The sequence below is a fragment of the Bos javanicus genome, chromosome 26 (assembly GCF_032452875.1).
Source record: "Bos javanicus breed banteng chromosome 26, ARS-OSU_banteng_1.0, whole genome shotgun sequence".
NCBI lineage: Eukaryota > Metazoa > Chordata > Mammalia > Artiodactyla > Bovidae > Bos > Bos javanicus.
The window spans coordinates 32235114-32379292 of NC_083893.1; the positions used below are offsets into that span (position 1 = coordinate 32235114).

At 44.2% G+C, this 144179-nt stretch overlaps 2 protein-coding genes and 1 pseudogene across 8 annotated transcripts in view; 2 read left to right on the forward strand and 1 right to left on the reverse strand.

The window, feature by feature from the left end:
* Positions 1-15682: 15682 nt before the first annotated feature.
* On the forward strand, positions 15683-35012 carry TECTB (tectorin beta). 2 transcript variants are annotated; one of them, XM_061403461.1, is made up of 11 exons: positions 15683-15991; positions 16125-16272; positions 17355-17545; positions 18892-19034; positions 19140-19212; positions 24576-24679; positions 24821-24904; positions 29059-29221; positions 30731-30803; positions 32191-32223; positions 33740-35012. In XM_061403461.1, the coding sequence occupies exons 2-11, from the start codon at positions 16197-16199 to the stop codon at positions 33787-33789; spliced, it is 990 nt and encodes a 329-aa protein (XP_061259445.1). In that variant the 5' UTR covers positions 15683-15991; positions 16125-16196; the 3' UTR covers positions 33790-35012. The 2 variants fall into 2 exon arrangements, with proteins under 2 accessions (XP_061259445.1, XP_061259446.1); XM_061403462.1 differs by lacking the exon at positions 30731-30803.
* Positions 33334-91798, reverse strand: LOC133239095 (guanylate cyclase 2G-like; annotated as a pseudogene).
* A 14355-nt stretch (positions 91799-106153) lies between these two features.
* ACSL5 (acyl-CoA synthetase long chain family member 5) overlaps positions 106154-144179 on the forward strand; it is a 51518-nt gene continuing 13492 nt past the window's right edge. Inside the window, exons 1-11 of one of the 6 annotated variants that reach the window (XM_061403465.1) lie at positions 106154-106328; positions 127736-127920; positions 131425-131533; positions 137609-137673; positions 137797-137898; positions 140156-140255; positions 141243-141421; positions 142238-142270; positions 142359-142410; positions 143206-143279; positions 143841-143918. In XM_061403465.1, coding sequence (XP_061259449.1) covers positions 127765-127920; positions 131425-131533; positions 137609-137673; positions 137797-137898; positions 140156-140255; positions 141243-141421; positions 142238-142270; positions 142359-142410; positions 143206-143279; positions 143841-143918 — 948 coding nt within the window. In that variant the 5' untranslated portion in view covers positions 106154-106328; positions 127736-127764. Of the gene's footprint in view, positions 106329-108689; positions 108959-109148; positions 109353-111470; positions 111532-125650; positions 125746-127735; positions 127921-131424; positions 131534-137608; positions 137674-137796; positions 137899-140155; positions 140256-141242; positions 141422-142237; positions 142271-142358; positions 142411-143205; positions 143280-143840; positions 143919-144179 lie in introns of those variants that run through there. The other 5 variants (XM_061403463.1, XM_061403467.1, XM_061403466.1 and 2 more) reach the window with 5 other exon arrangements.

Consider the following 144179-nt stretch of genomic DNA (forward strand, 5'->3'; position numbering starts at 1 on the left):
CTTAAATCTATTTCTCACTTCCACTGTATAATCATAAGAGATTTGATTTAGGTCATACCTGAATGGCCTAGTGGTTTGCCCCACTTTCTTCAATTTAAATCTGAATTTAGCAATGAGGAGTTAATGATCTGAACCACAGTTAGCTCCTGGTCTTGTTTTTGCTGACTGTATAGAGCTTCTCCATCTTTGGCTGCAAAGAATATAATCAATCTGATTTCAATATCGACCATCTCGTGACATCCATGTGTAGAGTCTTCTCTTGTGTTGTTGGAAGAGGGTTTTTGCTATGACCAGTGCATTCTCTTGGCAAAACACTATTAGCCTTTGCCCTGCTTCATTCTGTCCTCCAATGCCAAATTTGTCTGTTACTCCATGTGTTTCTTGACTTCCGACTTTTGCATTCCAGTCCCCTATAATGAAAAGGAAATCTTTTGGGGGTGTTCATTCTAAAAGGTCTTGTAGGTCTTAGAACCATTCAACTTCAGCTTCTTCAGCATTATTGGTCGGGGCATAGACTTGGATTACCATGATATTGAATGATTTGCCTTGGAAACAAACAGATCATTCTGTCATTTTTGAGATTGCATCCAAGTACTGCATTTCAGACTCTTTTGTTGACTATGAGGGCTACTCCATTTCTTCTAAGGGATTCCTGCCCACAGTAGTAGATATAATGGTCATCTGAGTTAAATTCACCCATTCCAGTCCATCTTAGTTCACTAATTCCTAGAATGTTGATGTTCACTCTTGCCATCTCCTGTTTGACCACTTCCAATTTGCCTGGATTCATGGACCTAACATTCCAGGTCCTATGCAATATTTCTCTTTACAGCATCAGACCTTGCTTCTATCACCAGTCCTATCCACAACTGGGTGTTGTTTTTGCTTTGGCCCCATCCCTTCATTCTTTCTGGAATTATTTCTCCACTGATCTCCAGTAGTATATTGGGTACCCACCAACCTGGGGAGTTCATCTTTCAGTGTCCTATCTTTTTGCCTTTTCATACTATTCATGGGATTCTCAAGGCAAGAATACTGAAGTAGTTTGCCATTCCCTTCTCCAGTGGACCACATTCTGTCAGACCTCTCCACCATGACCTGCCCATCCTGGGTGGCCCCACACGGCACAGTTTAGTTTCATTGAGTTAGACAAGCTGTGGTCCGTGTGATCAGATTGGCTAGTTGTCTGTGATTGTGGTTTCAGTGTGTCTGCCTTCTGATGCCCTCTCTCAGCACCTACCAACTCACTTGGGTTTCTCTTACCTTGGACGTGGGGTATCTCTTCACGGCTGCTCCAGCAAAGCGCAGCCACTGCTCCTTACCTTGGACGCGGGGTAGCTCCTCTATAACGTCATGGGTTATAGTCCATGGGATCATAAAAGAGTTGGACATGACTCAGAGACTAAACAGCAAGAACAACAAATTATGTTTAAATACATTTTTAAATATTTTTTAAATTTCTCAGATTTAATTTCTAATATGGCAAAATACTAATGGACATAAACCACAAAAACAAAGCTCTTCAACAATTTTTAAGAGCTTGAAGGAATCCTAAGACCAAAACTTCTGAGAACTGATGACTTGGATCTATGTGGTCAATAATAAAATTATTAAAGAGAGGAATAACCACTTGAATACCTAAGTATTGCCATTCCAAGGCTTCTGTGTTTTGTTTATTTCTGCTATTTTATTCATATAATAAATATTTACCAGTCACCTGATATGATCATTATTAACTACTACTTTTGCCAATAAGACCTACAGAATTTTTTGCTTTCCTTTTCCTCTTACAAATTGAATTGAATTCATAAGCACTTTAGTTAATGCCTACCCCAGAGTCACACAGCATAGGGTCATCTTTAGGCTTTCATTATTAACTGTGTGATGTAGGCACGATTCTTAACCTTTCTGGGTCTCAATAGCCTCACTTGTACATTGGAGATAAATATACATATCCACCTCATCGGGTTGTTGCCAAGAATAAATTGGTTAACACACAAAAAGTGTTTATAATAGTGCTAAGCTTGTAAATGTGGCATAACTATCAGCTGGGATTATAAGATATCTTACTAACATCATCCAACTTCAAAAATAAATCTCTTTCAATAACATGTTTACTTTGAAGATAAGGAAGCCAGTCCTTAGGGCCTGTTGAATGTCCTAGACATAACAATCTGAGGGCCTTCCACTTATAACCCTCTTCTGAAGGAAAGGAAAGGCAACATTGCCTTATGCCTGATCAGCATACTTTAACCAATTTGAACTTGACTCTCTAATCTCCACTGATTGGACCAGAGATTGGTCAATGTATGGGCTGGTTTGCAACCACTGAGACAGTTGGCCTGGCAAAGAGCTCCACCGATAAGGAACTAGCTAACCAATCATGTCTTCTCCTGGGATTGTCCCAGAAAATACATAGGGCTCTGCAAGCAGAGGAGCAGGTGGGCAGAATGTCTTGGGAACTAGAAGGAGATGCAGCAGCATTGTGCCGAGATTTACTCTTCTGGCCTGATGATCATCAAAACCTTTGCCAGGTCTGATAGCCCCATGAAAGCTCCAGCCCAGGACCCCAACTTCTTCTGTCCCCTAGAGGCCAGAGTTCACCAGCCTGAACTCTGAGGCCTAAGGCTTACCTGCTTTGTTCAGAAAGCCAGGCCTGTCTGAAATGTGTGTAGTCTTTCTACTGAACCGTGTTCTCATTATCTCTGTGGGGCCTGCCTGCTCTTTAGATTTCAGCGGTGGAGGGAAGAAAAGGGAAAATGAGACCTTTTCAGTTGGCTTGTTTGATGTTTTTTTTCCCACACAGTCGGCTGCCATCAAAAAGCCATCATACTGTCTGGAGTTCTGCTGGGCCAGAGCCCAGGAGATGGCCCCCAGCAGGCACTTCTAATGCAGCCTGGGTTGACAGGCATAACCTTGCGATGTTGCCAGAGGAAGCAGAGGTGGGCAGAGGGGATGAAGGAAGGGCAGAGAATCTCAGCATCACATCTATTTCCTGGACAGATGTACAAAAAACTAGAGAGGATTGGGAGACCTCAGTTTATCTATAATCCACATCAACCATGTCAGTCTTCAAAATGAACAACTGAGATTTTTCAGTCTTATGTAAGTTACCCATCACCGAAACATCCCGTTCTTATTGCTGCTTTAAATATTTTCCTTATGGAAAATTCGCCACCACTGTGTATAAGCTAATTCTTCCTGGTACATCACTGGGCTCATTCTGCAGAACCCCTACTCAGGCTCCGGAACATGCTGTGATCCTTTCCCTGCATAGAACAAGTGCCGAGGCTGGTATTCACTGAGTATATGCAGAGCAGTGGATTCAAGAACAGTGTGGCATGTCCAAAGGTGATTTCTTCTCTCACTCTCTCTGCCAAACCTGAAGATTTTCGGGGAGTAAGATACCCAACCCTTTCTAGAATGAGATAAGGAAAGAAGTCACTCTTTAACAACCCAGAACCAATGCTTCTGAGAGCAGCCTTTCAGAAGTTAGAACAGTCTAAGACCCAGTGCATAATCTCAGCTTATTTCCCAAAATTTCTCTAATTGGGGGCCTTGAACCAAGTCCAAGGCCCTTGATTTGTGTTCATTAGGCAGTCAGTTAACCAATATTTACTGAGCATTTATTAAAGATTTTTCAGGTCATAAACTGATAAAGTTGGAGTTGTCTCTTAAGGAGATTGATCTGTCAATAATTTGCCTGGTTGATGGACATCAAGGAACACAGATGTGACTATTCTAGCAGTTAAGTTTGGATGTTGTGGGACATGAATAAAAATGACGACAGGGGACATAGAGAACCATGGAACAGTGGCATAAACCCATTAATAGGCAAATATAGTGTAGTGGCTGTAGAATTAGACAATCATGGATCACATTCAAACACCAGCATTTACTCCAGCAGTGACATAATCATCCCAGGTTTCAGTCGTCATATCTGTAAAATGAGAATAGCAAAACCCACTCATAGCTAGAAAGATAGGTAGGTAGATAGAAAAATAAACAGATAGACAGACAGACGGGTACACACAGACTCTTCCCAAAGGTAGCTCTATGTATTTGACTGCTATCTGTTCACCAAAACCCATTTTTTCTTCTCCCTGGGCAGACAGCTGAAGTTATATGCTGCATGACTGAGTTCTAGTCAATAAACTGTAGGTAAAAATGATGTGTGCTCTTTCCAGGCCTGACCTTTACAGATCCCCCCTTGGAGCTCCCCCATACTCTTTCTCCATCTGTTGGCTTAATGCAGAGATCTCTGAGGACTCAGAGAACCGAGCCATGACATGCAAGAAGCCCAATTCTGTGGACAATCACAGAAAGACTACTGACCAACTGGGAATAATGGTCTGAAACTTTACATGAGAAATGAATTTCTATTATATTCCATCAGTTTAGTCATTCATTCATGTCCGACTATTTGCAACCTCATGGACTGCAGCATGCCAGGCTTCCATGTCCATCACCAACTCCCGGAGCATACTCAAACTCATGTCCATTGAGTGATGCCATCCAACCATCTCATCCTCTGTGATCCCCTTCTCCTCCTGCCTTCAATCTTTCCCAAAGTCTTTCCCAGAGTCTTTTCCAATGAGTCAGTTCTTCATATCAGGTGAAGAAATACCGAAGCTCCAGCTTCAGCGTCAGTTGTTTCAGTGAATATTCAGGACTGATCTCCTTTAGGGTTGCCTGGTTGGATCTCCTTGCAGTCCAAGGGACTCTCAAGAGTCTTCTCCAACACCACACTTCAAAAGCATCAATTCTTCAGCACTCAGCTTTCTTTATGGTCTAACTCTCACATCCATACATGACTACTGGAAAAACCATAGCTTTGACTAGATGGACCTTTGTCGGCAAAATAATGTCTCTGCTTTTTAATATGCTGTCTAGGTTGGTCATAGCTTTTCTTACAAGGAGCAAGTATCTCTTACTTTCATGACTGCAGTCACCAGATGCAGTGATTTTGGAATCCAAGGAAGCAAAGTCTGTCACTGTTTCCATTGTTTCCCCATCTAGTTCCCATGAAGTGATGGGACTGGATGTCATGATCTTAGTTTTTTGAATGTTGAGTTTTAAGCCAACTTTTTCACTCTCCTCTTTCACTTTCATCAAGAGGCTCTTTAGTTCCTCTTCACTTTCTGTCATAAAAGTGGTGTCATATGCATATCTGACATTATTTATATTTTTCCAGGCAATCCTGATTCCAGCTTGTGCTTCATCCAGCCTGGCATTTTGCATGATGAACTCTGCATATAAGCTAAGTAAGCAATGTGAGAATATACAGCCTTGACATACTCCTCTCCCATTTGAAACCTTCTGTTGTTCCATGTCCAGTTCTAACTGTTGTTTCTTGACCTGCATACAGATTCCTCAGGAGACAGGTAAGGTGGCCTCATATTCCCATCTCTTTAAGAATTTTCCACAGTTTGTTGTGATCCACAGTCAAAGGCTTTAGCATAGTCAATGAAGCAGAAGTGGAAGTTTTTCTAGAATTCTCTTGCTTTTTCTATGATCCAACGGATATTGGCAATTTGATCTCTGGCTCATCTGCCTTTACTAAATCCAGCTTGAACATCTGGAAGTTCATGATTCATGTACTGCTGAAGCCTAGGGTGGAGAATGTTGAACATTACTTCATTAGCATATGAGATGAGTGCAATTGCGCGGTAGTTTGAACATTCTTTGACATTGCCTTTCTTTGGGATTGGAATGAAAACTGATCTTTTCCAGTCCTGTAGCCACTGCTGAGTTTTCCAAATTTGCTGACATATTGAGTACAGCACTTTCGCAGCATCATCTTTTTGAAATAGCTCAGCTGGAATTCCATCACCTCTACTAGCTTTGCTCGTAGTGATGCTTCCTAAGGCGCACTTGACTTCGCATTCCAGGATGTCTGGCTCTAGGTGAGTGATCACAGCATCGTGATTATCTGAGTCATGAAGATCTTTTTGTATAGTTCTTCGGTGTATTCTTGCTACCTCTTCTTAATATCTTCTGCTTCTGTTAGGTCCATACCATTTCTGTCCTTTATTGAGCCCATATTTGCATAAAATGTTCCCTTGGTATCTCTAATTTTCTTGAAGAGATCTCTAGTCTTTCCCATTCTATTGTTTTCCTCCATTTCTTTACACTGATCACTGAGGAAGGCTTTCTTATCTGTCCTTGCTATTCTTTGGAACTCTGTGTTCAAATGGATGTATCTTTCCTTTTCTGCTTTGCCTTTTGCTTCTCTTATTGTCTCAGCTGTTTGTAAAAACTCCTCAGATTTTGGGCCTGATCTCTATCTTTCTATTCTTGCACTCAACCTGACATTGTAATCCCTCAATAAATTATCATTATGCCTGTTTTGGTTGTTTTACCAGAAATACAAAGACCTACAAGTTCTCAGTTTAAGAAGACAAGATACACACAGCAGCACACAGTATATGTGATGCAGATGACGGAAGTTCAAATCCCCAGGAGGGAGATCTGAGATAGCCTCACATAGCAGGCAGCACTGAGTTTGTCTTTGGAGACTGGCTATAAATTGTCTGGATAATGCAGACTCCATTCATTCACCAACATTTTAAGAAATCAACAAAAAACTCCCCATAATTAAGTATCTACCCCTGTAGTCTGTAGAACACTTCAACTCTTACCTAATATTTCTCTATTCTTCATGTCTGTTGCTAATGATGTAGAATGTGGTCTGGCCCAGGTTGCTATGCCAGCCACCTGCACTTTCTGAAAGCATCTAACTTCCGAAAACTCTGACTCAAGAAAGGAAGGACAGGCGCTTCAGAATTTTTGAATCTCCTCTTCCTGGGTCTATCACAGCCCTGAATTTACGGCTTTTAGAAAACCACTGGTCAACCACTGGTCAGTGAGACTGTAATTATGCGTGTACATTGCTCAAGGTTTTTGCCTTGCTCCCTGCAGTTATTGGGCTTCCCTGGCTGCAGTCCATGGGGTCGCTAAGAGTCGGACATGACTGAGCGACTTCAGTTTCACTTTTCACTTTCACGCACTGGAGAAGGAAATGGCAACCCACTCCAGTGTTCTTGCCTGGAGAATCCCAGGGACGGGGGAGCCTGGTGGGCTGCTGTCTATGGGGTCGCACAGAGTCGGACACGACTGAAGTGACTTAGCAGCAGTAGCAGCAGCAGTGTTTCAGATGGTAAATTATCTGCCTATAATCCAAGAGACCTGGGTTCTATCCCTGGGTAAGAAAGATCCCCTGGAGAAAGGAATGGCAACCCACTCCAGTATTCCTGCCTGGAGAATCCCATGGACAGAGGAACCTGGCAGGCTACAGTCCATGGGGTCACAAAGAGTCAGATATGACTGAGTGACTAACACTTTCATTTTCTGCAGCTATTGATCAATAAATCCATTTGCATTACCATTTTCCTCTGGCTGTACAAGCAAAGAGCTTCATTTCAGAAATCAAAAGACTGATCAATTCAATGAGAGGGTTTTGTTTTAATCAAAAGATTGATCAACCTAATGAAAGGGTTTTCTTTTTTGGTCATTACCATACACAGAAAGTCTACAATATAAACTTATTGCTCTAATTTCCTTCTGTAAGTAATGAATTATAGATGCTAAGATGGGAATTTTGCCATGATTTATTAGTTGCTTTAATCAAAACTATTGCCTTGTAGTCTTTTAAAAAACGTATTTATTTTATTGGCCATGCCATGCAACTTGTAAGATCTTTGTTTCCCAGTCAGGGATCAAATCAATGTCCCCTGCAATGCAAGCACGGAGTCCTAGCCCCTGGACTGCCAGGAATTACCCTGCCTTTTAGTCTTTAAAACTATTTTGAGTGCCTATTTTATAGGAATAGTAGAAACTACCTTTGTAACTTCCCAAGTTTTCAATTTTCCCCAAATGTTGAACACAGACATGGTAATTCTCAAGGTTCAGAAAAGCACAATGTATTCACTGAGATGCGAATTAGACTTAAAGACATTGTTCAGCCAGTTTATTAGACAAATGGGATCCACACATACAGTGTCAAGGAAAACAGAAAAACAGGACTACTCAGAATTTGGTACATGAGACCATTTAAAACATTTAATCACAACATTCAGCATGCATTTTACAGGAGAGTGCTAAGCAGGCTGCAGGATTTTGAAACACTTCCTTCTCCACCTCAGGATGCTATTTGGTTCTTAGAGGAAAGGGGGAACATTGGTGGGTATATACACTACAGAAACCACTTTGATGCAATATGGAAATGATCCTCTCTTCAGAAACACTTAAACAATGATGCCTGCAGATGCTGCTGTAATCATACCAGGTACTGAGAACTAGTACTGACTGCAAAGATCTGGCTGAAGGAAAATCAGAGACACACATTTTCAGGGCTTCAGGGAAAGTCTGATCAGGTCATTATATGCTAACTAGCCAAATCGAATTGAGTTCACATAGAAATCCAGAAGTCTTCTCTGGGGGTTCAGCGGTAAAGAATCACCCTGCTAATGCAAGAGACACAGGTTCAATCCCTGGGTCAGGAAGATCCCCTGGAGAAGGAAATGGCAACCCACTCCAGTATTGTTGCCTGGGAAATCCCATGGACAGAAGAGCCTGGTGGGCTACAGCCCATGGGGTTTCAAAAGAGTTGGACACAACTTAGCAATCAAATAGCAACAACAACAAAGAAATCCAGAATGCCTTCAGTAGAGGTTTGTGTCTGACGGAAATTGCTTTGCAGTTTGAAATGTCCTTTGGCTTCTCCCAAAAAACAACTTTGTGTCATTCACTCATTCAAAAATTATTGTCTGAACCAACTATTGGCTAGCTACTGTGCTGGGAGCTAAGGATTTAATTTTAAGCAAATACCCAGATATAACCCTTGCCTTCATGAAGGTTTCATTCTGGTGAAGGAGGTTCATTCCAAAACCTGAAGTCATACTATGATACATGCTATATAGGAGAAGTGCATTCATTCTAATGGTGTAATTCTGTCTAAGAAGCAATCCAATTGCTTATACTGCAGATAACTGAATGGGTTTCAACTCATATGCTAATTCTAACTGATGCAAACAGTGTCTGAAGTACAGTGTTAATAATGCTTCTAAGGTCTTGTTTGAGGTCAAAGGAAAAGAGTTTCCTGATGAGTGAATCTGGCATGCGTACAGAGGGGGAAGTGACTGTATGTGTGCCATATACCTGATGTACCTGGTATCCATCAAGAGCATATAGGCATTTGAGAACAAAGTGATATGTGGTTACAGTTGCACAGTTGTGTAGCAGTAGCAGACAAGATCACTATATAGGTTCTTTTCTTCTGCTGCTTCTTACTTCCACCCATCTCTGGCTACCTGAGAACTGGACTAGCCAGTATGTCTACACTAACTTGTCACAGACAGTAAGGAAGATGAAACTCACTCTACCTCTGGCACAATTACACAGATATCAGACTTCATGAGACTTTGTCCGGGAGCAAGGAAGAAGTCACAAGTGGCTCATTGGGTAAGAGAAGGCTCCCCATGAAGTTTTTGAAAAGAAAAATCAGTCAACCAAAACATGGATCCTAGAGGGCAAGTCTGTGAATCAGTGTTAAGTTTCTAAAGATCCATGGAACAATTACTCCAATTTTAATTATAAATCTATAACCAGAATGGGGGCTTCCCCAATGCCGCCAGTGGTAAAGAGTCTACCTGCCAATGTCGGATACACAGGTTCAATCCCTGGGTTGGGAAGATCCCTTAGAAGGGCATGGCAACCCACTCCAGTGTTCTTGCCTGGAGAATTCCACGTACAGAGGAGCCTGGTGGGCGACAGTCCATGGTGTAGCAAAGAGTCAGACATAAATGAGTACATAACCAGAATGACACTAATTTGCCAGAGAAAGAAAACTCAGACTGGCACTATCTACCAAGGATGGAAATGCTGAAGATATCAAAGCCCAAGCAAGAGGAAATGTGCTTCAAGTCAAAAAGGAAAGCTTGCTTGGGTGTCTGGGAAAAGAGCTTTAAAATAAAAACTATGGTGGTTGGTGAATGTATTATTTCCATCCTACATCAGAGCCTCCTTAAGTGCCATACCCCTACCCACTGCCTAGAATATTCTGTCCCTACACACACACATGCACACAAGCGTGCATGCACACACACACACATCCCATCAGCATCTACCGCAACCTCTCATCCTTCAGGTCCCATCTTAAGTCTCTTCAAAGAGATTTCCTCAATCATCTAAATTAGATGCCTCTTCTCTGTCTCAGTATTCTTTATTTTTAAAGCCTTCTTGTGTCCTTTATCAATATCCTTTTATTTAGCCCAAGTAGGAGATGGATAGGTAGATATTCATATATATATGTATTTAATTACTACCTGGTACATTACAGACACTCATTACGTATCTGGTGAATGAATGAGTGAGTAAATGAATGAAAGAATAAATAGATGATACTCTAAGAAGTTTTCAGAACAGAACAAATTATTTGCCTTTAATGTTTTAGACCAGCAATAATATCCCTAATCTTGATCTTAGGAGGAGCTGTTTTAATTCTTCAGTCCTATGATTGGAGGAGGGTTCTAGTCCTCAGAGAAAGAAAGTAAAGCTTTATCTCCTGCTTAGAGATGAGCCAGATAAGCCTGGGAAAGCCAATTAGTATGTAGTTACATTTGTATGGATGTAACTGGTGGTTACAGGGTCTGGGGAGTGATGGGGGCGGTGGAGCTCCTTGTTCTAATTTTCGGAGGCTCTGTCAGAAGAGGGTCTTTACTCATTTCTCAATTCTCCTTTATGAAGTGCATTTGCTAAGAGAGAAACACCACTTTCTTTGGAGAACTGTGAGAGGCGTAGGCCATCGAGGCCTGCAAGGGAACACCCACTAATTTGCAAACTGGCGAAGAGAGTCTCCCACAAAGTAGAAGAAGGCTTGATTCAGGACTTAAAGGAAACAATGGAGTCCGTTCAACAAAGCCAACATTTAAAGAACCTGAAACAGTGTGCTTTAAAAACAGAGTTAACAAAGCAGCCTTTTAAATTTACTGCACGCTTATTGGTCTCATTTTCAAAGTACCATCTGTTACCCCAGTAAGAGTTTACTGGTTTGTTTATCATCATGATTCATCACCTATAAGATTCCTGAGCTATGAATGACAACGTTGATTGGAATTCTGCAGATGGCAACACTTTTGCATCTGGGCCAGCTTGCAACAATCATGCAAGACCTTTGAATAGAACTGGTACCTCCTATTGCCTGGCAATTCACAACAGAAAGACACAGAGAGAGACAAAACATCTTTCAGATGAGCCTGCCATAAAGCCATTTTGGAGGGGCTCTTTTAAGATCCTGATATTTTAAAAATCTTCCCATCCATTTTGTGTTTTATGGAGACATAGCCGTGGAACTCAGTGGGCGATGTTGCTTTGGGGTCATCTCCCAGTGGTACCCCTCTCACTCCATCATCTCAGGAAGGGAGAGGAGTGGTGAAAAGCAGAGAGGGGATGGGGTAAGGTCATGGAATGGTGGGTAATTACCAAGAAAAAATAGGAGCCTCCTACCTTTTATCAGAGCAAGTATCAAATACTGTTTGGCCCGAGTACGTTTTGTCCCATTCTGTTTCTTATGCAAATTAAACATCTAGAGACCAGCCTGCCACAAAAGTTAACTCTGCTTCCCTGACTTCATTCAGCTTGTCCTTGAAAGGAGTATCATGTACCTGACTGTTAGCTGGATCCCCCCTCCGAGAAATTGTAGGCAAGATCTTATCATCATCGGGCTTCTTTAGAAATCAAAAGCACCTGCCCTTTGTGAAGGTGGGCTTCTAAAGAGACACATTCCCATTAGAAAAATGGCCGGAGTTCATACGGGAACACAACTGACACGTCTTCCCAGCCTGAAGGCACCAACCTCAGATGAATAAACCAGTGAATGTGGGTCAAGCACTTACTGTGTGCCAGGCACAGTGCTAGGCAATTCAGGGGCATAGTTTCATCAGGCCCTTGCAACAGCCACAGGAGATGGGGAGCCTGAGTATACAGACTTGGAAACTGAAGGCTTGGAAAGGTCAATTTCCTTGCCCAATATCACACAATTGGAAATGTGACAGAGCCACAACCTCTAATTCCAGAACCTGTGCTCTTAGTTACCTATGACATAATTCAGCACTAATGACATTAACATGTACCATCCAGTGACAATCCACTCCTAAGAGGCTTCCCGCTTCAGATTTTCCAAGTAGAACTGCACATAAAACCAAAGTTTTCCCTGATGTTCTGCCCCTGTAGAGGACAATAAGACATTCTAGGGCTTCCCACTGGTCCTTCCCACTGGTGGTCCAGTGGTTAAGAATCCACCTGCCAATGCAGGGGACGTGGGTTCGATCCCTGGTCCAGGAAGATTCCACATGCCTCAGGGAAGCTAAGCCCATGTGCCACAACTACAGAGCGCATGCTCTAGAGCCCACATGCAGCAACTACCGAGCTCACAGGCCAAAACCACTGAAAGCCCAGGCACCTAGAGCCCAGGCTCAGCAACAAGTGAAGCCCCCACAATGTGAAGCTCACTCACTGCACCTAGAGAGTAGCCCCCATCACCGCAACTAGAGGAAGCCCGCACGCAGCAGCAACCACCCAGCACAGCAAACAACAAGAAAATAAATTTTTAAAATAAACAAAGTCAATCTTATTTTTTAAAAAAGTAGTCACTGTATGTAAACTGATTTATATTTCTTTTAATACTCTGAGTAACTGTTATCATAGATATGATCATAGCCATTCAGGAAAGGAAGAAATTAAGGCTCCCAGAAGCTAAGTAACTTGCCCAAGAACACACAGCTAGTAAGTGGCAGAGGGGGGCTTTTGATCCCAGGCATCTTGTAGGCATCCACCAGATATTTCCACTGGGATATGGGAGAGGTCTGTAGTTCCCCTGAAACCCTTTTCGTGAGTGAATTCTGCCCTTCCTCATGAGTTCAGATGATCCTATTGATTGGACTAGGCCAAGGTTGGCTGAAAAGAAGGACGTATTGAAGATCGGTGAAAAGAATTCATGTCAGTGTATGGCAAAAACCACAATATTGTAAAGTAATTAGCCCCCAATTAAAATAAATAAATAATTTTTTAAAAAAGAATTATCTTGAAATGGAAACAAGGATCCTAACATACATGGAAGATCAACACTGAATTATCAGTGATCAATAATCATCTGTGTCCAATCAGAGTGGCTGTTCTTATGCCATTAGGCTTACTTGTTACTCTGTCAAGCATGCTGACCCTCCCTTTCCCCTTCTCCCATCGCATGTTCCCTGTACAGATTCCCATCACTCTGTGCATCCCACCCACCCCATCCACCCGCCCAGTTCCTAGTTCTGCTAACTTGCCTTTGTCTTCCCAGGGCCTCATCCCTGGTATACTGTAGGTACTCAACATATGTTTTAAAAAGTAGATGGAGGAAGAAGCTCAGAGATAGTGCTAAGTCCTAGGAAAGAGAAACTCAGAATCCACGCATGCCTGTGAGATTCAAGTGCCATTTATTGCTCAGGAAGTAATGCCTGTAATGAGTTGCAACTGCTGCTGCTGCTGCTAAGTCGCTTCAGTTGTGTCCGACTCTGTGCAACCCCATAGATGGCAGCCCACCAGGCTCCCCCGTCCCTGGGATTCTCCAAGCAAGAACACTGGAGCGGGTTGCCATTTCCTTCTCCAATGGATGAAACTGAAAAGTGAAAGTGAAGTTGCCCAGTCGTGTCTGACTCTCATCGACCCCATGGACTGCAGCCTACCAGGCTCCTCCGTCCATGGGATTTTCCAGGCAAGAGTACCAGAGTGGGTTGCCATTGCCTTCTCCAAATGAGTTGCAGAGACCAGTAAAAACATGCTGATACTTCCAGGTCACACTGAACTGGATGCCAGTATTAGAAGCATTAATGTGTTCCCTCCTTTTCCCCTCTTCAGCCCATTCAGTCTTTATGTAAAAAAAACACTCATTGCATGTGTGTTATACAATATAGATATGTCTCATGTTGCATGACTCTACCATGGGCACTTCATGGTACTTCCCTTGGGAAAAAAAAATCAACTCAGGGATGCATACTGGTTGCCAGAAATTTTTACTCATCATTTTATGTCATCTGTTTCTTTACCTAGCAATTTAAAGTTTACAAGAGCCTTTGCATCTTTGCTCTCCCACCCTCTGAATTGAGGTTGGGGCTGAGACTTCCATTTACAGAGAAGGAAACTGAGTCACAAAAATCTATCATGGCTGGCCATATGGCTATTTCCTCAGTTCTTAGGTATCATCGGGAGAAGGCAATGGCACCCCACTCCAGTACTCTTGCCTGGAAACTCCCATGGACAGAGGAGCCTGGTGGGCTGCAGTCCATGGGGTCGCTAAGAGTTGGACATGACTGAGCGACCTCACATCACTGTAAGCTACACCATTGATTCAACAATAGATTTTGATGATATAAAGATCTCTATCATATTGTAAATTCATATTGCTTATAAGACACACCTCAATGTTTCTGAGACTTTAAATTACATGCACTCAGAGGGAGAGACATGTATCTTAAAACTAACGAAATGTGATAAGGTTAACAGAACAATGACTTAACAAGCATTCTAACTCTGAGGCACTGTGCAGGATTTACCTTCTCAACTACATTGTAAACTCCTGCTTGCAGGGCATTTTTCTACACTTTTTACATCTGTCTTCCCAAAATGCTTAATATAGTGGCTTCTGTACAGTATGCTCACAGTTGCTTGATAAAAGAGTCTATTTTCCCTCTAAAAACAAAAGCTACAAGAAACTCTTATTTTTCATTCTTAAATTTCCTGGTGCTAAAAATTCCAAGAGAATATATTTAGAAATTTGCAAGAGCAGCATTTTATCTGTTGTTTCTGGGGAGACTTTGTTTGGTGACTAAGAACTGAGTCATTAGATTGCCTTTCTGAGAAAGACAAACGTCATGATATCACTTATATGTGGAAACTGAAGTATGATCTAAATGAACTTATTTACAAAGCAGAAACAGAGTCCCAGACACAAAAGAAAACTTATGCTTCCTGAAAGGGAAAGGAAGCATGGGGAGATAAACTAGGAGTTTGGGATTAACACATACACACTACTATATATAAAATTGATAAACAAGGTCCTACTGTAGAGCATAAGGAACTATATTAAATAATTAACCATATGGAAAAGAGTATGAAAAAGAATATATATATATGAATCACTTTGATATACACCAGACATTAACACAACACTGTAAATCAGCTATACTTCCATTTAAAAAAAAATTTTTTTTAAATTGTCTTTCTAAGTTCCTTCTTCCAGTATCATCACTCTGGGAGACTAACGAGACTTTAGAAAACTCAGGTGTCTACAAGCAAAGTTGTATTTCAGAATGAAGTTCTAGATGAACTTCTAGATGAAACTCTAGAAATTCAGGGTTTATTATAAAATATTAGAGAAAAAAATCTTTAACATGTTTGCATGAACACAAACAGCCTGCTTTTTCTTTAGTATCAGGCATAACACTGTGGGACTTAACGTCTTTCTACATTCGCAGTTTAGATCACCTACGCATAAAAAATAAGAAAGCAAGAAATAAACCTAAGAAAACAAGAGGTAAAAAAAAAAAAAACTGCAACCTGGAACCGTGCACAAAATAGTTTGCCTCTGATCACAGTTATTTTATGATGAGGAGGAAAAAAATTCAACTTTTTATTTCACTCCTGGTTTAAAAACTAGTTTTTAAAAAAAGTTTCTCCAACTCTTGTGAAGCAAAAGAAAGTAGCCTCAAGTGGCCGTAACTGAGCTTCCCATCGGATTATTGTGCAAGATTGCCTTTTATTTCCCCCCACAGTGGATAATGCGTGCTCATTGTGATTTATCTGGAGTAGGTTTCTTTTACACACTCAGGCTATATAAAGTCCAGCTAGGACTGGGAACAGAGGCTTGAGGAACACCTGAGAGGCAGCCTCCAGTCTGGGAGAATGAAACAGTTGGGAACACGAGCAGCAGCGTGTGAAATTGACGCTCTCTGCGGTATGAGTCTCACGTTTGCCTCCCAGCCCAGATGAGGAGCCATTAGAAATGGGAGACAGGACCAGTATCCTAGGATTGTGCTGCTTTTGTTCTCACCCTTGATTTTAATTTCTTGCATATATCTCTGACCTAGAATGATCAAGGCTCAGGCCCTGGCAAGACTGTGAACGTTTGGCCAGCTTGATTCGGCCACCTGGCAAAAGCAATGGTGATGAGGGCCTTTGTCCTGTTGGCTGTCTTCGCAGAAGCCTCTGCAAGATCTTGCACTCCAAATAAAGCAGGTATGCTCTGGTACTACCCCATTTTCCTGGAAAGGACTGTTTCCTGATGCGTATCTTCCCAGAGCTCAAAGCTCTGTACTTATATTGTTGGGAAAATGCTGTTATGTAGCCACATAGTCTTCTCTAATGACTCAGATGGTAAAGAGTCTGCCTGTATTGCGGGAGACCTGGATTTGATCCCTGGGTCAGGAAGATCCACGGGAGAATGGAATGGCACCCCACTCCAGGATTCTTTCCTGGAGAATCCCATGGATGGAGGAGCCTGATGGGCTACAGTCCATGGGGTGGCAAAGGTTCAGACATGACTGAGTGACAAACACACACAGAAGCACTTAAGGACCTCAATGTCCATTCGATTTTTCCTGCAGAAAGTACCAACATATTGGATAAACTTACACTTTTTAAAATTGTGAAACTGTTAGGTGCTTAGTCGTGTCCAACTCTTTGAGACCCCATGAACTGTAGGCTCCTCTGCCCATGGAATTCTCCAGGCAATAAAATTCTATTGAGTAGCCATTCCCTTCTCCAGGGGATCTTTCCAACCCAGAGATCGAACCCATGTCTCTCACATTGAGGGTGCTAAATAGATGGATAAATAGAGATAAAATCTTCACCTTTTTTTCCTATTGTCCATTTGATTACTGATTTTCTGTGCTGTGCCATAAATTACTATTATATAGCATTATGCATAAATTGACATTTTAACTTTAATGTGCTCATTTCATGGGATTAAAAAATATGTATATACATATTTATGAAACCAGATTGAAATATATATGTATTTCCAATTCATTCAATCTGGTTTCAAAAATACATTCCTTAAAATATGTTCGAGTTTAAACGTGGACTAGTTTTGAATACATGTTAAGAATAGTGCAGATTTTACACAGAGGTTGCAAAACCTATAAATGGGAAACTTTAGTGACTGATGTTGGGGGGAACTTTCATCACAGCTCATGAAGAATAGTGGGGAAAATATTTTTAACCAACTGCATTACATGCTCAGCTGTAATAGGAGCCACCGTATGTAGATTAATATGATTACCAGATCCAATTTGAAACTTTGTCTCTCATCTTTCCAGATGTCATTCTCGTGTTTTGCTATCCCAAAACAATCATCACTAAAATCCCCGAGTGCCCCTATGGATGGGAAGTGCACCAGCTGGCACTTGGAGGGCTATGTTACAATGGGGTCCATGAAGCAGGCTACTACCAATTCGTAATCCCAGATTTGTCACCTAAAAACAAGTCCTATTGTGGAACCCAGTCTGAGGTAAGTCCAAACTACACAGGGAAGAGCTGCTAACAGGAGGAAAGTAGGCCCGTCTGCGGTCCATCCTTCAAAGGATTCAAAATTCACCACTGTCCAATTAAGAGTCAGTCCCGACCCCCAAATTTCCTGAGATGTGAGTGTTATTTAAATTCTTCTCTTCTGCCTAGTTTAGGTGACTCTGGGGATTTAAATTTTATTCTTCTAATTCTTTGCCTGAGCAGCTAGACCACCTCTGTGAGCAGAACAAACTATTGGTTTAGCCAAAAAGTTCATTCAGGGTTTTCTGTAACATCTTACAGCCAACTCGATGCATTTCCCACTTCCGTGTCACTTGGAGCTCTGACTATGTGCTCATCACTGCCACTCTTTCTGGGCTGGATAGGTGGGCCATCTTCTACTCTAGATTTTGAAGTGGTAGCAAAGTACATTTCGCAGGCATCTTAAAGGAGAGACCAAAGTATAACACAGCCCATAATCGGGTCTTGTGAAGCACCTAGGATAGGTCATCAGAATGAAAAGGAACCATACCTCCTGTCAAGTGTCCTTATAGAATGGAGGAGAAATTGGAGACTTCCCAGTCACAGTTCAAGGCCACAACCAGTAGCGATACAATCATGAAGAAAGGCTAGGTCTAGGATCCCTACTGCCTTGACTGTAGGAGAGGGTACATCTACTAGGTCTCAGATCCTGGGGCCACATTCACTTCCTAAAAGCCCCACAGTGATTCAGTGATTCAGTGATCTAGTGGGAAGAATCATGGTCATGATTAACAAAAACATCTCGGTTTTTAATATCCTGGTAAAATGAGCTAGAAATCATCTGTGTGGTCTCAGGCAGATCACTTCTCAAGTGAGTATTGGAGATCCCCTTTAACTAATATTCGGTGATTTTAAAGTCTAAGAAGTCAGAGGAAAGAATCTCAGGATTAGCGCTTATGATTGGAAGAAGGAAAGACCAAGAACTAGGCAGTAATGTTCTAGAGCTGGGAGATAGGTGAAGGTGTCACATAAGATTACTTGGGCAGGGGAAATAAATAAAAAGTTGATGTTGGGAGATAAGAGATTCTTGAACCAGTTGTTTGGTCAGAAGCCTGATAGGTATATGGATTTTTATTTTAAGTGTACCACATTCAACTTAGATTATTATAAACAATCTTGAATAGACTTAGGAACTCTTTACAAAAATGATCAGCTCACCTACAAACAAGAATGGGTGTTCTATCAATGGCAAACATCTATGTCTCCCCATGGACTTTCTTCTGAGCCATCGTCCATCATTTTTCCAAGAACTTTCACTCACATGATGGGGGTAAAGGGCTACCCTAACTGCCTGCTTCCTTTCTCCAGTATAAGCCCCCCATCTACCACTTCTACAGTCACATCGTCTCCAACGACAGCACCGTGATCGTCAAGAACCAGCCCGTGAACTACTCCTTTTCCTGCACCTATCACTCCACCTACCTGGTGGACCAGGCTGCCTTTGACCAGAGGTAAGCTGCTCTACGAGAGGAGGGCTGGCTGCCTTGCGCGTGCTCTGCAGTCCCCGTCAACCAGGCGTGTTTCAGTCCTTATGCAAAATTCTCTCCCCTTTTCAGAGTGGCCACTGTTCATGTGAAGAACGGGAGCATGGGCACGTTTGAAAGCCAGTTGTCTCTCAACTTCTATACTGTAAGTGGTCTCCAGGTCCCCACTGCTGCCCCGTGGCCTTTACAGGAGATGATGGGATGTTTCCACAGCGTTTGTTCTCCTCTAAGCTGTATATGAAAGCCCATTCTTGAATTGGTGTTGAATCATAAGCTTTGGTCTAGTGTTAAGCCTCTTTGAAGACTGGATGCAACAGACATTCAGACTTATAGATTGGATGGAAGAAAGAAAAGGTGTCACAGAGAAATAAGGTTAATCTTCCCATTTCACAGATGAGAAAATCAAGACAAGACAAATCTTGTGAGTTACCAAAGGTCAGTAGGTGGTAAAGACAGCCACAGTCTAATTCCTAACCAAGATTAGTTTCCACTACAACCCACTCTAGAGATTTAAATTCAGGATCCAACTCTTGTTAAAACCTCGGGCACAGCGTAGTGAGCTTCCTACCTGGACAGCGCTAAGGGGAAAGGTTAGGGTGGCTGCTGCTCCCTGGGTCTTTGGTCTCCAAAGCCCTTTGCTTCGTGGGTCTCCTCTTTGTCTAATTTCAGCATACTGCCTATGTTGACACTGAAGCTAAAGGCACTCAGAATAAAACACTCCAGAGAAACCACCTATGCAATGGCCATTAGCCCAGCTGCCCTCCTTTTACAGAGGTGCTTTGTCTTTTAGATCCGCAGCTTCCAGTGAGGAGGCAATAGCCCAGCTGGCTAAAGGAAACCACAGGCAGAAATCAGAAATAGAAATCTTTACGTAAAAGATTAGAACTGGAAGATAGCCTTAAAGGCCATCAAGTGCAACCTATTCATTTCATAAAGGAAACAATTATCTTACCTGGAGCTCCACTGACTTTGAACTCTTGGAACTCACTTTACCAGTTTCCTGAAACTGAAAGTCACTCAGTCATGTCCGACTCTTTGCAACCCCATGGACTGTGGTTCATGGAATTCTTCAGACCAGAGTACTGGAGTGGGTAGCCTTTCCCTTCTCCAGGGGATCTTCCCAACCCAGGGATTGAACCCAGGTCTCCTGCATTGCAGGAGGATTCTTTACCAACTGAGCCACAAGGGGAGCCCAGTTGCCAGTTCTCTGGAAGCTATTAATCTGCTGAACTTAGAAGGTGAGACGTAGAAGGGATCCTAGAATAACCTAGTTTACTTTACAGAAAAGGATCTAAAACCCAATGAGAAAATGATCTGCTCAAGACCCCACTTGTGGTCTAGAGCAGTTCCCAGTCTCGAACAAGGTCTTCTAACACTGGTCTCCAGGGCAAACTTCCTATGCGGGGAATGAAGCGTAAGTGTCATGACCCCCAACATTCTTTGTTGTTATTCAGTTGCACAGTCATGTCTGATTCTTTGTGACCCCAGGGACCACAACACGCCAGGTTTCCCTGTCCTTCACCATTGCCAGGAGTTTGCTCAAACTCATGTCCATTGAGTTGGTGATGCCATCCAACCATCTCATGCTCTGTCATCCCCTTCTCCTCCAATCTGACATGCACAGGCCCTTTTCAAGGCCCTGTGTCTAATTTTGTATTCAAAGTTTTAATTCTTTTCTTTCAAGAGGGCTCTCTAAATAAGCTTCAAGGTCCCACAAAACCTAGATCTGCCCCAGGCTACACACCACTAGTGATTAAGTCCTGAGAAAAGGAATCCCATACAACCCTTGACCTATACTGGCAGGGGCTTGACGCAATGTGGATCACCAGGGTGATGAAAGAATGGCAAAACCACTGAAGTAACTGAGGAGAGTTCTCTAGGAAGGAAAATAAGCTTTACACATGACAACAGACCCAGGGGACATGTTGATGATGGGTTATCTTAACTACTGAGTCCCTGTCCGAAAGTATAGGATTGTTGCTTTAACCAGATAAAACTGTAGATATGACCCCATGAAGATTTTATGACAGGTGGAAATGGAGAGGCACCATGATTGTGTAAATGCATCATTCACCATCAGTTATGTGGAGCGAAGTTTCAGACATGAATATCAAACCTTAGATCTTTTTAAAGAAAAAACAAAAATCAGGAAGCATGTTCTCAGCATCACCAGGCCATCCTCTGGGCTAGACAGACTGCTTCCTTGAACTGCTAGAAATGAGCTCTTGCTAAGGCCTTCCCTAGGGCCCAACACAACCCTTACAGGACAAATGAACCTTGGCATCGAGGGGGCTCTGAGGTTACAACCGAGATTTTGGTGCTGATTAACATTCCCACAATGGGCTCGGTTTCCTGTGCCTTACCCATGTGGTTGGTATTTTTCTTCTCCTCCCTTCTTCCACTTTCAGAGCATTCTTGTGTGCTTTTGAAGCAACAGCTGCTCCCTGCATAAATTTCCATCAAATTAGCAGAGACAGAGCAGTACCCTGCCTGGGACAGTGGAATCGAGCACTGCTAATTGCCCAGGATTCCAAGAGCTCCAAACGCTGGGCTCCAAAACCACCAGTTCTGCTCAGCCTGCTTCCTCTCCTCTCTCTCCATTTCTTCTACTTGTTACTGCGAGTGGTTCTGTAGTTGGTATTCTTGGTGAAAAGTTTTTTTGACTCTCAATTCCAAATAAAGGAAGGCAGTCAACTTGCAGAAGTAGCCTAACGTTGAGGTTAAGAAAATAGGCCTTGACATCAGACCACAGGTTGGAAGCTTGGTCCCCTAGTTACTGTAGTATGACCTTGGGCAAGTTAGTTAACTCCTCTTTGTCTCCACCTACGAATTTGTTCAATGGGGATAATAACAGCACTTACCCAAGAGGTTATAAGGGTTAAATGAAATAATCCTTATAAAACACTTTGCACAGTTCCTGGCACAAATAAGTGTCCGAGGAAGTAGTCATTCTCATAGTTGTAAACTTTGGCCTCATTTTTAAAATATCTATCTATTTGGCTATGTCTAGTCTTAGTTGTAGCATGTAGTTCCCTGACCAGGGATTGAACCCAGGCTCCCTGCATTGGATAATCAGAGTCCCAGCCACTGGATCACCAGAGAAGTCTCCAGACCTCATTCAAACTGGAAACTGAGAGCTCCTAGCTCTAGCATTGTTAACGTCAATGTCAGAGTGGGATTAGGTTGACTTTTATTCAATCAAAATGGTATAGGCTGTTGCTTTTAGTTAGACAGAAACAAATGACAAAGTTGGGATGGAACAAATGTAAGAAATAGAAACCAAAATCATAGACTTCCAGAGTCAGAACAAACCTCAGAAGTGATTAATGTAGACCTTCCTTCTAATGCCCCAAACCCTCTGCAAGACTGCTGGGGGATGAACTCCCTATCTCTTCCAAGGACGATGACAAATTGGGCCTTCCCATTTTAGGTCAACATGTGAAATCTGGCGTCCTGAACTCTGGCCCATTGGTCCCAGTTCTCTCCTCTGAAATGATACTGCTGAAGGTCCTTCAACTAGCTTGAGCCTGTCTTTCCCAAACGAAATATCATCCCGCTCTTGGTGGTCCATTCATCATCTTATTCACTCTTCTCTGCGTATGATCCCCTGGGTTAATGCTCCTACTAAAAGGTGGAGCCCAGAATTTGCCAAAACAAATTGCCTGGGTATTAAAGGGTGACGTTCTCTGGACATAGGTCCCTAATTTTCGTGTTATCAAGAAAGTGGGGGCACATTGAGCATTGCCTTCTGTCAGGTGAGAAGTCGAGAAACTGACCATCAAAGGTGTTTCTTCTCAGAAATTGAATTAAGGGTAAAGATTGTGTTTGACACTTTGTAACAATCAGGAGGGTTCCTCTGCAAGTGGAGGCATTCCAGTATTCCAATTCCTGGTTCCTAGGAGATGGGGGCCAGGAAAAGTACCTCCGGCTACATTGGTGATGGTATTATCATCCTCAGGTAGATCCTACATTTGGAAACTGTCCCTTGAAATAAAATAAATCTCAGAAAATAATAAGGAACATTAGAAGCTACTATCCTCTGCCACTTCAACTTGCACATTAAGCTGATCACTTATATTTAAGAATGTTATTGTTTAATCATTACAACCATTTAAATGGTGCCGGGGGCTGAGAGAAGGGAAAGAAAAAAATTGACTTCTGGGTGACCAAGTTAGGAGGCCCTGGCTGGACCTGCGATTGATAAGATAATGTAAGAGACCCTAGAAGATGATTCTGAACCCTCTTGTCAGTTCCCTAAATTTGACCCTTAGGGTGTTAAGGTCTATTTTATCTAGATGTCCTTGCTGTCATTGTTTACCCATTGCAGTTCTGTAAATCTCTAAGTTCATGAAATCATTAGTATCCTGGTCTAAGCTTTATGCTCCTATTGCATATAGCCAGCATCATAGAAACATTTCTGCAAGGCAGACGAAGGCAAAAGGTATTCCCATTTTGCAGATGGGAATGCTAAGGATCAAAAGTCTGGCTTGCGTGGTGTGTCCCAAGTTAGTGATGGGAACTAGGATTAATCCAGGATCCTTGTCTTGATTCCCCTGTACTTGAATCACGGCAATGAGTCCCAGCTGTCCTTGAATTGAAGCCATAGTCTCCTGAATCCACCCCTACAGTCTAACTTCCTCTCCTGCCCTCCTCACTCCCTGCCTCTCCCCACCTCCCCTTTATTCACTAGCGTTCCAGCAGACTGGCCACCCTGCTGTCCTGCTTGCCACTCTCTCCCCCTAGGGCCTTTTCCTGCATGGCCTGATGCCTGCCTGGCATCTCCTCCCTCCAGTCTTGATTCAAATGTCACTTCCTCAAGGAAGCCTCCCAACCACTGTATTTCAAATTAAAACCTGTCCCCTCCTTGTACTCCCAATCCACCTCACCCTGCTCTACACTTTTTTCCATAGTTTTTCTATATCAAATACTATAGTCTATCCTAACCATGTAATTCACTTAACCTACTGCCTGCTGTCCAACTCCCTTGCTAGAACGTCAGGTGGCTGGAGACAGAGCTCTCTTCTTGTTCACTGATAAATCTCGACAGACAGGACGGCCTGACTTAGTCTCTCAACATAGAGAGCGGTTCCTGACACGTAGTAGGTGATCAGAAAGTTGTCTCTGTTGTTATTGTTAACTGACTTGGGAATCAAAAGTAAAAACGTTCCAATCCAAGCTGGAATCTGCTCAAGGAAATCCAGCATTGCTGGATTCCACTCTTTTTCCATCAAGCAAGTCTTGCTCCTCATCGGCATGGATGCGACATACAGTACCTGTCTCACTGTAACCAGTAAACCCAGTTATATCATGTCCTCATCCATGCTAAGATGGCACCAGGATCCTAGGAGGTACCACTTCTCTGGCCTCCGAGGGTCTCACTGTGGCCTCCCGAGCCTGTGTCTTTGGGTTGATCCCCACCCCCAACCCCGTCCTGATGTATCTACTCCTGTCAGACCAAACTACTCATCCTGACAGATCATAATGCCCAGTGTCAATTTCCTTCCAAAGAATGCCAAGTTCTCCATTAAGAAAGAAGCGCCTTTTATCCTGGAGACATCCGAAATCGGTTCAGATCTGTTTGCAGGAGTAGAAGCCAAAGGGTTAAGCATTAGGTAAGTATGTGTTCTTATTGTCTGTATTTGTAAATACAAAGATGACAAAAAAAGACCAGACCAGAGGCTTTTTAATCACCCAGCGTTTCTAGGCATATAATTCTCAGGCTTAAAGTGAGATGTGTTTTGTTTCATTTTCAGGTTTAAAGTGGTTTTGAACAGCTGTTGGGCCACACCCTCGGCTGACTTCATGTATCCTTTGCAGTGGCAGCTGATCAACAAGGGGTAGGTACCGTTCTCTGGATCACAAGCCTGAGTGGTGGGACCAGGTGATCCGGGGTGACTCTGGCTCAGGACGGCTTGGGAGGAAGAGATGGAGCCTGTTGGGGCCACATTAGTGACTTCCTCTGTGTTTCCAAACTGAGTAATGATACCAGGAAAAGCTTACATACTGCTTTCTAGGTACCAGATACTATCCTGAGAGCTTTATCATGTACTAACTCACTTACCTGACAAGTGAGTATGATTACTATCATCTCCTCTTTCCAGATGAGGAAACTGAGGCATAGGAGAGGTTAAGTAATGTCACATAATTAGTATATGTGCGTATTTATGGGGAAATGGGCACATTGGGTTCAAATCCAGTCCATCTGACGTCAGAACCCAGATGAGGACTAAATTAGATGTCCATGTAAAAAGTTTAGCATATAGTACCTGGTTGGTATCCAATCAATTTTAATATCACTGTTTTTATTTACTAATAATTCCATGGGTAATTCTTAAAATTTGGAGTAGAGGACTAAAGTATTGGAATTACAGCATAGAAAAGTGATTCTAGAAATCACACATAGATGGTTTAGAAACAGTACACAAGAGGTATAAAGACCATTGTAGCTAAGTGAATGAAAAGAAGGTCATCCAACGCCATCCAAGTGGGGAGAAGCAATAAAAATTGAGCAACTGATCGGATATAGTAGAGGGAAGGACAGGGCACAGCATCTGAAGATCACGTGACAAAGAATGCTTTCTACTGTTGACTGTGGATTGTGAAGATGAGGAATGGTTTGTAAGCTCCCAGGGAAGAGAGGTTCTGGGTAAGGGAATCTGGATTCTCCTTGAGTTCGTGATGACATGCTGACCCTGAGATGACAGTTGTCTAGAAACACTTAGAATTGTAACTTTGGAAAGCAAAAGAGTATACTAGAGTATGCTAGTAGATGAGTATACTAGATGAGTAGATGAGTATACTTGAGATGCAGGCATTGTCCACGCAATGTAAACTCAGAAGAGGCCACACACAGTAAACTCAGAAGTTTACACATTGTCCACACACAGTAAACTCAGAAGAGGCCATTCCCCAAACCAAAGCAGACAATTACACTGGAACTCATCAGGGCTAAGCAAAAATACAGGGGCCAGGGACAAAGATGATGAGATATCAAAGATAAAGCCACTTTGGATATTTATCTATATTTATTTAAGAAGCACTCATACAGCCCTTGGGCTTCCCTTGAGGCTCAGCTGGTATAGCATCTACCTGCAATACTGGAGACCTTGGTTTGATCCCTGCATTGGGAAGACCTGCTGGAGAAGGGAAAGGCTACCCACTCCAGTATTCTGGCCTGGAGAATTCCATGGACTGTATAGTCCACGGGGTTGCAAAGAGCTGAACACGACTGAGTGACTTTCACTTCATATAGCTCTTACAACATACCAGACACTGCTCTAGATAGGTATTTTACAAATACTTTTTTCAATATCATTAAAATCCCTAGAAAGTAGGTAGTATAATAATCACTATTTTATAGATGAGGAAAGTGAGGAACAAGCAGATTCAAATTCCACAAGTCTAAGATAGTAAAGGGATGATGATCTGAGCAGCATATGGACAGAGGAGCCTGGCAGGCTACAGTCCATGGGGTCGCAAAGAGTAGAACACGACTGAGTGCACGTGCGCACACGCACACACACGCACACATCACCCTAGAACACCAGGTAGGACAGGTCAGTAAGGGCCACATGCAAGCCACCTATCTTCCTGCAGGGATGAGAGCTCAGTTTGGCTCCTTAATTCATATGTTATTGAATGAGCCATTTAGGTTTTGTTGTTGTAGGTACAAATCCAATGACTTCAGAGAGACTCTAAAATAAATTTTTGACCTGTAGGGACCTTGAAATTACCAACAGGCATTGGGAACCTCTCTCAAACACTAGCCAACCAAGGGCAAAGTCTTCTGACACATCATGGAATTGTCTCCTCAGATAGTTCTGATACTCTTGCTCACCTAGCAGATGTGTGATACAGAAAAGGGGATGCTTGTGACTTTGGGGTAGTCTCTACAAGTGGTCCTCGAACTCTAGTGTGCACAGGATTTCCTTCGGGTGCCTGCTACTCATGCAGACACATCGCAAACCTACAACTTCAGGAGATCCCAGGGTGAACCCCGGGAATATGCATTTAAGTGCTGCTAAATCAAAGCAGCCCCGATATAGTTGCAAACTCTGCCTAGTTGAAATGGCCCCTTGAAGTTGGAGATACATACACAAAGACCAGTGCCAAGGGGGGACAATTAGAAAGTCCACTCCATAACCTTCCACATGCTTTTGGTTCACATCAGGCCCTTTGGGAGGAAAGCCCAGTTTTCAAAATGCCTGGAGAGACTGCAATAAATAGGTTGTCAGGAATTTTGACCTCAGGTGGAGAAAGGAGACTCCAGTGGTGACGATGTAAAAGCCTCCCTCTGGACGTTCTACAATCCTGAGCTACCTGTCACGGACAGGCAAATGCCACAGTCGGAAGTGCCAAGGCATCTAGGCCTGCCTATGGCTTACCTCCTGCCTGCCGCCAACAAAGCTCTGCTTACGTTGTTTTCCACTGGCTGACACCCGGCCTTGGACACTCCAGCAGCAAGGATCTATTTTAAGCACTTAGTCTTGAATTCGTATGAGGATCTCAGGTTTAAAGACCGAATGATCCTTCAAGAGTCTTGTTTCACAGCTCAGAAAATGCCCTAAGCTCTGTCACCGCTCAGAGGCCTCCACCAACAGAACCCCGCTTCCAGCCTTGGTCAGATAAAAGGTGCAGTGTTCAGGCCTCATTTCACTCAATGACTCTCAGAGTTAACATCCCTTCTGTCCTACCTCTAATTTGGCCCTAATGTCTGATTCTGATAGAGGGGGCAAGGGAGGGTCCACCATGAAGGTTCCCTGGGGTGGTTGCTCTGCTCTCTGTTGTATGTCTTGAGTTGGAACGACAGTAGAGTCAGAGGCACACGCCAGGAGAGGCATGAACTTTGGGGTCCAAGCAGGGCTGTTCACTGGTCTTGAGCTTTTGAACCCATAGACCTTTGTTCCAGAGGACAGATCCTGATGCTCACCGTCACCTATACGCAAGTCCCCACACTCTGTGGGCCTCTGTATATTCCCAAGAAACACTGTGTCTCTTCCAAACACCTGGTTGAATGTCTGGCACTTATGTAGAGAATCCACATGTGCTGGGCAAATGAAAAATTACTGTGCTTAAACCAGGGTTTCCCAATCTCAACACCATGGACTCTTTGGGCTGGATGAGTCTTTGTTGTGGGGTCTGTCCTGTGCCCTCCAAGACATTCTGTAGCATCCCTGATCTCTACCCTTTAGACGCCAGGAGCATTCCCCAGTCCCCCAAGTCATGACAACCACATGCCAAATGGCCCCCAGGTGAGAACTATGGGTTTCAACCCATGTCCATCTGTTATCATTTTTTTTTTCTTTTACTACAATATACTTTTGGAATTTTGAAACTTCCCAATAGCACATTCTCCTTACAGAGAATTTAGAAAAAAAAAAAAAAGTCCGTAATAGCCAGGGTTATTTAGGTAGTATCCCTCGAGCCATTTTTTTCTGTGCGCATATTAAAAATATCACTTTTTTACCAAAGTAATTATATATAATAGAATGGACATAAAACTTAAGTAATATAAATTCAAATTCCCAGTGGCAAAACCTCACAATACACACACAGCAATATGCTGGGTGTGACCTGGGCAGAGGTGGCTGTGGCAGCAGACTGGGAAATGCTGCTCCTAGCACCACTGTCTCTATTTTGGACACATGCTGAGAGTCTGGACACATTCCAGTCCGCCAAGGACACTATCTTGGGGGTTTCATTTCTTTGGGACAGAGATGTGATGACTTACCAGATGTGTGGCTTCTCAAAGTTGTTTCACCCTGGCTGTACTCTGTCTGTAGACTAGGGATGACCACAGCCATCTCATAGCTCCTCAGAGACCCCAGAGAAACGAAGACAAGTGAGGTGCCCCCAAAGTGTTTCAAAAGGAGAGTGTGCTGTGTAACAGCCCAGAGGCGGCTATGCGTGACTTTGCCTCAGATACTCTTGCTGGAGTTCACGAGGTGACCTTGTCTCCCCCACTTCCCTCCCTCCACCCCGTGTGCTCCAGCTGCCCCACGGATGAAACCGTCCTTGTGCATGAGAACGGGAAAGACCACAGGGCAACCTTCCAATTCAATGCCTTCCGGTTCCAGAACATCCCCAAACTATCCAAGGTGTGGTTACACTGCGAGACGTTCATCTGTGACAGTGAGAAGCTCTCCTGCCCCGTGGTGAGCCACCCCTCCCCAGAACAAGAGTGTTACCTGAGCCTGGGGGTGAGGGAGAGCAGTATTTGAGAAGCTGTATTTTTTTTTTTAAGCTAGGAAATTATCACTTGACCCTGTAGGTGTGTGCTGAGGACATTCTGGAGGAAAGGATGCTGAGGGTGGGAGCAGATGTCCCAAGTGGTTCTGCCCCGCCACCAACAAGCTACATGGTCTGGCCCATGTCACTTAACCCCTGAGCCTGGTTTTCCCATCTTTAAGGATAGAGTGGTGATGAGTAATAGCGGCCCTTCTCTTCAGAGAGCAGTGTTAGAGAAAATGAAAGCAATAACAGACGTGGAAATGCTTTGGAAAAGTTAAAAGGATATGGGAAATTCAAAATCCAGGTGATAGCAGTAAGCTCTGGATGGAAGGCAAAGGTATTTTGAGTTCTTGACTTACCAGCCTGAGGGTCCATCTCTGGGACTTGTGAGGGACCAGAGAGATGCTGTAGGAATTCCCACATGAGATCATAGTTGTTCTGATCACCTGAGAGAAAGGGCCCAGCTTCACAGACACATTTAGTGTAGCTCATGCAGGGCGCTCAGTTTCCCTTCTGCTTCTCCCCCAAGAAGTTGCTGCAAGATCAACATGCAGAGTGAATTCAGGTGGGAGACAGTTTTCCATTGGGACCTGGTGTGAACCTGGTCCTTAAGGCAGTAGTTCCAAAGTGCGGTCCATGCAGCTTCAGCATCACTTGGGAACTTGTTAGGTGAAGATACAAATTCTCAGCCCCCTACCCCAGACACTCTGGGTGGGCCCAGCCATCTGTGCTTTAGCAAGCTCTTCGGGTAATTCTGAGGCATGCTCCAGTTTGGAAACCACTGCCTTAAAGACCTCAAAGCGCTTAATTCCAAACTGTTACCTCCTCCAATCTGTTTGGACCAGAGACCTCGGTGAGGAGGGACACAGTGTTTCTGAAGAGGGTACCTGCTCACCTGTAGTAACCAACAGATATAAGATGATAATCTCTATTTCTATTGATCCCTATTTGGCCAGATAGTAGTCACTTATACACAGATAAAGGGAAGGCAGTAGAGAAACATTTAACTGTTCCTGGAAGGACAATCCTGGAAGGATAATTGGTATTACCTTTAAAAAACAAAATGAACTGGAACACATTTTGCAGGTGTCCACATGTCAGACCACTCTGACAAGAGTAACTATGGGCAAAAGTCTTACTTCTCATCAAAAGTGTTCCCACACGCTATGTGGATTTGTTCCAGCTTGAAGAGTTCATGATGGAAAGATTTCTTCCTTTTTGTTCTTCCTTTTTGTCAAGTCAGAGAAGGGATGAGATACATCTCTCTCTTGGTTATAAAAGAATAAGGGAACTAGTATCTGAGGTCTGGGGAATTTTGACTCCATCAAGTTTGTGACTTTTGAAAAAAAAAAATCTCTTTTCTCTCCTGTGTTTGTTTCTGATCCCACCTCCGCCCTCCCCTCCTCTCCCCTTGGCTTCTGCTGGGTCTCCAGACTTGTGACAAGCGGAAACGCCTCCTCCGGGACCAGACTGGGGGCGTGCTGGTGGTGGAGCTCTCCCTCCGTAGTAAGCGTCTCTGTTTTCCAAACGGTTGCCTTCATGTCGGGCTATGTTCACAGGCACGGCCAGTTTGAGCATTTTCACTGAATTGCCAAACCAGTTGTGCCTGTAGACACAACCTTTACCTGCAACAAGTCTCCCCACCTGGGGGCGGTGGGGAAGTTTGTTAATTACCCTAAAAAGTTGGGCCTGTGGCTGCAATTCCAATGCCCCGCAGGGACTAGGAAGTGCTGAACTTCCAGACACGGTGTGCAGGCAATAATAATAGAAAACAAAGCTACTAGGGCATCCAGGGATAAGGCAATGGCACCCCACTCCAGTTCTCTTGCCTGGAAAATCCCATGGACAGAGGAGCCTGGTGGGCTGCAGTCCATGGGGTTGCAAAGATCGGACATGACTGAGCGACTTCACTTTCACTTCTCACTTTCATGCATTGGAGAAGGAAATGGCAACCCACTCCAGTGTTCTTGCCTGGAGAATCCCAGGGATGGGGGAGCCTAGTGGGCTGCCGTCTATGGGTCGCACAGAGTCAGACACAACTGAAGCAACTTAGCAGCAGCAGCAGCAGCAGCAGGGCATCCAGGGCAATTCAACAAACCAGTAAAGGAGCGAGCTCGGCCTGGGTTGGTGCTGGTGTTTTAGAAATAAAGGAGCCACATATGGGTCTCATCTTCTAGAATGTACCATCCAGCAAAGAGAGAGATGCTAAATGCTAAGGGAAAGGGAGGTGACTGTTCATCGTGGTGGGGGAGGCAGGGTCTGTGGGAATGGATGGATGGGCAACTCGACCTAGGCAGGCTTAGGGAAGACCTCTGTGGGTCGTCTTGAAGTCAGGCCCTCAAGGGGGCTGTGACATCAAGGGTGGGCAAGCCTGCGGCAAGGCTGGAGTCACCAAACTCTGGCCAGGAACCCAAACCCAGTCACTGCCTGATTTTGTATGATCTGCAAGCTAAGGATGGTTTTTCCTTTTTATGTGGTTGAAAAAAATCAAAACAGTATTTCATAACACTCAAAAATTATATGAAATTCAAATTTTGGTGTTTCTACAGAAAGTTTTACTGGAACATGGCCACACTGGTTCAATTAGGGGTTGTCTCCACCTGCTTTCAACCACCTCAAGTGGTTGCAATAGAGACCATGTGGTCTGTGAAGCTGAAAATATTTATTATCACCTCCCCTTTCCGGAAAGTTTACCAAGCCCTGCTAGAGAGAGCTGAGAAGAGAATGGTGAGATGAAGCCTTGTCAAGCCTGCTAGAAATTTTGTCCTAAAGGCAGTGGGGAGTTGGTTGGTTTAATCAGGGGAAAATCAGTCAGGTTTGTGTTTTAGGAACACAGCTGCTCCCTCTGTGATATTTTCTTAAAGCTTCTGCATTTTCTCTTTACTCACTACAGGCAGGGGATCCTCTGGTCTCTATAGCTTCTCAGGTAAGGAAAAGAGCTCCATGCAATGTTTTTAACAGGCAGATGTGTGTTTCAAAGGGGCTTCCCAGGTGATGCTGGTGGTAGAGAACCCACCTGCCAATGCAGGGTTCGATCCCCAGATCAGAAAGATTCCCTGGAGGAGGGCACGGCAATCCACTCCAGTAACCTTTCCTGGACAGAGGAGCCTGGCAGGCAATAGTCCGTAGAGTTGCAAAGAGTCAGACATGACCGGAGTGACTTAGCATGCACATGTGTTTTTTTAATTTATTTTTTATTGAAGGATAATTGCTTTACAGAATTTTGCTGTTTTCTGTCAAACCTCAACATGAATCAGCCATAGGTGTACATATATCCCCTCCCTTTTGAACCTCCCTCCCATCTCCCTCCCCAGCCCGCCTCTCTAGGTTGATAGAGTTCCTGTTTGAATTTCCTGAGCCATACAGCAAATTCCTCTTATGTTTTAAAAGAAGCTTACCTTTGGTCCCTTAAGAATTAAAAGGTATACTTTAAAGCACATCTGAATGAGGTGGAGGGGGACTGGAGGTAGTGGTCTCTCTCCAACCAGCCCCTGAGCTCGGAAGGGAGGAGCTGGGGGCAAGTTGGATGGAGCAGAACGGGACCCCTACCCCCATCCCCACCAAGTCTGAGCACAGACATCACCAGGTGGTTTCCTGGGGGTTTCTGCATTTGCAAAGCTTGAGTTTTCAATGATCTGTTCATTCAACAAATATTTCTAGTCCCTTCTGTGACCCTGCCGTCATGAACTGAGTGACCTTGAGCCATGACCTCACCCGTGCATCCCCCAGTTCCCTCTCTGAAGCTGGGTTAATAATTGCCCATCTCATACACAGAAGTTGTTGTGTGACTTAACTATTACAGCTAAGAGCCCTAAACAATGCTCAGCATGCAGCAAACATCCAGTAAATATCGACCATAATTATTGACTCTGTACCAGGCACTCCTCTAGGTGGTGTGACTATTACAGTGAACAAAGCAAGCAGGGCTCCTGCCCTTCCTAATGTGTGTGAAGTGGGGTGGGTGGGAGCTGAATAGTGATTTAGACAGCAGCCCGAGAAGCCTCTTAGAGGAAGGAGGTAGCTATGCGAGAAGATGGGCAAGCCAGTTCTATTTATTCATAAACTCACAGATGTAGGCTTTGCTCTCATAATTACAGGAAATTGTACAAATCAATTCTTTATGATACCAGGATTCTCATTCTTAAAGGAAGTTCTACAGCTAACACCATACAGTGAAAAGCACCATCACTATATTATTTAAGTTCAGGTTCCCATTTGTCAGAGTTCCATATCCTGAGCTTATCTGTTGGGTTCTTTGCACTGATGAAGGTGAGCTATGGAAACCCTGGAGGATGAAACAATCTGACTATGTATACAACATGCAGAGTTTTATGAAAACCCACTCAATGCCCTTGAGTGGACTCTTTGATGTTGACTCTTTTCCTGAGTTCTCCTTGCTCCTTGTTGAACTGTTTCTGTCTCCTTTCCTGTCTGGTCCACAGATGTCCTCTATCACCTCATCATGATGCTGGGGGTTTGTGCTGTGTTATAAGGGAAAGCTGGGCAGGCAGATGCAGCTCCTCCACCAAGACCATCTCCTCTGTCAATGACAAACCACATTTATTGCGCTGCCCAAAAGAACAAACAGAAGACCATATCACTGGGGAGCAGAGAATAGCGCTTTGCCAAAAACGTGTTCCGGTGATCTTTGCGAATTTCAGTGATCGTTTTTTCTTTGGTGCCCCACTTCCTCTTGTGACTTCCTGTAGCTCTTAGGTTCTGCTGTCTCTCCCCTGCAGCTGGTGGGGAAGTCTCCTTTCCCCAGATTCAAGTCGGGGCTGCAGTGGACTCCTTTGAAAGTTATTCTGATTTGAAAAGAGTAGCAACGAAGCACAGCTGAACATTTTGAGGAGACGGTAGAGAATAAGCACAAAGTCAGCACTGGGGACAGTATGCACGGAACAGCCAAGTCTGCCCAAGGGGCCTTTGTCATCAAGGCTGTGCAATTCCTATCTAAGGACCAGGGTTGAGCCACTAGGCAGGGGTTCTAATCTTTCAAGTGATGATGTGGTAATCAGAGCAGAAACGTTTATTTTGCTCCAAACTGAACAGTATGAAGGAAAATGATTCTTGAGAAATCCCCATGAGTGCTAACCTAATTTTTTTTTTACTATAAAGTTTTAAAATATGTATAGACATTATGTAGGTAGACACTCACTATGTTTATAGCTGATATAGACTTCTAAGATGAGAAGAAAATGACAAATTGAATAGGACTCAAGCTGCAAAAGGAATAAAACATTAGCATTAATTTCACATGATAATACAGCATTGCCTAAACGAAACTGCTGCTTGCACCATGCCTCAGAGGGACCAGCGTGACAGGTTCTCTGCAGCTTGGCAATCCCATCCTGCTGTGCCTTGTGATGCCCACGGCTCTCACTATTTTTATTCACTCTGCTAAGAAATCTTGATTCAGAGAGTGGAATGACCTCATTTAGCCTTGACTGTGACATTCAAGCCCATATCTGTTTTTCTCTCACTAACCTGTATCGTTCAAAGGGAACCAACAAAACATCGGAAACATAAATGCAAAGAAAATGAAAACAAATGGCCAGTGAAACCATGTGGTGTCTGATGCTGAGAGCACTGCCACTCCAGTGACCCAGAAAACGTTGAGAGGAATGACTTATACAGTCAAACAAAGAAAAACGGAAAGAAGTTGTCCTGGTAGAGAATCGGCAGATCCCAGAAAATATATTGAGGACCCCAGTTTGAGGCTAGCAGCTGGGATGTCATTGGAAAAGCCTGAGCTTTAAATTCTGTTCTTTGTCTTGTATAGATTTGGGCTTATTGTTGGAAATCTTGTCAGCTTGTATCTCTGCATTTAATGTATTTGAGAAGTTTTAAGATCTGTAGTTTGATGGTGCTTTTAAATGGTATTAATGAACTCAGAAATTAAGCTAATTCTAAAATCTCTGGAGACCCAGAGTGCGTGTTTAGCAATAGGTTACATTAAAATAAGTTGAGGTAGTCGAACTGGTCTCAAAGCTCGTACTCCAACCATTTGGGATCTCTTCTTCCTATAAATTCAGAATTTTTGTAGCTAGCCTTTACTTCAAAAAGACAGAAGATATATTTTATCGGTTCTAATCAAAAACTCTTTAATAGCATACTCACAGGCATAATCACAAATCCTTGGCTGTCAGAGTAAAACAATGTTGTGGTAGTTTTGCTTTGTTTTATCATAATGTTTAATGATCTTGTATCTCTTTGTGGTGCTACAGAATAAATAAAACATCTTCTTAAAGTAAATAACCAATGACTATAGCTTACTGTGTTAATATGTCATGTTGATAGCCAATTCTTCAATCCACTCAGAGGTTTCTATAACTAGACCTTCTTAGATTCACATATATCCCACTGGTGTTCAATCATTTTATCCTACATTTGCATTCCGAAAATTCCAATATTGGCTTTCTGTGCAAGGAGGTGCAGCCATTTCACGTGGTGAGTGTTTGGGGGAAAAGTTTCTGTGGCCATCACTGTCTCTAAGGCCATCATGTCTCAGTAGCAACTACATATGTTTAGACTTGAAGTTAACTAACAGGTCTATGATATTTGGTTGTATATTTCATGTCTCACAACTTCTCTATCACTAACAGAAAGCTACTCTCCAAACATTCTGTCTTGCAAATTCCCATTAGTGCTGAAGAAAAAATAGACATTGAGAAGAGGAAGGAATAATAATTTCCCCTTTAGGCATCCTTGCTTGATATAGAAGAAACCTGGATACAGATTTTAGGAAATTGCTCTTATCGAAATTCCTGGTTATGAGTCCTAAAGACATCTCTCTCTCTTAACTTGAGTAATTCAAAGGATATACATAGAGAGAGACATGGACATATACACATACATATATATACTGAGTGTACACATGCACAGAAATCTCTACCTATTGGCCAGCTGATAGATACAGCTATACCTATAACTATAGAGAGATATAGAGAGATGTATGTATATACTCAGCATATGTGTATATATGAGTCTATGTGTGTGCATGTGTATGTATATATGTGAATGTGTGTGAATACATATATGTAGGCACGTGTGTGTGTGTGTATGGATGTGTGTGGTTGGATGCCAAAAGTTTGTATCATAATGTTTGATGAAAAAGGCAGAAGTAACAGTCTTTACTATGTGAACATAACTGTGTATGCTTGTGGGCTAGGGCTGGAAAGGAACCAACACCCACACTTGATACAAATACAAAGACTGGACATTAATAATCGATTACCACATCCCACCCCATCCCTACATCTCTATCATTTTCTAATTCTCTTTCAATGCACGAATATTGGGTTTCTCAGTCACTCCTGCTCTTTTGCACTTACCTCTGTTAGTCCTTAATACATTGCATTACTAGTATGCTTCCTCTCTCCCAGTAAACTGAGAGCTAAAGATCATGGAAAGTTTCATATTTTCTTGTGTCTCCCAGTGTGGTACCTGGCACAGAGTAAGTACTCAATAAATGCTCTTTGAATTAATGAAATGTTCATAAGGATGGATAGATACATGGGTAGAGAAATAGATGGATATGTACACGAATGGACGGATGGATGGGACTGGCCAATCTCTCTGAGACACCCAGAGCAGAAGCTGCCTTGTTTGCATTCATGATTGGACAAAGTGCTAGCACTCAGAAGCCCTGATCCCAAACAAGGGAAGAAGGTATAAGGCATGAGGAGCAACTTTTGGCCCACGGTCTCCATGCCAACGTAGCTCCATGTTTCCTACATATAAATGCCTCTTCCTCTCTCCTTCCAAGCATCAGTCACGAGCTTTCAATCCTTGATGCTGAAGGGCTTTGGAGAGGAGCAGAGCCCACCACAGTGAAAACGGAATTGTGGCATCTGTGCAAGTCCTAGAATTCAACTGCTCACCTCAGGGCAGAAGAGTCCTGCTGATGGGAGCTCAGGCACTCCATGGAGCTGGGTTACCATTTGCAAAGCTCTACCCTTGGTGCCTAGATGGTGTCCCTCTTCCTGAAGAAAGGCAGGAATTCCACCAAACCTTTTGTCAAATTTGGTATTAAATGCTCCCATCCCACCAAAAAGCCCTATACAGAGCTCAGAAACATCTCCACAAAGGCCACTCTGAGGTCAAATGAAAAAGAAAATATTCCTCTTTGGTTTTCACATCTTCAGTCCTGGAAATTCAATAGAAAAAGACTCAAAGAGGACATATCATTCAAGTTGCTCTGCCATTTTCAGCGGCAGCCACATGGAAGATAATCTGGATGCAAGGAGTTTCATGGAATTAAAAAAATATATACTGTAAATGCATCAGTGGTTCAGTAGATCTGTTGCAAAACCCATTCTTTTTGTAAAGGGGAAATTACTCATGGCAGAATCGATGGGTTCACCTTTTCTCCTGGAGATTAAAAAATTAAATACTTCATAAATGAATTTTAAAAATCCTACTTAAAATTCAAGCCTCGATTCTGTCCTTTGCTCAGTGGATAGGAAAGAAATTAAGCAATAAATTGAGAACAGGATATTATGCATTTGGAAGGCGCAGTGCTCACAGGAAGTGAAGCCAGGCCTTCCAGCCAGAGTGCGGGGGTTCTGCCTGCCCGGGTGGCCTAATTCTGTTGGATTTCAGTGATTCACACCTCAGATAGAGCTTCAACCTAGAAAACATTCCTGAGATGCCTTCGGCTGTGGGCTTTTATGTCCCTGCCTTCTGATTAGCTGATAAGGATAATAAACACTAGAGGTTAGGGAGCAGGCACTTTGCAAAGGGAGGCAGGCCCCTGGCCCCAGGCTTCATTCTCCAGCTTTCTCCTTCCCCAGAATGAAGTTGGATTCACTGCCAATTCGCAAGCTAATGGGCTGGAAACTTCTGGCAGGGAGGCAGGCTCACTGGCAGGTCTGGGAGCAGCAAGCAGCCCTGGTCTTGAGTTCACTGTATCCAGTTCATCAAACTCTAGGTTTGCTCCAGGCCACAGGACTCCATATTGAAAAGCAGAGACATTACTTTGCCAACAAAGGTCTGTCTAGTCAAAGCCATGGTTTTTCCAGTAGTCATGTATGGATGTGAGAGTTGGACTATAAAGAAGGCTGAGTGCTGAAGAATCTATGCTTTTGAACTGGGGTGTTGGAGAAGACTCTTGAGAGTCCCTTGGACTTCAAGGAAATCCAACCAGTCCATCCTAAAGGAAATCAGTCCTGAACATTCATTGGAAGGACTGATGTTGAAGCTGAAACTCCAATACTTTGGCCACCTGATGCGAAGAACTGAATCATTGGCAAAAACCCTGATGCTGGGAAAGAGTGAAGGCAGGAGGAGAAGGGGACAGAGGATGAGATGGCTGGGTGGCATCACCGACTCAATGGACATGCGTTTGAGTAAGCTCCAGGAGTTGGTGATAGACAGGGAGGCCTGGCATGCTGCAGTCCATGGGGTCACAGAGTTGAACACGACTGAGCAACTAAACTGAACTGAACTGAACAGGGCTCCAGGGTGCGCTGAGGCCAGTTAGATGGCTCCCCCAAGTGGGAGCCTGACTCAACACCCTGGAACCATAGGTGTCTGCTCAGTGGCTCAGTCATGTCTGGCTCTGTGACCCGATGGACTATAGCCCACCAGGTTCCTCTGTTCATGGGATTCTCCAGGCAAGAATACTGGAGTGGGTTGCCATATCCTTCTCCAGGAGATCTTCCCTACCCAGGGATCGAACCCGCATCTCCTGCATCAGTAGGTAGGTTCTTAACTACTTGGCCATCTGAACCACAACCCCTAAATGGGATATTTAAGGCATCCCCACAGACTTTCCTGGGACCCCACAAACACCTCTGAAGAAAATACTCACCTCAGAAGATCCCTGGGACTTCAGCTTCTTTCTGAGCAAATTCGAGGAGTGGAATAGTGCAGTCTTCTCTGCCCTTCAACCAGAACGTGATTTGTTCTCCTTTGCAGTCTTCTCTGCCCTTCAACCAGAACGTGATTTGTTCTCCTTTGCCCTGTGGGAAGTCAAGGAGGGCTGGTGAATCTCAGAGCAGGAGAGGCGGTCTGTCAAGTGTGGTCTCTCAGCAGACAACTCAGGTCATCCTTGCTGGCTTCCTGAGAATCACATCTGTAGCCCAAACTGCTTCCAGGCAGGAGCTGCCTCGGGAAGGGAGAAGCTTCATCACCGATTAAATCGTGATCATGTCCTTGGACTAGGCTGATAAGCCCAAATGGACACTCAGCAAATGGCCTAGGGGGTGAGGACTAGTGGAGTCTCAGTCTACTGCAAAGAAAATCTTTTAAAGTAATAATAAAATCTGCTGAGCTCTTACCGTGAGTAGGCCACCAGGTGAAACACCTCACATCCAGGTTCACAACACTCACAGCCACCTTGTGAGGGCAGTCTTATCACTGTTCCCATTTTACAGATTATAACACCAAGCCCCCAAATGAGACAGCTAGGAACTAGTGGGAACAGGATTCATAGCTAGGTCTACACTTCTGCCATCTAAAAAAAAGCTTCCTCTTACCTGACATTAGATGACGCCAGAGCCAGGCTTAGTAAACTGAAGGTACCACCCCCTCCCTGCTTCACTTCTGTCCCTGGACCTTGACACTCACTCAAGCTCCCAAAGTCCCAGTAACCACTCACCACCCCCACAGTGAACATCTCCAAGATGTGAGAAGTACCACCATCCCCAGAAAGGCAAGGTTTATCAAAAAGATGAGGTGGTTTCATGGTACATTTCAGTGATGGACTGGGAGCCAGCATGGAAAGAAGGCAGAGGGCAAGGGAAGAGATACGGAAATGTGTAGAGATGAGATGAGGCCTAAGTGCCCCCAGACCAATGGGCTTCCATCACCTCCACCTGGGCACTTTAGACTCAGGAGAAGAGAAATAGAAGAATGTGGGCATGATTATTCCTGGGTTGTATTTGCTGTTGCTCCATGTGGGAGACTACGTCATTCTGGGGTGTTCAAGCAGAAGCCAGTAGACCAGTGCAGCAAAGAGGAAGGAGGCGTCGCACGAGAGGTTAGTCTAGGTGGGAGCCAAAGTCACAGATTCCACGCTTGACCATTAAGGTAACCATACAGCCCTCTCTGGAGGAAGACAACTGGCAGTCACAAGCGCTCTATGTGGCCCTCAGTGGTCTCCATGAACCAGGGCATGGAGACTCACTCATTCCATCAAGTTTCCTGACATCTCCTTCCGGGACCCAAGTGGGGACGGGTGTTCACAGTGGCCCTGGTCTTACCTTGACTGGAATGGTGCCTTTCTTTTGCAAATCATACCCTCCCCATGCCAGCAGGATGCTGGCAGTGCTCTGAGAGACCTGGATCCGGACAGCTGCCAGAAACCAGTTACAGTCTAGTCATCACCATGGTTGTGAATCTCCTATGGATGTCAAAAGTAGGGCAAAGGCTGAGGGAACACCTCACACTTGGCTCAAATTCTGGGACCACCAGCACCTCTCATTAAGCAAATCACAGACAACATCTCCCACATCTGGGACACATGGGCTGGGACCCCCAGTCATACAGGCATTGCTCACACGCTGCTAGGTGTTGCTCAAGCTTTAATAGGTTCAGTTTATAAATAAGACAGAACTGACTCCATATGCAAGCTGGTGTTCCTGATGGGTGGAGGTCAGCTGGGCCCCTCAGGCTCCCTGGGATGGTACCAGAACTGAGAGGTACCACTGAAAAAGTCCTTTGTAACTTGAACTGCAACCAAAGTCAGGCTCGGAGCCTACATCAGCACTTCCAATTTCATATTTTATCCTTGAACTCTTAACTTATAAGCGAAGACAGTGGTTTAAATCTGGATTTGGGAACTCAATTGATTAACTTAGACAATAAAGTAATCAGAGGGGAAAAGATTTTGTGTGTGTGTCTTATGTGCTGTGAAAGATCTACAAATTCAAAAGATGTTAATCTAAATTTTTTAATATTTAAATCACTGAATAATTAGTTTTCCAGTTGATAAATATCTGTCAATAAATGGCATATATATGTCTAGCAATAATCAGTGCAATAAAACTACTCTGAAGCAAAAGAATTTGATGTTCCCCAGAGTTCCTGGCCATAGATTTCTTTGGTATCACCAAAACTATACATCACATTTGGCACACTGCTACCAACAGGCCAAATTCTGCCCACCACCTGTGTTTGCAAATAGTTTTATTGGAACATAAACACACCCAGCATTTACAGGTTGCAAACTGCTGCTTCCGCATGACAACAACAGTTACGTTGTTGCAACAGAGATTATAGCCTGCAAAGCCTAAAATACTTACTCTCTGGTCCTGCTCAGAAAGTTTGCCAACTCCTACTCCTTATTTAAATGATCTTACCCAATGGCACCCCACTCCAGTACTCTTGCCTGGAGAATCCCATGGATGGAGGAGCCTGGTGGGCTGCAGTCCGCGGGGTCGCTAAGAGTCAGACACGACTGAGCAACTTCACTTTCACTTTTCACTTGCATGCGTTGGAGAAGGAAATGGCAGCCCACTCCAGTGTTCTCGCCTGGAGAGTCCCAGGGACGGGGGAGCCTGGTGGGCTGCCATCTCTGGGGTCGCGCAGAGTCGGACATGACTGAAGTGACTTAGCATGCATGTGTGCATTGGAGAAGGAAATGGCAGCCCACTGCAGTGTTCTCGCCTGGAGAATCCCAGGGACGGGGAGCCTGGTGGGCTGCCGTCTCTGGGGTCGCGCAGAGTCGGACACAACTGAAGCGACTTAGCAGTACCCTAGGTGAACCTGAGTGTTTAGGATGGAAAGTCTTAGGAGCTTCCACGTGTGTTTGCAGGGCTCCATCAAGAGCTCAGTGCAAAGGTTTATCTACAAAGCTTGCAACCCGTGTTGTCTGAAATGGATAACGATCTTATCCTTCAGATGGAAAAGAGTAGACAAAATGCAAATGGTCTTCTAAAAATACTCTCTGGTTAAAGATAGGGGACCAGAGGGACAGCAAGCTTGTGTTTGCAAAGTGCTGTAAACAATACCCAGGCAAACTGCTGCTTTGCATTCTGGGTGCCACGTTCGTGGTGTCTCCAAACAGGCAGTATCTGGGCATGGTGATTCCCACCAGGCCAGCCACCACGGGACCTGCAAAGCCAAGGACAGAAGGGCATGGCCAGTCCGCAATCTCCCCAGTGTCAACTCCACAATGCACATCCAGTCAACAAATGTTTGTCAAGTACTCTCTTGGAGCAAAGTTTGGCAACAGATTTCAAGGATTACAATGAGGCAAACTATGGAATTCACAGACTCTGAGTGGAAAGCAACATAATCAATTGTTGTGGGTTGAATGTCTGTGTGCCTCCCCTCACATTCACATGTTGAATCTCTAAACTCAATACAATGGTATTAGGAAGTGGGGCCTTTAGGTGGTAATTAGAGGAGGTCGTGAGTGTAGGGCTCTTTTGATGGGATTAGTGCCCTTGTAAGAAGAGGAATTGGGCTTCCCAGGTGGCACTAGCAGTGAAGAACCCGCCTGCCAATGGAGGAGACATGAGACATAGGTTCGATCCTTGGGTCTGGAAGATCCTTTGGAGGAGGGCATGGCAACCTACTCCAGTATTCTTGCTTGGAGAATCCCAGGGACAGAGGAGCCTGGTGGGCTACAGTCCATGGAGTCGCAAAGAGTCAGACATGACTGAAATGACTTAGCCCTGAAATGAACAGGAAGAGACACCAGAGTTCTCTTTCTTTTTCTACATGAGGACACAGCCAGAAGGCACTCTACAAGCTTGAACAGGTAGAACCCACTGTGGTAGAATCCTTGAGCTTAGACTTTCCAGCCCCCAGAACTGCCAGAAAAGTGTGTGGTTTAAGCCACCCGGTCTATGTATGGCATTTTAACAACCAGGCTGACTAAGACATAAATCAATGATGATGTTATTCATGCCCTTGGGATGTACACAAAGCATCAGCGGCACAAACATCGGAGTGGTTAACTCTGGTTAGGAGTCAGGGTCTATTTTAGTTAAGCTGCGAAGGAGAGGGAGGAGAAGGTCTGGCTACCGTAATTTGCAGGGTCCAGTCTCAAATGACAATAAGGGATCTTCCATTCAAAAATTATCAAGAATTTCAAGACAGTGACAGGATAGCATTTAATCAAGTGCAGGTCATCCATTCCCAAGTCATAGGGAAACTCAAGTCACATGAGTTTGATAAAAACAGATCAAAGGGCATTTGATGGTGAGGCACGGAGGGAAAGAAGCCCAAAATAACTGTTCTGGTTTGGAGGCCCCTCCTATTTTGGGGCTAAACATCTTGGAATCTTTGTGTCTCCTTGTTGTTACCAAGCAATCTGGCTAAGTGGAAACACACAAGCAAAGATGATTTGATCTTTTCTTCCCCTCTGAGGATTTTCCCATTTCGGGCTTAGGGTGTGGATTTAGAACTATCTGCTGCTGTATCGGGGCCACAAGGCCACCTGCCCTTGGTGCTGTCTACCTGTGTGGAGGCCAATCCGGAGCTTCAGCTTCTCCTTGGGCATGTGCCCAGTCTGAAAGTGGATGGTGGCACGGAGGAAGTGCAAGGACATGGTGGCAAGCTCATCCACGTGTCGGATTCCAGTGCGGATGGGAAGTCTGCTAGCCACCATGTATGCATCTCCAGTGGTTTCAACCTGGAAACAAAGGAAGAAAGCGGCTTTGTGTTCTTCCCAAGGGAGGCTGGGAGTGAGGGGATGGGTGCGAGACCAGGCCCTTCGCTACTGATCCTGCTTTGGGCTCCATCCTTGGAAGGGCCACCCTCCATGACCGCCACACCATCCAAGTCCTAGCATTTCCTCAAGGTCCTGCTCAAGGTCCTTCCCCCTTGCCCTGCTTCCTCCATGAAGCCTTCCTTCCCCAACCCTCTCCCCTAGTCACAACTTTCCCTTCTGAAATCTGAGGCTGCCGGTGACCATATTCCCCCAACCCAAGTTCAAAACTCGTTAGACAGACAGCGATACACTGATGAGGCAGACCTTAAAAGATCTCCTGGATCCCTCAAGGGCAGTCCACCTTATCCAACCTGGAATATCTTCACTCCACATAAGGGCCCTTAGGTACCATTATGCATACATTTATACTACACAAGATATATAAATGTAGGCATCTGTCTTGGAGAAGGCAACGGCACCCCACTCCAGTACTCTTGCCTGGAAAATCCCATGGATGGAGGAGCCTGGTGGGCTGCAGTCCATGGGGTTGCTGGGAGTTGGGCATGACTGAGCAACTTCCCTTTCACTTTTCACTTTCACGCATTGCAAAAGGAAATGGCAACCCACTCCAGTGTTCTTGCCTGGAGAATCCCAGGGATGGGGGAGCCTGGCGGGCTTCCGTCTATGGGGTCGCACAGAGTGGGACACGACTGAAGCGACTTAGCAGCAGCAGGCATCTGTCTTCTTTTTCCCTAATCCTCCTAATAAAATCATCCTTCAGATCCTTCATTCACAAGAGAGAATAAATGGCAAGCGTAAGTATAAAGTTACAGCTCCTTTCAGATCCATCTGCATTTCAGCAGATTCCAATGATGATGGTAAAGGTGAAACTTCCGGCCTTAGCCAGGCAGTAAGAACACGTCTGCCTCCTGGTGACACTGAAATTACCCAAAATCAACAAGCACACAAGTCAAACTGCTTCTAGGCTACCTTACCCCACCTTGGGCACATCCTTTAATAATACAAACTGATGTGAGCATTCATTCATGCAAAATGTAGCTGAGAAGAAAACGCTAAGAGGCAATCCCAGAGGAGGATCTTCTAAGCAGAGCAGCTTGTGTTTTTGTTGGGTGAATATGATCTGCTCTTCGAGATTGTCTGTACTATCTTTCCATCCTCTCTGGAATTGGGGCTACATAGTTGGGGAACTTTGGGGGAACACCACTGAGGATGTGTTGCCAGAGGACATGATTCCATTGCCCCAAGTCTTCCTGATCCAGGACCACAGGCAGAGAGCCCTGGTATCAGAGGTGAGAGCTGATGAACTTGTGGCTGCCCACCTGGTGTGTGTGAATATGGGCATCCTGGAGTCATCATCTGGCCCCACCAGAAAACATACAAGGTGGCCTTGGCATTAATGAATGAAGCCACATTGTCAGTTTTTGTGCAAAACTCACCCTTCATTCCAGGTGAACTTGTTCATACCTCTCCAGAGCAGTAGTACTAGTCAGGTAGTTGCTCTCTGACCTTTAGTCATGAGTCTGATAATCTAAGCTTGAATTGCTAAAGATCACAGTAAAAGAAGTGAGACACACCGGATTCAAAGACAAGCTTTAAAGGAGAGTAAATGTGAGCCTCTCTGAATATGAAAAAGAAATATTCAGGAGGGAACGGGAGGAATTAGCCAGTAGAAGGTCAATGCCTGTTTTAGAAATGTGTTTACTGTGAGATAAAATAATGGAAGGAAACAGAGGGAATAGCTGATGATTCTTGACAAGCACCTACATCTGTGATGAATCAAGCCCTTTTCCAAGAAAACAAACAGGAATCAAATATTGAGTTTCTGCCATGAATTGAGATAGACTGCCAGCCTAACATAGAGCCTTCCTCCTGACTGATGTCTTGGGCTGGATTCATCTTCATTCACGCCCAGGGGGGACAGCTACAAGGGTCGTGTGTGTCCCCACGACCCAGGACCAGGTGCCTCACCTTACACACGTCAGAAGTTTTAATGATGTGATCAAATAAACTGTACGGGTCATTAAGGAGCTTCACAACTTGCAGGGGGGAGCTGAGAGAGCGGAGTTTTGTGAATCCAACAATGTCAGAGAAAAAGATTGTCACGGACTCAAAATGCTCTGGTTCCACGGACCTTCCTGCAACAAGCCATTCTCCAGTGAAGCTGGACGTTTTTGAATAGTATCTTATTCATATTGTCTCCTACTGCTGCTGCTGCTGCTGCTAAGTCGGTTCAGTCATGTTCGACTCTGTGCAATGCCATAGACAGCAGCCCACCAGGCTCCCCCGTCCCTGAGATTCTCCAGGCAAGAACACTGGAGTGGGTTGCCATTTCCTTCTCCAATGCATGAAAAGTGAAAGTGGAAGTGAAGTCGCTCAGTCGTGTCCGACTCTTAGAGACCCTATGGACTGCAGCCTATCAGGCTCCTCCATCCATGGGATTTTCCAGGCAAGAGTACTGGAGTGGGGTGCCATTGCCTTCTCCAATTGTCTCCTACACATCCCTACAAAGTCTCCCTGGTAGATCTTTTTTGCTTCAGTGCATTAGATTTTTGGTTAACAAGAATCCATCATCTAGAGGGAATTTTCTGACACCCATCTCCCAGCCTGCATTTTCTCTAAAGAGATATTTTAATTGGTAGGTATAAATTCAGGGAGGGGTGAGGAGCAGGTCACATAAATGCCTTTTCAAAAAAGATTTTCTCCCTGAGAGAACTGCATTTGCCCCTACTGGTTATAGAGTTGATTAGAAAGATTCAGCCTGCAGATGTGGAAACAATTGTAAACACTCATCAATTCATTAATTAACATTTTTGCTTCTATCAACCAATCTCACATTAACACATTCAAATCACCAACCCCCTTTCTTTGTCAAGACACAGGGAAGGGTACAGGAATTTTAACAGCAGATGCTCTGTCAAGTGTTCAGAGAGTGCCCAGGTGATAACAGAGCCAAAAATGAAGCAAGTTTTGAATCTGAAGTTAGTAGTGCCTATTGTGCAAAATATCTGGACAGACGTATAATATAAATAATCTGATAGTGAAGAACAGGGAAGGCTGTCGTGCTGCAGTCCCTGGGGTCCCAAACAGTGGGACACGACTCAGAGACTGAACAGTAATCTGAATAGACCGAGAGTATCGGACTCATGCGGAGAAGGCAATGGCAACCCTCTCCAGTATTCTTGCCTGGAAAATCCCACGGACGGAGGAGCCTGGTAGGCTGCAGTCCATGGGGTCGCGAAGAGTCGGACATGACTGAGCGACTTCACTTTGACTTTTTACTTTCATGCATTGGAGAAGGAAAAACAACCCACTCCAGTGTTCTTGCCTGGAGAATCCCAGGGACGGGGGAGCCTGGTGGGCTGCCGTGTATGGGGTCGCACAGAGTCGGACACGACTGAAGCGACTTAGCAGCAGCAGCCGCCGCCGCCGCATCGGACTCATGAAGCCAGAGCGCCATCTAGTGGTATCCTCCTATTGCTGCATTCACTATTCCATCTTTTACAGATCTATCTATATTAGGGAAGGCAATGGCAACCCTCTCCAGTATTCTTGCCTGGAAAATCCCACGGACGGAGGAACCTGGTAGGCTGCAGTCCATGGGGTCGCGAAGAGTCAAACACGACTCAGCGACTTCACTTTCACTTTTCACTTTTATGCACTGGAGAAGGAAATGGCAACCCACTCCAGTGTTCTTGCCTGGAGAATCCCAGGGACGGGGAGCCTGGTGGGCTGCCGTCTATGGGGTCGCACAGAGTCGGACACGACTGAAGTGACTTAGCAGCATTCTGTAATTCCTGTGGCTTGGAGGGCATTTGCTTCTGTCTCCCTTTACAAAATGTACCAAATGACACACAGAATGCTTGACCCATTTTAGAAGAGCCTAACAGTCTCTTAAGAAAAGAACAAAGGAGATTGTCTCTCCATGTGGGGCCTCCTTAAATAGCAATGGTGTTGCTTCCTGGTTCTTTTGTCAAGGCCCCCGGAACTTTGGAATATCTGGGCAGCGTTGTGGACAAAAGCTGATCCATTTCCTCTTCTCGGCCAGCAGCTGGTTGGTACTCTCTCCCACCACCTCCTCCATGTGGTTGGCGTACACTTCCAGCTAGCTCATCACACTGTCTCTAGTACACTCACGTGGCTTTAAAAGAACCCAGAGATTTACATCTTTGTCCAAGAACTTTAGGGCCACAGTGGAACACAACATCCAAGTATACATTCCAAGACAGCAGGTCTTGCCCTTAAGCTTTCATACTCAAGGGCTGCCAATGGACAGCAGTGAAATGCCAATGGCCATAGGCACCTGGCAGGACAGCCCGTCCTTTACCAGCTGTGTGATCTTGAACTGCCCGCTTCCGTCTGTGCAGTCTGTTTCTTCATCTGAGACATGAGGATAATAATACACACTTCATAGAGTCCTTCGGAAAATTCAGGGAGGCAGTGAGTACTAGGGCTGTGTCTGCTACCCAGCGGGCACTGGACAAACAGTAGCCTTCACTGCCCTCCCCACGCCCCTCTTCCCTACATTTCACGTCATTGTCATGGGCGTGCGGAAGTGTAGGTTTCAGGATGAGTTGTTCTTTTCTCTTCAGATGGCAACACCAGATGTTTTCTTTTCTGGTGACAGATATCAGGGGCATTTCTAGATCCCATAGGCTCTTGTTTTAGAGGCGTCGTCAGAGAAATCAAATAAATTTTTCATCTTTCACATGAGGAGACTGAGGCTCTTATAGGAAATACACTTACCTTAACATTGGCGACCCTATTTCCTAAGCAAAAAATATTCACTGACCTGAGACCTACTATTTAAAACTATTTTGACATGAAAAATGCAGAACACGGGGTTGTTCTGTTAAGAAGGTATAGTAGAATGGCAAAATTAGGAGTAGATGCCCGACTCCTACCCAGGCGTCTATCAACTCCAGCTACTTCTCAAAGGCTGTACCTTCTGACACTCAACGGGTCAAAAGATGATACAGTGACCCTCATGTGAAGCCACTACTGAGAAAACTATTCAAGAGCCATGAATAATTCAAGTCAATAACCTACTCTAAGTTTGGTGAATCGTTTTTTTATCCTACAATCCAGTCCCAATGAATGAGTCATAACCCCCTGGAATGTTGGCTTGAAAAAGATTCTGAGGTCATATCAGAACTCCTTGGGAAGGAGAGTCTTGATTGAGACACAGTATCTGGGGTGGACAAAGGAAGGCAATGAAAGTCTGATCCATGTTTAAATCATTTATGGAATAAAGGGAGAATCTACCACTAGACTTCAGCCAGCACGTGGCCCAGTGCTTTGTATATGATGGGCACTGAATGAGTATATGATGAAGGAAGAAAAGGAAGGGAGGGAGGGAGGAGGGAGATGGGAGGAGGGAGGAAATGGAGGGAGGGAGGGAGGCACCCAGAATCAATCATAGTCACAGAGCTTTAAAATTCTAATGGTTAAATAATTAGGAGAAAACCTCTGCTACACACCTACTCACCCTCCAGACTGGCTTCCTGTAAAATCTAGATGGAACAGAAAGTGCGCCTTTTCTCTGGAGATTCATCCTAGCATGCCTTCACCATGACCACCATAATTTCATTTCCCTTCTCCTCTGATAGGGAAGGTCGAAGTGACTCGGAGGCCGTGGGGTCCTTGATTCGGTGGATGATTTCTGAAATCCATTTGGAGTTTAGGTAGCTCAATGCCTGAACTTTGGGCCATTGAGGACACTTCGCTTTAAACAGAGGTGTTTTCAAATTTACAAACTCAGTTTTTAAGCAAATCAAACAGGTTAAAATTTCAAAGAAATCTGAATATTTTACAGGAAATATTAGAATTCTCCTGGAAAATGGGGACTCCTGATATATATTAATCTGATTTTTTTCTAATAAAACTTTTCTTGAAATGAAGGATATCTCCCTGTGATCTTAGGAATATATATCCGTTTGGTACTAGAAACACCCTAAGTGTGCTTTATGAAATTTCCATTACCGGTAAAATTGTTCATAAAAGTTATTTTAACAAACAATAAATTGTAACTAGTATGTTCTGCCTCTGTCCAGCTATGTAAACCTACTTTCTTTCACTTCCTCATTAGCATCTACAGACTTTTATTAAACATTCTGGTTTGTAGAGGAAATAATGTTTGACAACAATGTACATGTTTTTGTTATAAAAACACTGTGGGTGTGGCAAAATGAATGAATCTTAAATGTTTTACTAAGTGTAAGAATCCAGTCTGACAAGGCTACATTCTGTATGATTCTGTGTGTATGATATCCCAGGAGAGGCAAAATTATAGACAGAAAATAGATCAGAAGCTTCCAGGAATTTGGGGAGGAGGAAAAGTTAAATAGGGGAAGCCCTGGGGATTTTTTTCTGGTTGTGATCATGACATTGTGTATTCGCCAAAACCCACAGGGCTTTACAACTCGAGAATGAATCTTAAAGAATGCAAATTTAAAAACATACCAGTTGGGAGACCGGACAACTGCAAGACAGAATACAGAGACCGAAGAATCTGTTTTACAAATGTGTGACATAACCTCATTGAAGGGGGAGGGAGTAAAGCACTGATGTAAGCAGCTTCTAAAATGAGTAGATAGGGACTTTCCTGGCAAGTCCAGTGGTTAAGATTCTGAGCTTCTGCTGTAGGGGACACAGGTTGAATCCATGGTTGGGGAAGTTCCACATGCCACTAGATACATTAAAAAAAGGAGAGAGAGTTCTCTTAAGGTGGTTCTCTTAAGGTGGTCCTTGGCGTTCACTTCCTTGCTGGTCCAATGGCTAAGAATCTGCCTTGCAATGCAGGGAATGTTGACTTGATCCAGGTCGAAAAGTAAGATCCCGCATACCACGGGGCAGTTGAGCACACAGGCTGCAAGAAAAGAACCGGCACGGCTCAGTGAAGATCCTGCACGCCGCAACTAAGACTTAATGCAGCTACATAAATAAATACTCAAAAATAAAATAAAACGAGTAGGGATGGTAAGACTAAAGTCAAAAGGAAATATCCGTAATCACTATCCTCTAGCTGGTAGAAATGCTTCTCCTGGGGATTCAGATGAAAAACTCTGATACTACTGTAAACATATACTGGGATTGAACAAGTAAGTGAACGGGTGGCAGATGGCGGGAGCCAGGATGCTCGCTATTGGAAAAGGAGGTGATGCATGAGTGATGGGGAGAGAATAAAATAAACAAACCATGCGATAATGACACTGAAGATGTCAACACGAACTCGTGTTTACCTTAATGTAGACACAGATGGGGAGATAATGATATGAATGTGTGTGTCCGTGTGAGTTGGTATATACACACACATTATCTTACTCTGTCTACTAAGAGGGGCTAGAAACAACAGCATGCCCATAGCAACAAGCACACCTAGCATCCAGGTGTTCCTTTTCCAATAAAGGAGTCAGGGTTTCTTAACAAAAGCAGTTGACTCTAGTTCTGAAGCAGGGAAAATCCAAGATGAGGCTAAAGCATCTTATACCACCAGAAACTAAGGAAGCACAAAATAAAACCCTGCAACAGGTATACGTCAAAGGTATACAGAAGGCAATCGAAATGAAACGGTCAAAGATAAAACAATTTGAGCAACAAAGTAGTGTTAGATAACTCAAAATATAAAATAACTATATCATATAATAAATTATATATGCATTTCATAAGTGAAATGTAATAGGTAATTGAATTAATAAATAAATGGGAGAGCATAGATGAACCTGTAGAAATAAATTCCAAATAATTTATACAGATTGTTCTCCATTCAAAGTGGTGGAGCACACGCCCCTGTCCTCTGGAGAAACCGTCACACAGAGACTTCTTTCTTAAGAGGACAGTACAGGGAGAGAGGAAATCGAGTCTCAAATGTTAGTGTTAGTGGGTCTCAGAATCAACTGGGGAACTAATTAAAACACAGATCCTGGGCACATCCCTCTACTTTTCAATTCAAATAACCCTCCAGGTGATTCTGATGCCCGCTAAAATGTTTGCGAGTATGCATGCTCAGTCACTAAGTTGATTTCGACTCGTATCAACCCTACGGACTGTTGCCCGCCATGCTCCTCTGTCCGTGGGATTCTCCAGGCAAGAATACTGGAGTGGGTTGCATGCTGTGCCCTTCTCCAGTAGATCCTCCTGACCCAGGGATCGAACCACTGTCTCCTGTGTCTCCTGCATTGGCAGGCAGATTCTTTACCACTGAGCCACCTGGGAAGCAGTAAAAGGTTTGAGAACCATGGCTCTAATGTATGCAGGGAATTGACATTGTTTCCAGGACCAGGATTTGTTTGCAGGGATGTAGAAGTTAATGGAAGGGACTGTTAGCCCATAAACTATGGGCTCACTGTACTCTTCCTGGTTGTGGTCCTCTGTACCCATCGTCCCCTGTGACTGCCTCTCATCCAGCTTGGTGAGCAGATGCCCACAATGAGGGGGAAATGCACCCACTGTCCATAGTCTTTCCACACCCCCCTCCCCACCCAGTTGGCACAATCACATGGCAGCTGAGCTTAACAAGCATAGGTGGGCGTCCACCTGGGTTCAGTGCGGGAAGATCTGTTAGCTGCTTGGTTCCAAATTCAGATGCCCCTGGATTTGAGATCAACCTTTTGGGAGTAGTCTCATCTCTCCTACATTTTGCCACAAATTAGAAACCAGAATCTGCTTTCAAAGTGACTAGTACACTCAGAAAGGCTCCTTACTTGAAAAAGTCTCCAGGAAATGCACGACGATTTAAAGCAGCAGCTTGGGATGAGCCATTGGGGATGGACTAGAAATGGTAGGGAAGGCAGGAAACAAAAGGGGGAAGATAAGGGCCTTCAGGTGGCGCTAGTGGTAAAGAATCCACCTGTCCATGCAGGAGATGCCAGAGACACAGCTTGAATCCCAGGCTCAGGAAGATCTGGAGAAGGAAATGGCTACTCACTCCAGTATTTTTGCCTGGAGAATCTCGTGGACCGAGGAGCACGGCAGGGTATAGTCCATGGGGTTGCAAAGAGTCAGACGTGACTAAACACAGCACTGCAAGGGGAAAGAAATCAAGAGAGAAAGGTGGGCTGATTTACACACAAACACACATTTCTCACACACACACACACACACACACACACACATCCTCTCTCCATGACAGTGGTTCTCAACCTGAACTACATGTTAGAATCACTTGGGAAATTTTAGAGACCCAGATCAGTGACATCAGGCTCTCTGAGGCTGAGATCCAAACCTCAGACATTTTTTAAGTTCCCCAGGAAATTCCAATGTGCAGCCAAAGTGCAAAATAACAGTGCTGGGGGTTACGCCTACTGTGAATTTTCTAAACGAGTTTGATCAGGTTTTGCTTCACCTCCCATTACTTTTCCTGTAATTCCCTCATGGACTGTGTTCAGAGACAACCTGGCTCCCCAAACCTCTCAAACCTGAATATATCCTTTGTAAGTAGAAAAGTGGACACCACTTAGCAGAAAATTTAAATATGTTTAAAATAGGTCTACCTTTTCAATTTCATGAACAGAAATCCACCCTGAAGAAATACTCACACATGTCCACAAAGATTCATGACTACTCACTGCAGGAGTTTGGAAAAGAAAAAAAAAAATAATGGCACACAATCAAAACATCTACCAATCAATAATACTGGGTTGGTCAAGAAGTTCATTTGGGCTTGTCTGTACCATCTTATCCAAATGAACTTTTTGGCCAGCCCAAGATATAGCATAAGCTTACAGTGAAAACTGTTGTAGTCCTTAAGAAAGAACAAAACAAATTTGTACTTACAAATATGGCATAACAGATGTCCAGACAGAGGGCACAGCGTTTGCTAAGACTCCGGAGTGAAAGTGCGTCACTGTGGAGGCACATAAAGGTGGCCAGTGTGATTAAAAGGAGCCAGGCATGGGAGGCAGAATTAGGAAGATGGAGAAGGCCAAATGGTGGTCCCCAGAGGATACGCCTGTGTCCTGATCCACAGGACCTGCAAATGTGACCTTATTTGAAGAAAAAGTGTCTTTGCAAATATAATTATCTGGGGTTGAAGCGATCATCTTGGATTATTTGAGTGGGCCCTGATCCAAGGACAGGTGTCCTCATAAGACACATACAGAAGAAATGTACACAGAAGACGTGGCAATGTGAAGATGGAAGCAGAGATTGGACCTACATGGCCACAAACCCAGGAAGGCTGGGGCAGCTACCTTGAAACTGGCAAAGACTGGGCCTCCCCCAGAGTTTCTAGAGGGCGCTCAGCCCAGCTAAACCTTGATTTTGGACTTCTAGTCTCTAGAACTGTGCAAGAATATTGTTTCAAGCTAGCCAGCTTGTGGTCACAGCCCTTGTTGTTTTAGTTGCTAAGTCATGTCTGACTCTTTGCAACCCCACAGACTATAGCCCACCAGGCTCCTCTGTCCATGGTATTTTTCAGGCAAGAATACAATACTGGAGTCAGTTGCCACTTCCTTCTGCAGGGCATCTTCCCAAACCAGGGATGAAACCTGCATCTCCTGCTTGGCAGGTAGAATCCTTACCACTGAGCCACCAAACACTAATATAAGTCACAGAGGCCCCATCAGAAGCCTTCAGTGATCTTGCAGGCTATTTATTGTAAGGATTTATCTTTCACTCCCCAAATGGGAAGTCAGGGGGAGATTCTGGGTAGAGAAGTGACACAATCTGACTCATTTTCTTACAGAATTGCTCTGGCTGCTGTTATTGAATAGAGTATGTAGTTCTGAGTTCCTTAATTTTTTTGTAACCGAACTGTAATTTGTCTTCTAATTCTTTAAGAAGGAATATGAATTTTAAAAATAAAAAAATAAGACTGGAATTGATTCTAAATTAATAAACATCTCACAAAACAAAGAATAAAAGCAAGCATTTAAAAGGTAGCTCTCTTTGCTGTGCTTAGTTTCTCAGTTGATACCGACTCTTTGCGACCCCATGGAATGGAGCCCCCCAGGCTCCTCTGTCCATGGGATTCTCCAGGCAAGAATACTGGAGTGGGTTGCCATGCCCTTCTCCAGGGAATCTTCCCAACCCAGGCATTGAACCAGGGTCTCCTGCACTGCGGCTGGATTCTTTACCAGCTGAGCAAGCAGGGAAGTAACTGACATCAACGATAGCCTGCGCTTCCTGATGTGAAGAAGTATTCTTGCTAAAAATAACCTACATCCAGCCATTGGGAAACTGACAAATCCAGGTAGTACTACATTCTACAAGACAAGAGATCTGGACTCTGAAAATGTCAGTATCTTAAAAGACCAAAGAAGGTGAAAGGATGGAACTGTTCAAAAAGGGTCTAAAGATGTAAGATTTTTAAAATAAAGAACTGACTACACAGGAAAGAAAAAAGTCTAGATTGAATGACCAAGCCGGCCAAGGAGTCTCTCCCAGCATTACCCGCTGGGGTCAGGTTTTGATCATCAAAAGGTCCAAGGTCCTGGTGTTGGATCAGCTCTCTCATTAGGATGGCAAAGCTGTAAACATCTCCCTTCTGGGTGCCAGACCAGGGCACCTGGGGGAGACACAGTAGTTCTGGGGCTGCCCAGTAAGAATTCTGCAAAGCCAAGATTGTCAAAGGTCAGAGCTGCTGGGTGGAACAGAAAAAGTCACCCCTTCTTTTTCCAGGAAGCACAGGAGCCCTGAAGTATCCAGTCCCCAAGAAGTTGACCCTGATGGTTGGAGATATCTCTAGATTCATACACTTGGGGGCCCATGTGTGTGAATATGAAGGAACGATGATCCTGCCCTAACAAGTTAACAGCAGTTAACTCATGACTGTGCAATTACAGGCAGCTTTTCTTTTCCTTTTTCCTTTCTGTACTGCCTACATTAAAAAAAAAAAAATCATGTAACAATTCATAGAACATAAAACTACTTGAAAGCGAACAACTCAGTGGCATTGAGCACCCTGGCAATGCCATACAGCTAGTACATCTAGTTCCCAAACATTTCTGACACCCCAAAGTAAAACCTTGAATCCATGAACCAGTTTCTGACCATTTCCCTACCTCCCAACTCCTGCCAACCACCAATCTGCATTCTGTCTCTACAGATGTATCTGTGCTGGATATTTTATACACTTACATTTCTTTTGTGGTGGTGTTTATAGATTTTTATATCATTATAGGCTACAATCATGAAAAGAAAATATAGTGCAGGATGAAGAGAAAGAAATGGCTACTAAGAGGTTTTCAACATTTCCCCCTTTGTCTTTTCTGCAAGATACCATATGATAGACACCTCCCCACATGCACACAGCAAAGCTGCTGACAGCCTGCTGCTTCAGAGAGAGGTGGTCAAAGCGGAGCACACTGGGCTCACTAGGGCCCAGGTCAGTGCACGGCAAGACTCAAGAGTGCTCAGTAAGCCTAGACAAGTAGGAAGAGCCGTGGAGTCTCAATTCGCACACGTGTGCAGGAGGGTTGGACTCCAGGTGGTGCCTTGTCTCGAGATGTACATCAGAATCACTCGAGAGGCTTTTAGAAAGCAACACAGATGCCCAGACCCCATGTTCATAAGTTCTGATTCAGTTGGCACTGGATGGGACCCAGCCCCTTTCGTGTCTTTTGAAGCTTCTCAAGTGATACTGAAGTGCAGAGAGGGTGGGGAACTACCAAGCTCATCAGCTGTAAGGGGCCTGGCAGGTGGTGCCTTCTCCGCTGAGAACACGGCATGAAGACACGAGGGGACACAGAAGACTGAAGACAAGGCCAGAGACTCCCTTCAGGTCACCCAGCTAAGTCAGGGCAAGGACTAGGCTCCTCACTCAGACACCCCACCATGGACTCAGGCCACTAGTGGGTTGTTTGGGTTTTTTTCCCCTCTCTTTGGGTGACCGGAATAACCGCATCCACCAGCCCCAGAGGAAGGCCCAACAGCAGGGACCCGAGCGGGTGAGCATCAGAAAGCGCAGGTGGGGTGAGGAGCCCTGTACCCCTCTCCTGACAGCTAGAGGGTGCAGGATTTGCAGTGGTTACCTGATGGGTCCGTCGTTTCCTCATTGTATGTTCTGTGTGTCCGGCCATGCTCGAGTTCCCACAGGCCGAATCCCGACAGCTTCACCTGCATCCGGCGTCCACCAGGCAGTCGGAAGGCTTCAGGTTGCCATGGGACCCCAGGGGGCTCCTGTGGAGGAACAGCAGGCCCTGAAGAGTGAAAATGAGTAAATGGATTAGAGCAGGTGCCGACGGACGCTGCTGGAAGACAGAGACTGATGGACAGAAACAGACAGGCCATGGTGGGAGACATGTTCATTTCCACATTCATTTGTTCAAGAGCCCCTCACTCAGGGGGTACACTACCCCCACCTCACCCCTAAAAAATCAGGAAGCTGTGTTCCTTTACCACCCTGCTTCATTGTTTCTTGAGATGACAAAGTTGAATCACATTTTAGAAATGCAACTCGCTGAACCAGTCCCAGAGGGGCCCGGGTGGGGTTGTCTCTGGAATGTTTCGGCGAGGCTCCAACAAACAGAGGCCTGGGCTTGAAATCTGGGGAGACCTGAGTCCCATCCAGAGTCCTCTCAGACCTCACAGAGACCTCTCCATTCTGCAGGACTCCTCCTGGACACACACGACTGTCCCTGCCCTTGCTAGTGCCAGGCACACCCCAGACGTAAGACCTTCTACATTCTGGTTGCTGCTGACCACCACTGACACCCAGGGATATTAGCAGAATTCCTTCCATGAGGACAAAAATGACATGTTTAGGGATGCCTGATATCCTATGAAGGTAGTTCTCTCCAAGAGGTGGCTTTTGTCTGTTTTGTTTTTATTTTTCTATCTTGATGGAAATGTCCGATAAGGTGTATAAGAAATGTATTCTGTTGTTTGAGAACAAAAAAAACCATTAGAGTCTCACAATTTAAGTGCCAGGTTTCATATACTTTTGGCAGTTCTATTACCTACGTGTCTGAGGCCACATTTATTTTCCAATTGGAAGGCTGAGACTGGCCCACACGGCTCCTCCCTCTGAATCCCACACCTGTGTTCTCTAGCACTTGGCAGGGAAGAAAAAATTCAGCTTTTGGAGACAGACTGGTTGCAGAGCCCGATCTGCCTCTTGCCAGTTGGGCTGGTTACTTTACCTCACTAAACCTCTTTATTTTTCCTTTTGAAAATGAAGTAAATATGAATATTACAAATATTGGAGCTAAGGATAAATTAACCACAAGGTTAATTGCTAATTATGAAGAGCACTGTCTAATAGAAATATAATGTAAACAGATATATCATGTTTAATTTTTTAGTTAAGCAGGTGAAATTACTTTTACTATTTTATGTAACCCAATGTATTAAAAAAACTTATCATTTCAACATGTAATCAACATGAAAATATTATTGAGCTATTTCACATTCCTTTTTTTTAACTAAATCTTCAAAAACTGGCATGCATTTTATACTTTTAGCACATATCCATTTGAACTAGCCACACTGCTAATGTTCAGTAGTCACATGTAGCTGGTGGTATCATATTTAAACAATGCAGGCTTGTCCTATTGTTCAATTAAATAAGAAAGTGTATGGTTTTTAGTATTAGCAGTTGGATTATCTGGGGTAACAGTAAGACCATGCATGCTCAGTTACTAAGTCGTGCCTGACTCTGTGACTCCAAGCACTGTAGCCCACCAGGCTCCTCGGTCCATGGGATTTCCCAGGCAAGAATACTGGAGTGGGTTGCCATTTCCTCCTCCAGAGTAAACCATACTCCTGCTAATACTAACAATTAACATTTGTTAGATAACTGTTTTGGAGCAGGCATGATGCTAAGCAACACGCATATCTTAGTGCTCATAACCACACTATGAGGCAGGTACTGTTGTTATCTTTATTTCATACACAGGGACACGAGTTAAGGTCATCTGGTGCATACATGGCAGAGCCAGGGTTTAAATCCCCAAGACAACTTCTATGCCAAACTGTCCTTCATCCATTTAATCAAGATATCTCTCACTGAGAAACAAAGGCTTATCCCTAACTCAAGATGAGTATTATACTCTCCAAAGATCCTTCCCAAGCTGGCCCCACTGGGCTGAACTCTCTGAGCACAGGACAATAAGACACATTCCTCTGCACCCTCCCAATTGGGTTAACCCAATTAGGTGCTTGATTAATATACATTTGCTATCTTGAAAAGTCGGTGGCATCTCAGAATCTCCCTGCTACGGGGTATAGAGGAGGTTCTGGTCAAATGGACATCGGGAGAGGAATTGTTCTTATGACTGGCATGTGACGGCCAGAAGTGCAACCTGACCCCTAGAGCTCGATCCAGCACCTGGGTTCGCAAGTCACCCATGCCAAAGCTCCAACATGATCTAGGGAATTTTCTGTTATTCTTAATCCCCTTTCAACGAATGTTTGCAGAGTAATTGGCCTCACAGGCCCTACATGAGCCTTGACATAGGGCAAGGTGCATACTTCATTTCAGGAGACAGCGAGCCTTCCAAAGCAGAGTCGAGCTGTCCTTTGTTCTTCTGGCGTGGAATGGAGGACAGACTCAGTGACCCTAAAATAGCTGATGACCACTGGGGAGACTGTCCCCTTCAAAGTGTCATTCACACCCACCCCAGCATTTCTCCAGACTATCCTTTGAGTTAATTCTCGAAGACCAAACACCCACATCAAAAAGGCTAGTCATTCATATCATGGTGAGAACTTACTAGCTTTCTCTTTACATCCAATATAAACGATGCCAACTGCTTTGATTGGGATGGGAGGCAGAGCACTGGAGATGAGATGAGACTACTTCCCTGGGCTTAGCGGGAAGGTAATGGAAAGTAGGGGAGGGGAAAAAGAGAAGATCCCAGAAGAGAGGACACCACGTCAGAGCTTCCTATTTTAAAACCGTTACACCACCATCTAAATAATTTCCTGTGTACAATTCCTGACCTTTTCACTTTTTCTCAAACTTAATTTTAAGCCATTCAAAGATGAAAACAAGTCCTTGTCTTCCTAAGAACGTGCACAAATTAGATCAAACCCTTAAGAGACGCTCAATGAAGTTTTACTAAAATAGTATGAGTGGTGACTCAGAGTTGTCCACGGAAACCAGTCACAGGGAGGTTCTCTTTGTCTACCTTGCTGCTACTGCTAAGTCACTTCAGTCGTGTTCGACTCCTAGCGACCCCATGGACTGTAGCCCACCAGGCTTCTCCGTCCATGGGATTTCCAGGCAAGAGTACTGGAGTGGGTTGCCATTGCCTTTCTCTTGGTAACAATACATTGGCTTCCCACTAAGGCCTGGGAGGTCAAAGTTTAACAGGGTCATTAAGACTTAGCTCCTTAGACACAAAGAGCAATCAAATTCTTGAGGAACAAATGTCCTTCGAGGTCAATCAGGTCAACCTCATCCAAGAAACTTACATGGAGGCTGAGTAACAATAGTAATAATAATAGCTAAAATATATCTGATACTGAAGGAGGAAACAGACAGGGCTGAACTCCATCTTAGGCCAGGCTGTGAACATTAGGCTACACACATGGTCACCCTCCCAATGGACTCTGAACTTTGTGCCCGGTGTTTATAGAAATGGCATACCAACGGAAAATCAGACCCCCAGATAAAAGAGCCTCAGGACTTGTACTTGGACTCTCCATTGCCTAAAAGAATATGCTAATTATCTCTGTAACAGAACAAAGTGGTAAATTCCATTATATTTATTGGGATATGACCACAGGCCTATTGATAAATATCCACTGTTTATCTAGTCTTGTGACACATGAATCACAGGTTAACTTTGATCGTATCTCTCTTTTACCTTGTCCAGACTAGTTTCAAGGAATTGGGGGAGGTGGGTTTCAGCAAGTACACTTAGAGTATATAAGGTTTTCACAAAAACTGGTCGGGGTCCTTGGCTAAGAGGAGGCTCTGCCTTGGGCCCACTGGTGTAATAAACTGCACTCCACTATCTGCATTGTCCTTCTGAGTGAGTTTGTTTCCCGAAACTCGTGGCTACATTTGGTGCATGGGCTGGGAAACTCCTCACTTTGAGGAGACAAGTCCCATTTGGGACTACTCCGAGGCCTTGTGGCTTGAACCTTCTAGAGTGGGGAAGGCGCCTCGCCCTTCTGGAAGGATTCTGCTTCTCAACACCCGGACCTTTCACGTTAGCAGGTAGCGCATGGCAGCAGGGGAACTGAGTGCTCAGGTGAGGAGGAACCCACCCGGCAGGGTGGAAGAGGGGGCCTGATCACCCGCCTAGGAGGGACTAGAAGGAGTGGGGGACCCAAGGAGCCTGGAATAGGCAGGTGGCGATTGCTTGGTACACAGGTTGACGAGCGTGCTTGGGCTTAGGAAGGAAATTTGTGAAGGTCATTTAGGTGTGTCCACACCATCTCAGGGAAAATTATTACCAGCGATCACCAGGAGATTTTTAGGATAAGAAACTGGTCCTTGTATGCTCGTATTCTGCTCTCCCCCAGGAGGTGTCCCGTCTGCTGTGAAATTCTTGACCCCCTTGGAATTGTTAGGCTAGAAGGAGGGAGATACATAAGTGAATATGAATTGGCTTTTCCAGAGATGGCCTGGGACATGGGATATTTAACCCATCTGTGTTTTCATCTGCACCTGATCAAGCCCACCAAGACAGAACGGACTTTAAGGGAGAAACAGTCTTGGACCCCATGGTGTTCTGGTTCGGCTGTGCTGACCAGCAGGTGAAGACACGCCGATCCCCCTTCTCCCTCTGGGATCTGGCAGGTAAGGCTCTTCTCACCCCAGTTAGGAAGGAGGCAGAATGCCAATTTAAGTGTCATTGAGTGGAAATATCAGAAGTACATAGGGTTCTGAGAAGTTTGTAGACAGAACAAAAAGGAAAAGTAGAAGAAGGTCCGAGAAGGTAAGCAAGATGGGGGGAAGTGAATCTAAGGCAACTATATTGGAGGGCATGATTAAAAATTAAAGGAGGGATTAGGAGGAGACTATGAGGTGAAGATGAAGCCTAACAGCCTCCACATACTCTTTGAGGTCGAATGGCCCACTATGGGAGTAGGATGGCCACGAGAGTACACCATGAACTTAAAAATAGTGGAAGCAGTCTATACAGTAGTCACAGGTGAGCCTGGATCAATATCCATATATTGACTCATGGCTAGGGTTAGCTCAAGACCCTCCTACTTGGACAAGGTTCTGTATCCAGAAGGGAAAGGGAAAAATATTAGTGGCACAAAAATTGACTGATGATAAAAAAGCAAATTCTACAGGATTTGGACGGGGACGACCTGACCCCTCCCCCATACTGGATAAGGACGCGCCTGCCTCTCAGTGCTCCACCAGGACCGAAGGCCGCCTTGATGCCCAATCCAGGGCCAGGTGAAGTTCCTGAAGCAGCCACTGCTCCTTCGCCAGCTCTCCCCGAGGTCGTAGAGCCACCACCTCGGCAGGCTCCGATCCCGGTGACAGAAGCCTCTGGCCAACACTTCCAGGATCCGGCTCCAGCCAAACCGCCCAAGCTATACCCACCTCTCCTGGTGAGTACTGACATGAAGGGGAGGGAGACGTTGGAATTAAGCAGAGACTGCGCTCTGCCAGAGAACCGGAGGGAACAAAAGAGAACAGACAAGAGATTTGCAATGCTAGCTGCTGCTCTGGGAAAGTCTATCTCAGGCCCTCCGGAAAACCACATCTGCCCCAGGGACAGGACAGTCCTTCAACCATCCCAACAGAGGCCCTGGGCCCCTTTACAGCCAAACCAGTGTGCCTGGTGCTGAGCTTTTGGCCACTGGAAGGATGAATGCCCTACGGCAAGGAAGGAAGAGGAAGCTCCCGCAGTTGCGGGGCTTGCCGGCTTGGAAATTAAATAGGGCTGCTGGTAACCTTAAAAGTGGGGGACCAAAACATTGACTTCATGGTAGATACAGAAGCAGAACTGTTGGTAGTAACAAAACCTGTGGCACCACTGTCCAAAAAGACTACTGCTATAACTGGGGTATCGGGAGAAGAGATGATTAAATCGTTTTGCCAGCCCAGAAAATGTCAGGTGGCAGGGCGCCAAGTGATTCATGAATTCCTCTACATTTCTGAGAGCCCAGTACCCCTGTTGGGAAGAGACTTGCTCTCCAAACTAGGAGCACAAGTGACTTTCTCCCCTGAGGAGAGGCCCACCTTCCAGATGGACACTATGACTTATTTGCTCTCTCTCTCAATTCCACCCCAAGATGAGTGGAGGTTGCATGAGCCTCCAGAGGAAGAACTGGGTGGGCCGGAAGCTCATGAGAGCAAGCTAACTCAATTATTCCCCGAGGTCTGGGCGGAAGACAACCCCTTCTCCCCCCAGGCTGGCTAAACATCAAGCCCCAAAGATAATAGAATTCAAACCAGGCACCATCCCGGTTAGAAAGCGCCAGTACCCACTACCAATAGAGGCCTGGGCCGGCATACTGCCCCACATCAATAGATTGAAACAAGTGGGCATTCTAGTAGAGTGTCAGTCGGCTTGGAATATGCCGATCCTGCCAGTCAAAAAGGAAGGAGGACAGGACTATAGGCCTGTACAAGATCTCAGGCTAGTCAGTCAGGCTACTTGACTTTACACCCCACTGTTCCAAACCCCTATACCTTACTTAGCCTCCTCCCACTGAGGACTAAAGTTTATACTAGCCTAAATCTCAAGGATGCCTTCTTCTGCTTATGCCTCGCCCCAGCATCACAGCCCATCTTTGCCTTTGAATGGGAAGATCCAGTCGGGGGCACCAAACAACAGCTCATCTGGACTCCCCCACAAGGGTTTAAGAACTCCCCAGCCATCTTTGGGAAAGCCTTGGCTTCTGACCTGAACTCATTCCATCTGGAAGAGTATGGATGTTGGCTCCTACAATATGGGGATGACCTGCTGCTGGCTGCCGAGACCAGGGAAAAATGCTAGAAAGGGACAAAAGCTCTGCTCCAGCTGCTGATGGAAGCAGGTTACCGGGTGTCGAAGAAGAAGGCACAGATCTGCAAGGAGGAGGTAAGGTATCTGGGGTTTGTTTTAAAGAAGGACGCAAGGGTCCAGACCCTAGTTGGGTCCTATATACTGAAGGCACTAGCCTGATAAAACAAGGACAACGGCTGTCAGGTTAGCCAAAGCAGAAGGGGCCATCAAGACTGAAAAGGGATGGTGGGAATTGCCAAGTAGCAAATTATTGGTACCAAAGGAGCTGGCACACAATCTGGTAAGCCAAACACACCAAGCGACCCACCTAGGCCATGCTGCCTGCTCACAGGTTAATGCTGCCTCTCGGGTATTCGGACAAAAACCTCTGGGTATTCAGCTGAAAGGCACGCTGCCCTTTGAACACCTGGGAGTGGACTTCACCGAAATGAAACCTCATCAACACTACCGTTACCTGCTGGTCACGGTATGTGCGTTCTCGGGATGGGTAGAAGCTTTTCCTACCTTGACTGAAAGAGCATCAGAAGTAGCCCGGTGCCTGCTTAGGGAAATAGTTCCCAGATTCAGACTTCCTACCAGCATTGGTTCAGACAATGGCCCGGCTTTCGTAGCTGATTTAGTACAACAAGTAAGCAAAACTTTAAACATCAAATGGAAACTGCGCACTGCATATAGGCCCAGAGTTGTGAGATGGTGGAATGAACCAACTGGACACTTAAAGACACTCTCCAAGTGGGTCATAGAGACTGACTGCTCCTGGGTGGACTTGCTTCCCACAGCTCTGCTCAGACTCAGGATGACCCCGAAGTCCCAAGGCTATTCTCCATACGAAATTGTGTATGGGAGGCCCCCTCCCAAAATAAAACAGGTGTCAACAAATTTGCCTCAGGTAATGGGGGATAGGACTTCACAGCAGATGGAACTGGGTAAGGTAATAAATCAGGTAACTAAGTTTGTACAAGAATGGGTGCTGTTCCCCTTTGGGGAACAGATTCATGAGTTTATGCTTGGTGACTAAATATGGATCAAAGATTGGAAACATGATTTGCCAGCCCCTTGGTGAAAGGGCCCTTTGCTGCTGCTGCTGCTGCTAAGTCGCTTCAGTCGTGTCCGACTCTGTGCGACCCCAGAGACGGCAGCCCACCAGGCTCCGCCGTCCCTGGGATTCTCCAGGCAAGAACACTGGAGTGGGTTGCCATTTCCTTCTCCAATGCACGAAAGTGAAAAGTGAAAATGAAGTCGCTCAGTCGTGTCCGACTCCTAGCAACCCCATGGACTGCAGCCTACCAGGCTCCTCGGTCCATGGGATTTTCCAGGCAAGAGTACTGGAGTGGGGTGCCATTGCCTTCTCTGGAAAGGGCCCTTATGTTATTCTAACTACCCCTACTGCAGTTAAAGTTGCAGGTATTGTCCCTTGGATCCATCATACGAGGGTGAAGAGAACATACCACGCAGACCCAAAAAACACTGAATGGACTGCACAGAGGGACCTCGCTGACCCTCGAGAGACTAAGATCATCCTTAAGAAGAAGGAAAAGAAGATCCTGGATGAGCCCCTTCAGGATGAAGCCGCACAATCAACTCCTGCTGCTTGGCCTCATCAACATGATTTTGAATTTAACTTCCATTTCAGCTCAGGACAATGTTTTCATCTCTTGGGCACATTCCTCCGCAGACTTCCAAAACACCTCCAGCTGCTGGATATGTGGGGCTATGCCTCTGTCAGTGATGGATGGACTTCCTTGGTGGGTGTCACCACTCTGCCAAGGAGATTTTAAACCACTCTGCTCTTTTCTGGGATGACAAAAAGGGACTTTCCTCTCTCTTGTCAATCATAACCTCGCCTTGCTGTCTTGGTGTAAGACCTACAGTCAATAGACTCGGGTCATGGGGTTACATTTGATATAAATGCCAATGTAACAAAAGCCTAACCTTCAACAAGCCCCGATAAATCTACCTTATTTACATGCTAGGTGGACAAGATCTGTGTTTCAATGGTATGAGTATATTGCTGCCTTAGGCTTCCCTGGTGGCTCAGATGGTAAAGCATCTGCCTACAATCTGGGAGACCTGGGTTCAAATCCTGGGTCAGGAAGATCTCCTGGAGATGGAAATGGTAACCCACTCTAGTATTCTTGCCTGGAAAATCCCGGGGTCACAAAGAGTCAGAGACGACTGAGCAACTTCACTTTTCACTATAGGGACAACAGATATTATGATTAAAGTAGAGGCCTTGACTAATTTCACAAAACAGGCCCTCCTAGATAGAACAAAAGCCACCCAAGCCTTAAATGAAGAGCAAATCCAAATGAGAAAAGCAGTAATTCATAATAGAATTGCTCTGGACATACTCACAGTTGCTCAATGAGGGACCTGTGCTATGATTAAGGTTGAATGTTGTGTATACATTCTTGACTTATCTGGCAATGTATTGACTGCTTTAGATGACATGAAAAACCAAGTAAAAGCAATATCAAATGAAAATATTCCTTTCTGAACTTTGGTCCTCTCTTGGGTGAAGGGCGATTGATGGAAAACTATATTTATCATTGTTACAGTTGCCTTGATAGTTCTGCTTTGTGGACCCTGAATTTTACAATGTATTATGAACTTTGTAACCCAAAAGTTGATGTCATTCTCCCAAATTGGCGGTCGGAGAGCCAGGGTGCAATATATCCCTATGAATGATGCTCATAATATGAGTTAAGAGCATCAAGAGGGGGAATGAAGGAGGAAACAGACAGAGCTGAACTCCATCTTAGGCCAGGCTGTGAACATTAGGCTACACGCACGGTCACCCTCCCAGTGGATTCTGAACTTTGTGTCAGGTGTCTATAGAAATGGCATACCAATGGAAAACCAGACCCCCGGATAAAAGAGCCTCAGGACTTGTACTTGGACTCTCCGTTGCCTAAAAGAATATGCTAATTATCTCTGTAACAGAACAAAGTGGTAAATTCCATGATGTTTATCGGGATATGACCACAGGCCTGTTGATAAATATCCACTGTTTATCTAGTCTTGTGACACATGAATCATGGGATAACTTTGATCGTATCTCTCTTTTACCTTGTCCAGACTAGTTTCAAGGAATTTGGGGAGATGGGTTTGAGCACATACACTTAGGGTATATAAGGTTTTCACAAAAACTGGTCGGGGTCCTTGGCTAAGAGGAGACTCTGCCTTGGGCCCACTGGTGTAATAAACTGCACTCCACTATCTGCATTGTCCTTCTGAGTGAGTTTGTTTCCCAGAATGCGTAGCTACAACAATACTTCCTCTGGCTCACTTTCTAGCACTTTGCGTTCATTAATTTACTTTATCCTTGCAACAGAATATGAGGCAAATCTATTATTATCCCTGTTTCAGATGGAGAATGAGTCAGGTGGGCCATGACACTGTGGACCAGCATTCTGAAAATGTTCTCTTCACCCTAGGCTCCATCCAGCTGCTCTTTCTAAGCTCAATGATCCGCTCCTACCATTAGAGGGGAAGTAATGTGCCACAGCCACTCAGTGAGTCACTGGCCTAAAAACCCAGAAGAGCAGAGTTTAAATTTCACCCATGTATCCCCTACAACACTCAGGCAGGGTCTTGCCTATAGGAGTCTATCAGCTGATGGATGGATGGGAATGTTGATTCATGGACAGACAGCCTTGTCCTCCTGCCATGTGTCAGGGTGAGTGACTCCCGCACCAGGACCCATTTCCAGGTCATTGGCTTGGTCCCCTCTAGTGGAAAAAGCGGATGCAGTGAGCTTAGGAAGACCAGCTGGATTTTAGCCCAGGGTGAAGAGAGCACCCTCAGAATGGGTCCCCAAGTCATTTTCCACCTGTGAAATGAGGATGATAGTAAATCTACCTTTTTTTTAGATCTTCCTTATATTTTGTTGTGAGAACAAAGTAAGCACTAAATATATTTTAGCTATTATTACTGTTATTGCTCCTCCTCTTCTTTACATCCATCACAACCCTCTTTGCCCAAAGTAAAGATTCATCTACTAGGTTGCTTTCTCAGATATGCATCCTAAGGCCACCTCTTAGATCAACAGCTCTATGGTGACTGTGGCAGTTATTCCCATTTTCTGGAGAAAAGAATCAAGGGTTAGGGATAAGGAAGGGTTATTAGGATCTCCCTCTCCAACTCACTTTATGATCCAGTAATCAGATTTTCTTTGGGATAAAAAAATCTACATTAAAATATAAATACTCCGTTCATATTTAGGTATCCCTTCCAACTTGAGTGTAAAATATTTTACTCTGTTGACATGTATTTGAGATCAGGGAGGGTGAAAAGGATGGAAAATCTGATGGAAGAGGTGGATTTTAGGAGTGGAATTATTTTGTTTGAAGAGATTTAAGGAGGACCAGAATTTTCAAGAAAGATTACAGTTAATCCTAGACACAGAACAACTCAAGAACACTATTTGTTCTTTACATAGGTTTATGTGATACTCACATATGATATGTGAGTATGTCATATGCAAATGAGAGCTTGAATATCCAATCCATTTCATGGCCTGAGTTTCTCAAAACATCCTGAAAAACACAATTATTCCAAACATCACAAGTGACTCACCTGAAGCACAGGGAGCTTCATAGGGTCTGTAGATTTGATCCTAATGCTTTGGATGGTTAAGCAGAAATGATAACACCTGTGGCAGAGAACTCTAAATCTAGTAACCAGAACTCTTCCTGGGAGAAACCATAACCCAATTCAATATTGAGAAAGTTATGCAGTCTTGAGTTTTACAAATACTTCCTTGTTCCTGACATAAAGCTGATGGTCACATACCACTGGGAGGATGGGCCCAGGAACACAGTCCAGAAGTAGCTATGACACCATAGGAGACAAAACCAAACTCAGACAATTTCCACCCAGAACAGAGAAACCAGACATTTGGCAACTGCGGTGCTAATTTAATCCTCTGCAGGCATCCCAGCAAGATAATTCAGATCTTGAAATTAGACTGGAGAATTCCTCTTGGATGAAGGGGCAAAAGCATTGATAAGCTTCTTTATTCAGCGCAGTTCAGTTCAGTCACTCAGTCGTGTCTGACTCTTTGCAACCCCATGAACTGCAGCATGTCAGGCCTCCCTGTCCATCACCAACTCCCGGAGTCCACCCAAACCCACGTCCATTGAGTCGGTGATGCCATCCAACCATCTCATCCTCTGTCATCCCCTTCTCCTCCTGCCCTCAATCTTTCCCAGCATCAGTGTCTTTTCAAATGAGTCAGCTCTTCGCATTAGGTGGCCAAAGTATTAGAGCTTCAGCTTCAACATCAGTCCTTCAAATGAACACCCAGGACTGATCTGCTTTAGGATGGACTGGTTGGATTTCCTTGCAGTCCAAGGGATTCTCAAGAGTCTTCTCCAACACCACACTTCAAAAGCATCAATTCTTCAGTGCTCGGCTTTCTTTACAGTCCAACTCTCATATCCATACATATGGAAAAACCATAGCCTTGACTAGATGGACCTTTGTGGACAAAGTAATGTCTCTGCTTTTTAATATGCTATCTAGGTTGGTCATAACTTTCCTTCCAAGGAGTAAGCGTCTTTTAATTTCATGGCTGCAGTCATCATCTGCAGTGATTTTAGAGCCCCCCAAAATAAAGTCTCCCACTGTTTCCACTGTTTTCCCATCTATTTGCAATGAAGTCATAGGACCAGATGCCATGATCTTAGTTTTCTGAATGTTGAGCTTTAAGCCAGTTTTTTCACTCTCCTCTTTCACTTTCATCAAGAGGCTCTTTAGTTCTTCACTTTCTGCCATAAGGGTGCTGCTAATCAAATGTGAGGTAAGACTGATTCTTTTGCTTACCTTAAGACTTCCTTTTTTTGCAGTATTAGGTGACAATGCAGATGTTCGGTGATTCTGTGCAAACACCAAAGAAGGGAACATGCCTTAATTCACACATCTGAAAATAATGATGGAATAATAGCTTGTGAGTATAGTATGTTTCCTGCCCTAGGGATGATGGTATGTGCTTTACACACTGTCAGCTAGTTTTCACAAAGATCCTGTGAGATAAGAACTATGACTGCTCGAATTTTACAGATTAGGAAACTGATGCTCAAAAGATAAGGTAACGTGTTAAAGACCATACAACTTCTTAGTGGCAGAGCTGGGAGGTAAATCCAGGCAGTCTGCCTCCAGCAAATAAACCAGAAGGATGATTGATGTCTCCCCAGTAATGGGGATTTACTAAACCCACAGGGCTTCCCTGGTGGCTCAGACAGTAAAGAATCTACCTGCAGTGCAGGAGAACCAGGTTTGATCCCTGGGTCAGGCAGATCCCCTGAAGAAGGGAATGGCTACCCACTCCAGTATTCTTGCCTGGAAAATCCCATGGACAGAGGAGCCTGGTGGGCTATAGTCCGTGAGGTCGCAGAGTCAGACATGACTGAGCAACTAACACAACACAACATAAAACCAGGGTGTCCAGAAGTGAACCCTATAAACCTGACTCCCTGCAAGGACTGGGTTCGAGGGAGATAGACACAAAGAATGAAGAGGCAGGATTAAGCCAGGATTAAAGGCAGAAAACAGGCTAGGAGAGCTCCCAGGATTCAGGCGCTGAGTCAGGCGTAAGGGGACTGAGGTCTTTAGACCTCAGTTTGGGCTCTTGGGGTGGTGGTCTTGGGCCAAGTTAAGGAAGCAGATTCCCACCATTGCCCTTTGGGGTGAGGGCCACTCCCACCCGAGGTGGGAATTGGGAGTTGGCAGAGGAGAGGCTGAGGGCAGCAAAGCTTTGTCTCCTTCCAGGGGTGGGGGCCTCACCAGCCAGATTTCCTGCAACACAGGCAGCTTCCTGATCCAGGCTTCTGCTTGGTCACCAACATACCAGATGGCCGCATGTTTGCCCTAGAGCCAGAGATGGAGCAGAATGTTCTTAACCCAGGATTAACCAGAAAACGCTACACTCAGAAGAGCTAGGAAAGGGTGGGGGCAGTGGAGGGAGGGAAAGAAGACTGGGAAAAAACCCACCTAGGAAGCAATCACTGAGCACCTCCCAGCCCAAACCCACCCGTGGGGTAGCACGGTGCTATGTCCAGGATCCGAGCTCACTGCTCGACACGGGAGACCTCGTTTAACAGGCAGCATGGCCCTGCAAGGCAGGTATGATTCGTCCTTTTACAGACAAGATCATCGAGGTTAGGGAACTTGTTCAAGGTTACACATCTGTAGGGAGTACAACCAGAATTTGAACATCTGCATGTAACCACTCTGCCCTCATAAGTACCTGGTAAAGCCCTACGGGGGCATAAAAGAGCTCTTGACCCCGCTGGCTGTCCGTAAAGGAGTTGACATCTCCCAAAATGGTCGCACTAGACGTGGTACTGTTGTTCCCTCTGGACACAGGCATGGCCCTCTGGGGTGGCTGCAAAACAGGACACAGCTCAGTTGCTCTCAGTAGGATGACCAAGTACTAATGAGACTGTGACTTTTATAGATGAGGACGATTAGTGCCAAGGTGAGAAGCAGTTAATAAATGAGAGTCAGGACTCCAACCCTGACCTCTCTGACCTGCAGTGCAAGTGCTGAACTGCTCCACACATCACTGCTGGGTCTGTGCCAATGAGCACAGTGTCGTGGTTAAGACTCTGGGCTCAGGCTACCCCAATTCAAGTTCTGACCCTGGCACTTAAGCTGATGCATGACCTGACGCTGAAGTCATTTTCCTCAATGAGCATGTGAGGATGTGACCTTTCTGCGTCCCGCCCCCAGGGCCTCCCCAACACCTAGAGGATGTATTTTAAGATTTTTTTTTTAATTTATAATTTTTTTTTTTTTAAATTTGGCTGGGCCAGGTCTTAGTTGCGTCATGCAAGATCTTTCATTGTGACATACAGGATCTAGTTCCATGACGAGAGATCAAGCCCAGGTCCCCTACATTGAGAACACAAAGCCTTAATCACCGGACCACCAGGGAAGTCCCTAGAGAATATATCTTAAACAGAGTAACCCTGCTTTTCAAGAAGAGTCTTACTCAGGACCCTAATATAGAATACAATAGACCAATGCAGAGCTGTTTTGGTTGCAGAAGAGGGTGGCTCACAATTCCTCCTCACCACACCTCTACCTCATTCTACCATCCACCCAAAGCCAGACCAGTGAGCCCCAGGATCCCCAGGGACACTTGAAAAATAATTTACAAATGAACCCCAATCTCCTGATCAAGCCTCTTTGACTTGAAAGTGTTAGTCTCTCAGTCATGTTTGACTCTTTGCAACCCAATGGACTGTAGCCTGCCAGGCTCCTCTGTCCATGGAATTCTCCAGGCAAGAATACTGGAGTGGGTTGCCATTACCTTCTCCACTCTTTGACTTAGTACCTGTCAAGCCACCTTTTATTGAAAGTCATAATTCATTTATTCAATAAATAGTACATTTAAGAATACCAATAAAAGGAAACTAATTTTGCAAACTACAATTTTGAAAATAAAGCCAATATAACAGGAATAAAATATACATAACACGAGAAGAATGTCTGATTTTGACTCATTGTGCTTTCTTGATTTTTACGATTAAGCTAAATGTCTTCAGAACAAACCTGTTTTCCTTGGTCTAACTTGAGCACTTTTCTATCAAGTAACTACATTCTGGAACACTTACGCTGTGAGATATTTGAGATTCATATACTTGTTGAAGTGCATAGATTCTAACTCAATAGTTGATCTGCCTGTCTTGTGATTCTCTGAATATCATCAGAAGCATGTATTCCTGAACAAGTACTACCTGAAATTCTAAAATGTTTAATCTTTGACATAAAATTTATTTCAATTGTGGGTTTTCAATCACTTTGAGAATCACTTGAAAGTAAACTTGAAACCCTCCCTGCACCTTCCCGCAGGAACAAAGAGCTCTTATCCAAGTGTAGAAACTCGGCTTCTGTCTTTCTACTCTAAAGAACATTTCTCACTAATCCCTCTGGGAAGGCAAAAAGTACTTCAGAATAATCAATATACCCTGGCAAAAATTACCCTGTCTAATATCAACAACAAAAACAAAAAAAAAAGGGGGGAAGAAAAAAAGACACTTCAAAACTTCAGGCTTAAAGGATGCATCAAATACAGTTAATGCTGTATTTTCTGGAATTCCATAAATGTTATATACGTATCAAAGAAGGCCATGCTTGTTAGATGTGTGTCAAGCCTCGAAGCCCTGAGAAGCCCACACCTCAGTATACCCTGGCACTACCTCTCCTGGTCACCACTAGCAAACCCACCCTCCCCAGATGACACCTCTTCTCTGAAGCCTTCACAGTGCTGCAACGTTCAACCCCGGTGCCACGCCCACAAAGACCTGCGGGGGCCTCTGCCTCACTCTGTAGGCACCTCCCAGAGCACCCGCCTCCCTCAGAAGGCATCCGTTCCCCGTGTACCCTCCACTCTGCTGGCCTGAGGTAGATGGGCAACACATGTGTGTGTTGAATAAATGAATTGTATTGTCTTAATGATCAGTAAGTTAAAGAAGTTAATGTGGTTTTGAAAATAACTAAACGCTCCCCAGGAGACAGCTTTCATATTTGAGCAGGATGTATGGGTTCTTCTACTGCCTGGGGGAACTAGTGGTAGAGAACCTGCCTGCCGATGCAGGAGACGCGGGTTCAATCTCTGGTCAGGAAGATCCCCTGGAGGAAGACATGGCAACCCACTCCAGTATTCTTGCCTGGAGAATCTCATGGACAGGGGAGCCTGGTGCGCTACAGTCTGTGGGCCGCAGAGTTGGACATAACTAAAGTGACTTAGCATGCATGCATACATACAGGTTCTTCTACACACCACAAAACAGAGCTGAAGGGAACTTTAGACACCATCTGATCATATTTTAGTATTCAGAAACTGAGGCCCGGAAATGATATTCCCAGCAAGAAAGTGGTAGGTCTAGAACAAGAACTCAGGGCCCAAGACTCTCCATTAAGCCTTCAATTTATAAGTGAGTCAGCCTGCACCCTCACAGGCTCCTAGCTCAGGACCTTTCCATGGGGCACCAGCAGTGAGCAGGAAAGTGGATGTCTGGGCCAGGCGTGGCCTCACATTGCTCTGGGGCAGAATGGTGATGTCATCATAATTGATTTGCCACCAAATATCTTTATTTTGCCTCTGCAGTTTTCCTCTCTTTATCCTTAAAATCAGACCTATGATGACATCTCCCAGGATGGTAATCAGGAGGGTTAGGGTGAAGATCACAGCAGTCACACCTAAAGGGCAAAGACATAGCATTGCTGAGGCCCGCCTAGGAGCAGAAGTGACCACACTGGGGCCCCAGCCTGGCCCTGCCAAACAGAAGGCTCAACAGCAGCCCAGGCTCGGGTCCAAGTTAAAGCACACAGAGTCTACTCAGATGTGTCTTCTCGGGGAATCCTACTGGGCCCCAAGTGCATGGTCTTCCCACACCCATCTGATTCCCATGGTAACTGCACTCACCTCTTCCTTGTATAGAAACTTCCCTTGTAGAGAAAACCTCTAATACCATAACCACCTTTCATTCAACATATACTATGTCTTCTCTTTACACTTGTTCTCAGTTATGATCCACCTCATTGCAGGCCTGGGCTCCTAACCACCAGGTAACACTCCCTTTTCCAGACTCCATCTCTGTAGAAATGGAATTCCCGAGACTCAACTCTCAGGGGCCCAGTTTTCTCAGGGCAGAGGTTCTCAGTAGGGGAGGCCGGTGACGCTGCCTCCCCAGGGGATATTTGGCAATGTCTGGAGACATTTTGGGTTGTTACAGCCAGAGGCCACTTCTGGCATCAGTGCGTGAAAGCCAGGGACGCTGGTAGGCCTCCTACAAGGCACAGGACAGCCCCTCGCACACAGACATTATCCCATCCTAAACATCAGTGCTGTTGCCACTGCTGAGAAGCCCTGTTGTAATGAATCCTTTTCTGCTCCCTTCTCCAGGCGGCCACTCTGACCTGTAAAAGCCAGCTCAGTTTCACAAAGCTCATTGGAAAATCTACAGCCAGGTCTGTCCTCAAGAAGGGAGCCATGGAGCCAAGAAATAGTGGAGAAATTCCCCGTGGGTGTTAAAAAAAAAAGAAGACGACAATTAAAGGTCAGTGCCAACTTGATTTATTCTACTTGTCTCTACCTTAGGTATAGCTGCTGCTGCTGCTGCTGCGTCACTTCAGTCGTGTCTGACTCTGTGTGACCCCGGAGACGGAATCCCCGTCCCTGGGATTCTCCAGGCAAGAACACTGGAGTTCTTGCTGCATGCAAGAACTTTGCATTTCCTTCTCCGATGCATGAAAGTAAAAAGTGAAAAGGAAAAAGTGAAATGCATGAAAGTGAAAAGTGAAAGGGAAAGTCATGTCCGACTCTTAGTGACCCCATGGACTGCAGCCTACCAGGCTCCTCCGTCCATGGGATTTGCCAGGCAAGAGTACTGGAGTGGGGTGCCATCGCCCAGCTGAAACACACACGTCATTGCAAAAACAGGCCTTGGTCTCTTAACTCAAACATCTGCTGACCCATCTAGTTTCCCCACCTCACCTAGACTCTTGGAACCTAGCCTTTAGGTAGTATAATTCATGAGAGAGCAATATCTTTTTGCTGGGCAGAATAACTGACTCGATCTTTTGATTCAAACCATGTCACTTCTGACTTCAAAGATGATGTGTCAATTCTCCGATGTTGCTGGGGTTTTCTTCCATGTTTGATTTAGACAAATCTTGTTAGAAAGCATCTTCACACTTCACAGACTATAACATCCCCACTGCATGGAGAATGCCTGTTCCTGCAACACTGAGAACCTAGTTGGCCACGGTCGCTTTATTTCTTCAGTCATGTCCAACTCTCTGTGATCCCATGGACTCTAGCCCACCAGGCTCTCTGTCCTTGGGGATTCCCCAGGCAAGAATACTGGAGTAGGTTGGCCCTCCTCAAGGGGATCTTCCCAACCCAGGGATTGAACCCAGGTTTCCTGCATTGCAGGCAGACATTTTACCATCTGAGCCACCAGGGAAGCCCATGAATACTGAAGTGGGTAGCCTATCCCTTCTCCAGGGTACCTTCCTGACCCAGAAATCAAACCAGCATCTCCTCCAATCCATTTGGGAACATTAAAATTCCATTATAAAATGCTTGCTCCTTGGAAAGAAACCTAAGAAAAACCTAGTAAGCATATTAAAAAGCAGAGACATCACTTTGCTGACAAAGGTCCATATATTCAAAGCTGTAGTTTTTCCAATAGTCATGTATTGTGTAAGAGTTGGACCATAAAGAAGGCTGAACACCAAAGAATCAATGCTTTTGAATTGTCATCCTGGAGAAGACTTTTAGTCCCTTGGACAGCAAGGAAATAAAATCAGTCAATCCTAAAGGAAATCAACCCTGAATATTCATTAGATGACTGATGCTGAAGCTGAAGCTCCAAAACCTTGGCCACCTGATACAAAGAATAGACTCTTTGGAAAAAAACCTGATGCTGGGAAAGATTGAGAACAGGAGAGAGAAGGGGGCTGCAGAGGATTAGATGGTTGGATGGCATCACTGACTCAATGGACATGAATTTGAGCAAACTCCAGGAGATAGTAGAGGACAGGGAAACCTGGCATGCTACAGTCCACGGGGTCACAAACAGCTGGACACAACTTAGTGACTGAACAACAACAACAACATTCCATAAGAGAAGGGGAAAGAGAAGTGTCAAATCAAATCTTGATTGTAGGCAGTGGCGGTGGGGGGCAAGCAGAAACTGAATTAAGTTTTAGATTCTCATTTAGTTGCTCATTGATTTGTAGCTGAGAAAACAGAAACAGAGACTATTTCCCCCAGGATTTCTGGGTACTGGGAGCCCAGGATGGCAGACACATCCTGGCATCCCCGTGTCTTGTCTGGATGAGGCAGTTTCACTGACTGTGAACCTAATCCTGTAAGGGCTGCTGTGCTCCAGCAACAACCAGGGCCAGGGCCTCTTCCTGAGACACCAGGCAGTGGGACCTGCCCAGATGCAGCATCACAGGAGGCCTAGGCTGACGTGGAGGTACAGGTAGGGATGCTATAAGTGGAATCTGAAGTGGCTGAGCCATACCCACAGTCAAGGGCAAGATCTCTTTGAAGGCCCAAAGTCAATCTTTATGAGTTCAGTCAGTTCAGTTCAGTTCAGTCACTCAGTCGTGTCCAACTGTTTGCAACCCCATGAACCGCAGCACGCCAGACCTCCCTGTCCATCACCAACTCCCGGAACTTACCCAAACTCATGTCCATTGAGTTGGTGATGCCATCCAACCATCTCATCCTCTGTTGTCCCCTTCTCCTCCTGCCTTCAATCTTTCCCAGCATCAGGGTCTTTTCAAATGAATCAGCTCTTCACATCAGGTGGCCAACGTATTGGAGTTTCAGCTTCAACATCAGTCCTTCCAATGAACACGCAGGACTGATCTTCTTTAGGATGGACTGGTTGGATCTTCTTGCAGTCCAAGGGACTCTCAAGAGTCTTCTCCAACACCACAGTTCCAAAGCATCAATTCTTCAGTGCTCAGCTTTCTTTATAGTCCAACTCTCACATCCATACATGACCACTGGAAAAACCATAGTGTTGACTATACGGACCATTGTTTCCAAAGTAATGTCTCTGCTTTTTAATATGCTGTCTAGGTTGGTCATAACTTTCCTTCCAAGGAGTAAGTGTCTTTTAATTTCATGGCTACAGTCACCATCTGCAATGATTTTGGAGCTCAAAAAAATAAAGTCTCTCACTGCTTCCACTGTTTCCCCATCTATTTGCTGTGAAGTGATGGGACCAGGTGCCATGGTCTTAGTTTTCTGAATGTTGAGTTTTAAGCCAACTTTTTCACTCTCCTCTTTCACTTTCATCAAGAGGCTTTTGAGTTCCTCTTCACTTTCTGCCATAAGGGTGGTGTCGTCTGCATGTCTGAGGTTATTGGTATTTCTCCCAGCAATCTTGATTCCAGCTTGTGCTTCTTCCAGCCCAGGGTTTCTCATGATGTACTGTGCATATAAGTTAAATAAGCAGGGTGACAATATACAGCCTTGACATACTCCTTTTCCTGTTTGGAATCAGTCTGTTGTTCCATGTCCAGTCCTAACTGTTGCTTCCCAACCTGTACACAAATTTCTCAAGAGGCAGGTCAGGTGGTCTGGTATTCCTGTCTCTTTCAGAATTTTCCACAGTTTGGGGTGATCCACACAGTCAAAGGCTTTAGCATAGTCAATAAAGCAGGAGTAGATGTTTTTCTGGAACTTTCTTGCTTTTTCGATGATCCAGCGGATGTTGGCAATTTGATCTCTGGTTCCTCTAAGTCTTCTGGTTCCTTTTCTAAATCCAGCTTGAACATCTGGAAGTTCATGGTTCACATATTGCTGAAGCCTGGCTTGGAGAATGTTGAGCATTACTTTACTAGCGTGTGAGATGAGTACAATTGTGCAGTAGTTTGAACATTCTTTGGCATTGCCTTTCTTTGGGATTGGAATGAAAATTGACTTTTTCCAGTCCTGGGGCCACTGCTGAGTTTTCCAAATTTGCTGGCATCTATTTCTCACTTCCACTGTATAATCATAAGGGGTTTGGTTTAGGTCATACCTGAAAGGTCTAGTGGTTTTCCCTACTTTCTTCAATTTAAGTCTGAATTTAGCAATAAGCAGTTCATGATCTGAGCCACAGTTAGCTCCTGGTCTTGTTTTTGCTGACTGCATAGAACTTCTCCATGACTTATGAGTTCAGAGAGCACCAACTTAATTATAGGAGCTAGATTCCCCAACTGACCTCCCAACAGGAACCCCAACCCTCTGTCTCCTCCCAGGCCTCTTTCCGTAGCATGAACTAAACTTGGGAAAGTCCTGCCATACCTGATGACTTCCTGACTGCTGTCATATTGAAAAAAAGGCATAAAGAGGCAGTCGTCTCGGGATTTTTGTAGGGCATAGACTGAGTAATCCATGCGCCTTTCTCCCTGGGAGTCCACAAACATGGGGCTGGTGATTACTGAAAAGAAAAGCATTTACACACAGTAAAGGGGACAGAGAGAGGAACTTGGAGCTCAAAATGCCAGCCTGCCGACTCATATCAGAGGAATGCCCTCCCCACATTCTCCACGCTGCCAGGCCCTGGGGCAAGAGTTTGCAAGCTTCACCCTCAGCCTTCCTTTCTGGTTTTGGTTTGTGCTCAGGCTTGGTGCTCCAGAGAAGGCAATGGCAACCCACTCCAGTACTCTTGCCTGGAAAATCCCATGGACGGAGCAGCCTGGTAGGCTGCAGTCCATGGGGTCGCTAAGAGTCGGACATGACTGAGCGACTTCACTTTCACTTTTCACTTTCAAGCATTGGAGAAGGAAATGGCAACCCACTCCAGTGTTCTTGCCTGAGAATCCCAGGGACGGCGGAGCCTGGTGGGCTGCTGTCTATGGGGTCGCACAGAGTCAGACACGACTGAAGTGAATTAGCAGCAACAGCAAGCTTGCTGCTCAGACCAGGCCCAGGGGCATTCCTTGTTGTTGCTTAGTACATGCCAAGCCCCACACACAAAGGCTACGTTAGCAATCCCGTAGGAGTAAAATATAGCAGTTTCACACTCCAAACTAGGACCTGGGGTCTGACCTAGGACTTACTGAAGATGTGTTCCCACCCAAGACAAGACACAACACTAACATTCATCAGCTCCTGCAATGCACCCAGCGCTGCAGGTTCTCGTGATTTCACTCGACTAACCCTAGAGAAGGTAAGGCAACCCACTCCAGTATTCTTGCCTGGAGAATCCCATGGACAGAGGAGCCTGGCAAGCTACAGTCCATAGGGTCGCAAAGAGTCAGACATGACTGAGTAACTAACACTTTCACTTCACTTTCAGTCATGGTGGACCCCGCAGAGGAGGCACCACCATCCACTCCTAAAAAGCAGGGGTTAAAGGCACAGACTCCCTGGAGTTTGCAGAGCCAGGAAGACGCAGGCCTGTTGGACCCCAGGTGTGTGGTCTTCCACACCTCTCGCTGCTTTGCTGTGCCCACTTGCTGGTGTCCTCAATGCTCGGGCTTGAACACTGCTCCCTCCCAAGGTCTGCACAGGAGAAGGGCTGCAGCAAGGGCAATAACCAGGGTTGAACCAGGAAATAAATGGATCTGACAGAGAATTAAACTGAGATCAGGAAGACAGACTCCTCCCACTTCCTCCTTCCTTTTTAAGTAAATGCTTCAGGGTCAGGAAGAAAAGAGGGGAAGCAAGTTAATATTTCCACTTGGAAAAGATGTGGATGGGATCCTTGTGAACTGAATCTATGAGTATCCCAAAGATCAGGGCTTGGCTGTCCTTTTGAAATGTCATGTGAAGTATAAATCTTAATTTATTAAGGGAACGATAAGCCAAAGGAAAGATAAATGCTGCCTTTAACGGGCACATGGATGCGTGCGTGCTAAGTCACTTCAGTTGTGTCTGACTCTTTGTGACTCTAAGGACTGTAGCCCACTGGGCTCCTCTGTCCATGGATTCTCCAGGAAAGAATACTGAAGTGGATTGCTGTGCCCTCCTCCGGGGGATCTTCCTGACCCAGTGCTCGAACCTGAGTCTCCTGAGGCTCCTGCAGTGCAGCAGATTCTTTTGCTGTTGAACGAGTGCATACTTCAGAGTGTCTGAAGAACTGTGGACGGAGGTTCATGCCATTGTACAGGAGGCAGTGATCAAGACCATCCCCAAGAAAAAGAAATGCAAAAAGGCAAAGTGGTTGTCTGAGGAGGCCTTACAAATAGCTGAGAAAAGAAGAGAAGCTAAAGGCAAAGGAGAAAAGGGAAGATATACCCATTTGAATGCAGAGTTCCAAAGAAAAGCAAGGAGAGATAAGAAAGCCTTCCTCAGTGATCAATGCAAAGAAATAGAGGAAAACAACAGAATGGGAAAGACTAGAGATCTCTTCAAAAAAATTAGAGATACCAAGGGAACACTTCATGCAAAGATAAGCATAATAAAGGACAGAAATAGTAGGGACCTAACAGAAGCAGAAGATATTAAGAAGAGGAAGCAAGAATACACAGAAGAACTATACAAAAAAGATCTTCGTGACCCAGATAATCATGATGGTGTGATCACTCACCTAGAGCCAGACATCCTGGAATGTGAAGTCAAGTGGCCTTAGGAAGCATCACTACAAACCAAGCTAGTGGAGGTGATTGGATTCCATCTGAGCTATTTCAAATCCTCAAAGATGATGCTGTGAAAGTGCTGCACCCAATATGCCAGCAAATTTGGAAAACTCAGAATTGGCCCCAGGACTGGAAAAGCCAATTTTCATTCCAATCCCAAAGAAAGGCAATGCCAAAGAATGTTCAAACTACTGCACAATTGCACTCATCTCACCTAATAGCAAAGTAATGCTCAACATTCTCCAAGCCAGGCTTCAAGAGTACCTGAACCGGAAACTTCCAGATCTTCAAGCTGGATTTAGAAAAGGCAGAGGAATCAGAGATCGAATTGCCAACATCCGTCGGATCATCAAAAAAGCAAAAGGGTTCCAGAAAAACATCTACTCCCGCTTTATTGACTATGCCAAAGCCTTTGACTGTGTGGATCACGATAAACCGTGGAAAATTCTGAAAGAGATGGGACTACTAGACCACCTGACCTGCCACCTGAGGAACCTGTATGCAGGTCAAGAAGCAACAGTTAGAACTGGGCATGGAGCAACAGATTGGTTCCAAATTGGGAAAGGAGTATGTCAAGGCTGTATATTATCACCCTGCTTATTTAACTTATATGCAGAGTACATCATGCAAAATACTAGGCTGGATGAAGTACAAGCTGGAATCAAGATTGCTGGGAGAAATATCAATAACCTTGGATATGCAGATGACACCATCCTTATGGCAGAAAGCAAAAAAAAAAAAAAAAATGTTGGCTTAAAACTCAACATTCAGCAAACTAAGATCATGGCATCTGGTCCCATCACTTCATGGCAAATAAGATGGGGAAACAATGGAAACAGTAACAGACTTCATTTTTGCGGGCTCCAAAATCACTGCAAATGGTGACTGCAGCCATGAAATTAAAAGATGTTTGCTCCTTGGAAGAAAAGCTATGACCAACCTATACAGCATATTAAAAAGCAGAGATATTACTTTGCCAACAAAGGTCCGTCTAGTCAAAGCTATGGTTTTTCCAGTAGTCATGTATGGATGTGAGAGTTGGACTATAAAGAAAGCTGAGCACAGAAGAATTGATGCTTTTGAAGTGTGGCGTTGGAGAAGACTCTTGAGAGTCCCTTGGACTGCTAGGAGATCCAACCAGTCCATCCAAAGGAAATCAGTCCTGAATATTCATTGGAAGGACTGATGCTGAAGCTGAAGCTCCAATCCTTTGGCCACCTGATGCAAAGAACTGACCCCTTGGAAAAGACCCTGATGCTGGTAAAGACTGAAGGCAGGAAGAGAGGGGATAACAGAGGATGAAGTGGTTGGATGGCATCACTGACTGTATGGCCATGAGTCTAAGCAAGCTCTGGGAGTGGTGATGAACAGGGAAGCCTGGCATGCTGCAGTCCATGGGGTCACAAAGAGTCGGACATGACTGAGTGACTGAACTGAACTGAACTAAAGTGAGTGCATACCATGTACCAAGCACTTGATATGTTTTAGTTTAGTTTCCTAACCAGGGATTGAGCCCCATGCATTGGAAGCGTATAGTCTTAACCACACAATTGCTGGAGAAGTCCCTCACATGGTATATTTTAATTACTTCTCAGTATTACACAATGATAGAAAATATGAACCCTGAGAAAACAAATAAAGTAAACAGACCTTATTTTGAAATCTAACTCCTCCATCCCACAACTTTGTGACCCTGGGCCAGTAGGTAACATTTTTACCCTGGGCTTTCATGCCTGTGTAGTGTGTTATAGGCGGTAATAGCACTACCTCATGTTTGGTGTGAATATTAAATGAAATAGAGCACAGCTCTTGGCACCCAGCTTGGTATAAAGTAAGCCCTCAATAGATGCTGATTATTATTATTAGAGATGGCAGCAGGTATTATCTCTGTCTTACAAAATAGAAAGCTGGAGTACAGCAAGACGACCTCCACTGGCCAGCTCCCAGGGTGATTTCGACACAGTTTGCCCATCCTCTCACCTGCAAGGAAAGTGACAATGGGATCGGCTCCATCCTTAGAGGCTGAGGTCCTGAGCAGGCAGGCACAGCAGCAGAGAAGATACAACTTGGGGAGCCTCAAGGGGGGATCCCAAGAGGTAGGTCCCACCCTCTTGAGTTTTATTCTTTTTTTTTAACTTATTTTGTATTGCGCTATAGAAAATTAATGGGCTTTCCTGGTGGTTCAGTGGTTAAAAAAAAAAAAAAAGATCCGTCTGCAATACAGGAGCCACAGGAGACTTGGGTTGGATCCCTGGATTGAGACGATCCCCTGGAGGAGGGCATGGCCGTCCATTCCAGGATTCCTTCCTGCCAGAGGAGCCTGGCAGGCTACAGCCCATGGAGTCGCAAAGAGTCAGACATGACTGAAGTGACTTAGTGCATACACACAGGCAATTAACAAACAATGCTCTGATAGTTTCAGCTGAACAGTCAGTGAAGGGGACCCAGTCAGATATATACATGTATCCATTCTCCCCCACACTTCCCTCCCTTGAGTTTTATTCTCAATGGATTGAGTTTGAAAGGAGCTGTGGGAGGGACTTTTCAGGGGGGAAAGCTATTCTAGAGGAACCCCCTGGAGCAGCCCCTGGACAGAGCAAGAATAGCAGACTGTGGCCACTGGAGACTGAACCTCAACCACCTCTCCTGGAAGGCTGGAATCTCCACGAGAAAGAATTCTGTAATCACAAGCCCAACAAACTCCAAGCCCCACGGACAGAGAAGCTGGACCGAGTCGGGAAAACCCACCACAGTCAAGTCACTTACCCTGCAACATGGTCCAGTTGGAGCCTTTCAGACTCCCAGATCACTAGCTGGCCTCCCATCCAGGAAAACGCTCCCGGCTGTTACCACTTCCATCAGGATCTCAGCATACAGAAGGACTGCACCATGAGGGTAGGCAGCATAACGCTCACCTTAGATGGAGGAAGCAAAGGCAGCATTGAGAAGGGCTGGGGGCTTCCTCCATCACAGTCTGGGCTCAGTTAGAAGCACTTTTTTCCGTCCTCTTAACAGTGTGACATAGCACGCTGGAACATGGTGACATAGAACCTAGCAAAGGTTCTGCATCATTCCGACCCAGAAGGGAGGGCCCTCCACGTGTCCTGGCCTCTGCCGGTATACCCGGGGATCACAGCTGCACTTTTCCTCTTTAGGTCTTGTTTTCTCTAGCAGGTTGCATCATCCTTCAGGTGGGGAACAGTGTTGTCAGCCATGGGCAGGAGGGGATAGGGTTTAATCGAGAGGGTTGGAGCCAGGAGCCAGGCTGGTCCTGGTACTGACTGTGAGACTTGGGTAAGTTCCAGAACCTCTCTGAATCTCGGCCCATTCATTTATAAAATAGGCAGAAGGCTGTTGTGGTGAGTATAAAGACAGTTAAATGAGGCAGAATAGGTATGGTATCTATTGTATTAAGTGGCACATATTTGGTCTTCACTTAGTCAACAAAAATGCAAGTGCCTACTAGGTGCGAGGCCCTGTTCTCACCATAGAACCTGGTATGGAGCTGACACTTAGTCAATGACACCCCAAATATTCATTGATCATCTTTTCTTGTGTGTTGGGGTCCACACTCGGCTGCCTCACTCCGCACGGAATCCCTGTCATCAGTAGCTTTCTCACCAGCTTCAGGCTCAGCTTGGCCCCACACTGGAAAGAGCTCGACTCTGGCCAATTGTCTGGCTAACCAGACACGTTGCCCCATTATCCCACTCAGCCTGGAATTGCCACTGGCTGATGGCTGCCTTCTCCCTGTTCCAGACCATCTGCCGGCCTCGACCTGCCCTAGCTCCACAGTTCTGAACACTCCATTCTGGCTCCCGGTCCCGGCATCCTGCCGGGAAAAGAAACCGTTGAGGTCTGAGTGCCCACCGGTATGTGTTCAGCCACTTCCGTGTACTATGTCTTCAGACTCTCCAAACTACAGACTGGAAGCTGATGTCACTACCAGTCACGTTTTTGGAAGACACTCAGGTGCGGGGAGGTTAAACAATTCCCCTCAAAGTCTCATAGTTAGTGAAAAGCAGAGCGAGGATGGAAGCCCACGACTCTGACGCCCAAGCCACACGACCTCTCAATTAATAACCTCTGCCCTTCTCGTGAACCTGGGTGCAGATTTCACAACTCATCCGGCCACTGTTTATTTGGGGCTGAGGAAGATGAAGAGAGAGAGAGAGAGAGAGAGAGAGTGTGTGTGTGTGTGTGTGTGTGTGTGTGTGTGAGGAGCCTGGGGAGTCGGGGGAGAAGAGAAGGAATAAGAGCGGAAGTGTGAAAGCCAGACACAGATATCCTCGAGGAAGGGGGGACGGACGTGTACAGGAGGACCCCGTCAGACCTGCTGTGCCGTGTGGATGGGGCTGTGGAACGGTCGCCCCCGCAGCCTTCGGTAGACCTGCTCTCGGAAGCCTTCACCACTAGGGCCTTCTCGGGCAGAGCTGAGGGCTCTGAGAAACACTGACTCGTAGACTGCAGGAAAGTGTGTCACCTTCTGATTTGTCAATACCTCCTTCCAAAAGCTGTCCTGAAAAATAATGAAATAAATGAGCTGTTCTCAGGAAACACCCTGAACAACAGTCAGGGTCAATTGTGAATGTCTATTCTAATCCTTGGAAACACTTTTGGCAGTCTGAAATACTTCATGATGATGGCTCTGGAAGACCTGCTATGCGAAGTCTATGTCTTCTAGTAAGCACTGAAGCAATGAGAAAAAAAAAAAAATCAATCAATAAGAAAGCTTACAATAAGAGCAGCTAAGATGCAAGAAGCTCACCTTTAAGCAATGGATGGCAAAAACTTGAAAAACTTACACTGGCTGATTCTCAAATTTCTGCTTATAGCATAGCTTAAGTGATTGGTTAATATCATTATTACATACATTATTACAATTATGACAGTAATACCAGCTCACTGTGTGTACATACGTGAAAAACGGTGAGATCTTCTCCAGTTTCCCTATTACTCCCTCATCTCCTCTGAGAGGTTTCCAATGTTCTAGACACGGACAGAGGTCTGTGTGAGCATATGTACATTCTACACAAATAGTATCATGCTATAATGGTGTTCTGCAGCTTGATTTTTGTCAACTTCAGCTTATACTGAGAACACTTTTTGCTGTTTCATTGCTAAGTCGTGTCCAACTCTCTGTGACCCCTCGGACTGCTACACACCAGACTTCCCTGTCCTTCACTATCTCCCGGAGTTTGTAAACACTTTTAGGAAGTGGATTTGCGCTATTCTTTTTTTAAAACATCGTGAATTCACTTGTATGGATGCCGTGAGGTCTACTTTTAGGCCCAAATTCTTTCTGCACTTCCAACCAGTTGGAATTGGATCATCAAGGTTTGGGGAGAAAGTGACAAGGGGGTTGGATGGGCTTCCCTGCTGACGCTGAGATTTAGTGCACCGTCTTCCCCTCACGTGTCTGAAGGCAGATGAAGGAGAGGAGGAAAAATGAAGGAGAAAAGGTGGACAGCAGTGAAAAGGGAAGGGAGGAGGAGGTTCTGAAAATCTTGGCTTACAATTAGAATTCCAACTGGCTGCCCAATGAAACCCGAGACACTTTGGTAATCTGAAATATTCATGATGAAAAGATGAAAGAAACCTGGAACGTTATTATGCATCTTCCGCTACTTGCTTTCTCCCCATTTCAATTTCTTCATTTCAGTTCAGTCGTTCAGTCATGTCCAACTCTTTGCAACCCCAGTTTCTTATGATCATATAAAACAAGTTCATTTTACAAAGATAAAACTGCTGGGAAAATTACACAGCGTGTCCTTGGCTAAATGCAAGAAGCTTTTTCTTAGAAGCCTGTGGGTGCACGTATGGTGGTTAAATGTACTGAGACCAGCCCACCTAGTTTGACTACTCAGTCTTCCTCATGCACTAGCTGTGTGGCCTTGGGCAAATAAATTTGCTTCTCAGGACCTCAGTTTTCTTATCTTTCCATAGGATGATGTGAGCTAGTTTTAGTTTATCAGGCACTCACAGTGGGGCCTGGCAGTTAGCACACACTCCACAAAGCAGAGCTGTTGGGCCCAAGGGCTCAGTCCCAGAGTTCAGAAGACCAGCTCTGTCACTTGGGAGCTCCACGATCTTCGATAAGTTTCCTTATTTCTCTAAGCCTCAGTTTTTTTCATCTCTGAGTTGCAATGCTAATAATCTCTATATTACAAGGCTGTTGAAAATATCAAATGCAATGGTGCATGTAAATAATGGATGGACTATCCATCTGCCTCAGGGGCTGTTGGGAAAATCTAGCCCTGGTGCAGATATAATGCAGAACTTGGTATTCATGGTGGGATTCGTGGTACATGTCAGCTGTCCCTATTGTTACCAAAAGAACCAAACCACCTACAAATTGCCTCATTGGACCAGCATGTTGGTTTTTCCAGGACTTATTGGGGCTCAAACAGAGGTGGCTATGGGAGAAAAGAAATTGGGAGGCCCTGAGTTTGAGAGCATTAGGGTAGGTCTAGCAATCCAGTAGGAATGACAGTTTCTCCTCAGCTGGTGCTGGCTGGTATAGACTATAGAGGGCCGGGCTCCAGGACCAGCAGCCTGGCTCCAGGCCAGTCTCCCTGTCCTAGGAACTGAGTGAACAAACTCTGGGTAGGTTCTTTCCTCTCAGCCTCCTGATCTTCAGTTAAGGACGCAAGAGTTGCTGCCTCCTAGGTTGAGTATTCAGTGAGCTAATGCATCTGGCACCTAGCAAGTGCTGAGTGCTTGTTACCTCTGCCTACCGGAGCCATTGAGGGGTCATGACACCCACCTCCAGCTGCTGCAAAATGATGAAGATGAATTCTCCTGTGTGGAGTCCCAGGTTCTCTGCAGCCAGCAGGATAAGTTTTGCATCTTCTGAGCTACAGATTAAGATGATAACTATAAGACAAAATGGAGTTAGCAACTGCACATGGGCATACACACATATACACGTTTTAAAGTCTAGCCTGAAGTCACTGCAAATGAGACATTAGCATTGCCTTTCCTTGAGCATGCTTTAGGAAACAGGAATGCCTAAACTGCTCCCTCAGACTATGCTTCTTCTTTGTCATTTATTTTTTTAAAAGTTAACACGTGCATAACAAAAAAACAAAAACACAAGGAGCAAAAACAAGTCATCCATAATCACAAGCAGTTGACCATTTGGTGTGCCTTCTAGGTCTCATTTGTGTATTTACACAACTAAGCATCCGTTTTTATGTAATCAAGATTTGGGGTTATAACCACAGGTCTGTATGAGCCTGTACTTCTTGAACCATACCAGCCATATACAGACCAGTAGCTTTCACCTCATGGAATTAAAGTCTTCACTGCAGCTCTTTCCCAGAGCACAAATGGAAAAAGTTTGAAACCACTTCTGTGATCCAGTTTCTTCATTTAATTGACTCAGAACAATAGACCTGGCTTGTAGGTAGGTTGGATTGACAGAGAACTGAAAACCAGGAGAGCTTAGACTGTCTGAGTGGGGATGGGGAAAAAATGAGTAGACCGTGGTATTTTTTTTCCATCCAAACACATCAGCATGCATTCTGAGGGCACAACAATGATTTACTTGTATGTATTTATTTTTATATTGGAGCATACTTTCACTTCAGAATTTTTATTTTTAATTGATGTATAGTTGATTTATAATATTGTATTAGTTTCAGGTGTACAGCAAAGTAATTCAAATATATGTACACACACACACACACACACACATATATATAACTTTTCCCTTATAAGTTTTAAAAGATATTGAGTATAGTTCTCTGTGCTATACAATAGGTCCATGTTGGTTATCTATTTTAGTGATTTATTTTTTAAAATGAGATAAATTATAATCTATTTATCTGAGCTTCAGCTAGGTGCCAGGCAATGTGCTAAGCAAAGGATACATCAGTGAGCAAAAGAGAAAGTCTTTGTTCTCAGGGAGCTGACAGTCAGACAGACAATACACAAGTAAAAAGGTTAGAGAGGTCATTCGGGATTCTAGTGAATGAAGGGGAAAAACAATGCTGTGATACTAATGCGGGGAGGGGAATTCCTCCACATCAAGTAGTCAGGAAAGGTCCCTTGGAGGACATTGCATGGGCTCTGGGCTGAGTCTGGAAGACTGAGAGGAAGCTATCTATGAAAAGAGTGCTGGGTGGGGTGAGGTGGGATTATGGGTGGAACTTCAGGCCAAGGGATCAGCAAGTCCCAAAATCCTAACTCCAGAAGGAGCAGTTTATTTGAAGAAGAGAAAGGAGTCAGTTACTAATTCCTGCTAGAAAGTAGAGCCTTAGAAGTATTACCCCAATATTCACTATGATATGTTTATCAGTTACTTGGTCTGGCACTTTACAGGCATGACCTTATTTAATCCTCTCTGTTCTATGAGATAGGTAAGATGATTGTCTTCGCTGTACAGATAAAATGTCTGAGGCACTGAGAAATTAAGCTACTTGCTCTGGAGCACACAGCTAGAAAGTGTGAGAGACGGGTTTCAAACCTAGGACTGTCTGTCTCCAGAGCCCTAGCTCTGAATGACAACCCAAGACCAAGACCCAGCCCACAGAGCAAGTTCTTCCAGAAATTACCATTTACATCAAAACACTATAGCATCAAGAACTTCACTGTAGACGATATTTTTCTTGTTGGTAGTGATGCTTTTTTTTTTTTAGTTCTACCAGTTTATTGCTACCAACCCATCACCCTCCACCTTCATGCACACAGGCTCAGCCATTTAACCCCATGGACTGCAGCCCACCAGGCTCCTCTGTCATGGACTTTTCCAGGCAAGAATACCAGAGTGGGTTGCCATTTCCTTCTCCAGGTAGTGATGCTTTTATGTATCATTAATTATATACCCTGTTTTCATCTGCTTACATTCATAGAAAAATGAAAATTCTTAGTTTTTTTCATACAATCATTTTTTTTTTCTCTATCTGCCTCTCTAAACAGAAGGAACAGAAAATTCTTTCCTACTTACCCCTGGAAATCAATGACAGGCTCCTAAGATTCTCTTGAAGGAAGACCGGATCGTTGTTGGTATATCTTACGCTGGTGGTGACAGTGAAATGGGATTTGAGTTCATTCTCTACAACCCTCCATAACTCATCCACTCCATCCCAGGAGGAAGTCCCGAAGTGACCTCCAAACATGCCAATGTGTTTCCAGTCCAGGTAGTGGAGGCTTTTCTGGAGGACATCACTGACTTGGTGCATGGATGGCAAGAGGTTCACATAGGTATCATACAAGAAGTTGTTCTCCAGTTGCGCTGTTTGTCCAGCAAAGTCAAACATGGGGATGTTCCACTCAGAAGCCAGCAAACCAATAACCTTAAAGTAACCAAAGGGATGTCTTTCCATAATTGAGTTTTGTTACTATCCAACTCCACTATAAAATATCTGCCTCAACTTTGGATTCAGTGAGTCTATGGGTCATACTGAACCATCTCTTTTGGAGTACTGATAACGTCTTAGGTCCAACTTGATGATGCAAAATCTCAGAAAACAATAGTAGCAATAGCTAGCATCTCATTTTAGAGCTGAAAACGTGGGGGCACAGAAATGGAACTTACAAAACGAGCAAGTAGTAAACCTTGGAATTCAGGTAGTGTGATAGCAGAGCCCACACTCATAGGTACTACTTACTTTTTTTAGTCTTTCCACTATAAGCCTACTATTTACAGGAAACTTCAGAGACCTTCCTCTTAAAAAAGATCTTGAGATCAATTATTACAGGAGTTAAGACATGTAAAAATAGCTGTAGAGTTAAATATGCCTTTCAACATTTATAGACAATAGATTTAGAGGAACTTAGGGAAGTAAGAAATTGCTTCTAATTTGGGAATTAGGGATGTGAATCTTGAGGGTAGAGGGATAAAGACAGGCTCCATGGCTTTTGAGCTTGACTTTGAAGAATGGGTAGGCTTTGTTAGTCAAATGGGGAATTCAGATTCAAATTCAAATGTAAACTAAACTCTGTAGCACCCACTAATAATAGTTCTGCAGGATTTTTGAACATGAACACTGTACTGTCTATTCAGCCTTGCATCTACACCTGTAAGAGCACAAGATCCCAAGGATGTTAACAAAGCTAATCTCATTAGCTAAACCAATACAAATCATTCATTTCTCTCATTTTCTTGCCTTAGCTTATGGCAATCTGTTATGCACACCAAAGGGAAACCTACACAGATATTTTTCTACTTAAAGTTGTGTTCAGTTTCTTCTGAACCACATGGCTGACAACGTTAGTGTGAATAATGAGTTCATATCCAACAGCACCAGGACCAAACAATCCACGGTTTTTTTAGTGAACATCAACAAGTTAGTGAGTGAACTAACAATTCTTGACTTGTGAGGATTTCTTTAAAGAAAGTGTTAATTGTTTTCATCGCATGGTCTGGTTACATTTTAAAGAAATGGTACCCAAGACTTGACACAGTTATTGTTTATAATAATGCCATCCAAGTCAAAAGATTTTTCAACTCTATACCATCACTTTAAGGTCACCCTTTCCAATGGAAACTCAGAGTTTTCTTAGAAGGCTGTATATTCTACCTCTGTGGCTTCTGGGCATGCTGGTCCAAACGAGGGAGAAATCTCTTCTTTCTGGACCTGGCTGATGGAAAGAGCGAGAGACTCCTTGGCACCACAGGTTGAGTTGATGTAAGTAAACTCCTAGCTGAAATTTCCGAAGTCCACCAGCTCGGAGTTGATCTTGTCCATGGCAGTCTGGAGACCACCACCCAACCTTTGCACACTGAATGGATGGGAGATGTTTCAGGGGGCCTAAAAACCCACAGTGAGTTTAGCAGCCTCAAGCCATGTCATCAGCACACTGGCAAAGAGCATCAGAACTAGTGCTGGGTGGCCAACATGGCATGCAACCCCCAAACAGAGCCCAGATCTGACTGAGGGCTTAGCACCTGTCCTGGGAGCCATGAATGGTGTCTAATACCTGGATCACTGCAGAACTCTGAGAGGCTCAGCCTCCTGACCACTTGTGCCCAGAGCTTAAATAACAGTGCAAAGTTCCCTGAGGACCACAGCTTGTATTCTCTTCAATGCTGTTAATTAATCAAACTCTTCCTTTCCAGAGACTGTCCTAACACATCTAGAAGCAGCAGTATTGAGGAAAGAGCCTGGGGCAGGGAGGTGATGTGGCCCTGGTCATTGATCCAGTGGTACCACTGTCCAACTTCGTGTTTCTTGACAAGTCACATAACCCCAGATCATCTCCAACCCCCAGGCCCTTCTCCCCTAGTAAAATATGAATCATGGGAGCCATTCAAATGTAGACAGATGGTCTAGGATTTAATTCTGACTCCATCACATGTAGTTATGTGATCTAGGACATGTTACTTCCCTTCTCTATGGCTTCATCTCCAGATCCACAAATTGGGGATAAAATTTAATGAAATCTTCTTCAGCTGACAAGGTAAAGATTAAAAGAGATCATACAAGTCCAGTGGTTGGTACAACATCTCAGCAAAGAGAGCCACTTTGTCAGTGTCAGATGATGGTGGTGGTGGTGAGAAGGATGATGGGGTGATTGATGATGTTGATCATGTAATGATGGTCATTATTTCTGAATCCATCTTATAAGAAATTTTCCTAGAATGAGTGGTTATGAAAGAGTTTACTCACAACTGGCACAGTTGACATCCCTCACCTTGGTCTAGAGACCATGGGAAGGTTACTGGCAAATAAATACTAATTCTCCCTCTACACAGATCAGGGAAAAGAGCTGAGGACAGTTCTTTACTGAATAATTATGTATGAAGTATGAACACTTTGCTTGTAAAGAATCATATTATATTAAGCATTAATATTACGGGGATGACAAGACTCTTGGGAAGCCATTTTTATCCCCAGGTAAGATGACCTAGCCACCAACCAGGTAAATGCACATCAGTGTAAAGAATTCAGCTCAGTTGATCAGTTGTGTCTGACTCTTTGAGACCCCATGGACTGCAGCACACCAGGCTTCCCTGTCCATCATCAACTCCTGAAGCTTACTCAAACTCATGTTCATTGAGTTGGTGACACCATCCAACCATCTCATCTTCTGTCATCCCCTTCTCCTCCCACCTTCAATCTTTCCCAGCATCAGGGTCTTTTCCCAGGAGTCAGTTCTTTGTATCAGGTGGCCAAAGTACTGGAGTTTCAGCTTCAGCATCAGTCCTTCCAATGAATATTCAGGACTGATTTCCTTTAGGATGAACTGGTTGGATCTCCTTGCAGTTCAAGGGACTCTTAAGAGTCTTCTCCAACACCATAGTACAAAAGCATCAATTCTTCGGCACTCAGCTTTCCTTAGAGTCCAACTCTCACATCTCTACATGACTACTGGAAAAACCAAAGCTTTGACTAGACAGACCTTTGTTGGCAAAGTAATGTCTCTGCTTTTTAATTTGCTGTATAGGTTGGTCATAACATTTCTTCCAAGGAGCAAGTGTCTTTTGATTTCATGGCTGTAGTCACCACCTGCAGTGATTTTGGAGGCCCCCAAAATAGTTTGTCATTGTTTCCATAAAGAATTCAAATACGACTAAAATGGATTTTCTTTTGGGCCCTTGCAGGGTGGGAGCTGGCAACTCCCACTCATCTCAGGATCATGTATTTTAACACAGAAGACTCGCTATGAATCTCAAGGCTTGATCTGAGGACCGCTTACATCAGCCTCTTATGGTTAAAAAGACAGATTCCAGGCCTCCACTCCAGATCCTATGAACCAGATGCCTTGAGTTTACTCTAGGAATCTGCATTCAACAGATGCTCATATACTCCTAAATACACTAGTGCGAGAAGCTCTGAGACAGTCTAAAACGAGAGAGGTCAAGAATCACCATTAACTTCACTACTTAATTTCCCTCAGTAGCAAATTCCCAGCATGGGATTACTGAGCTTTAGCTCTGATCTGCTTCAGAGGGCATTTCAAAACCCCTGGATTAGGGGGAGTTGCTTTTCTCCAAACCAAATTCATCATCGCTGCTTCTGCACTGAACTTCAGATTCTCTCTCCTCTTCTAGGACAACTTGGTGTCAACTTGCTACACCTTAAAGATTAAAGTCTAAATTCTTTAAAGTCTGAGTCTAAGGACTCCCTTGCTCTAATCACAGGCAGAATTCCATGAATCTTTTTGGCTCAAATGCTTACCAGATGTAAGTAGGTTTGGGTAAGTCAGTTAAATCTGTGCCTGAGTTTTGTCAACTTCAGAAAGAGCTGAACAATATCTATCTCAGAAGGATGTTGTAAAGGTGTTATGTGATGACATAAGTACTTAGCACAGTGCCCCACACTTAGTAGGAACTCTGTAAAGAAGCACGTCTACAGGGCATGTCAGGGCATGTCATTGCATAAGGCAGGGTCTCGAGACCAGGATTCTGGGAACAATATTATATGATATACTCCGTGTCCCCTCTCTCCCACTATCACATACAAACTTCTTAAAATGGGTATTCCCACTCTGGATAATTTGAGATTCTCTGGGATTATAGATTGCCTTCCCATAAGAAACCTTCAGGCAGATGACGGCATGTGTTCCTCTTTGGAGCCTCAGATCCAGGACACTGTTGCACCGGTAAGCATGCAAATTATTATTAATCGTAAGTATTTTTGTATTAAGCATGGTCAAAACTAGGAGAAAATGCCAATGGCGTTCAGTGTTGGTGAGAATTTAAGAAACAGACATACACTCCTCATAGGAATGTTGATTGATAGCAGGTCTCATATACATCTTTGACCCAGAAATTTCAATTTGGGGGATTTATCCCACCGAAACAAGAGCATATGAGAGCATATGATAAGATATAACCACAACACTTTTTAAAAAGACTTTAAGAATTTTTTTTGATGTGGACCATTTTTAAAGTCTTTATTGAATTTGTTACAAAATTGCTTTGTTTTATGTTTTGGTTTTTTGGCTGCGAAGCATGTGGGATCTTAGCTCCCAGACCAGGGATCAAACCTGCATCCCCTGCACTGGAAAGTGAAGTCTTAACCACTGGACCATCAGGGAAGTCCCCATAATGCTTTTTTTTTTTTTTTTTTTTGACAGTCAAAAACTAGATACATCCTCCATGTTCAACAGTAGAGGCCTGGAAGAGTAATATGGAGTGAATTCATATGACTGTGGAGAGAGCAGTCGTTACAAATGATGTTTTAAATGTTCATTTATTGACTCAGAAAGATAGTCACAACTAAGAGAGGAAGCACACTTTAAAACAACATGAACAGTATTCCATCTTTTGTTGTCTTTTTTAAAAGCACATAAAGTTGCATAAAAAAGATTATATGCATCAAGCCAATAAAAACTCCAGGTGACAGGAATTATGGGGTGTCTTTTCTTCTTTTTGCATAATTTTCATATTTTTTTATCTTCATGTCTTTGCAATAAGGAAGACAAGGGAAAGTTTTAATTAAAAACAAACCTAGACTTGTATTTGCAGAGTGACATCACAGTGGATTAAACCGTCTGGATTTCTGCACCAGCAGAACTTCACGTTGGTCTGGGCCTGCACGTCTCTGCACTTGGCTTATGCTGTGCTCAGCTCAGTCCCTTCTGCGTCTCCATCGCCCTCAGAGGGAGAGAGACGTGAGGGTCTGGGTAATGGTGAGCATAATCTGGGAACCGTTGTCATGGTAACAGCCCTCCCCTGTTTGTACCAAGTGCTTGATTGGCAAGAGTGGCAAGGCCTGAGGTTAAAACCAGCCTAAGGAGATTTGTAGGGACTGTGGCTGCTGGAGAGGGCACACTGTTGTCCACTTTGCTTCTTCAGCCCTGCCCTTTTCTAGGAGATTCTTAGGCTTGTAAGTTACCAGTGCTGTGGTGGTACATAGGGGAGGTCACGTTGTTTCACCCTACGATGCTTTGGAATAGAAGTAATCTGTGCTTGGCTCCCGGAGGTGCAGAGCTTGGTTCCCTATATTAGCACTTTGATTCCCAGATACTTTATCTTATCTCTGTTTCCTGAAAAGATTGTTACTGAGGGAGGATTCTTTCTTCCTAATATATAGTTTCCTCACTGCTGACCAGCTGGGCCATAAACCAGATATAGGGCCAGCTGTTCACATGCAAGATCAGATATGATTAGCTGTTTCCAGGGTGATGGGGCTGGCTTTTTTCTACCTGCCCTTCCTCCCCTCCCACTTGCCCCTCCCTCCCTTCAATCTATAAATCTGTGGCCTGATCTGATCCTGTTTAGAAAAAAAAAAATGAAAGGCTGGGTTGTAACTTCTCCAGAAGGTGAGAAATAGAAAAAGGTGTCTGGCCCACTCAGAATACAATAGAGTGAGCCTGGAGTTTCCCACCTTGAGGGAAAGAGAAGAGAGAGGCAGGCATCCCTGGAGGCTTTCCGGAGTGAATAAGACTGGATCTGAGCCTCCGTTTTCTTTTTCTTTTTTAATGTTTTATTTGTAGAGGCTTTATAGCATATTTTAAAGTTTTTTTTTTTTTTCTTTCAAGCTGCGCTGAGTCTTCAGGCTTTTCTCTAGTCGCAGCAAGCGTGGGCGGGGAATGGCGCCTACCGTCTAGTTGAGATGCGCGGACTTCTCTTTGCGGTATCCTCTCTTGTAAAGGCTTTAGAGCACAGGCTCAATAGACGTGGTGCATGGGCTTTGTTGAATGTGGGATCTTCCCAGATCAGGGATGGAACCCGCATCTCCTGCATTGGCAGGCAGAGACTTCTCACCTACCAGCTTCTTGTCCTGAAAGTCTAGGAGTCTGATGGATTCATAATTAACCCAGTACTCCATGCCAGTGATGCAACAGTTTCTTTCTGGGTCTTGCTTAGAGTTCCTATCTTGAAGGTCTAGTCCACCAAGTACCAACCATCCTACAAGTAAGTGTAAGTCAAAATTGTTCTCACCTGCTGGGGTGTGAGCTTCAAACTTCCCTATTATGTTCTCAGTGCTTGTAAATAGTTGTGATGAAGTCAAGTAAAAAGAATCTCCAGGTAAGTAAATATTTAAACAGCTGTAGGACAGTGGAGTAAAGGTTGACTTTGTATAAAGGGGAGATGTGTTTCTTAGGTTGCAACAAAAGGCAATTCCTTGAATCCAAAGCCTCTCCTTTAGGTAATCGTGCACATACTACTCCCCAGAGGCCAAGGATGGGGCACTGGCCTTGGTTTTCTGATGAGAACATGCTGCTTGTTTCTGAAAAGGTTTGGGTTGTCCTAAGTGGCGCTAGTGGTAAAGACCTTTACCCGCCTTTATGCAGGGGACGTTAAGAGACACAGGTTCGATCCCTGGGTCGGGAAGATCCCCTGGAAAAGGGCATGGCAACCCACTCCAATATTCTTGCATAGAGAACCCCATGGACAGAGGAGCCTAGTGGAGTACAGTCTGTAGGGGCACAAAGAGTTGGACACGACTGAAGCAACTTAGCAGGCACACATAGCTGATTCACGTTGGTGTACAGCAGATACTGACACAACTTTGTGAGGCAATTATCCTCCAATTAAAAATTAATTCATTAATTTTTAAAAATGAATGTGTCCTTGCCTTACTTCATCTCTCTCTGGGGATTATACCCACCTTTGACCCATAAGAAGGACATGCTCCGCTATCTGAGCCAATCGGAGGCCTGGGTAGCACCTGGCTTGTCATCTGGGCGCCATCTCTCTGGTACGCAGCCATCTAAACCCAGCAGGATGTCCCTGCGGCTCCCCACCCTCTTCAGCTTCTGGTCTGGAGAGACCAGAACCCCTCCCACTTCCTGGCGTTCCTACTCTGTTTGTGTTAAAAGCTCCCAAACAGCTCCCTAGCCACGCACTCAGGGTTGTTCTCCCACGCTGTGAGCCCAGGGAACCAAGGCTGCAAAGCTGAGGACGCTGTCCTTAAAGCCTTGGCAAGAGGACAACTGTAAGATGCCCCACCCAGAGTACTGATACTCTTGTCTGAGATTTCTCCACACTGCCCTGTAAGAGGCAGTGTAACAGAAATGTTGAGAGCACAAGTTTTTGCAATAAGACTTAGGCTGGTTGTGATGTTTTGTACTATATGAACCTTCAGTTCAGTTCAGTCACTCAGTCATGTCCGACTCTTTGTGACCCCATGAACCACAGCACACCAGGCCTCCCTGTCCATCACCAACTCCTGGAGTTTACCCAAACTCATGTCCATTGAGTCATTGATGCCATCCAACCATATCATCCTCTGTCACCTCCTTCTCCTGCCCTCAATCTTTCCCAGCATCAGGGTCTTTTCAAATGAGTCAGCTCTTTGCATCAGGCGACCAAAGTATTAGAGTTTGAGCTACAACATCAGTCCTTCCAATGAACACCCAGGACTGATCTTAGGATGGACTGGTTGGGTCTCCTTGCAGTCCAAGGGACTCTCAAGAGTCTTCTCCAACACCACAGTTCAAAAGCATCAATTCTTCGGCACTCAGTTTTCTTTATAGTCCAACTCTCACATCCATACATGACTACTGGAAAAACCATAGCCTTGACTAGATGGACCTTTGTGGACAAAGTAATGTCTCTGCTTTTTAATATGCTATCTAGGTTGGTCATAACTTTCCTCCCAAGGAGTAATTGTCTTTTAATTTCATGGCTACAGTCACCATCTGCAGTGATTTTGGAGCTCAAAAAAATAAAGTCAGCCACTGTTTCCACTGTTTCCCCATCTATTTCCCATGAAGTGATGGGACCAGATGCCATGATCTTCATTTTCTGAATATTGAGCTTTAGGCCAACTTTTTCACTCTCCTCTTTCACTTTCATCAAGAGGCTCTTCAGTTCTTCTTCACTTTCTGACATAAGGGTGGTCTCATCTGCATATCTGTTATTACTGATATTTCTCCTGGCAATCTTGATTCCAGCTTGTGCTTCATCCAGCCCAGCATTTCTCATGATGTACTCTGCATATGGAGAAGGAAATGGCAATCCACTCCAGTACTATTGCCTGGAAAATCCCATGGACAGAGGAGCCTGGTAGGCTACAGTCCATGGGGTCGCAAAGAGTCGGACACGACTGAGCGACTTCACTCACTTTTTCACTCTGCATATAAGTTAAATAAGCAGGGGGACAATATACAGCCTTGACATACTCCTTTTCCTATTTGGAACCAGTCTGTTGTTCCATGTCCAGTTCTAACTGTTGCTTCCTGACCTGCATATAGGTTTCTCAAGAGGCAGGTCAGGTGGTCTAGTATTCCCATCTCTTTCAGAATTTTCCACAGTTTATTGTGATCCACACAGTCAAAGGCTTTGGCATAGTTAATAAAGCAGAAATAGATGTTTTTCTGGAACTCTCTTGCTTTTTCCATGATCCAGCGGATGTTGGCAATTTGATCTCTGGTTCCTCTGCCTTTTCTAAATCCAGCTTGAACATCTGGAAGTTCACAGTTCACGTATTGCTGAAGCCTGGCTTGGAGAATTTTGAGCATTACTTTACTAGCGTGTGAGATGAGTGCAATTGTGCGGTAGTTTGAGCATTTGTTGGCATTGCCTTTCTTTGGGATTGGAATGAAAACTGACCTTTTCCAGTCCTGTGGCCACTGCTGAGTTTTCCAAATTTGCTGACATATTGAGTGCAGCACTTTCACAGCAGCATCTTTTAGGATTTAAAATAGCTCAAATGGAATTCCATCACCTCCACTAGCTTTGTTCATAGGGATGCTTCCTAAGGCCCACTTGACATCACACTCCAGGATGTCTGGGTCTAGGTGAGTGATCACATCATTGTGATTATCTGGGTCGTGAAGATCTTTTTTTGTACAGTTCTTCTGTGTATTCTTGCCTCCTCTTCTTAATATTTTCTGCTTCTGTTAGGTCCATACCATTTCTGTCCTTTATTGAGCCCATCTTTGCATGAAATATTCCCTTGGTATCTCTTAATTTTCTTGAAGAGATCTCTAGTCTTTCCCATTCTATTGTTTTCCTCTATTTCTTTGCATTGATTGCTGAGGAAGGCTTTCTTATTTCTCCTTGCTATTCTTTGGAACTCTGCATTCAAATGTGTATTATATCTTTCCTTTTCTCCTTTGCTTTTTGCTTCTCTTCTTTTCACAGCTATTTGTAAGTCCTCTTCAGACAGCCATTTTGCTTTTTTATATTTCTTTTTCTTGGGGATGGTCTTGATCCCTGTCTCCTGTACAATGTCACGAACCTCAGTCCATAGTTCATCAGGCACTCTGTCTATCAGATCTAGGCCCTTAAATCTATTTCTCACTTCCACTGTATAATCGTAAGGGATTTGATTTAGTTCATACCTGAGTGGTCTAGTGATTTTCCCCACTTTCTTCAATTTAAGTCTGAACTTTAGTTTAATTTAATTTAATATGAACCTTAGTTTCCTCATTTTTAATTACCTTGATCAGCTCTTGAGAGGATTAGGTGAAATAATAGATCTTTTTAAACTTTTTATTTTATATTAGAGCACAGTTGTTAACCATGTTGTAATAGTTTCAAGTGTACAGCAAAGTGATTCAGTTAGACATATACAACTATCTATTCTTTTTTCAAAGTTTTTTTCCCCATTTAGGTTATATATAATATTGAGTAGTTACCTATGCTATGGGCTTCCCTGGTGGCTCAGCTGGTAGAGTCTGCCTACAATGCATGAGACCTGGGTTCGATCCCTGGGTTGGGAAGATCCCCTGGAGGAGGGAAAGGCTACCCACTCCAGTATTCTAGCCTGGAGAATTCCATGGACTGTATAGTCCATGGGGTCACAAAGTGTTGGACATGACTGAGTGACTTTCACACACACACACCTGTGCTATACAGTAGGTCCTTATCAGTTACCATTTTACACAGAGCAGTGTGTAATAATAGCAGTTTTATAATAAGGAACTATTGTGTCAGTCAAGAAAATCATGACTTCTGTTGAATGAATGCTATATAAACTCAAAGAAACAAACTGATGCTGCTATAGAACCCAGAGGAACAAATGAAAGATTTCATTGTCTCCAAGAACACCCAGAGCAGGTATAAACGTGTTCACTGCTAACATCAGGTAATATCTCTTTTTGTTTCTATCGTATAGGCATTAGGCCAGAGGATCTTTGGTCTAAATTAGTGTCCAGGAAAAATAGAGCATGAGTCACTTATGTAGTGTTAAAATTCCCAGCAGAAATATTTAAAAATTAAAAGCAGCAAATAAGATTGATTACTTAGTTTATTCAAAATGTTATCAATTCAACACATACTCCATATTTTAAAATTTGAGATTTTATGTTATTTGCTTCATACTAAGTCTCCGAAATTTGGTGTATTTTGTACTTAAGCACATCTTAATTCAGACTTTCTTCGTTACAAGTACTCAGTTGCCACCCGGAGAGACTGCTTACAGTATTGGACAGTCCACGTCTGAACCTTCACTCTGAGCTATGCGTCTAATCACCTGGGAGATAGAGATGTTTTCTATGGGGCTGTTGGTTCTGGGAATTCAGAGCCAGAGCCTCTCTGAGGACCTTCTCACTGTTCATCTGACTCTTAATTGCTCTTGCCTATAAAGGAGCAAGTTGTCTGTGTCACTGTGTTCCAACCTTGTTGACGTGACCCTGAGAATAATAGTTTTATATGATGCACTGAATCCCCTACGTGGGCCATACAGTACATACTGGTGTGCTCTGGTTTGCCAGTTGGGAATCTCAGATCCAAACTTGCAAGGCAGTCTGCACCCTGAGGGTTGTCTGGGGGAGGGAGGCAAGCTTTTTATTGCAATCTGTGCAAAAACCATTCTTACCAATCAAGTGCTCAATCTTAAGTAACACCTCCTTCCCACAAAGAATGAGCAAGTGGCCTCATGAGCTCAGGTGCCCAAGCTGTTGCTGTCAGCCACTTGAGTTGAGCAAAACAAGCTCCTCCAGCCGCTGAGCCTTGGGGTCATCTTGTCCCATGTGGTTGACAGTGGGGCCCAGAAAAGCACTGTGGCCACTCCCAGAACAGCAGACAACAAAGCAGAAAGAGCTGGGGATGGCACAGCTGAAAGATGTGACCCACTGACACCCCGCCCCCAGCCCCACCCAGCGTCAGCCCAGCCCACCTTCAGCTGAGTGAAGCAAGGCTTTGTGTGGGAAGTGAACTCAGCCTCAGGAAGCACGTCCAGGGAGGTGGGAAGCCCTTCAGAGGAAGGGCAAGGGAGCCGTTGTTCCACCCTGGGCATCAGGTTCTCCTTCCTGATGGTGGCCATTGGGCTTTCCTTCTTCTAGGCCAACGGTTCTTGATTCTCTTTGAGACACGAATCAGAGTTCCCAAGAGGAATGCATGTATAAACAAATGAGACTGCACAGGTTACATGGAATTAGTTCAGTTCAGTTCAATCACTCAGTCATGTCCAACTCTGCAACCCCATGGACGGCAGCAGGCCAGGCCTCCCTGTCTATCACCAACTCCCGGAATTTACCTAAACTCATGTTCATTGAGTCAGTGATGCCATCCAACCATCTCATCCTCTGTCATCCCCTTCTCCTCCTGTCTTCAATCTTTCCCAGCATCAGGGTCTTTTCAAATGAGTCAGCTCTTCACATCAGGTGGCCAAAGTATTGGAATTTCAGCTTCAACATCAGTCCTTCCAATGAATATTCAGGACTGATTTCCTTTAGGATGGACTGGTTGGTTCTTCTTGCAGTCCAAGGGACTCTCAAGAGTCTTCTCCAACACCATGGGATGATTACATGGAATGAGTCATCCTTAATCAATGTACTTGGGCTATGGACTCAGGACTACCTGAACTCAAAATCTGCCCTTCAGACTCTGCCAACTCTTAGCCACGTGCCTTGAGTGAGTTAACTTGACCTCCCTTAGCCTTCCCTCTTCTGCAAAATGATAATAACTTCTTCATTGGACTGCTGTAAGATTAAATGAGGTATTGCAGACAGTTCAGCCCAGCAGGGCCCCATGGGAAGTGCTCAATAATATTCACAATCATTTCAAAGGCCTTGGGAACGGAGTTGACCTGGGAACCTAAGAGTGCTCCCCTGATGGTGTACTCTGAGTGCCACTAGCCTTTTGAAACCTCAGATAACCAAGGAAAAGGTAGGTATGGAATTCTGATAATCAGAATAGTCAATTAGGGCAACTTTGTCAAGTTGAGGGAACTTTGTCCCTTCCTTTTCACATCTCAGTGGAAGGGAAAACTTCAAAGTTAGCTCTGCCATGTGGGAAGCTAAAGGTTAATCCATCACAGCTTACATTTCATCCAATTTGTACCATTGCACCCTCTGCCCTGCTGTCCAACTGACTCCTGGGAGGGACATGACATCTCTTTCCTGTCTGATGAATCAGACAGGAGTCAACATGAATAGGTTCAGCCTATAGCTCTAGGATTCTTCCCACTCCAGTATTCTTGCCTAGAGAATTCCATGGACAGAGGAGCATGGCGGGCTACAGTCCAGGGGGTCGAAAGAGTTGAACATGACTGAGCAACTAAACCACCACCATAGCTCTAGGACTCTGCTTCTCTTTATTCTTGGGTCATGTTGCCTGACTTCTAAAGTCTTAGATTAGCAGTTGAAACAGCCTCAGATCTTTCCTTGATAAGTGTTTGCCAGGCACCACATGTCTCAGCTACTCCACCCGTCCTGTGCCGCCCCTTCTCATCTCCAGCTTCCTTCTTTGCCCTCCCTCGGAATGCCGATGGTGAGCATTGTTGAGCGGCTATTCCGGAATCTGAACCCAGTGAAGTCTTCTAAAGCAGAGGAGCCAGAAATGCAAGATGAGTCATCTATGTTCTGAGGGCAGAGGCTTTATTCAAAGGAGAAATTCCACTTTAAAAATATAGGAAACCTGGTTTCTACTTCCAATGACCTGCCAGCCCTATCACATGAGGTATCTTGGCTGTTTCCAGACTGTGTTACAAAACTCTGGACTGTTGGCTTCTGGTCTTCTCCAACTGTTGTAAATGAGATGTGTGGTTCCTTTGTCCCTACAAAAGGGAAAATAGTGTACACCGTTCCCCTCCTGCTGACCAGAGCAGCGAGCGTGTGTGTCAGAAATACAGCTATTGGGTCAGACTCCTTACCTCGGACACCTCACCCTTGAAAGACATAAAACAATGAAGATTTGCACTTTTTAGAGGCAATGGGATGCCTGGACTGGCAAGGGGCTTGGTTTTTATTGATTTCTCAACGCAAATGGCTATGTGAAGGGAGGGTGTTGCAGAGCATTGTCGAACATGTGGATTTTTGAAGAAAGAGGCTGTAGGAAACCATAGTTGAGCGTGAGACAGTGTGGTCTGCTAAGTAGTGGAAGCCTGGGTTCGGGACTCCCCTCTCCTACTAAACTGATGACTCACCCTTGCTGGCTGCTTCATCTTTTGGGGTCTCGGGTGCCCTGGAGAATAAAGTTATGGTTGTTAGATCAGGGGGTGCCCCTTCCACACCCACACGGGTCATCCAGCTAGGATGCCAGCGCTGATTTACATAAAGCAGGGTGAGAGGCGACACTTCCTGCTAGTGTCAAAGCACCCTCCAGGTCTCGGCCCCTCGCTGGGCTTGAGCATCACCTCTCTTCTAGGGCACGTCATGAGTTCCACTCTGCGTCAAGTTGTCCTCCCAATTATAGGGTCACCAGAGCCAAAATGGCCCAATGCAGAGTTCTTTTTAACAGTCCAGTAGTTGAGCCCATGGACGATGGGGTGGCTGCTTGGAGCAGTGGTGGTCCAAGTGTGTCCCCCAATCAGCAGCCTCCACATCACCTGGAATTGTTAGTAATGCAGATTCTAGGGCCCTGACCCAGGCCCACTGAGTCAGAAACGCCAGCATGGGCCCAGCCATCAGCATAACACGCTCTACAGGGAACTATATAGCTCCCTGGGGTTTGGGAACCACTCAGAGAATCGTGCTCTCAGGCAAGTGTGGTGTCAGCAGGTGTTCAGTGGGTTGCTACTTAACTCAAGTTGACATTACCCCAATCAAATGAGAATCCTGCCCCAGTTCCTATTGAACTGTATCTTTGTCTAAGCTACCTCTTAGAAGACTTTTTGTTTCAGGTCCCAGGTCAGGCTTAGGGCTGCGGGGCAAGAAGTATGTCTGTGGAATTAATGTGCCGACAACCTAGATGAGATTCTGGCCACCTAAGACCTCTTACTATTAATGAGGACTTGACGACTCCTCCAGGCCGAGTCAGCAGGAAGTGGTGTTGCCTTCTGATTTAGATATTGGCCACCTGACCAAATTCAGCGAGCAGAAACCTAATGCAGCATTTCCACGAATTTCTGCAGGCCTGATACTCAGAAAGCATTCAAGTATTTGAGGTCTGCCTGTGGTGAAATGAACGTTTAGCAACAAAGCAGCCCCATACAAAGGTCCTGTGTGGTGGTCTGTGGCTCTGGGTCAGGTCCGGCCTTAACTGCTAACCGACTGCATGATGCTGGGTGATTTTTTTTTTCACCTGAAAAGGCCTCATTGGCCTCACCCATAAAATAGAGATTGCTCTCCAGAGTTGCTTGCGTGCCCATCCAGCATTTTTGCCTAGTGATGATGCCTTGCAGTCTCGAAGATTTTGGACTGGAGACTGATGACGAGTGACTTTAAAATGGAAAGAGAGAGGAGGACAGGCTGAACTGTGATGCCTTAGCAACCCTGCTTCTTCAGTGCTCGCTCAGCTGTGGGTGGTGCAGGCTGTACCCATCATTCTGGGTTCTAAATCCGACCCAGCTATGCCTATCCCTCTGTCTAGATTCTAGAGTGACTTGAAAACATTGTAATTCACTAATTTCCTGTCGTAATATTTCCAACCATATAGAGAATGTTCCAAAAGTCTTAGACTAGTTTTGTGCTTTAATAAACTCAAGTGTCAATATTAAATTGAAAAAAAAAAAAAAAGAAAACATTGTAATTCTAGAGGGGTCACCAGCCCATTCCAGAAGAGGGCTTATCTCTAAAAGACAGACCTCTGCTTATCCGAATCTTAAAGTTATAACTGGAGCCACTTAGAGTGGTGTCTCAATTTTCTCTCCCCCTAAAATCAAGGAGCACTTTCCCCCTCTTAGAGGAAACTAAGTTTTCCCTCTAAGGTTACTTAGACCTTCCTCTTCCTATCACAATCTCAGGGATTCTGCCCAAAAATGAAGATGCAAAGCCTTGTTTGCCTCCTCCTCTTCCCCAAGGTATGGGCTTTATAAAAGGTTTTGCTTGTTATAAGTTAGCTTTCTGAGCTGAGAACTCTCTCTCTCCCTTTCATTCTCTTTCTCTCTCCTTCCTTTTCTTCCTCTAAAGCCCATTGCATAACAATCTCCTGTTTTAACCTTTTGCCAAATCCTACACTTCTCACTGCCAGAGGTTACTGTGCAAATGTTTGAATAGGTAATGTCTACCTTTGAACCTCTATTGCAATAGGTTCAAAGGTTCCATGAGAGCTGGTTAGCCACTCTCAGTACGATACACATTGGCTTCAGGTGTGGTCCCGACTCCAGCGCTAAGGAAAAGGCAGAGGCTCCTGAATATTGTGCTGAACCAGAACAGACAGCTGTGAGGGGCACATTTCCTGGAACCCAGGAGTGAGCAGACTCTTACAAGGTAAACTGCAATAATGCTACCCGCTCTATAGCTTATATGATATGGGATAGTAGAGATGGGGGTAACTGGGGAGAAAAAAGTTGGACGTTTTTCTCAGCCTAAGGCTCTTTTACAAGATGAAATAGCATTTGTTTGCATAGTGATCTTAGTTGACCTGCATGGGAGGCAAAAAAAATCAGCTGCAAAAGGGGAGTGGAGACATGGAAGGAATCTGAACTGCTAGCAGGAAATGGACTTGGAAGAGAGAGTGGTTGATTTCACTAAGTGCAAATAAAACAGACTTAAAAGCTTTAAGGGTTATAGCCAAAGCCAAGATGTAGGTCTCCTTCATCTTCCATTTTGAAATGTCTGTATGATTGGAAAGGCCATCATCGGACAGCTGCAGCCCCTCCCGTTTGGAAGGAAGCAGGGAAGGGAACCCTTAGCAGACTTGCTGTCCGATGCTGGGGTCTGTACTAGATGTGTGTTATACATTGGCTTATTACCTCCTGTAAGGTAAGGGGGTATCATTCCCACATCACAGGTGAATAACATGCCTCTGGGCTCTTAAACAGCTCGGCCTGGGCTGCATAGCTAAGAGGAGGTGGGGCAAGAATCTGAGTCCTGATCGGTTTGCTGCCTGATGCAGAATTCTTGAGTGCTGTGAAAACTGTCCATCATTCCCTCAAAATTTGGCAGTGTCCCTGGTGTGTGTATAGGATTGAACAAGAATGCATCTCCAGGTGCTAGAGCTTTAGAACCACACAGAATCTTCCAAACTTGAGCGTTTGATCCTGGAGAAAACCATCTTCTCCTGGTCCTAAGCTCTTCGTCTGGTTGGTAAAAGAAGAAAGCACCCAGGGAAAAGCCCAGCAGCATTGAATGGCTGAGATTCGACACCCATTCTCCCATCCTCTGCTTTTTGCCGGAGGGAGCTACCCCTGGGGAGATGAGCTTGGAAACTTAGCAAAGACAAGTGTTCCTCCAGCCAAGAGCTGAACCCAAATATGGAAAGGCGGGGCGGGGGGGGGCGGCGGGCACCCTCATCCTAACCTACTTCAGCTTTCTTCCATGTCTAAAGTGGGATCCTGTGAGGTCAAGGGACCAGCTCCTATGTTCCCTGAGATTGGGGCGTAGCTCACTCTGGTTTTTCTGGTTGGAAGCTTTGAGGAACTCCTCTGTGTAGAAAGGGAATCCTAATACATCTCTAGTGAAGACCGGGGCTCTTGTTGGTTTTACGTTGAGCCTTCTTAAAGGGACTGAGGTTGGGGGAAAGTGCTGCTTAATTCTGGGGTGTCTGAGAGGTGGTGGGGAGAGATAGGGTTGGGAAAGGGTAGGAACCTCATTTTTTTCTGCCTTCACATCTGAGAATAGAAACTCCCATGCCCTTCTGTAGCCACAGCAATAGGTGAATCTGATGAGACTACTATGCGTCCTGATGCCCTGAAGACCAGTCCTCAAGACGCTTTCAAGGTGTCTTCACATTCAAAGCAATTTTGATAATAATTGTTATTGTTTAGTCACTAAGTTATGTCCAACTCATTTGCAACCCCATGGACTGTAGCCCGCCAGTATATTCTGTCCGTGGGATTTCCCAGGCAAGAATACTAGAGCGAGTTGCCATTTCCTCCTCCAGGGGATCTTCCCAACCTAGGAATCCAACCTGTGTCTCCTGAACTGCAGGCAGATTCTTAACCAGTGAGCCACAGGGAAGCCCCTTTTATAAAAATATCAAGAAGTAGTCTGCCTTTTCACTGTTGTTGTCTCACGAGTGTACAGTGAAGTTTTTCAGAGGCTCCTGCGAGATGCAGGGTCAGTCTGACAGCTAATGGCATGCGTGCTTGTGGATTCCTGATTTTACAATTTCTCAGATTTTATCTGGGAGGTGACGGTGCGAGCTGCAAACATTTTTAATTCAACATTGGAGGCCTGAAGAGGATGTGTCAGAGGAAACAGACTCTCCGCGCTGTCCCTGTGGTTCTTGATGTGCTTGTTTTGCTGGCTTTTTCAGCACAGCTCCAGGATCTGAGGCAGGCAAGAGGGGACTGGGGAGAGGCGACAACATGCACGGCTGGCCAGCAGAGCTGGCTTCCAGGTGTCCACATGGTCCTGGGAAGGATGTGAGGGCCGAGGTGCCCTGTGGTTGGACCTCATTGTCCCAGGAATCCAGCATGGGTCTCACCTCTCTGCCAAGGGGGGTCTGCGAGGGGCACCTCCATCATCTCCGTCTGGTTCTCCGTCATCAGGCAGACAGAGCATGAGCTGTGAATGCAGGCTGGCTGCTGTATCAGCCCTCAGGGACTGCCAGTTAAGGCTCTGAAACCCAGCCAGAGGAGCTTTGGCGGCTTTTCTCCTTCTGGTCAGAACACTTCCACTTTCTGTTGTGAAAGAAAAACCAGGAAGTGAAGTCCCCGAGCACGTTAGAAGCCCGCTGTGGCCTGACTCCTGACTCAGGGCAGCTCAGACTCGGGGCTGACGGCTTGGAACCAGAGATCCTCAGCCTGCAGGGATGCTCTGAAGCCCCCCTGACCCTGGAGGAGCTGGGGTGAGGGGTGAGGACTCGCAGCAATTCATTTGCCAGGACTCACAGGCACTCAGAGCCAGGAGGCTCCACTCACTGGGAGCACCAAGAGATGTGGTCCCCTCACAGGGTAAGGGGGCAGGGGTATTTGGCAAGGGGTCTTGTGGGTGTGGGGCAGTAGCCTGGGGGGCATCCTGACCCCCAGCTCTGGGGAGCTTGGAACTTCCTGTGTCCCAAGCACGTGTCGGCACTTGCTTTCTCCCCGGTCTCTGAAGGACTTTTTTAAACCCTTCTCATCAGGAAGGTCAAGGGGGAGGAGGAATGTGGAGCAGGAATTGGTTTTCTTTTCTCCTGCCTCTCTTGGGGAAGGGAACCAAAACCCAGACCCCTTTTTGAGGGCCTGAGGCTCTGCCTACAGCTCCCCTGGGCTGTGCTAGGAGGGAAGAGAAGAGCACTACTGAGTCATGTTTGACTCTTTGTGACCCCATAGCATGCTAGGCCCCTCTGTCCATGGAATTTCCCAGGTAAGAATGCTGGAGTGGTTGTCATTTCCTTCTCCAAGAGATCTTCCCAACCCAGGGATCTGGGCTGGAGGGTGCCCTCAATTTTCCTGATGGATTTTGAGATCTTCCGAGGGGAAGAGCTGCTAGATGTGTGACAGATGGAATGAATGCTTTCTGGATGAAGCTGAGTCTGTTTTAAGGGGTAGGGCCACAAGTTGGCCTTCAAGGAGTGAGTGTTGGGAAGGGATTTCATTATTGGAGCTTACTCCCTTCTGTGGGTATCTGTCTTTTTGGTTATTTGAAAAGCAGGATTGAATCTAAACTCTGATTTGTAGGTAATTAGTAGTCTTCAAAAGTAATTAAATTAAGCTAAATTTAATTTAATTTAAAAATAAAAGATTGATCCAGTTAAAAATTTTTAAAAGGAGTCATTGGTTTGGGGGATACTGCCCTCTGTATTCCAGCATGGGAGTTACTTTATGGTTGTTCCCTCCAATTGATAAATATTTGAGGTTGAACACTGAATAGTCTTGGAAGAGACGTCATATAACTTCTTGTAAGTATCACTTACGCAGTTGGCACAAAAAAAGGAACAGAACCAGAAATAAAACAGAGTCACAAATAATTATAGAACAGACAGGCAATAGAGCTAAGTAACGTAGACTATATGAAATAAGATGCAGGTCGGGGTGGGGAAGTCTGACAGAATGCAAGGCAGGCACACCCCAGATAAACATAGTCCAATTCAATCCCTAGGTAGGGAAAATCTCCTGGAGAAGGCAATGGCAACCCACTCCAGTACTCTTGCATGTAAAATCCCATGGACGGAGGAGCCTAGTAGGCTACAGTCTATGGGGTCACAAAGAGTCAGACACGGCTGAGCAACTTCACTCATTCAATGTAATATTGTTTTGTTTTTTTCCTAAATATTATCCAGACCAAACAGGATGCTTCAGCCAAGTATATTTGTTGAGGTCCTGACCTAAAATAATCTTTTATCCGAGTCATATTCTAACTCTCTGGGGGCAATGACACCTAAAATAATATCAGTGTATCATTGAATGCCTGAATGCTAAACATGCAGGGGGAACTCCAGATAAAAGAAATGGGCTGGGTGTTAGGGAAGGAGAAAGTATACAGAAACGAAGCGAGAGAGGGAAGTGCAAGCCAGTTAAGCACCAGATCATCATGGGTACTCTGACATTAAGACAATATTAGGAGATAGGTGGTGAAGGGAGTAGGCTCAGAGAGGTGAAGCCAGCTGTCAACTGGAATTGAAGCTACAGTCCATATGATGCTAAAAGACATGTTCCATCCACCTCTGTGTGGAGTTAGCCCTTCTTTGGATTTCCTAGATATTTTCATTTGTAAAAAGATTCTTATGTATGGTGACCTAGGTGGTAGGTAGGTAGGTAGATATTGACTTCATGTATCTATTAGAGACTTTTTAGGTTGACATTTTTCTAGAATGCAAATAGTACAGCTATCATTCATTGACTATTTACTGTGGGGGCAGTCCTGTGTTTACTGTTTTATGCGGCTTTCATCTCCTGATCTTCAAAAACAGTCCTATGAGGTAGGTATGTGTTTTTGTAGATGGGGAAACCAAGACGGAACAAACTGGATACAGTATGAAAAGACTGAGTGGAATCTGGCTCATTTAGTTCTGAGGGCAAACTCTGCCTCCATTTCTGATCAGTCTAGTTTAGTGCATGGACCTAAGAGCAACAAACTAGGAGAAATTTCTTTTTTGCAAATCCTCCCACTTCACATCCATGGAAATGGAAAGCAGATTGATGGGTGGTTGCCAGGGATGGGGAGGAAAGAAGAGTAACTGCTTAATGGGGAGAGGATTTCCTTTGGGGATGACAAAAGTGTTTTGAATCTAGACAGAGGTGGTTGTACAACATTATGAATGTACTAAGTGCCCACTGAATTGTTTACTTTTAAGTGGTTCATTTTATAAAGTTACATGATTGCACCGCCCTCCCTTCAAAAAAAAAAACAACTCCCACTTCTTGGCAGGTGAATTCCTAAACCAGGATTTGGAGATTTCTCAGAAATCAGGAATGTGATTTCTGTTTCTGTCTGTCTCATATGCCTGGCTAGCAGATAAACTGACTCCCATTTGCGATATGACCTCAGGTGACCCACATCTGGAAACATCCTGCCGGGGTGACGTGTCTCCAGCAGCCCTGAGGTCAGCCTTCGCTTTTACTCTCTCCACACCCTGCTGTAGACATATCCTGGTCTGTTTCTTCCCCCATGTAACTGTGCATCCTGAGATCAGAAATGCACTTCTCATTCCTCCCCTGGCACAGAGCCTGGTATTTCCCAGGCTCTTAATTCATGTCATTAATATAAATAAGAGCTTTGAAGTGCAGAAGGTTAGGCAGCCCTTGGACTGCTGTTGCCAGGCCATGGTACCCACCCTCTGTTGGGGAGCTGGTCGTAGATCTCTGGGTTTCTCCATGGGTCATTCTACTCTAAGAAGTTGAGGTGGCTGTGGGAGGATGCAGGAGTTTCACAAGGCTGAGAGAGACCTTGTGGCCTCCAATTAGAAATCCTCTGTTTGAAGGCAAATGAGGAGATGGTAATACATTTGCATATAAGTCGAAGGGCAATTACAGTACAAAGTCCATGATCAACTCTTCACTTTGGGGACATCTAAAAATAGAATATCTGATATTGACAAGGAGTTGGAAAACGAGGTAAGTGGAAGAGGGAAAAAGGAAGCTTATCTTCACTGAGGGCTTCCCATGTCCCAGACAGTATACTGAAAGGTTCATCCAGAGCAAGGATACTAATCTGCCCCTTCTGGAGTGCAATGGAGGGAAACTGATGCTCAGTGACATTAAGTAACTGTCAGACTAGGAGAAATCAAACAGGGCCACCTATCTGGTAGATGGTAGTGCTGATACTCAGGTACCTGGAAAGGATAGGGCCTTAAAAGTTTACCACTGGAGCTGAGACTTTGGGGAATAAAGCTGCTTGTTTGCACATTGCCTTTTCATTCTGTTCATGGGGTTCTTAAAGCAAGAATGCTGAAGTGGTTTGCCATTCCATTCACCAGCAGACCATGTTTTGTCAGAACTCTCCACCATGACCTGCTGTCTTGGGTGGCCCTACATGACATGGCTCATAATTTCATTGAGTTAGGCCAGGCTGTGGTCCATGTGATCAGTTTGGTTAGTTTTTCTGTGCTTGTGATTTTCTGTCTGCCCTCTAATGGATGAGGATAAGAGGCTTGTGCAAGCTTCTTGATGGGAGGGACTGGCTGTGGGGAAAACTGAGTCTTGTTCTGATGGGCAAGGCTGGGTGAGGTTGTGTTCCCTCCCTGTGGTGTGGCCTGAGGCCACTTGCACATTGAATCTGGTGAGCCCTGACCATTGGCCCAACCAGTGGTGTGAAGACTAATTCTGCAAAGAGGCCTCTTTCCCAACCTCTTGTGTCAGCCTGTCTTTATCCTGCCTGCAGTGACTTAGTCCTAGCACTTTGTCCAGCCTATCTTTGTACAGGCTCTTATCAACTCCGGTGGATGGTACTGGCTCTGCTGACCTCCATGCTCTCATAATTCACTTGATCAGCAATAAGCTTGGGAGGCCTTTGGAAATGTTTACTGAAGCAAGGCTTTCCTTGGGGTTGGGCTGCTGGACTGTGACTTGTTTGGAAGCGCAGTAGTAGATCAAAGCTGACTGAGTTGATCTGAGATCCAGTGGGATTTGTCACCACCTGTCACCAGGTTATGAGTGGCTCAGCAACTCTTCTATACTATTCTCATGGACTGAGGTAAGATGATTTTGGCATTGACTTAATGAGGGCTTTCCTGGTAAATTCTACCCAACCCAGCTGGCCAAGGTTGGCACCCCAAGGCTCTCTGGCGTTTGGGAACTGAATGACTCCTGTGCTGCAGTGTCTATATCAGGCCCCACTGTCTTATTCAGTCATTTGGAAGCCTTTTCTCTTTCCCTCTCAACTAAAGGCAGATTCTCTACCCCCCCTCAGAAGTGCCTCTTCACCATTCCCCTTCATTCACCCTTTTCCTTCATGCTTGTCCTGCTCTTGTGTCTCCAACCATGCCCCATCTCTCACCCAACATCTGGGTATTCCTCTTTCTCTCTTCCCCAGAGGTTTATCCTGCCTAAAGTGGTGACCACTCTCGCCGTGGAAGAGTGGATGGAGAGTCACAGACAACAGTGGAGAAAGATGGTTTGGTGACAGTGACCCTGGTTGGGATCTTAGTTGGGATCTTAGCAGCCATCGGCTTCCTTTGTGGGGTGGTCGTCCTTGATTGACCTTGGACAAAAGGCTATTGGCAATAAAGCCAGGGGATCAAGGACCACACATCCTTGAGGAGCTAGTGCTCCTTGGAGGTACCTCCACCGTCTCCAGTCTATACTGGCTTCTCCTTCAAATTCATTAGCTCATCTTCCACACTGCATCCTTCTATAAGTGCTTTTAGTGTTTAGTCCCCAGAGGGCAGGAGCTGCGTCTTTTAAGTCTTTGGCCCTCTGCACACGGCACAATGCTGAATACACATGGCACATTGCTGGGTATACACCAGTGTATACAAACAAGACCTTAGTTTGCCTTATTCAAAGGAAATGATATGTAAATTTAAAGTACAGAGGATAAATGTATCTCTTGCCACACACACACTTTGTCCAGTTCCACAGATGCTCCCAGAGCCGGGATACATTTCACAGAACACTTGTTTCCCACCTGGGGAAGTGGCTTTATCCCCTGATGGACTAGGAACTCTGAATGAACTTTCCCCATTGCTGAACCCACTGCCTAGCACACAGTAAGTATTTGAATACTTGCAGGATGAATGAAACTTGACCTCACTCAGGTCAGGCTGTTGAGTGTTGCCCTTGGTATGGCAGGAAGTCCCAGATGTGGCATTTCTGAAGAGGGCTAGGTGACTCTGCCCCCATCCCTACCTGCACTCCCTGCCCCACTGGGCATAGGCGACCGTCATGTTCAATGCTGGGTTGAATTTTGCAAACTGTTTCCTCCCCCAGACCAACCCCCTCAACCCTGCCCTTCTCTGAACTTGTGACAATGGTGAGCAAAAGAGGAGGATGACTCTCTGGCACTCTGCTGCTGCTGCTGCTGCTGCCAAGTCGCGTCAGTCGTCTCTGACTCTCTGCGACCCCATAGATGGCAGCCCACCAGGCTCCCCCGTCCCTGGGATTCTCCAGGCAAGAACACTGGAGTGGGTTGCCATTTCCTTCTCCAATGCATGAACATGAAAAGTGAAAATGATGTCGCTCAGTCGTGTCCGACTCCTATCGACCCCATGGACTGCAGCGCACCAGCTCCTCCGCCCATGGGATTTTCCAGGCAAGAGTACTGGAGTGGGGTGCCATTGCCTTCTCCCCCTGGCACTCTGGGTTAAGACAATCTCTGCCTAGGGGTGCTTGCAGCCCAAGTTGTCTCCTGAGCCCCAGGAAACACTCAAGACCCAAACCCAAGGACAGAGCAGATTCAACTCCAATACAATAGCTTTTCTTGTGCCATTTGGCAGCAGAGACATCTCCAGTGTGTATACATTGCAACCCTGAGGATTTGTTTACAGTTAGTGGGCCAGGGGAAGCCCTCCCCTTCTCTCTGCCAGCTGCCCAACAAACTGGAACTGTTGGGTGTGGCCTGGGACCTGGGCTAGGAAAAGCAAGGTCTGGGAGACTGGTGTATCTGTCCTGTTTTAATTATTTAAGTGCTCACAGAATCCTTCCATGGCTGGAAAAGACTTCTTCGCTGTCTTTGGGGATTTAACAGGGACCCCATTTGGTAATGGTGTCTTCCTGCTTGACCCCACATGAATAATCCTGTGGAAGGGAAAAAGAGGCCCTTTCCTGTCTGCCTGGGGACATCCCTCCCCAACCAGCCCTGTGTGGAGAAGGCTAGAGGCTAGAGCCAGGCAGTGGCCTGAGCACCTGGGCGCTGGTGAGTGGCTGGGAAGTTATCTGTAGTCTTGTAGTCAGAATGTTACGCCAGCCTCTATTCTCAGCAACTGCTGAGAATGATGCAAGATGCAATTTCAGGTACCCTTTGGCCCCGTGACTCAAACTTCACCTTTGGTTTCTTATCTGCTAAGGGTATTGATCTGGTTACTCTCAGAGCTGCTGTCCAGACTGGCGGGTGACGGGAGCATGGGGAAGAGGCTGTTGATGGAATGTGGCTTTAGTGATGAGGGAGGTTGAGTTCTAGAAATGAGGCTGAGGCTGTCTTCTCAGGCGTAGTCATGTGAAAGGTCTCCAGCCAAGGTGGGATAATACAGAGTAGTTCACTTTTTTTTTTTTTTTAAAGCGTGACTGTTACAGATTAAATGATACATCTCAAGTGCTATGTTCCCAATGAGACCTACTCTAACCTCCCCAATTAAAACTCACCCCACTGCTGTCCCCTCAATCCCTCTTTCCCTACTATAGTTTTGTTATAACTTTTTATTTTGTATTGATCAGATCAGATCAGTCGCTCAGTCATGTCCAACTCTTTGTGACCCCATGAATCGCAGCACGCCAGGCCTCCTTGTCCAACACCAACTCCCAGAGTTCACTGAGACTCACGTCCATCGAGTCAGTGATGCCATCCAGCCATCTCATCCTCTGACGTCCCCTTCTCCTCTTGCCCCAAATCCCTCCCAGAATCAGAGTCTTTTCCAATGAGTCAACTCTTTGCATGAGGTGGCCAAAGTACTGGAGTTTCAGCTTTAGCATCATTCCTTCCAAAGAAATCCCAGGGCTGATCTCCTTCAGAATGGACTGGTTGAATCTCCTTGCAGTCCAAGGGACTCTCAAGAGTCTTCTCCAACACCACAGTTCAAAAGCATCAATTCTTCGGCGCTCAGCCTTCTTCACAGTCCAGCTCTCACATCCATACATGACCACTGGAAAAACCATAGCCTTGACTAGACGGACCTTTCTTGGCAAAGTAAGGTCTCTGCTTTTGAATATGCTATCTAGGTTGGTCATAACTTTCCTTCCAAGGAGTAAGCGTCTTTTAATTTCATGGCTGCAGTCACCATCTGCAGTGATTTTGGAGGCCCCAAAAATAAAGTCTGACACTGTTTCCACTGTTTCTCATCTATTTCCCGTGAAGTGATGGGACCAGATGCCATGATCTTCGTTTTCTGAATGTTGAGCTTTAAGCCAACTTTTCACTCTCCTCTTTCACTTTCATCAAGAGGCTTTTGAGTTCCTCTTCACTTTCTGCCATAAGGGTGGTGTCATCTGCATATCTGAGGTTATTGATATTTCTCCCGGCAATCTTGATTCCGGCTTGTTTCTTCCAGTCCAGCGTTTCTCATGATGTGCTCTGCATAGAAGTTAAATAAGCAGGGTGACAATAATACAGCCTTAACGTACTCCTTTTCCTATTTGGAACCAGTCTGTTGTCCCATGTCCAGTTCTAACTGTTGCTTCCTGTCCTGCATACAGATTTCTCGAGAGGCAGGTCAGGTGGTATTGGGGTACAGCCAATTAACAGTGTTGTGATAGTTTCAGGTGAACAGCAAAGGGACTCTGCCATACATATGCATGCACCCATTTTCCCCCAGACTCCCCTCCCGTCCAGGCTGCCATATAACACTGAGCAGAGTTCCATGACCTACTGGGGTTGTATTTTACTGGGGAGTTCAACAGCAAACCTGAGCAAGAACTAGATTATAGAACACTGTGGAATAAAAACTATCTCCCCAGCACCTGGAATGATGTTGATGATACCTGAGCCACCAAGGAAGCCAATGATATATAGACAAGCCCTTAAATATTTTAAGCTGAATGATTTGAATACTCAAAAGTTTCTAGAAAATCCATTCATAAAAACTCCTCTTCAGTCTGTCTTTTCCTGTGAGGATTATTCTTTCAGGAACACAAAAGCATACACTGCATGGCCCAAGCAGTTTTCCCCTTTGTTGCTGTTCAGCTGCTCAGTCATATCCGACTCTTTGTGACCCTATGGACTGCAGGACACCAGGCTTCCCTGTCCTTCACTATCTCCTGGAGCTTGCTCAAACTCATGTCCATTTAGTTGGTGATGCCATCCAACCATCTCATCCTCTGTCATCCCCTTCTCCTCCTGCCCTCAATCTTTCCCAGCATCAGGGTTTTTTCCAATGAGTCTGCTCTTCGCAGTACTTGGTGATATTTCGTGTGTGTGTGTGTGTGTGTGTGTGTGTGTGTATGTGTGACGTCACTTCAGTTGTGATCAACTCTTTGTGACCCTATGGGCTATAACCCACCAGGCTCCTCTGTCCATGGAATTCTCCAGGCAAGAATACTGGAGTGGATTGCCATGCCCTCCTTCAGGAGATCTTCCCGACCGAGGGATAGAACCCACGTCTCTTATGTCTCCTGCATTGGTTGGCAGGAGTTCTTTACCACTAGTGCCCCCTAGGAAGCCTGATATTTCACATAGTTCTTTCCTTATCAATATATACAGATCTGCTTTATTTTTCTTAATGTGCTCAGTTGCTCAGTTGTGTCCAACTCTTTGTGACCCCACAGAGTGTAGCCCACCAGCTTCTTCTGTCCATGGGATTTTTCTAACAAGAATACCAGAGTGGGTTGCCATTTCCTCCTCCAGAATTCTCTTTAATACCTGCCAATAATTCTGTTGTATGTAAGTGGTATAATTTATCTGGTTATTCTCCTATTGAGGAAGGCTTTTCTGGTGTCTGACATTATCAACAATCCTATAAATTTAATGATGATGAACATAATAGCTAATACCTGAGCCTGTGGGTCAGGCATTGTTCTAGGCACCACACAGGTACATTAACTTCTTTAATCATGGGGATAGCCTTATGAGGGAGATATTAGTATTGCTATTTTATAGATACAGAAGTACACAGAGGTTATTTACCCTAGGTCACAAAGGTGATCACAAAAATTGGGTGCAACCTGACTCAGAATCCACATTCCTAACCCATGACTCAGACAGCCACTTAAAGTGATGTGCTTTATTGAACTTAGGTCTTTCTACAAGATAAATTACTAGTCGTGTCTTTAGGTCAGAAGGCACATAATTTAAATTGTGGTTTCAGACAGTAGACACATCCCTAAGGAGACTGCCCCAAATTTACATCTCCATGATTGATCCTGCATTTAATACTGCTTCATCACTGCTAACCTGAAGGATGGGGAAATGGGATTTTATTTAGATTTGCATTTTAAAAAACTGTAAGTGAAGTTGAATGTCTTTCCCCGTTTTAAGTAACCTGTTTGTTTTGCTTTGAACTTTCTGGTCATTCCCTCTGCTCTTTGTTTTACTGGGTTATGTGCTGTTTTTCATTGACTTCTAAGCATTTCTACTGAGGAAATGAGCTCTTTGCCTAGCTGGAATATTTGATACTATTCCCAGTTTATCTTTGACTTTGTCTTTGATATCTTTTCTGCAGGGCAAGTATCTTTTAAAGTTTTGTATAAGCCAACATTTTCCTTGCACAGCTTCTAGGTTTCGTGTCTGTCTTGAGTCTTCTCCATGTCAGGATTATAAAAAACAATTCTCTCATATTTTTTATCCTCCAGTACTCTCACAGTGTTCAATGTTTTATATCTCGTCTTTGGTCCATCTTCAATGTATTTTCTAAAATAAGTAACTTATTTTTGGAGGTGCTGGGTCTTTGCTGCTGCTCACATGCTTTCCCTGGTTGCAGCGACTGAGGGCTACTCTTTTGTTGAGGTACGCAAGCTTCTCACTACGGTGGCATCTCTCGTTCCAGATCACAGGCTGGGGTCTGCAGTGGATAGGCTCAGTAGTCGCCACCCTCGGGCTCAGCAGTTGTAGCACATGGGCTTAGCTGCTCTGCAGCATGCGGAATCCTTCCAGCCCAGGGATCGAACCCAGGTCCCTGCATTTGCAGGTGGATTCTTATCCACTGTACTGCCAGAGAAGTCCTTCCAATGCATTTTTGTTTTAGGGGTAAGACAGAAATCAGCTTTAGGTATTCTGTCTGAATGGCTAGTCAGTTGTTTCAACACATTGACTAGAAGTGAAAAAAAAAATCTATCTTAATTTGGACTGCAATTTAGTATATGATAATAGCATCCACTGAGGTTATTTCAGGATTATCTCATCACATAGACTTGTCTATTGATAACCAAGAGAAAATTTCCATAGTAAGCAAATTTGGTAATGTTTACTTAACTGCTACCCACCCAATTCCTGTTATTTTTCAAAAATTTTCTATTTTTTGTAAGTTTTATTTTTCTGGGTGAGCTTTAACTTCTTATTTTCCCAAGAAAATTTTATTAGTCTTTATTAGGGTTGCATTAAATGTATAGATATATTTAGGAAGATAGGACCTCTTGACTATTTCAAATATATCTTTCCATTTTTTTCAAGGTTTCACTTTTTAAATATAGGTTTTACACATTTATTCTTATAGACACTATTGGAAATGCACCTTTTCCATTATTTTCAAAATATAGGAAAGCTATTGATTTTCTGACTAGTGGTTTGGTAACTGGCCACCTTACTGAAGGCTTCCCTGATGGCTCAGCAGACAGCAAATCTGCCTGCAATGCAGGAGATGCAGGAGATATGAGTTTGATCCCTGGGTTGGGAAGATCCTTTAGAGGAAGAAATAGCAATCCACTCCAGTATCTTTCCTGGAAAATCCCATGGACAGAGGAACCTGGTAGGCTATGGACCAAAGAGTTGGATAAGAGTGACTGCGATGAGGTGACACCTTATTGACATATCTCATGGTATCTAATTGCCTCTTATTTCTTTAGAGGAATTTTAGGATTCCCCTCTCAGCTACTTTTTTTAAAATTGGGAAATATGACAACAAATTTTATGTGGAATATAACTGAATATTGGTCCTTTTGGTTTTTGAATGATTTAAAATAGCATAGGTACCTGGATCCTGGATGAAGGATGAGCAAGAAATTTTGGTTGTTGTAAAAAAATAAAATAAAAATAATAATGGCATGGTTAGTTGAGGTTTACCCTCTTTAAGAACCAATGCTTTTCTGTATCTGCCTTTAAAAAATTATTATTATTTAAAATTATTATTGAAATATAGTTGGTTTACAATGTGTTAGTTTCAGGTGTACAGCAAAATGATTCACTTATTCCTATGTATATAAATATATATATTCCTTTTTTACAATCTCTTTCATTATAAGTTATTATAAGATGCTGAGTATAGTTCCCTGTGCTATGTCCTCATTATCAGCTTTTCCTCTGGCTAGATTTGCAAAACAAGTTTGTTGTCTCAAATCATATTATCTTTTATTTTTTAGTAGAAGAAAACTCTATTTGCTACAGAAGAGTAAAGGTATAAGGAAAGGTGAAAACTCCTTAGTTCTTTAGGAATAGGTGAAGGATCTTTCAGTAGAATACTTATGTGGTTCACATTCATTGCATATTAAGGGAAAGTTTATCAGTTCCTCCCAAGTGTACTCATGAGGCTATTGGTTTGTAATGTCCTATTGATCTTTTGCCATTATTTTGAAATTTGTCTATACCTATTAACTATTCAGTTAAGGAATGAAATGTTATTGTTGTTTAGTCGCTAAATCATGTCTGACTCTTTTGCAACCTTAGGGACTGTATCCTACTAGGCTCTTCTGTCCACAAGATTTTCCCAGGCAAGAATACTGGAGTGGTTTGCCATTTCCTTCTCTAGGGGATCTTCCCGACCCAGGGATCGAACCCACATCTCCTGCATTGGCAGAGGGATTCTTTACTGCTGAGCCAGCAGGAAAGCCCTTGAGGAATGAAATGAAGCCCTCCTAAACTGGAGGTGGCAGAAAGTTAAGGGAAATAACAGTGAAGGCTGGGTTAGAACTTAAAGCCCAACCAAGAAAGCAGAACTTTCATATACAGCCTCCTAAATAACACACAGGCCCCTCTGGAGTCATTATGAGTTGTGAAGACTTGTGACATAGTCTCTAGGAGACAGTAGGTAATTGGATGGAAGAATGTTGATTAATTGGGTATAAGAACTTGGGGACTCTGGACTCTCTTTTAATGAGCTTTCTATCACCACAGAATGAGCCCATACATGCAGGAGAACACAAAAACCAGTTAAACCCAAATGAGTGGACCACTTTCTAGAAGGCAACTTTTTTTTGTAAAAAGCTTATAATTGAAATATATATTCATTATTGCATAGAAAAATAATTAGCTCTTCAAGCTTAAAAGCAAAGATAATTTGTCTTATTGTCCTTTGAATTCCAGAAATCCAGAGTAACAATTACATATTTCTAGGCTGGATTTTTTGCCCACTGAACACTGTAGATGACTTCATCCGATAAGATCCATCCTGTAGCTTCCTCTAAACCTGGAGGAATAGACTGATCCTGACCAGCTTTTGATGTGTTAGAAATATATCCTTTCACCATCTGTTTTGGTTTCACCAAAACCAATACCTTGTCAAAATATTGATTGGGAATGCATGTCTCAAGATTGTCCAGAGTGATTTTTGATGATCTAAGATTGGAGAGCTTGTGGGTGGGGGAGTTTTACTAAGGGAAAAATGAGTCAACTGAGAGTGTGTAGAACAGATAATTCTGAACTAGAAAATGGATCATTTATTCAGTAACCGGTTACTCATTGAAAGTTTCCTCTGTGCCAAGCATGATGCAGCCATTGGAAGCACTGCAGTGAAAAAAAAAAAAAAAAAATCCCCATTCCAATGAAAGCACCAGTTTAATAGGGGAAATGGACCCAAATGGACCAGGACTGTTTAAGATAGCTGACAGTGACGTGAAGAAGAGAAAGTGGGTCTATGATAGCGTTTGAGGTCCAGTAGGGTGATCCTAGAGAGCCTCTGAGAAAATGACATTGGAGTTGAGATCCTACCTAGAAGCAATACATGACGATTTCAAATCTGTGGGATAGCGTTTCAGGCAAAAAAGAAGAGCAAATGCAGAGACCCTAGGATTGGAGTAGACTTATGCTTGAAGAGCAGAATATATGGCAGAAACATAAAATCTTTTAAATGGAAGGAATGATGAGAAGAAAAATTATTTGTAGACTATAGGGATAATCTGAAAGACTCATAGCAATAAACATCGTTGACAAAACACATGAATTTAGAGTAGAAGAGGTCATTTAGGGACTTTATCCAAAGAAAACAAGACTTAAGACATGCTGCCCCAAATCTTCAAAGGAGCAAAACCCAAAGAAGAATATGGGGGTGGTCACAACTTAGGTACCAAGGTTGGTCCTGGGAGCTTGCAAGCAAGTATGAAGGCAGAAGGTGTCCTTCTGCTAGTTTGAGAAGTCAGTATGTCAGGAGCCAGATGAGTAATGTTGGCTCTGGCCATCCGAACCACAGAGGAAAGGAGGGCCCTGGAGAGAATCAGGGGAGGGGCTGAGGACAGATGGGCATCAGAGGGGCTGGGGCTGAGGTGTGTCAGTGTTACCACATCAAAAAGCAAAGGAAGCTTTCCACTTGGGGGAAGCCTGTGGCTTGTTCGACCATCTGTAGATAACTTCAAACAGGAACTCCTAGCTACAGCATAACACAGCTCTCCTTCCTCTTTTTTTTTTTTTTTACTGCTATTGCACTTCTCCCTATTCCATTCTTTCCCAACTGGGAGTGATGTTAGGGAAGAAGAACTGCTTGCAGGGGTTTCTGTGGAGCGACAGGTCCAGAATTGTAATTCGAGTGACACAGGACACATGACAAGAGAGAGCGTGGCTTTCCCCCTTGTTATTTGAGCACCTCTGGAAGTGTTAATAGATTCTAAAGCTTAGAATGGCAACCAGTCCAGTACTGGTGTAACCTGAAGATCTTTCCTTCTTTCAAGCTCTTCAGTTTCTCCCATTTAAACAGTGAGAGAGTTACATGATATGGTTGCAAATTCTCTCTAGTGCCAGCATCCTCAGTTTCAAAATGTGTCTGTGTTGTACATCAAAGAGGAGACTAGCAAGACAGTGAAATGAGAACCTATACATTGGGAGAAAATATTTGAAAATTATATATCTGAAAAGTATCTAGTATCTGTAATATATAAAGAAAGTTTACAACTCAACAACTAAAGGACAAATAAGACCTCAATTTAAAAATAGGCAAATGGCTGAAATAGACATTTCTTCATAGAAGAAATGCAAATGACAAAAAAGCAGATGAAAAATTGCTCAACATCATTAGTCATAAGGGAACTGTAAATCAAAACCAAAGTGAGATGCCATTTCACGCCCATTAAAATGGCTATTTTTAAAAAGAGAGAGAATAGCAAAAGTTGGTAAGTATGTAAAAAGCTGGAATCCTTTACATTGCTGGTTGGAATATAAAAATGATACAGCTACTATGGGAAACAGTTTGGTGATTCTTCAAAAAGTTAAACATAAAATTACCATGTGAACCAGCAATTTACCCCCAAAGAATTGAAAATAGATATTCAAACAAGACTTATATACACGTCATAGTACTATTCACCATATCCAATGGTGGAAACAACCCAAATATCCATCAGCTGATGAATGGGGCAGCAAAACGTGGTCTATGCATACTCTGAAGTTTTATTCAGCCATAAGAAGGGGTGAAATACAATACCAAATCATGCTAAGCCGTAAACATGGATAAACCTTAAAAATATTAAGGGAAAGAAGTTAGACACAAAGGTCACATATTATCTGATTCCACTTATATGAAATATTCAAAATCGGTAAATGCTGAGTTGGCCAAAAAGTTTATTTGGGTTTTTCCATAACACCTTACTGGAAAACTCAAAGGAAGTTCTTGGCCAACCCAATACACAGAAACAGAAAGTAAATTAGTGGTTGCCAAGGGTGGGGGGAGAGAACAAGAGTAGCAGTTTAATGGGTGCCTGGTTTCCGCTGTTTGCAGTGATGAAAACGTTTTAGAAATAGCTAGAGATGGTGGTTACACAACCCTGAGAATGTATTGAATGTTACCAAATTGTCCATTTTAAAAGCGGTTTATTCTACGGTATGTGAATTTTACCTCCATTTAAAAAAATATGGGAGCCAGGGAGAAAAGAACTGAAATTCTGTGTAGAGCCTGTGTGGATACCTGATCAGCAACAGCAAACAAAGTGAGTAAGCTCTTTCAGCTGACGAAATAGATTCATCCTTCAGTGTTGACTGCAAACAAAGCCCCTTGCCAGTGTAGGCAAAGTAGTGAAGCGGTCGAGCTCATTCCATTTATGGCCAATAGGACAGGTGTATGTCTGAAATGAAGGCTCAAGAAATGGTAGATCATGATCCAGATTAAACCCAGTGTGTATGTATTTTCCCCCCCAATACATATACATGTATCCATTCTCCCCACACTGCGCCCCCTTTTTAATATTTGTTCATTTGTTTAATTTGGCCATGTTGGGTCTTAGCTGTGTCATTGGCTTCTCTAGTTCCGGCGCATGGGCTTCAGAGCACTCAGTCTCGGTAGTTGCCCTGCGGCGTGTGGGATCTTAGTTCCCCAACCAGGGATCAAACCCATGTCCCCTACACTGGAAGGCAGATTCTTAACCACTGGACCACCAGGGAAGTCCCCAGTTACTAAGTTTTCATTTATCCCATGCCAGACCAGAAGTTAAACCAGAAGTTAAAATTTAGCTTTCATAAAGATCCAGTGTTCCAGGTTTTCTAGAGAAAAAAAAAAAAAATCTGGCCTTCCGATGACCCTGGGCTCACATTACTACGTGGTAAGAATCAGCCGGTGTGGACAGCGAGTTCCACCGTTAGACAGGCCAAGGGCTCTTTCTCTCCTCCCTTCATGTTACCGGCCAAAAGATCACCCCCTCTTCCCCATCCTACCCTGGCATATTTCACCTTTAATCCTCTTCTGAAAATTTTGTTTACAAAGTCTCCCATTAAATCTCCCATTAACATATACATCTGCCTTGCATAAGAAGAGAGCAAATGTCTGAAGGGCAACAACTTGTTCTTGAGGCCAAGAAGGGAGTGCAGATAAAAAGCTCTTATTTGAGGGTGGGATGAGGGCAGAAGGCAGAACCCCAGATCCTAAGATATCACCAGACTGGTGGCAGAATCCAGGCTGAGGTGGGAGAGGTGGCCGGTGGCAGAGGTGGGTGAGCACAAAGCAGTTTTCTCCTCACTGAGACACTGCTGCCTTGCTATGGATTTTGCAACTTTCCCTGGGGCGGCCCCCCTTCTCAGCCTGGCTTGGGTGGCCAGCCTTTCACAAGACAGTGTCCCGCATGGCTGGCTCTTGAATGAGTTTTGCCTCCTGGACTGCCACTTCATCATACAAGCCTGGGTAAAGCCAGATTCCAAAAACCCCAGCTGTCAGAATCCTGGCAGATTGTGACAACAGGACCTGTTGTTAGGTAACCTACCACCTGTGGGGTCTGGCTTTTATTTTTAAGCTTCTTTTTTTTTTTTCCCACCTAAACACAACGTGGAAGAAACCAGAGTTGGGACAGTCATCTCAGGCTCTGGAAGTTCCATTTTCCTCCATACAATGGCAAGGGACTACTCCAAATTCAGATAATAACCAATTAGAGGCAGAAAAAAATGATGAAACGTGACTCAAGGTTTCTTGTGACTGTTCCTGCTCCCACACAAAATTTCTAGGCTTTATAAAAGCCTTTGTAAGAGTGGGCTGAGCTGTTTTTCTTAATGGAGAAATTTCCAGATGCCTCCTAGTGGCAACTGCTTCAAAGCTCGAATGGTGACTGTGAGTTTGATCTGATAAAGCTCTTTGTTGGACTTTATTTACTCTCTTGATTTTGAGTAAGAATGTTTGCTCTTGTCTCTTGAGATACTGTTCTGTAGAGCATTACAGGAAATTTTTGTTGTTGTTCAGTCGCTCAGTTGTGTCCAGCTCTTTGCGACCCCATGGACTGCAGCACCCCAGGCTTCCCTCTTCTTCCCTATATCCCAGAGTTTGCTCAAACTCATGTCCACTGAGCTAGCGATGCCATCCAACCATCTTATCCTCTGTCTCCCCCATCTCCTCCTGCCCTCAATTTTTTCCAACATCAGGGTCTTTTCCAGTGAGTTGGCTCATCACATCGGGTGGCCAAAGTATTAGAGCTTCAACATCATTCCTTCCAGTGCATATTCAGGATTGATTTCCTTTAGGATTGACTGGTTTGATCTTGCTGTCCAAGGGACTCTCAAGAGTCTTCTCTAGTACCACAGTTTGAGAACATCAGTTCTTCAGTGTTCAACCTTCTGTATGGGTCAACTCTCCCATCCATCCATGACTACTGGAGAAACACATACAACATCTGAACATCCTTTGCTGTGACTCATAAGCTGCCGGAAGAATTCAGCCTCCTTGAACTCTATGGCTAGACACTGTAAGGAGGAAAGAGTTGTGGTTTTGTCGATTTTAATGGGGAGACAGCAGTGGGAAATGGTGAATGACCTTGGATAAGTCACTTTACTTCTGGGAGTTTCTATTTTCTTATCTGTAAAATGTGACTTTGTGATATTGGTTGAAATAAATTAGATAATCCATGCAAACAACCCAGCTTGGTGCCTGGCATACAGTTGGTGCTCATATGCTTGCTGCTGTTATTGCCTTAATCAAGTCTGAAAGTTGTGAGGCAAGACCTGGAAGAGATGTCAGTGAAAGTAAGGTCCTAGGATCTACCCAAATGTTAATGCCTCCTTATAGAGAGTAGTTTGAAGCTAAAGTTGGCTGGAAGCTACAAGTAAAGTTGAGTTGTGGAGGGAAGATTTTGTTTCTTTTGGTTCCTAGAGATTTCTTCCTGGCTTAAATCTTCAATGCCTCCCGGCTACCATGTGTCGGGCCCATTCTCCAGCAACCTTTCTCAGACCTGGCTAAAGTTGTCTCTGATAAAAATGATTCCTTCAGGTTCCCTGGAGAAAGAGGACTTTGGACCCAGCAAGTTGTCATGCTTTTGATCTCTGAGACCCTCCTGATGGCTCAGAAAAGAAAGCAATGAGCAAGGCATATCTGGGCCAGCAGGAAGTGTCCTTCACAGGAGAACACATGATTTCTAAGATGGGTGGTATCACCTCTCCAGAGGTTCCATCTTCTGTTTGGCTGATACTAGGGAGAAGCAGTCGTAAGAAGTCCTTCATGACCCTCTGTCTGCCTGGGTGGGAAAGCTCTCTGGAGCCCCCTCCTTTGACTACCAGCTTCTGTTGGATCCAGAGGGCTTCTTCTAGGGTTTGTGAACCAAAAAATAAAATTGTAGTCATTTCTCAAAATTGTCTGGGAAATGATTAACCTCTTTCCTTTGATCCTTTCCCATTTGTGGGAGGACAGTCAAGTAGCCAGGGTGGAGAACGTATTCTAGTATTTCCGACATTGCTACGGTAAACAGTGGGAGGAATTCAGCTGCTGGAGTGGTTAACAATGGCTATTTGGAGGGTTAGACGCTGTATGTGTATGTGTAGCTTCTGTAAGCATAGAGAGCTGATTGAGCAAAAAAAAGTACGGCAATTTCCTCTTTTTCTTTCCTTTTTTTCTTTTACAGGCCTGAATTTCCTGCTGCTCTTCATAAAGATGCTTTTTATCTTTAACTTCTTATTTTCCCCACTTCCAACCCCGGCACTGATCTGCATCCTGACCTTCGGAGCTGCCATCTTCCTGTGGTTGGTTAACAGACCTCAGCCCGCCTTGCCTCATGTTGATCTGAACAAGCAGTCGGTGGGAATTGAGGTAACATGCCAATTACCTTTGCAGTTTGTCAGCCTTCATGGAACACAAACTGTAATTCAGGACCTTAGGAGAGGTGGTTAAGGAGACTGGGAGTAGTGTGGGAAAGTAAGACTTTTTGATTAGCAAAAATAAACAGAAAATCTACAAGTTGAAAGTTCTATTAATGGTATATTTTTGTTTGTAATGAAATCACAGATTTTACTGGTTTTATGATGCCAAAAATCTAGATGTGGGATTGGCAGACTATAGCATGCAGACAAAACCCACCTTTATCTGTGTGAGCAAGCTAAGAACATTCTTTATATTTTTCAAAGGATATGTAAAAAGAATAAAAGAAAGAGCTAGATCTTATGTGTTCCACAAAGCTTAAAGTATTTACTATCTAGCCCGTTGCAGGAACACGTTGCTGACCCACAGTCTAGATGATAGTTAGGATTCTGCGGACAGAAGAACATTTTCATTGAGAAATACCATGTCTAAGAATGGTTAAAAAAAAAAAAAAGTTATTGAATTCAATTCCAGCTTTGAGTTAATAGTCTCTCTTAATACTGACAGACACTGAACTGGGCTTCTCCCCTCAATTCTTTGACATTTTAGCAAATCATATCACTTCCTATTAAGGGTTAGTGCCACGAATTTTCTCTCATGATTTTTCATCTTCAACTCTTTTCAGAGAAGAAAGCATTAAAGCTAACCCTTTCTGATCTTGTTACAAACTCTGTGCTTCTAGTTGGGAATTTGACTCCAAGTTGCCTCCATTCTCTACCACCCTCCCTTTTATTTGGCAGACTTTCATCAGCATCTTACTGTCCCTATAATCCTGATACTTCAGGCCACCATGTCTTTTCAATCGTCCCTTTCCCCTGAGTCTTTAAGAGCAGACTGTTGATTTCCCCTCGTTAACTTCAACCCACTGAGGCCTAACCTTTATCACTACCATCCCCTCAGACTTCTCTGCGTCATTCATAATCTGACTTCTAAATTCCGTGATTCACAGCTAGGTGCTACTGTACAGGACAGGGAACTATATTCAATATTCTGGCATAAACCATAGTGGAAAAGAATATAAAAAAGGATGTATATATGTGTATAACTGAGTCATTTTGCTGTGCATCAGAAATTAACACTACATTGTAAATCAAGTATACTTCAATAAAGAATAAATTAAAAAAATAAATTCAATGATTCTTCCTCTCAATTGATACTTCCTTCTTAAAACTTCTTCCTTTGCATTTCATCATATTCTTCAGTGAGATTTCTTCCTAATTCCAAGATAGTCTTTCTTTGTCACTTAGATTCTTTCCTCTCTTTATCCTAGAGTTTCAATCTCACCAACTTTTGATTCCTCTGAAGCAAGGATTGGCAAACTTGTTCCATGAAGGCCAGATAGTGAAGAGTTTAGGCTCTGCAGACCACATGGGTTGTGTTGCAAATATTCAGCTCTGCTGTTACAGTGTGAAAGCACCAAGAGATATGTAAATGAGGGCAGGGCTGTGTTCCAATAAAACTTTATTTAAAAACTGGCTAGCCATGGTTGGCCCCAATTATAGTCTGCCAATCCCTGCTTTCAATCCTCACAGCTTTTGAGAAAACCACCCTCTAATATGATATGAATATGTACCTGAAGGGCTATGACACCCAAATCTGACCTCTCTTTTGAGTTTAAGTCCATCTCAGTGACACTTGAGTACCTCAGGCTCCACACATCTCTTTATTGCATGTTTTCTCCCTTACATACCGACATGCACACACGCACACACACACACACACACACACACTTGCATACACACCGGCACCCTCTCCTGCTTCCCCTCCTGGTCCATCTCAGTTAAATTCATCTCTTCTTACCCAGTTGCCAAAAGTTATCATGTTTCATTCTTCCTCAATGCTGTCTATGTAAGTAGACAGCAAGACCCCATCTTTCTTTCCTAGAAATAGAACTTTGTTTTTGATGTCTTGACTTAACGCGACATCTGATGGAAATCTTCCCTGATGCTCCAGATTAAGTCATATCTTTTGTTAGAGTCTCATGGGTTCTCTTGGACTTGTAGAGCCGCTATCTTGGTAGTAACTTGCAGTTTTGAATGCCTATTTAATTGATGGCAGGGCTTCTCTAACTTTCATGAGGGTTGAATCATACCTCTAGCTCCTATGGCAGCTCCAGAAGATCTAGATCAGGACTGGATCCTAAAGTTCCAGATGACATTTCTAGACACATCCCAGCTATGCCCTCATTCTCAGATACCCTGTTCTTGAGCTGCCTGCCAGGATCTGCAGTGTGTTTTCCCGCTTCCTTTTTTTTTAAGTTGAAGCATAGTTGGTTGACAATACTGCATTACTTTCAGGTGAACCACATAGTGATTTTTTTTTTTTTTTTGCAGACGATATTCCATTATAGGTTATTACAAGATACTGGGTGTAATACCCTGTGCTACACAGTAAATCTTTGTTGCTTCCTCTGCATCTTTATTCAGGCTATTGCTTGACTCTGAACTGTTTTCCTTTCCCTCCATTCTATGAAACCACATATTTTTGGTAAATGCTTACTGTCGTCAGAGTCTCTAATGAAATATTATTTCTTCTCTGTAGGCTTTCTATTTGATTCAGGATTGGTTACTTCATTCATCTCCCAAAACATATGTTGTTATTATAGTGTGTACATCACGGTGTTATATTTGCATGTTTTCCCCTTCTTGCCCTACCCCAGCTCCCAAAACTCTCATTTATGTGGCACTCATGGGCAGATCCCATGGAGAAGGGAAAGTGTATCCACTCCAGTATTCTGGGCTGGAGCATTCCAAGAACTGTATAGTCCACAGGGTTGCAAAGAGTCAGACAAGACTGAGCGCTTTCACTTTCACTTCACTTTCACAGGCAGTACTTTTGTCTCAACTCACTTTGCATCTACAATATTTGCACAGGGCCTTGAACATAGTATGCATTTGATAGATGTTTAAACTTAATATGATTTTTTATAAAAGGGCTTCCCTGGTGGCTTGGATAGTAAAGAATCTGCCTGCAATTTAGGAGACCTGAGTTTAATCCCTGGGTTGGGAAGATTCCCTAGAAGAGAGCATGGCAACCCATTTCAGTATTCTTGCCTGAAGAATTCCACGGACAGAGGAGCCTGGCGGGCTATAGTCCATGGGGTCACAAAGAGTCGGACACAACTTAGCAATTAAGCCCAGCATAGCACATAACTATAATATTGTCTCTCCTGTGTGTGTGTGTGTGTGTGTGTATGCGTGTGTGAGTGAGTGCACATGCATATACCTAGGGAGGTGGGGGAAATTACCAAAAACATAACTGCGACAATCTCTGGGTTTCTCTGATATGAAGATACCACAATTTTGAGACTTAAAAAAATTGATTGATTAAATACTAAAAGGGTCATAATTGTGACCTCAATAGTAAATATTTATGTTCTTTTCAGTTCAATCCATACAGGTTTGAAAAGGGTGGGGAAAGACTCAGACTTGACTTAAACTTGGTCTTGTGTCTTAGGGAGGAGCACGGAGAAGTATTTGCCAGAAGGACAATGACCTAATACGCTACTACTTCTCAGATGCCAAGACGACATATGAAATCTTCCAAAGAGGACTTGCTGTGTCTGGTAAGCCTGGCTATTTCCCCTGGCCTGTAAGACCAAGATGGGCTCTTGTTCCCTACCTCTCCTTCCCTGTCTCACTTCTAAAACTTTGTTTAAGTGTGGTGGTCTGAGAAGAATTAAAAATACTGCATGGCAGGGACATGAGCAGAGGATCTGGGTGGGTGCTGGAAGCTGTATAGCAGGACAGACTTGGGCTTGAAACCCAATTCTTCTATTGCCAGCTGTGTGACTGCACAGACCACTTTGCCTCTCTGAATCTGGTTCTTATTTAATACAAGGAGAACTTCCTGGCCAAGTTGTTAAAGAGTTAACAGTAGGAAAATATTTTGGTTAATTCACTAGTACATTTGTTTAGGAGGATGTGTTTCATAAATGTAGTTCCCTACATTATAGAATCTGAGCTAGATTTAGCATTCAGGCCTCCTGACTTTTTACCTTGACCTTGCCCCTAGTATCGTACTGCTGGCCCTTGTTGCTTCTCTTAGTATCACAGAGGGTAATTGTCTTTTGGACTTTCCTAGAAGCATTATCCCATGACCTTTGGTAGGTTCATTTCCAATGAATGAAAGAAGTACATCAAGGTTCAGTACTTGTATCTGATATCATTGAACACAATGCTCGGTTTACTAGCTTCCTTTCAGAATCAACAGGCTTATAACTCTCCCTATATATTTTTTTAAATGTTTATTTATTTGGCTGCATCAGGTCTTAGTTATGCCATATGGGATCTAGTTCCCTGACCAGGGATCAAACCCAGGCTCCCCTGCTTTGGAAGGTCAGTATCTTAGCCACTGGACCACCAGGGAAGTCCCACTCTCCCTGTAACTTTTTTTCTTTAGGGTGATACTCTGTCCAGGTAGAGGTTTACCTATGTGACTTTTTGTCCTCCACTTCCCTTCTGCCTTTTAACTCCGGGAGTTGGTGATGGACAGGGAGGCCTGGCGTGCTGCAATTCATGGGGTTGCAAAGAGTCAGACACGACAGAGCGACCGAACTGAACTGAACTGACGACAATATTTAATAGCCAATTCCTGTTGAGGACAAACTATAGTACTGCATGGATAGCATCTACTTATTTTCTTACACCTCAGGGATTAGTTGTTATGCTGCTGCTGCTGCTGCTGCTACGTCGCTTCAGTCGTGTCCGACTCTGTGCGACCCCATAGACGGCAGCCCACCAGGCTCCCCCGTCCCTGGGATTCTTCCCAGGGAAGAGTACTGGAGTGGGGTGCCATTGTCTTCTCCGATTAGTTGTTATACACCCCCATTTAAATTTTTTATTTATTTATGACTGTGCTCGGTCTTCGCTGATGCTCACGGGCTTTCTCTAGTTGCCACGAGAGGGGGTTACTCTTTGTCGCGGTGTGCAGGCTTCTCGTTGCAGTGGCTCCTCTCTGTGCAGCAGGGACTTTAGAGCATATGCAGCCTCAGTAGTTGTGGTGCCCCGGCTTAGCTGTCACGAGGCATGTGGTACCTGGACCGGGGATCAAACCTGTGTTCCCTGCATTGACAGGTGGATTCTTAACCACTGGGCCAACAGGGAAGTCCAACCTCATTTTTTAAAGTGAGGAATTAGAGACTCAGAGGTTCAGGAATATTTTGAAAGTGACAGAACTAGAAAATGTTGATGCTGGTACTGAAATCTAAGTCTCTGTCTAGATTACTTTATTTTATATCAACTCTTAAGTGCTTTGTAAAAGTTGTTGCTCCTCAAGACAATGAAAGTTTATTGTAAAGAAAGCTTCTATCTGAAGGTTCCAGAGGGGACTGTACTTGGTATTTCTGGCTCCACATCAGTACTGATTTAGATTTCTATCCACATAACAAACAAAAACAAACCAACTGCTAGTTTCTTTACTTATTTGGCAACTTAAGATAGTATATAGCTAATACAATAGAACTTTCCTTTGGGACTTCAGACTTTTTGAAGTTTTCTTCACTGAGCATGGATTGTTATTGGAACTAGATACAAGTCATTCAGCACACAGCATGTGGCACATAGGATACCTTCATTTAGAATTGTTTTTCAATGTTAAATTAAAACTAAACAGATAAATTGGCTTCTCAAGTAAGTAGGCATGAAAAATCCAGCGTATTTCCATAGAAAAATGACACATTTGATTACAACTGGGATGGAATACATCAGCCCTAACCTCTATCTTTATAGGGTTCCCAGGTGGCTCTAGTGGTCAAGAACACACCTATCAATGCAAGAGACTTAAGAGACATGGGTTTGATCCCTGGGTTAGGAAGATCCCCTGGAGGAGGGCATGGCAACCCACTCCAATATTCTTGCCTGGAAAATTTCCATGGACAGAGAAGCCTGGCAGGCTATGGTACACAGTGTTGTAAAGAATTGGAAACAACTAAAGTGACTTAACACAAACATACACAACCTCTATCTTTAATCCCTGCCCAGTAGATGGTCCATGTGCGGATCACCTGCATGCATGCGTGCTAAGTTCCTTCTGGTGTGATTCTGTGCGACCCCATGGACTGCAGCCCGCCGGCTCCTCTCTCCAGGGATTCGCCAGGCAAGAATACTGCAGTGGGTCGCCATGCCCTCCTCTGGGGAGAATTACCTGCAGATAGTGTTTAAAATATAAAATATATTTTATATTTAATATGTTTATATTATATTTAATATATTTATATTATATATATATTTATTTAAAATAAAAAATAGTGTTAAAAATAAAAGATACTGTTTATGAGGACTTGCAGAGAAGGCAATGGCAACCCACTCCAGTACTCTTGCCTGGAAAATCCCATGGATGGAGGAGCCTGGTGGGCTGCAGTCCATGGGGTCGCTAAGAGTCGGGCACGACTGAGAGACTTCACTTTCACTTTTCACTCTCATGCATTGGAGAAGGAAATGGCAACCCACTCCAGTGTTCTTGCCTGGAGAATCCCAGGGATGGGGGAGCCTAGTGGGCTGCTGTCTTTGGGGTTGCACAGAGTCGGACACCACTGAAGCGACTTAGCAGTAGCAGCAGCAGTGTTTAAAATATAGATCCTCTGGCTGCACTGTGTTTTACTGAACTGGAATTCCAGATAGTTGCTGTTCAGTCGCTAAGTCCTGTTCAGCTTTTTGCAATGCCATGGGCTGCTTCTCTGTCCTTCACTATTTCCATGAGTGGGCTCAAATTCATGTCCACTGAGTTGGTGATGCCATCCAACCATCTCCTCCTCTGTTGTCCCCTTCTCCTCCAAATATGAATTTTAAACAGAGCTTCCCAAAGGCTTTGTGTGCCGAAATTTCAACTCTACCTAGCTTAGGGCCCCAATTTTGCTGTGAAGTTGCTAATAGGTAGATTCTTTATAGATGGCCATGTCTTAGAACAGAAAATCTAAGTTGATTAATCAAAGGCTAGGCTATTGCCTAGTCAGGACTTTGGCTAATCAAAGTGAAGCTGATTCAGGCACAGAGTTTAATGAAACCCCAGTTGGTGCCCCCTTGGGCCAATTATTTGACTTATTCCTTGACCATGGGCCTCTGCTAGTATTTTTATCCATAGGGAAGTGATAAGGAGATGCAATAGAGTTTTTCTCACCTCTATCACCTCTGCCACTTAACGAGCGCGCTTGAAGTTGTTCAAGTTCATGATTCTTGGTTCCATGGGGATAATGATAGTTATTAGGAAGACCCAGTGAGTTAATGGGACAGCGCAGAGTAAGCCAGGGCCCATAAGAGGTATGTATCGCTGGGGGTTAATGATAGTACAAACGGTGCATCGGCAGAGTGGCGCACACTGTAGGCTGGAGCAGGGGCTGGGAACCCCTAAAGCAGGGCTTGCCTGGCTTCAAGGAACGTCTCAGTCTGAGACTTGACTTCTTGAGCATTCCACGCAGCTGTTTCAACAGAAAGAAAAAGCACTAATGTTTCCTGTGAAGAGTCTCCATGTTCATTAAAAAAAAAATATATATATATATATTTTTAGTCAATGTGGCTATCTCTTTCCTGCTTTCTTTCCTTTCTCCTCTGTCACTTAGTCTGGAAGTTCACTTATTTGCCTCTGAATTCCTAATAACCTTCTTTCTGAATGCTTCCTTTTGGCTAGAACTGAAATCCCCTCAGCAATGTGGCTAGATCCTCTATGTAAAACTTCCTTCCTTTCTGCACTCCTATTTATAACTCAGTTTCATTCTGGCTTAGATATGGGTGTTTCTCAGCCAGTTAGGGCTTTTCCGTAGCCTCATAAGTACCATAACTTCTGTGACTTCTGTGGCTGAAATGACTATTTCCTCTAGTAAGTGGATGACTTACTGTAATTTAAATAAGTCAGAATAGTTTCGATTTTCAGAAGTTTAATTCTTCTATTGTCAAATGTGAGACACAGCTGTAAAAATATTCAAGGCTAATGTACATGAGTGTGTACCCAAGTGCTCCTGCGTACGCTCATGTGTGTTCTTGTAGCTCTTATGAGTCTCAGTGTCTCAGAAGACACTCTCATATGAAGTACTTTACCAACCGATTCATGAGAATGAAGCTTGACAAATAAGGGAAAAGGTCCCATTTTAATAGCTGTGAAAGAAGTTTAGACTAAAGTAATAACTTTTAAAATCTGTTAAACCAGAAGACATATTAAAAAGTGACTATTTAGTGTCTATGACTTGATATGTGCTGGTGGGAGAAAAGGCAAATTGTCCCAACCGATTCACCAAGCAATGTGATGCTGGGTATCAAAAACCTGAGCTGTATAATGTGGAACTCTGCTCGATGTCATGTGGCAGCTGGATGCGAGGCGAGTTTGAGGGAGGATTGGATAGGTGTATATTTATATATATGGCTGAGTCCCTTCGCTGTTCACCTAAAGCATCACAACATTGTTAATCGGCTGTACCCCACTACAAAATAAAAAGTTAAAAAAAAAACCCTTGAGCTTTCTAACCAACTGTCCTCACCCCCAGCTCCTGCCACCCTTCCCAACCCAGTTATTTCATTTAAAATATCATGTATGAAACGAGATGCCAGTCCAGGTTCGATGCACGATATTGGATGCCTGGGGTTGGTGCACTGGGACGACCCAGAGGGATGGTGTGGGGAGGGAGGAGGGAGGAGAGTTCAGGATGGGGAGCACGTGTATATCTGTGGCAGATTCATTTTGATATTTGGCAAAACTAATACAATTATGTAAAGTTTAAAAATAAAATTTAAAAAATAAATAAATAAAAATAAAATATTCTAAGGAAATGTTCTAACTTTGAAATGATCAATTTGAAAATATGTATCATAGCATTATTTGATGTGTCAATTTTGAAAACAATCTCCATGCCCAAAATGAGATCAATTCAGCTGTACGCTAGAATCCTTCATTACTTGGCTGTAATAAGGCCATTAAAATCTCTATAGAGAAGAAATAATAATTGGAATATTTGTATAAAATGGGGAAAGAAAGCAGGATACCAAAATATATATGGGGAATGAATATAACCTTGAAACTATCAAAGAAAGTATCAAAGAAAATACGTAATATCAGTCTTGATAATGGTGTTTATGTGATGAGATTATTGATGACTTGTATTTTTATTTTTGTCTAAATTTTTATGAGCATATTTTTTTTACTGTGCACATATGCTAAGTCGCTTCAATCATGTCTGACTCTTTGCGACCCTGTGGACTGTAGCCTGCCAGTCTTCTCTGTCCAAGGAATTCTCCAGGCAAGAATACTGGAGTGGGTTGCCAAGCCCCTTTTTTATTGTAGGGAAACTCAGTCCAAGATTACCCAATACGGCTATTTGTGTTCACTTGTAGGTTTTTGCTTGTTCACGTCATGTGGGCTAGTCCATATTCATGGCTTTCCCCAAATGCCTGTTACCATGGAGGTCACATATTCCAAGATGGAACCACCCCTGTTTTTCAGCATTTCCTAAATGTTGCAGATGCAGTTTTCAAGGCTCTCTCTGTCTTTGAGAACTGAGTACTTATCACTTTTGCATTTCCTTGGCACGTAAGAGAAGCTTGCGTCCTTACTGGATTTATCCTTTGTGTCTTGTCTCTTCCTAACCTCCTTTTACTTTCTCTGGTCCAAAGAATCTGCAACTGGAACTGATTTTCTCTTAATATTATGTTTTTAGACAATGGGCCTTGCCTGGGATATAGAAAACCAAACCAGCCCTACAGATGGCTGTCCTACAAACAGGTAAGTCAGGCCCATGATTTTGGATAAGTTCTTTTGCTTATGTGGTATCCTGAGCTAATTTGTTCTCTCTGGAGTCTTGATTGCTTTTTTTTTTCCCTCTCTCTCTACCTCTCTCTTTTGTAGGTGTCTGATCGAGCAGAGTACCTGGGCTCCTGTCTCTTGCATAAAGGATATAAACCATCACAAGAAAGCTTTGTTGGTATCTTTGCTCAGAATAGGCCAGAGGTAACTGTGTTGAAATTAACTGAAAGAAATGAGTCGGGGCCAAGTCTAAAGACTCCCCCAAATCCAGCACTCTGATGCTTGATGGAGATTTATGAAAGCTGTTTAGAGACCTCAGACTCTTTAAATATTGTTCCAGTTGAAAGAGTTATAGTGCAGGGCCTCTTTAATATTGGTTGAATGGTGCTATTTGCTGGGTGACTGGGCTTCTCCTATGTGTTTCCAGTTATGTGTCATTTTAAGCCAGTCTGTCATATGAGGAAAATAAGGAAACTGTGAGGGGACTGGCAAATAAGAGCTTGAGGGTGACGTGGAAAGGGATGAACTGGTATTAGAATTGGAACTTGCACATTGTCCCTGAACTAGTGACCAAGGCCTCCACTTCTCCTGAGACCAGCTGCAGCCATCTTTCCACAGTGAGTTGAAAGCAGATTTTAGACATTACAATGATTGGAATTAAGCTTATCTCCAAGTTCAGGTGAAGTCATTAGACCCCATATCCTCAGAGAAAAACCTTTGTGTGTTTTGGAATAGTTGCATGACATATGCTTACCCAAGCCAGTTGTTTAACTGAAAATCCAAGGTGGGGGCGAGCCTGGCTGCACTTCTGGTGCATCTATATACTTCATCTTCCTTAACCCAGCCTCAGAGATATTCTTGACTCTAGTTCAGGAACTTAACACCAAACCTGGTATCTTAGTCTATTAGGGCTGCCATAAAAAAAAATACTACACACTGGTGGCTTAAACAACAGAAATTAATTTTCTCAGTCCTAGAGTCTATTCAAGATCTCCAGTTCAAGATCAAGGTGTCAGCAGGTGTGTTTCTCCTGAGGCCTCTCTTCTTGGCTGTAGACAGCTGCCTTCTTGCTGTGTCCTCACTTGACTTTTTCTCTGCCATCCCCAGTGTGTCTTCCTCTTCTTATAAGGACAGTAGTTATATTGGATCAGGGTCCCATCCTTATGAGCTCTGTGCTGTGCTGTGCTTAGTCCCTCAATCATGTTTGACTCTTTGTGACCCCATGGACTGTAGCCCGCCAGGCTCCTCTGTTCATGGAATTCTCCAGGCAAGAATACTGGAGTGGGTTGCCATGTCTTCCTCCAGGGGATCTTCCCAACCCAGGGATCAAACCCAGGTCTCCTGCATTGCAAGCGGATTCTTTACCAGCTAAGCCACCAGAGAAGCCTAAGAATACTGGAGTGGGTAGCCTATCCCTTCTCCAGGGAATCTTAACCAACCCAGGAATTGAATACAGGGTCTCCTGTATTGCAGGCAGATTCTTTTTTTTTTTTCATTTAAATTTATTTATTTTAATTGGAGGCTAATTACTTTACAACATTGTATTGGTTTTGCTATACATCAACATGAATCCGCCACGGGTGTACACATGTTCCCCATCCTGAACCCCCCCTCCCACCTCCCTCCGCATACCATCCCTCTGGGTCATCCCAGTGCACCAGCCCCAAGCTTCCTGTACCCTGCAGGCAGATTCTTTACCAGCTGAGCTTTATGATCTCATTTCACCTTAATTCTTTTTAAAAGGTGCTATCAACAAAAACAATTGCCTTGGTGTTAGGGCTTTGACATGAATTTAAGGGGGAACATAATTCAGTTCATAATGACATTTAAGACCCACCATTATCAGGTTCTGACCCATCAGCCCAATTCACTTCCTGTCACTCTTTATGCTTTCTGATGTATATGTAGTGATGTCATGCAATCCTGCTTTGTTCATTCACTTCCTTCATCCTTCTCTGTCTCCATCTCCATAACCAAATCCTACCTGTCCTTCAGAGCCCTGCCCAATTTCCGTCACTTTTCCCAAAGTAGTTCCAGATAGCTTTACTCCATCCCTGAGAGTGACTCTGTTTCCTTAAGACTCCCCTAATGCTTTCTGTACCTTTTATGGATAGAACTTATTACACTCTACCTTTGTTTTAATAGTTGTCTCGGTACCCACATTATCTCCTTTATTTAATTATATTTTATAGCATCAGCAATGGCAGTCCCTAAAGCATCACACAAAAAAAGAGATTTGAGGGGACTTCCCTGATGGTCCTGTGGTTAAAACTCTGTGCTTCAAATGCTGGGAGTCTGGGTTCCATCCCTGGTCAAGGAACTAGATTTCACATGGCACAACTGAAGATTCTTTCTTTTAACACAGAGCCACCAAATAAGTATTTGTTGACTAAATGACTGAATTAACACACTTCGTCGTCAAAGCATATGCTAGTCCTTATTTGAACATCTCTCCATACAGTGGGTCATCTCTGAGTTCGCTTGTTACACGTACTCCATGGTAGCTGTGCCCTTGTATGATACCTTGGGAGCAGAAGCTGTCATATACATCATCAACAAGGGTAAAATTTTGCTATTACATTTTAACTTGATTCTTTCTTGATGCTGAGTATTTCCTCATTATTGGTTTTTGTTAACAGACTTATAATGCTGTGATCAGAAAAATGCTCAAGTCTCTCTTGTCCTGTAGCACCTAGGATATAATTTAGAGGGAAGTTAGAAAAAGCCCATGAATCGGGGATATACTCAGAAGTTTCAATGAAATGCTTCAAGGTGGTGTAATATGACAATATAGTTCTGGCAGTGAGCTATTTTCACTGGCCACCCTGGATGAAAGGCCATAGAGTGAGTAAATAAATCACTTAATTGACTGTATCACTATGGAACTACTGGTTTAATTTCCTACTCTTGTAAATCGAAATGAGTATAGTTTTCACCAGCATGTACCAATGTCCATGTCCATGGTGAGTCTGTAGACAAAATGACTATTGTTAGAGAAACAAATTCAAGTTCAATGGGCAAATAAGAGATATACTAGATGTTACCTTCCATCACAGAACTGGTAGATTAAGTGAGTAGATCCATTGGAACTATAGACTTAATCAGAAAGTTTCCATTTGTGCAAACAAGTATCAAAGCAATTGCCACCATTAAAAACTATAAAATGCTTGTCTGCTAAAATCCTACTTGCCCTCTCCTTTCCCTTGTAACCCCTCCTCCCCATGCCCCTAAACAAAGCAAATGGACAGGACCACATATGTGACCAAGTGTGTTGTCTGTATTCTTAACCTGAAGGAATTTTGTGGCTCCTCTAGAAACTATAAATGGTTGGCAGTGTGCAAGGAAACCAAGTGCTTCTGTTTCAATTAAGTTTATTTTATTATCAATGGAATGTTTCCGATTTTATACATTATAAATCTGATTTACAAACATAATCTCCTTTAGGGATCCAGTAGTTTTGACATTTTCAAAAATCTTTTCCTCTTTGTGAGAAAATCAGATGCACACCAACACAAGAGGCTGACCTCCGGCTCTCTTTCTGCTTTCAGCTGATATCGCCATGGTAATCTGTGATACACCCCAAAAGGCATTAGTCCTGATCAGTAATGTGGAAAAGGGCCTCACCCCAGGCCTGAAATTGGTCATCCTCATGGATCCCTTTGAGGATGACCTGAAGAAGAGAGGGGAGAAATGTGGAGTTGAAATCTTATCCCTGTTTGATGCTGAGGTAGGGGACTGAAGCTCAACTGCCAGCCAGAAGGGTGGTCTCACACTGTGGGCAACTTGCAGGACTTCCATACAAGAAAACAAGTTGATGTCCTCCAGAGGTGGCAGGGGAGGAGTCAATTACACTCATGCTATTAAGCTATGGGAATCATTTCCCCAAGACAACTCAGAAAGCCTGCCAGTGGGGGATTAAGCTATGGGAATCATTTCCCCAAGACAACTCAGAAAGCCTGCCAGTGGGGGAGGAAGGTCTGTGGCCAGCAGACAGACTTCCAAGTAGAGAATTTATAAATACAGAAGTAGTTAGAGGGGGGTGATCCTGGAACCAGGCTTCCTGGGTTCACCTTCTAGCTCCACATCCATTAGTTATGTGACCTGGGGCCAGTTGCACCACATCTTCTTTTCCCCCTCTGTAACATGAAGATGAAACCATCCCTACTTCACAAAGGAGATTTAAAGAGTTTATGAGAGAACATAAAGTGCTCAGGGCAGTAATATAATGTGCAGTAAGCCTTGAAATGTCAATTATTCATTTTATTTAAAATGATTTAGCAATGGTCCTGGAAGACTGAACCTTGAGAGTCTGATGGGAAGTTTGGACATTTGGGATCTGCCCTCATAAGTTGGTATTATAGAGAACTTATACTCTACCCCGAGGCTTCCATTGTGCCTGAATGTTGGCTTTTGGGCCTGACCTGGGTTGGAATTTGGGTTGTATTCCTGCAGAGGTGTTCACATGCAAAAGGAAAAAAGGACTGTATTTGTCCTAAGACTGTCTATCTCAACTAATGTCTTTCTTGCTTTTCTGTTCATGCAGAATTTAGGCAAAGAGAACTTCAGAAAACCCATGGTAAGTTTTCTTCTGCCTGATCTTGAGTCTTGCCATCTTCAGCTCTCAAAGCTCACAGTAGACTAAGCCCTTATGCTTCCCTCTCCAGCCTCCTGCACCAGAAGATCTCAGCATCATTTGCTTTACCAGTGGGACCACAGGTCAGTGCCCAGGAAGTTGCCCCACATGCCCCTAGTTGGCCAAAAACGTGGCTTGAGTCACTGACCACTGGTGGGCTGGTAAATATACTTTACAAGCAGCCCTTTACAAGGGACTTATAATCTAAGACTTCTGAATATGGTTGCCCACTTAGAAAAACCCAAGCATAAGCAAACACATTTCAATGAACAACCAGGAGCAGTTTACATGTATGGAATGGAAGGGCCTTTAAGATGGCTTTATAAAGTCAACTTCCTCCCCCAGCCTACCACTCTCTCAACATCACTTGAATGGCTTCACTCAATCAAGATAGCCCAGTGGTAGATTTAAACAGATCATTCCGTGTTCTCTTTCTCCCCCTCTATGTAGCTACCTAGCTATTAGAACTCTTAGTAACTTTTAATTTGAACCATAATAATCTAGAAGTCATAGCCATTCCACTGTACCCCGTTTATAAAGTGATGGCTAGGTAATATTGTTAGATCTGAAGTCTTCAACATGAAAACAGCACAAGGCAGGGTGGGGGCCACTTGGATTCTTTTTTGTTGCTATCTGAGACTGCGGCTGTGCCCTGTGTGGTAGCAGTCAGAGTAGCATAATAATGCAGTCAGAGTAGCGTTTCTGGGGGTATCAGTCATTCATAAGCAGAGTCATTTACACCATTCATAAAAAGACCCGGGGACAGAAGAAGTTCTCGGCTCCATGGAACGGAACCAAATGAATGTAGCTTCTCATTTCAATGCCAGAGACAACCTGTTAGTCACTTACTGCATCTTCCCACCTCTTGTTTCCTACAGGTGATCCCAAAGGAGCCATGTTAACCCATGCAAATATTGTTTCCAATGCTTCTGGTTTTCTCAAATGTATGGAGGTCAGTGGTCAATTGAAAACAAGGCCCTCATTAAAATGTAAATCTGTCGTAAGATTTTAATCTTAAAGTGAGAGGAGGCAGAGAGGGAAAAAACTGATTGAAGGCCTGAGTGTGGATGAATACCGGTACATCTTTGTCTGGAGTTTTGCCCTTTTATTTATTTATTAATATATATATATATATATATTTTTTTTAATCTGGACCATTTTTAAAGTTTTTATCGAATGTGTTATAGTATTGGTTCTGTTTTATGTTTTGATTTTTGGGGGGCTACAAGGTACATGGGATCTCAGCTCCCTGACCAGGGGTAGAACTCACACCCTCTGCATTGGAAGGTGAAGTCTTAACCACTGGACCTCTGGGAAAGTCCCATAGAGTTTTGCTCTGTTAGGGTCACTGCAGATCTCCACACTCAATGCAGTTAGAGCAGCCCTTAGATTTACACAGGGCACACCTGCACAGCTGTATGCAGCAGTCCTAGAAAGAAGTGTTTAAATCCTCTTTGGAAGAGGAAATTGACATTAACCCATTGTTGTCTCTTTTCCATTTCCTGATCTCTAGGGTGTTTTTGAGCCCAATCCTGAGGACGTGTCTATATCCTACCTCCCCTTGGCTCATATGTTTGAAAGGATTGTACAGGTAAGATCCTATATTCCTAGCAGGTGTGTGAAAAGAGGGTCCTGACTTGCTAGTCCCACATTTATTCCAAGGGCAGCTCTGCAACATTTGCAATCTACTATTTAATGTGAGGGCACGGGCAGCAGGGAGTTGTCACAGCTGAGTCCTAATCTTGGCGTCACCCCTAACCTGTTGCAGAGTCTTCCTGTGTGGAGTCTGTCTGTATCCCATGGGGTGAATGCTTGCTCCTGCTTTCACACAGGGTGCCAGCAAATCCTTGGA

Bases quoted from the DNA above. Each gene is read 5' to 3' on its own strand.
- TECTB (XM_061403461.1), top strand. From the start codon at position 16,197: ATGGTGATGAGGGCCTTTGTCCTGTTGGCTGTCTTCGCAGAAGCCTCT. The intron at 16,273-17,354 runs GTATGCTCTGGT...TCATCTTTCCAG, and splicing joins TTGCACTCCAAATAAAGCAG to ATGTCATTCTCGTGTTTTGC. The intron at 17,546-18,891 runs GTAAGTCCAAAC...TCCTTTCTCCAG, and splicing joins ATTGTGGAACCCAGTCTGAG to TATAAGCCCCCCATCTACCA.